This window comes from Onychostoma macrolepis, chromosome 03, assembly GCF_012432095.1.
Source record: "Onychostoma macrolepis isolate SWU-2019 chromosome 03, ASM1243209v1, whole genome shotgun sequence".
NCBI classification, from domain to species: domain Eukaryota; kingdom Metazoa; phylum Chordata; class Actinopteri; order Cypriniformes; family Cyprinidae; genus Onychostoma; species Onychostoma macrolepis.
The window spans coordinates 16,515,805-16,637,700 of record NC_081157.1 but is presented as its reverse complement, the minus strand read 5'-3'; the positions used below and the strand labels follow the sequence as shown (position 1 = coordinate 16,637,700).

Sequence of the window (121,896 nt, the reverse complement as noted above, 5' to 3'; positions counted from 1 at the left end):
TTTTCTTTCGGTAGAATATGTTTGGTATATATATATATATATATGTATGTTAATTGACAGTAACAATGTTGTGTTTTTAGTTGGGTATTAACAGTGTTATGAAATAACATTTGTTATGATTTAGTGCTGTATAAATAAAACTGAATTGAATTAACCATAAATGCAGATCTGCTTGATATATATCTAATGTAAACTTCATAAACAAGTTTTTATACAGTAAGACAATTTGTGATTATTATTTTTATTGATGGTCAACAAAATGGGGCCATTCAAAACCTTTATAAAGTCCTCCTTCCTCTGTAAACTATCTTCTAATGTCTGACTCAACACATGCAGGTAAGGGCTGCTCTGAACACCGCAGGCCCAGCGGACAACTCGTCTGTATGCTGTCAATATTGATTCTTATACCAATGGCATCAAAAAGTGTGACTTACAGGTAGTTGTGACCTACCTAAATATAGGCAACTTGTAATTAAAGAAGACAGAATTATTCATATGGTTTTCAAATCTTTAATATACTATGTATTTATACATACAAGTACTAAGCTCAGAGTAATAAATGATCTCTGCCCTGAACGCACTCATGTCTGCTGGCCTGGAGAGGTCTGTGCTCCTGTCTGAAGTGCATATAGGCGATCTGTAGCACATGGGTTCAGATCTGAATACACACAGACTCATGGGGACTCGCGTCATGGTGGGGACCTAAACTGAGGTCAGAAAGTTTCCTGTAAGGGGTAGGTTTAGGTGTAGTGTGTTCTAAACCGTTCCTAATCTTCTGCTACTAACCAAAAATACTGTATGTACATTTTCTACACAAGAAGGATACATACTGTTTAGGGCATAGTATAAATAGGCGAAATAGGATGCACCATACATATCAACAGCATTCGATCATTTAAAATAAATCTTGAGTTACAGTTGTCAAATAAACCTAAACAAAATAATTTCCTGGTGTATAGCTAACGTTACCTTCTGTCGTTGGCCTAGTTTCAGAATTTAAAGTTGGAGCCGAAGTGTGTGCTGTATCTGCTATAGTTAAATTCACAAAATAACTCTATGACACACAAAACTCAATTTGAATGAATGAATGAAGCATTTATATAGCGCTTTTATTGTGTATTGCTATACACCCAAAGCGCTTTACAATCAAGTGGGTGGGTCTCACCTCAACCACCACCAGTGTGCAGCAGCCACAGGACAACGGCGCCAGTGCGCTCACCACACACCAGCTACAGGTGGAGAGGAGAGAGAGATAGAGCCAATCAAGTGGATGGGGATTATTAGGAGGCCATGATTGACAAGGGCCAGTGGAGGGAATTGGAGAAGGGTCTGTCTGCAGACTGCAAGAGAGGGGCGTAACTGGAAGGAGGCGTAACTTGAAGTTGTCCAAATCACACAGAACCACGCGAGATGTCGAAACGAGATGTTGTCGGGCTGCGTTCGAAACCGCATACTTTCTTCAATAAGTACTTGCTTAACGAGCGCTAAAAGAGTACATACTCTACAGATTGAATGCATTAAATATGAATGCGATTTGGATATCATCCGCTATGTTGACGTTATTATGTGACCTTAGACCTTATAACAAGTGCAACAACTTAAAATATATGAGTGACAGGTTTAATTAATCTAAAGTATCTCGATACTGATGAAATTTGCTCATTTCGTGGTCTTGTTGAAGAAACAGCTTCCCTTTTATTTTGTGATTGTAATGCATTTTGTGTTGATTTAAGTTCTTATATTTGTAACTCCACTAATGTGATCCACAGTTTTATCCTTAAAGCATTTTTTTAAAAAAAATGTTATTACGAAAACCCAAAATTGTTATCTCTTGAATATTTAAATATTTTATTTTATTTTTCTTGTTGAATTTAACTTTTTTCATCCCTCAGGCTTCTAAAAGAAAGCATCATGATGAATTATTCTTAATGGCATATGGAGTAGTTGACTTGCCCTCTCATTCAGGTGGCCTTTAAAAGAAAATCAGATAAGATATTTAACCTTGTCACTGTGCTTTTTTTCTGTGTATATAATCTCATACATTTTTGTTTACTCTTTTATGCCATTAAGATTGTTCATTGTTAGATACAACCATCTTTCCCTGATCTTTTATGTAATAAAAAAAAAAATAAAAAAAGAGGGACAGGTGCACCTCATAGCATCACTAACTCGCCAATCTAGTACAGTTTTCCTCAGCGTTTGAAATGTCAGCACAAAGGATATGTCGGGCAGCTGCTCGGAGATCTCGCCTTTGGAGAAGACTGTTGATTTTATACTCTAAAAATGTAAGTATTTCAACTTAAAAATTAAGATTACCCCAGAATGAATTGCATCGTTTGCCCACCCCACCCCAACACTTACACGCAATAATAATGATAAGTGCTAACCAACAGACTTTTTTTTTCTTTTTCTTTTTTTTACTTAAAATGACATTTTAGTAAAACAAGCAAAATGTAATTTTTGTCGTGACATAGCTATACATGAATATACACTAGTTGAACAGTCGATGTGATATGGATATGTGGTGAGTTACGCGTCGTTGGGGAATCCTGGAGTGTGACGTATGAGGGGAACCCCAGTATTACAGCACAGCGTCACACAAGCCATGATACAGAGTTACAGAAACTAAGCAACCGAAAGCAATATATGTCTTCCTCAGATGTAATGTTAGTTCTGTACTTCAGCGTTGGGTAAAAGAGCATTATAATCTCCTTTGTGGTAGAGAAAGCTGCTTATATGTAGGCTACGGGAAACAGCGAAGATGTTGAATTAAACATACACACAATCAGCGTTTCCACATGTTTATACTGGCCCCGATAATCAAAACTTCTAGCGCTAGCTCCATTTCTGCAAATCAGTTTTTGTAAATGAATGACTTGATGCACATATGGCCTTCATCAACAGCGTCTTGCGCCACCTGCTGGTGAGCGGCTGACAGCAGCTGGAGATCATGCATCGGTGCTCTACTGCTATTCCTGCGGTTCCCGGATGTGCAGACTGTAGCGCGGTGACGTCAGGTACCTACGTCAGGTATGTGTTTACCGCGCATGCGCAAAGTGACGTATGGTATGTCTATAAAACGCATGCGCAGTAGCGCGGTGACGCCACGTACCTACGTCAGGTATGTGTTTACCGCGCATGCGCAAAGTGACGTATGGTATGTCTATAAAACGCATGCGCAGTAGCGCGGTGACGTCAGGTACCTACGTCAGGTATGTGTTTACCGCGCATGCGCAAAGTGACGTATGGTATGTCTATAAAACGCATGCGCAGTAGCGCGGTGACGTCAGGTACCTACGTCAGGTATGTGTTTACCGCGCATGCGCAAAGTGACGTATGGTATGTCTATAAAACGCATGCGCAGTAGCGCGGTGACGTCAGGTACCTACGTCAGGTATGTGTTTACCGCGCATGCGCAAAGTGACGTATGGTATGTCTATAAAACGCATGCGCAGTAGCGCGGTGACGTCAGGTACCTACGTCAGGTATGTGTTTACCGCGCATGCGCAAAGTGACGTATGGTATGTCTATAAAACGCATGCGCAGTAGCGCGGTGACGTCAGGTACCTACGTCAGGTATGTGTTTACCGCGCATGCGCAAAGTGACGTATGGTATGTCTATAAAACGCATGCGCAGTAGCGCGGTGACGTCAGGTACCTACGTCAGGTATGTGTTTACCGCGCATGCGCAAAGTGACGTATGGTATGTCTATAAAACGCATGCGCAGTAGCGCGGTGACGTCAGGTACCTACGTCAGGTATGTGTTTACCGCGCATGCGCAAAGTGACGTATGGTATGTCTATAAAACGCATGCGCAGTAGCGCGGTGACGTCAGGTACCTACGTCAGGTATGTGTTTACCGCGCATGCGCAAAGTGACGTATGGTATGTCTATAAAACGCATGCGCAGTAGCGCGGTGACGTCAGGTACCTACGTCAGGTATGTGTTTACCGCGCATGCGCAAAGTGACGTATGGTATGTCTATAAAACGCATGCGCAGTAGCGCGGTGACGTCAGGTACCTACGTCAGGTATGTGTTTACCGCGCATGCGCAAAGTGACGTATGGTATGTCTATAAAACGCATGCGCAGTAGCGCGGTGACGTCAGGTACCTACGTCAGGTATGTGTTTACCGCGCATGCGCAAAGTGACGTATGGTATGTCTATAAAACGCATGCGCAGTAGCGCGGTGACGTCAGGTACCTACGTCAGGTATGTGTTTACCGCGCATGCGCAAAGTGACGTATGGTATGTCTATAAAACGCATGCGCAGTAGCGCGGTGACGTCAGGTACCTACGTCAGGTATGTGTTTACCGCGCATGCGCAAAGTGACGTATGGTATGTCTATAAAACGCATGCGCAGTAGCGCGGTGACGTCAGGTACCTACGTCAGGTATGTGTTTACCGCGCATGCGCAAAGTGACGTATGGTATGTCTATAAAACGCATGCGCAGTAGCGCGGTGACGTCAGGTACCTACGTCAGGTATGTGTTTACCGCGCATGCGCAAAGTGACGTATGGTATGTCTATAAAACGCATGCGCAGTAGCGCGGTGACGTCAGGTACCTACGTCAGGTATGTGTTTACCGCGCATGCGCAAAGTGACGTATGGTATGTCTATAAAACGCATGCGCAGTAGCGCGGTGACGTCAGGTACCTACGTCAGGTATGTGTTTACCGCGCATGCGCAAAGTGACGTATGGTATGTCTATAAAACGCATGCGCAGTAGCGCGGTGACGTCAGGTACCTACGTCAGGTATGTGTTTACCGCGCATGCGCAAAGTGACGTATGGTATGTCTATAAAACGCATGCGCAGTAGCGCGGTGACGTCAGGTACCTACGTCAGGTATGTGTTTACCGCGCATGCGCAAAGTGACGTATGGTATGTCTATAAAACGCATGCGCAGTAGCGCGGTGACGTCAGGTACCTACGTCAGGTATGTGTTTACCGCGCATGCGCAAAGTGACGTATGGCGCCACACGGTCGGACGCCCTCCCACGATGGTTGATTGACAGCAGTGTTTCAACACAGACCCGCCCTTGCTCGTGAGCGAGCTGTCAATCATAGTCCGCGCGTCATTGTTGATATACGCTGGAGCTGTCTATGAGCAGAATGGCGTCTAGCGATTGTGGTGTTCAGTTCTCGGTGCAATAATGAACACAGCAGTCATTTTGATGTTCCTAAGTCCGAACCGCTGAAGACACAGTGGCTGAGTTTCGCTTTTGAAGGGAATATTCCCCACGAGCAACGTCAATGTTTTCATGTTTGCGCGAATCATTTTTCACCAGACTGCTTTATAAATGAAGGTCAGTATAAAGCTGGTTTTGCTAAGAAGCTGCTCCTGAAAAAAGAATCGGTACCAACTATTCGTGTTCCTGCTGAACCTCCAGAAGAAGTGAGTGTAACGTTTAATTAACCTTTATATTAATCTTTATATTAATCTTTGCAAATCGCTAGCACGCTTCACGATGTATGTGGCTAATGTTTACATTCAGGGTACATGCATGTTTTCTATTTACGACGTTCTCAATATAATGAATAATCCCACGTTTATAATGAACAAAACGTTACGGTTGCACAGTATCCTCAGAGACTCCCGCTGCCATTCTTCAAAATATACCCTCAACTGTTGTCAAGGCAACACTCCACGTGTGTTGTGTCAAAAACGCCCCACAGAACAGAGGGGCGGGGCGAGCAAAGCTCATTAGCATTTAAAAACACACGCACTAAAACGGTGTGCTGAAAACAGAGCTGTTTTTGAGCAGGTAAAATGAGTGTTTTCTTACAATACTAATGAGAATTTTTAATTAAAGTATATTACAAACTTTCAATTTAGACCCTAAAGAATCATATTAGCTTGTACAAAAATGGCATTATATGACCCCTTTAAGGTTTTAAGGACTTTTTGTAAGGATGCTTTGGTCTTAATCATAGACAATGTCATTGCAAATGTGTGCGATTTCAAACATTTATGACATGCTTTATGATATGTGTTAGTATTCGAAGTGACAGGGATTCTGGTGCTGGTCTTTAAAAGTCTTATTTCGCCTAAAATTATCCTTTAAAGATGTATTAAAATAGAGCAGAAATACTTATATTAATAAAGTAATGAATTGCATGCATTGCAAAAAATAAATAAATACGTACATACATACATGCATACATACATATACTGTATATATATATATATATATATATGTGTGTGTGTGTGTGTGTGTGTGTATGTATGTTTCTCATATTTGTCATCTTTTTCATTAACATTATCAAAAATTAATAGATACTGTAACAAATGTATTATTCATTGTTAGTTCATGTTAATTAATACATTAACTAGTGTTAACCAATGACACCTTATTGTAAAGTGTTACCTCTTAAATTTACCTTCATGTTCATATGACTTTTTAGGGACATTGTCAGTGAGACGAAATTCAGAGAAGAGGCCCACTTCATATGTCTAGACAGATAGTTCTTTAACTTCTTAACATGTAGTGAATACTGTAAAAAGTATTTGAGTGTCTGTCTCTCTTCTCATCTTTCTGTCTGTCTCATCTCAACTATCTGTTTTTTGTTTTGTTTGTTTTTTCCTGATAGACTGTATTGCCCTCAACTGTAAAACTTTCAAATTGTTCCAGGCTATGCTTTCTCAAGCCAAGCCAACCTAAATTTTGACTTGACAAACTTTTTTAATTTAGTTGGTTAATGCTGATTATAAATTAAACCTCTTAGGTACTTTACAGACAAAGCAAACAACACTCTTTTTCTAACACCATCCTATAATATTTAAAAATACATTTAAAATATTTTCCTTGTATGGCTCTTTTGCCTTTCCTCAAAATGATTTAATATTGTTTGTTCTTTTATGTAAATTAGGTGTCGTGAACTGGAGTGCATTTTCTGCACAATACAGACAGGAGTGCTGGGTGCCGTATTCACAGACCAGTGCCTACGGTGCAGTGAGATACTGTATTTAAAAACTGCACACCTAGGTATGTCGAGAATGGCAGGAGGGGAGTCCTGCATGGGTTTTATTCATTCAAAGAATTTGAGGGCTACTGCTCGGTTGATTGTTGATTGTGATGGAGGTGAATTTCAGAATGAGTAGATGCATGTTTATAGTCTATGGTCTTAATCTATATTTGTATATACAATTATATTTTCTGTTTTGTTCTTTGAAATAATAATTTTAAAAAAAGATCACTGTTATCAGTTTGTTTTTTTGGAGGCACCATGCATAAAATAGGATGCAGACACTGAAAATATACTGTATGTAGTCAATTGAATTTAAAACTACTTTATTGGCTTAAATATTTCACATGCAGAATTGCCAAAGCAAAAGAAAAATGTCCAAAATTATACTAAATAAATAAATAAACAAGAACAATGACAGAGGACAGATTAAAATAAGAAAGGCAGCAGCTATTTGCACTAAGTGATAGCAGGATTTTCTGCTATTTAAACTACTTATTGCAAACAGCAAATTGTTATTGTTAATTATCTGCACCTCAGTATTGTACTACAATATAAAACAGTATGCAATAATAACTTATTGAGTGTAAATTATAATTTTAATTCAAATTATTAAATGGATATCACCTTATTGGGACAATAAAGCCCTCCCTCACAACTTTTTGATTATTTCCTTAATTTTTATTGAAAATAAATGCTTTTTTGATGTGATTTGAAATTTGAAAAGGGAGAAAAAACTTTGCTAAAAGGCGGATTCGAACCTGGATCGATCGCGTCAAAATGTGAAATCCACGCGTTTTACCATCTGCGCCACTAGAGCTGACGACTGAAATTATCTTTTGTAATCTTGACTAGCCTAATAAGAAATATATAAGGTGCCGTTAAAGGGTAATATTACAATATACACAGTGAAGTAAAGTGCAACAGAATGTTAATAAATATACTACACAGATATTACAGAATAAACTCTGTAATTCCGTATCATTTTACCTGAGATGAGACATGGTTAAAATCATGTATATGTGCTGTATTACATTTTATTGTTTTATTTTTTTTCCACCTTAGCATTCTTAATACTTTTACATTTCAGTAGAGTATTCTGTTAAGTATGCGCATGCGTTTTTATGACGTGTTACGTCACGCACGACGCGACAACACCTACCGTCACCACGTAATGCAAATTACGCACGCAATGCGCATGCGTGTCATAGACATACCATACGTCACTTTGCGCATGCGCGGTAAACACTACAGTCTGCAGCGAGGGGTGTCTCGAATTTTCTGCCGAATTTTAACCACTGAATTTGTGGCAGCGAATTTGGAAAGTGAAATAAAATGACTGAAATTTGCCTGTCGAATATTATACATCGTATTTTTAAACAGATTGAATATTTTGGAAGTGAATTCTGGAAGGTGAATATGAATTATTGAATTTTTAATTATGAAATATTTTGAATTGAAATATTCACAGCTTAAATAACCAACTATGTTAAATTTCAGGACCTAAAAATGCAAGCCCTGGACATACAAGGCATTAAAATGCAAGCACTGTTAATTGCAATGCATCTTTTTTTCGATTTGTGGAATTCAGCATGCTTTATGTTTCAAAAACTATTGTCATTATTCTGCTTCCATAATGTGAATACATCAATTTTCAGTCAAGCAATTAATACATGAATTAATAAAATATACTTTATTTAATGACAACAATAAGAAATATGAATAAATGAGTAAAATAATGAATAAAAGCAAGCATCACAATAAATACATACAATATACAAGTCAACAGCAGATGAAACAAAGCTTCATTCAAACTTATTGTTCTAACAATCATGTATTTACAGACGGTGAACCCCACATCCTACTGCCACCTCAACGCAGATGTGTCAATTCTGCAGGTGCGCTGTGCTTCTCAATCTTGCTCTTCTCAATCTTGCTCTTCTCAATCTTGCTCTTCTCAATCTTGCTCTTCACAATCTTGCTCTTCAATCTTGCTCTTCTCAATCTTGCTCTTCAATCTTGCTCTTCTCAATCTTGCTCTTCTCAATCTTGCTCTTCACAATCTTGCTCTTCTCAATCTTGCTCTTCTCAATCTTGCTCTTCACAATCTTGCTCTTCACAATCTTGCTCTTCACAATCTTGCTCTTCTCAATCTTGCTCTTCTCAATCTTGCTCTTCACAATCTTGCTCTTCAATCTTGCTCTTCACAATCTTGCTCTTCACAATCTTGCTCTTCACAATCTTGCTCTTCTCAATCTTGCTCTTCTCAATCTTGCTCTTCACAATCTTGCTCTTCACAATCTTGCTCTTCTCAATCTTGCTCTTCAATCTTGCTCTTCACAATCTTGCTCTTCACAATCTTGCTCTTCACAATCTTGCTCTTCTCAATCTTGCTCTTCTCAATCTTGCTCTTCTCAATCTTGCTCTTCACAATCTTGCTCTTCACAATCTTGCTCTTCTTAATCTTGCTCTTCAATCTTGCTCTTCACAATCTTGCTCTTCACAATCTTGCTCTTCTCAATCTTGCTCTTCTCAATCTTGCTCTTCACAATCTTGCTCTTCTCAATCTTGCTCTTCACAATCTTGCTCTTCTCAATCTTGCTCTTCACAATCTTGCTCTTCTCAATCTTGCTCTTCTCAATCTTGCTCTTCACAATCTTGCTCTTCTCAATCTTGCTCTTCACAATCTTGCTCTTCACAATCTTGCTCTTCTCAATCTTGCTCTTCACAATCTTGCTCTTCTCAATCTTGCTCTTCACAATCTTGCTCTTCTCAATCTTGCTCTTCTCAATCTTGCTCTTCTCAATCTTGCTCTTCTCAATCTTGCTCTTCTCAATCTTGCTCTTCTCAATCTTGCTCTTCTCAATCTTGCTCTTCTCAATGGGGACATCGTTGACTTTCAGTAAACTTTCAGTTTAGCATTTCCTTTAGCATTTTTTTTTATAATTTCCCCCAACATTCGTTTCATTTATTTAATTAATTATTTTCTGGCACATTTAATTATTTAATATTTATTTATACAGGAATATGTGGATTTATATATTTATTTATGTATTTATTTGCACATTTATTTATTTATATATTATTTTGTGGATTTATTTGCGTATTTATTTATTTATTGTTTTTGCAGATTTGGTCCTCCATAACTTACTAAGGCTGAAGGTTTATCTAGGTTGATGTATGCAGCTTTGGCTTTACATTTGGAAAATAAAATTTGTAAAATGATAGATAATCTGTTATTTGACTTTGTTTGGAGAAATCGTACCCATTATATTAAGAAAACAGTTGTGATGAACACGTATGAAAATGGAGGACTACATTTTCTAGATTTCAATACTCTAAATGACACTTTTAAAGTTAATTGGATGAAACACTTCTTAAAATGTCCCTTGTCGATTTGGAATTATATCCCTAATTATGATTTTTCACAGCTGGGTGGCCTAAATTTTCTTTCTCTATGTAATTATAATATTGAAAAATTGCCTGTTAAACTCTCGGCATTCCACAAGCAAGTGCTTCTAGCTTGGTCTCTTATTTATAAGCACAATTTCTCTCCACACTCTTTTTTTATATGGAACAATATACTCTATAAAAACAAGTCTTTATTTTTTCAGAAATGGTATAACAATAGAATAATTTTAGTACGTGATGTTTTTAATGAAAGTGGTCTTCTTCTGTCATATTATGAGTTTTTACAGAAGTTTAACTTGCAGTTGTCTTTGATGCTGTTCCTTCAGGAGTCATTGCACTGTTTAAAGGTCTTGATAGAGCTCTATACACCGAACCACCTCTTTGTGATCCATTCCTAACAACAGTCTCGTACCACACTCAAGTAACAAACTGATTCGTGCTCTTTTTCAGAAGGAAGTTGTATCCAAATCATATGTTATTGCCTATTGGAGTAATTTTAATAATATTGCAAACTGGAAAAAAGGTTTGCCACATAAATACCTTATTGTGAACAAAGTCAGAGAAGTATCTTTCAGATTAATCCACAGATTCTACCCAGCGAATAGTTACCTAAAAAAATTCAAACCTGATATTAACACAATGTGCAACTTTTGTAATGTATAAGATGAAACAACTGTACATTTATTTTGGTGCAAATTTGTAATTTATTTTGTTTGCTCTCAATTTTCTTTGTTTTGGAAAGATGTTTTGTTTGGTTTTGTGGATTCAGATAAAAATATTGAGAAAGAGATTTATCTTATAAATCTATTACTTCTCCCAGCCAAATACCATATCCACAAGTGTAAATTCTCCAATAATAAGCCGCATTTTAAGGTGTTTGTTAGAGAGTTGAAACAATATTTTGTTTAGTATCAGAAAATTATAAGCCAAGAAAAACACTAATTTGTTGTGCCGTTTTCAGAATTCCCAGGTAAAATTATTACTTTATATTGTATTAATTTGTTAGTTTATTTATTTCGTTATATGACCCCTTTAAAACATTAGTATTTGTATCCTTCTTACATATTACATCGTTTCACTAAAGAAGACACTGATTCCTTAACAGGGCTTCCTTAACAGTTACTGTCATATTCACTTTGTGTAGTTTTTGAAGTATCATTTTTGGACAAGAGATGATTTAGTTTAGATGATTTATATCTTAGTTTGTGTTCATCTGATGAATCAGATATCTGATAAATCAATCATATATATATATATATATATATATATAATGTGTGTGTGTGGGGGGGGGGGTTGAGTTTCCCTTTTAATCCCTTTCCCTGCAATTTGTGTGTGTGTGTGTGTGTGTGTGTGTGTTCCACTGTGCTGCATTTTAATTGTTAATCTTGCACTAGATATACAGTGCCCTCCAGTATTGAAACAGTGAGGCCAATTCCTTTATTTTTGCTGTAGACTGGAAACATTTGGGTTTGACATCAAAAGATGAATGAGATGAGATATTAACATTTCAGCTTTTATTTACAAGTATTCATATCTGGATCTGATACACAACTTACAATATATCACCTTTTGTTTGAACCCACCCATTTTTCATGTTATCAAAAGTATTGGAACATGTGACTGACAGGTGTGTTTTGTTGCCCTGGTGTGTCCTATTAATTGATTATTCAAACAATAAATAGCACTGAATGGCTGCGCTCAGTTTCAGATCCATGCAGACTGCATTTATAGTTAGTTAGACGTGTAACCAACATGAAAACCAGAGAGGTGTCTATGGGTGAAAAACCAGAGAAGATGAAGCTGAGAGAAGATGAAAAATCAATCAAACCATTGCACAAACACTGGCAATAGCAAGTACAACCATCTGGAATCTCCTGAGGTAGAAAGAAACCACTGGTGTACTAAGTAACACACCTCGAACGGGTAGATCAAGGAAAACATCAGCAGTTGACGACAGAAACATTGTGACAGCTGTAAAGAAAGACCCTAAAACAACTGTTAGTGTCATCAGCAACAACCTCCAGTGGGCAGGAGTGAAGGTCTCACAATCTACTGTTCGCAGAAGACTTCATGAACAAAAGTACAGAGGCTACACCAGATGATGCAAACCACTCATCAGCGAGAAGAATAGGAGACAAGCCTCAAAAATTCTGGGACAAGGTTTTATGGACTGATTTTATGGACCAAAGTGATGGAAAGGCTAAAGTTTGGAGAAAGAAAGGATCTGCTCATGATCCCAAACATACAAGCTCATCTGAAACACAGTGTACACAGGTGTACATTATAGCACACATTACACAGGCAATGTAATGGCTTGGGCTTTCATTGCTTCTTCTGGGACAGGCTCAATAATCTTCATTAATGATGTAACACATGACGGCAGCAGCAAAATTAACTCAGAAGTCTTCAGAAATATATTGTCTGACAATTTACAGAAAGATGCAGCCAAACTGATTGTGAGATCCTTCATCATGCAGCAAGATAATGACTCAAAACATAGCGCCAAAACAACAAAGGAGTTCATCAGGGCAAGAAGTGGAAGGTTTTAGACTGGCCAAGTCAATCTCCAGACTTAAACCCTGTAGAGTATGCATTTTACCTGCTAAAGAAGAGACTGAAGGGAGCAACCCCCCAAAACTGAAAGAGGCTGCGGTGAAAGCCTGGAAAAGCATCAAACAAGAAGAATGCAAAAGTTTGGTGATGTCAATGGGTCACAGACTTGATGCAGTTATTGAAGGGCAAAGGATTTGCAACTAAATATTAAATCTTATTCACTTTAATCTAGTTTAAGTCAATCTGTTCCGATACTTTTGCTCACATGAAAAATGGGTGGGTTCAAACAAAAGGTGACATCTTCTAAGTCGTGTGTCAGATCCAGATGTGAATACTTGTAAATAAAAGCTGAAATGTTAATATCTCGTCTCATATTCATCTTTTGATGTCAAACCCAAATGTTTTCAGTCTACAGCAAAAATAAAAGAACTGGCCTCACTGTTCCAATACTTCTGGAGGGCACTGTATGAGTTTGACCTGCGCCATTGCATTTAGTTTAGTTTTCTCCCTTTAACCAAACTTCTGTGTGTCTGTCAGGAAAAAAAGTACTTCTACTTTTTTAATACTTGAGTACAATTTTTAAGTTGTACTTTTTTACTTTTACTCAATTATGTTTTTGGCCAGATACTTGTACTTTTAATTGAGTAAAATATTTGAGTACTTTTTACACAAAAAATAAATAAATAATAAAAAAAAAGGTCAGAATATGTATTAACATTTTTATATTATTTTCTGTTATTTTAACTCTAACTCCCATATTCTATATATTGTTAATCTTTTTACTTGCCAAATTTTGTTTATTCACAAATGTAGTTTTTCTGGTTGATTAGCCTATGATTCTTACGTTTTGTGTTTAATGGCCATTAATACACACACACATATATATATATATATATATATATATATATATATTCAAGGTCAAAAATTGCTTTCATTGTATAATCTTGTATAATTTCCCCCCTCTGGTTCATGTTATGTTATTTGCTTCTTTTTAGTTTGTTCATTTATTTTAATTTCTTCCTGGTATTATTTTTTATGTACGGTATTTTGTCCTCTATTGTTCATAATATTGTATAGGTTTGTACTAGTTATAAAGTATTTTGGCATTAATAATAAAAAATAAATACTCTGAGTGACATCATCACATGTATCGAGGAGGAGTCAGAGAGAGAGAGAGAGAGAGACTGCATGGGCTGGGCAGAGGAGAGCAGGTGGATCCTCGATGTTACTGTTGACAGTCGCTCTGAGACACAGCTTCAGTGCTCTGCGTCAGTGTATCTTCACTGGAGATGGATGAGGAGAGCTACGGTAGGACACGCGCTTCAGTATCTGATAAAAACGACACTGCTCGCGCAGGGCTGTGATTTACTGCAATGAAGGAAATACTGTACACATGCTGCATGTTTCTGGATTCGTTTTGCAGTGTTTGGATGTTGATTTCACATGCAGTGTTTTCTTTGTATGGGAAACACGTTTGATATCTCTGAGGATTCGTACGGTATGTTTTAAGTTTTGGGCATGTCTCAAACAGGTCCTTTAGCCTTAGAGCGGATTCTGAATTATTGAAGAGCGTTAAGCTCACGTACCTTATATTAGAATAGGCTATTAAACATGGGTAGAGCCAGCTAGTTTACTTAGGTGGACATTTGTTATTTAATTGTTATTTGTTATTCAAATATTTGTTATGTATTTAAATATATTTAAATATATATATTCAAATTACACATAAAAATGAAATTGCAATTTAGTAAATGTAAAATATACTCACTTTAAATGTAATATCCTAGTGCTGTCAAACGATTAATCGCATCCAAAATAAAAGTTTTTGTTTACATAATATATGTATGTGTGCTGTGTGTATTTATTATGTATATATAAATACACACGCATGTATATATTTCAGAAAAATATATTGTTTATATATTAAATATATTTATATATAATATAAATTGTATTAATATAAATATATACATGTAAATGCATGTAAATATTTTCAAAATATATACTGTATGTGTGTGTATTTATATATATACATAAATGTACACAGTACACACACATATATTATGTAAACAAAAACTTTTATTTTGGATGTGATTAATCGCGATTAATCGTTTGACAGCACTAAATCACACAATATAGGCCTAGTTAAAATCATAATCAAGTAGGCCTACATTAGGCTATATGTGTATGTTAGTCAACACATCAAAAATCAAGTATTGCTTTAAATCGCAACAAAAAAAATATTGAAACATAACAATTTAAAATGTGCTTTAAAGCAAGGCCTTTTATTTGACGTTGCAAAGTAGATTTTTTAAAAGAGTACTTAAGTAGTAGGATGATCTAATTGTAGTTTGATAGAATTGACAATTTCTATTTTTTATTTTTTTTTATAGCCATATATTTAACAAACCACTGCAAGAGTTTCTGTTCTATGATGTTCATCTGATGGAAAGACTCTTCTCAATTATTCATTGTTCAGTTTGCTGAGAACAGAATGCATCCCAAAATAGAAAAGTGGTGGCAAGTGCCTTTTTACAGGATGCCATCTGATGTAGCATCTTCATGGAAATCACATGGTTAATTGCATTTAGTTTGATTGATAGTTCACAGGGAGATTCTTGTTAGTTTGATAAAACTATGGAAAATTCTAGAAAAAAATCCAGTAGACTTAAACTGAAGGAGACCACAACAACCACATATAAACATCTGACACCCACCCACAATCCCTAGCATTGTGACAATGACGTTTGAATGAGAACGTATGAAATGTAAAAATCAGTTTATGATCCTGTAAACTAAAATGGACTTGTCTATTAATATAAACAGTTTTGTCCAGTACCTTCAATGTTTTGAATGACCTGAACTCACTAGACCTAAATGTACTTCATATGTTGCTGAGTTTCAAAATTGAGGTATTTTGTGACCTGCAAGTCAAGAATGAGATTCATTCGTTTAGTTTTTTTGCATACAAAAGTTATTCACAAGTCATAGTTGTGTGTCATTTCATAAATACGTTAGACTGTTAGTTGAGATTAATTCAACACTATCTCACTCGTACGATTTTGTACGATTTGTTTAGACCCTAGTGACGGGTATGTTTAGGGGCGGGGTTAGGTGGAGGTCATTCGTACAAATTCATATGAATTGTGCAACTCGTAAAATACATACAATTTAGCAAAAATGAAATGAATTTGTATGAGTGAGGTGGTACGAATTCAACGGGCTGGATACAATTAGTGTAAGGTTACTGTTGAAAAGTGAGCAAACTGATGAGGAATCAATGATTATATCATTTACATTTATGCATTTGTCAGACGCTTTTATCCAAAGCGACTTACATTGCATTCAAGTTACAGTTTTTACATTTTATCAGCTCTTGCTTTCCCTGGGAATCGAACCCATGATGTTGGCGTTGCTAGCGCCATGCTCTACTATTTGAGCTACAGGAAAGCTCAAATAGTAGAGCATATCAGCCTAAGGCTTCACTGATCCAGTGTGTTTCTGTCTGTTGTGAGGTCAGTGTTTGTAACTCAATACTAGAGGACACAACCTCAGATCATGCAGTGTTGACACTGACTCAAGCTCATCTCTTGAATGCGCAGGCTTTAAGACCAGGAAACCCAGCCTGCTGAAAGATCTTCAGAGCTTCAGATGCATGTAACATCTAAACCAGCACAAGTGAGAGTTTCAAAGTTGTTTTTGTAGGTATTTGAACTGCTGTGGGCCGAAAGCGTGAAGCTCTGGCCACCTAAGAGCTCTCTTCCTCCCACACGAACAACGCTATATTTCAACACAACACACCGTAAACTCACAAACACATGCGTGAAGACTGCATGCCACATTTAACAGTCTTTTAGTTCTGTCAGACTATTCAGATGTGTAAAATGTTGTCTAAAACAAACAGCTCCATGAACTAATGAACATTGTCCTTGTATATACAGTCATGACCAAAAATATCGGCACCCTTGGTGAATATAATCAAAGAAAGCTGTGAAAATTAATCTGCATAGTTAATCCTTTTGATCTTGTATTTAAAAAATTTACAAAAATCTAACCTTTCATTGGATAATAAGAATTTAAAATGGGGGGAAATATCATTATGACAAATGTTTTTCTCTAATACACATTGGCCACAATTAACGACACCCTTTTATTCAATACTTTTTGAAACCTCCATTACCTCTAAATTTTCTCCTGATGAGGTTAGAGAACACCTGACAAGAGATCAGAGACCATTCCTTCATCCAGAATCACTCCAGACCCTTTAGATTCCCAGCTCCATGTTGGTGCTGCTTCTTCTCTTCAGTTCACTTCACTCATTTTCTACAGGGTTCAGGTCAGAGGACTGGGACGGCCAGCAGAAGCTTGGTTTTGTGCTCAGTGACCCATTTTTGTGTTGTTTTTGAGGTTTGTGTTTGGATTATTGTACGGTTGGAAGATCCAAACATGGCCCATTATAAGATTTCTAACAGAGTCAGTCACTTATTGTTTTTTTTTATCTGTTGGTATTTGATAGAATCCATGATGCCATGTGTCTAAACAAGATGTCCAGGACCTCCAGCAGAAATATAGTCCCACAACATCATAAATACAGCAGTATATTTCATTGTACACATGGGGTACTCTTTATCCCTGTGTTCACCAAACCCATCTTGAGTGTTTGCTGCTAAAAAGCTCGTTTCATCTGACCATAGAAGCCAGTCCCATTTGAAGTTCCAGTCGTGTCTGATAACTGAATATGCTGGAGTTTGTTTTTGGATGAGCGAGGAGATTCGTTCTTGAAACCCTCCTGAATAACATGGTGATGTAGGGGCTGTTTGACAATTTATTTAAAGGTTTTCTGACCCCGAGACTCAACTATTTCCTGCAATTCTTCAGCTGTGGTCCTTGGAGAGTCTTTAGCCACTCAAACTCTCCTTCTCACCGTGCATTAGGACGATATAGACACACGTCCTCTTCCAGGCAGTTTCGTAACATTTTATGTTGATTGGAAATTCTTAATTATTGCCCTGATGGTGGAAATGGGAATTTTCACTGCTCTAGCTCTTTTCTTAAAGCCACTTCACTAATTTGTGAAGCTCAATTATCTTTTGCTGCACATCAGAAATATATTCTTTGGTTTTTCTCATTGTGATGGATGATTAAGGGAATTTGGGCTTTGTTTTCCCTCCTATTTATATTTCTGTGAAACAGAAAGCCATGGCTGGGTAATTTCATGTTCATAATACCCCTGGAGTGCTCAAAATTGTGAATCTAAATGGGAATATACTTTCAGAGATATTTTACTCATAAGAATTTCTAGGGGTGCCAATAATTGTGTCCAACGTGTATTTGAGAAAAACATTTATTTCATAATGATATTTCCCCCCATTTTAAATTCTTATTATACAATGAAAGGTTAGATATTTGTGAATTTTTTAATAAAAGATCAAAAAGATTAACAATGCAGATTAATTTTCACAGCCTTCTTTGATCATATTTACCAAGGGTGACAATATTTTTGGCCATGACTGTATAAACATGAAAATTCTGTCATCATGTACTCACCGTCACGTTGCTCTAAGCATGCATAAATTTTGTGTGTCTGTGCAGTGAGGTTTTTGAGCTCACATGAGATGAGATCAGGTGAGATCAGACCCTGCACCCCAGAAATACATACTTGCTGCTTGTTTATGAAAATATGAAAATGAATAAAATAATCTAGAATTCTAATTTGATTAAAGCATGGCAGAATATGAGATTGTGTGCAGTTTGAGCTGTTCTCTGCTTCTGTGTTGACAGATCTGTGTGTGAGGAGGACAGGAGGCTGCGTAGGAGGTGCTTTAGCACTGCAGAGCACAGCTCTTCCTTCAGAGAGAAACACTCTGCTAGCTGCTACTTTCCTACCAGTTTATGTGCCATAAATTCAGAACGCCTTTGAAATTCCAACACAGTTCCTGAATTTAAATTGAGGTAGAAAACAGGATGCTGGATTATAGTTTAAATTAATTTAATTAAGTAGAAAACCAAGACTGCTTGTAGTTTTAATGGTTTAATTACATTTTTCAATATGAGTTAATCTTAAAGTGATCATACAACATATTGGCTTTTCCAGCACTATTAGATTATGATTATCAATGGTTAGATAATCATAATATGCCGGCCAATAGAGATTAGTGTTACTAATTAAAAAATCTGAAATTACCACATACAATGTGAGATAAAAGACTACAAGAATAATATTTGGGGTAAAAATCATACAATTTTATTTTAATTGGGTCTCGAGTCCTGCTCCTGATACCTGCAGTTTAGCTCCAACCTGCTCCAACACACTGCAGTTTTCCTGCAATTTTTCTAGTGATTTTAAGCACATTAATGAGCTAAACTCAAGTCACCAGGATCCTGGTTGAAGAGCCCTGATTTAAGTTACTGAAATCATAGTTCTGCTGTATCAGCTTTGCATCTCTAAGAAGAGGCTGCAACATGAAGTTGAGCTGAGGACAAATGTTTTGAAGAAAAAATCCATAAGTTAATTATTCTCAGCACATTTTTGATGTTATTACACTTGGTGGCCTTTGAGGGGCGACATTGTAGCATAATTTAAGTCTCCTGTTTTGCATTTCATCAGCATTTTAGAATAGCCTACTAAAAGGAACTGGGGGAAACGCATTACTGCATAGACATTAATGTTATGATTATTAATGTCATGACTTTGAGATGACCCAGGATAGGATCTAAATGTGCATGGTGCGTGTGTATTTTTCAATGTGAATTATACATGAAACAGGGATATTCAGAGCTCTGCCATCTTTAAATCTTTGCATACTCAAATATTATATTGCATATAATATTCTAGTCCAAGAAGTAGTACCTTCTTTAAGAAGTATATTTGTACAGATTCATTCTTCACGCTCATGGAAAACATAAGTATAAGGCGATTTAAAAATGTTCCTGGCTATAATCATAACTAAATAAAATCCTACAAAAATACAGGAAAGCATGGACAATTCTTCAGTAATTACAACTTATTTCTAGTTATGTAGAGCTGGAATTGTAAAAGTATTTTTCAAGCAGAAGTAAAAATTGACTATGGTGGTTAGTAACTTTACTGGGAAGTTCAGTGTAGATTTAGTTGAAGAATTATAGTCAGACCTTTGCCCATGTAAGTGACACAAGTGATTCAAATAAAAACACAGACAAACAAGCTGTTAAAGATAACTTCTGTCATTTATTTTATCAACTTTAACGCATTGAAAATCACACACATGTGGAATATTCCAAAATGGGAGAAACAAAATAACAATGCGTCTTTACAAATGAGTTTTATGGGTGAAATTTCACATAGAGATGGAGAGTGGCAAAATAGCCTACACTGCATGTAGTTTTAATGGTTTAATTACATTTTTCAATATGAGTTAATCTTAAAGTGATCATACAACATATTGGCTTTTCCAGCACTATTAGATTATGATTATCAATGGTTAGAATGCCGGCCAATAGAGATTAGTGTTACTAATTAAAAAATCTGAAATTACCACATACAATGTGAGATAAAAGACTACAAGAATAATATTTGGGGTAAAAATCATACAATTTTATTTTAATTGGGTCTCGAGTCCTGCTCCTGATACCTGCAGTTTAGCTCCAACCTGCTCCAACACACTGCAGTTTTCCTGCAATTTTTCTAGTGATTTTAAGCACATTAATGAGCTAAACTCAAGTCACCAGGATCCTGGTTGAAGAGCCCTGATTTAAGTTACTGAAATCATAGTTCTGCTGTATCAGCTTTGCATCTCTAAGAAGAGGCTGCAACATGAAGTTGAGCTGAGGACAAATGTTTTTGAAGAAAAAAATCCATAAGTTAATTATTCTCAGCACATTTTTGATGTTATTACACTTGGTGGCCTTTGAGGGGCGACATTGTAGCATAATTTAAGTCTCCTGTTTTGCATTTCATCAGCATTTTAGAATAGCCTACTAAAAGGAACTGGGGGAAACGCATTACTGCATAGACATTAATGTTATGATTATTAATGTCATGACTTTGAGATGACCCAGGATAGGATCTAAATGTGCATGGTGCGTGTGTATTTTTCAATGTGAATTATACATGAAACAGGGATATTCAGAGCTCTGCCATCTTTAAATCTTTGCATACTCAAATATTATATTGCATATAATATTCTAGTCCAAGAAGTAGTACCTTCTTTAAGAAGTATATTTGTACAGATTCATTCTTCACGCTCATGGAAAACATAAGTATAAGGCGATTTAAAAATGTTCCTGGCTATAATCATAACTAAATAAAATCCTACAAAAATACAGGAAAGCATGGACAATTCTTCAGTAATTACAACTTATTTCTAGTTATGTAGAGCTGGAATTGTAAAAGTATTTTTCAAGCAGAAGTAAAAATTGACTATGGTGGTTAGTAACTTTACTGGGAAGTTCAGTGTAGATTTAGTTGAAGAATTATAGTCAGACCTTTGCCCATGTAAGTGACACAAGTGATTCAAATAAAAACACAGACAAACAAGCTGTTAAAGATAACTTCTGTCATTTATTTTATCAACTTTAACGCATTGAAAATCACACACATGTGGAATATTCCAAAATGGGAGAAACAAAATAACAATGCGTCTTTACAAATGAGTTTTATGGGTGAAATTTCACATAGAGATGGAGAGTGGCAAAATAGCCTACACTGCATGTCACTAAAATACATTCAAAAGCAACTAAATACCATTGTCATAGTAACATAAAAATATTAATAATAAATGGTGGAAATTCATGAGTTCATTGATCAGATGTGGGAACCTTAAAACCTCTAAAGAGCTGCTTCAGACTTTCAGAAAGTGCCATTTATGAATGTCATTGTTTGCATGTCTTCAGAGTTGCAGAATAAATGGCAGCTCAAAGGGAAGTGACAGTCAGATGCTGAGTTGACAGAAAGGGCTCTGCTCTGCTGTCCTGTGACGTGTTTGATGTGCAGCTGCAGCATTTTCAGTCCCTGACTTTGCAGCTCACGCATGACGTTTGTCCCCCGGCGTCTCTCTCCTGCTCTCTGTACTCATGATTTACACTCTCTTGTTGACTGTGACTGACAGACAGCTAGACAGTTGGCATGCTTAAAGCTTATTGGCTGAGGCATGTTATGTGTTAGAAATATGACCACTGGGGTGATTCGCAGCTGATGACAGGCACAGTTGGTCATTGAAGAGATCAACATTCAAGGACAATAGTGTTTCTTTCAGTAAGCCACTTGTTACACGTCACATTTCAGTGCATGTATTGCTTTAAAAAAATATTAAAAGGGAGGAAATAGTTCTGGCAGACAAATGCGCAATAGCTGTTTCCATATATGTTTTCCAAAGTGTCTGATTATAAATAATAGATAAAACAACAAACCAGCAGTGTACTGATTACCACCCAGTACCACGGTATTTCTGCCACATGTTGCCAAGCAACAGTATCGCTGATAGTATTCAGAGGTTTAACCAGGCATAAAGTTGTGAAAATGTCTTTGGAGGAGTAAATTGGGGCTGTGGGTAAGTGAGTTGTTTTGTTCATGTAATATAATGTTGATGTTAATGTGTGTGGACTTGGTGGAATAGATCTGCTACACTGCTGTGGCAGAGCAAGTACTGAGACTTGATGCTCCCAATACATCCATAACATGCTGCTGTGAGCATGTAAGAAATACTGCTGCTGCACATATAACATATGTATAACATACGTGAAATTACCCTGTAGCAGATCTATACAGGTGGAGCTGGGGAAGGAGGAGGGTTTCTGAAGTGCGCTGCGACTCCAATGGCAAGCACTAGACATGTATTTGAATGTTGAGCAGCGAGCTCATTGGCTGCTGATACAGAAAGAACCAATCAGCTGCGTCATGTGATAATGAAGTCATTGTGCCAGATTGAGTTTGACCTATCGGACTGCGCCATCTAGAGGTTCATGACTGAACTTTGGATTTTGCATTTCTTTTTATTATATGATTATCCAGTAGCCCACATGACCTGGAAAAGTCATTTCAGTTGTTCATTAATGAACTATTCATAGGACGACAGAAATGTGGGTCTAGAATGTACATGTGATCAATTCTAATTAAAAAAAAATCTTGATTTAAAAATGTACAGGTTTTAGAATAACAGACACAATTTTACCTTGGTGTTTGTCCTTTTGCTTTTTTGCTTTTGTGTTTGTGTGTGCAGACTTCAGAGGATCTAAGAGTCAGTGTGTGTGAGAGAAAGAGGCAGATTAGGAGCAGAGAAGTGGAGCGAGACATTATTAGCAGCGAGAGGGGAACAGAAGCGTCGCAGTTCTTACGGCAAGTTGAGAAAGAGGAAACAAACACGCAAACTGCATTGTGAAGTACTGAAAGTGTCAAAGAGAAGTTGAGATTATCAAGCAAGGCAAAAACGCACACACAAATATGATGACTTAAAGAGGAAGAGGACGAGACCCATGGACTACAGAGCAAACGCTGTGAGACACTGAGACATGACAGGCAGGCTGGTTTGGGTGTGCTTAGCTTGACCCGCACGCTGAAATTGGGGAAGGGAGAAAAACCGCAAACACAGAGCAGAAAAACATTCACCCTGAGATCATGGAGAGTGTTAGTGAATTGTGTGTGTCCAGTTTTCAAGCTTTCTTGTGTCCAACGTTACCAAGGAGTATTTCAGGTAAGAGCTGTCTAATCTTTTAGAGCATTGTAATCTTAACCAATATGTTTTCTATTGATTCTCTGGTTAAGCCATTGCTATCAAAATTAGTACTGCTTAGCATTGTGCTGTTACTTTATGCAACCAGATTTCAAAAATTTTGACTGGTAAATGATAAAACGAGAAAAAAATCCAGCTGTCTTGCAAAGAAGGAGGGACATATGAGACCAGAATATCATACAGACTTGGAGGTCGGCTCATTTTACCTGGACCAATAAGCAGCATTGTCAAGGCATTGGTTGTTCAGTCACTCATAATTTATATAATTTTGAGAAGATACAAGTTTGCAGCCTTCATGTGGAGTGCAACAGTATTCTTATGCATTTGAATCAACATGTCAAAGCAGACGGAAGGAGTTTGTTTCTGCCTAATGAATCTTTATGGTCAGCTTACAGGATCTTTATTCTCACAGGCAGGAGCTGAGAGAAGAGATCAGTTAATGCCATTAAGGACTAGAGGCAGATGTAATCCCTCAGACCCAGTGCTCAAGAGAGTTTATGAGAGTCTTCACCAAAAGCCTCAAGATCAACTTGAGAAACTTAGTGTTTGTTTAGGTCTCATTACTTGGTGTCTTTGTCTCTGTCTTCAAATTTACAGTAATTGTTCACCCAAAAATGAACAGAAAGGCAGATATTTTGAAGAATAACTGGTCTGTTTCCCACTCAAAGCTATGGATTGACTTAAGAAGACTTGAGTCATGTAGACTACTGTTATGAAAGCTTTGTGATTTCTATAGTGCTTTTGCTTTTCTTTTTAAACTTTGAAAGATCCAGTCCCTATTTGTTCAAAGTGTGTGATTGAAACTGAATATACACTTGTATTGCAGTTCAAATTTTAAAAAGTATTGTTAAAAACTACATTTGCAGTTAAGGCCACTTAAGGACTTCATGACTGTTACTTAACACACTTGATGAACTTTTAAAAAGTGAACTTTGTAATAAGGTCATATAAAAGTGCCTTAATAATATTTTGTTGTGCTTTAAAGAAGTACTTGTTACATATTGGTGTAGGCAAAGGATAAATATGAGACAAATATCTAAATGCAGCAGTTTTTATTAAAGAAAACCCTCAACACAGCAAGCCACAGGTGCAACACAGACCAGCTTAACATTAATGATAACAGACAAAGAACTGAATTAAACGGGGTATAAACACACAGGACAAAACGGAAACAAAACTAAAAAAGGTAAACACAATTAATAACTATGGAGACAAATAACATGGAGACTTCACACAGGGACTAAATTAAAAACCAAGAACATGACAGTGCACTTTTTATGAGGTGTTGACCAAAATACTAAACTAATTGCATTGACTTCAAACTATATTGCGACTTCATTTCATATATATATATATATATATATATATATATATATATATATATATATATTTATTTTTTTAAGTGCATCATTTCCATAATAAGCACTCATTTTAAATGTGTTAAAATATACTTCTTTTTCACAAGGGTATGGGAAACCAATCAGTACATTATTCAAAATGTCATAAATCCAGATCTTGAGTCTTTTATTGGTCTAAGTCTTAAGAGATGGTCTGGACTTAAGTTGTCTCAGCTTCACCAACACCAATGCTAATGCTAGTCATCAAGATAAACTCACCACAAGCTTCAAAACTCATAAGCAAAGCTTCATTCTCCTGCAGAAGCCACAAGTCAGTGTGATTTTTAGATTCATTTTTTAAAACTGCTATAGTCAGCCCACTTCATACTGTAAGTGACCTTGATTCTGTAAGCATTTTCCCATTCCTTTAGGCATTTCAGAAAATTCAAATAAAATAAAAAAAAGTTGCAAACCACTAACCAAACCAACAAGCTAGTGCATCATGAGGATGAAAATTCAAGTGTGTACTTATGAAGACTTGAACTACTAAGTCCACTGTAATGATGTAAACAAATCCGACTGGATTTTTATGACTCTTTAATGTGTTTGCTTATCAGGAAATACCAATACTGGCTCTTCTGCTTTTCTGTAACATTAGAAATGTTACCTGGTAAAGTTATCCTTGCGGTTCCCTTTTCTATGTCTCAAATTAGTTCAGGTGGAACTCACTTCAGGATTGTGGGTTTTGTTGTAGTACCTCACCAGGAATGTGGAATTTAATTACACAGGGACTCACAGCGGTAAAGAAAAACAGCGTTCTTCAAAAGGTGCAGATTTATTGCGTGCAATAGGTATTTGGTGGGGTGACATTGGCCCAGGGTTAATTCCAGTTACCATGTTCTCTAGGCTGCCAGATTAAGGCAGAGATTCTAGGATTTTGTCACTATGTTGAGTCAGAAGAATGACTCCAGGTCCAGGAAGAGGGTGTTTATGGGACAGGAATTTCTGAACTTGAATACTCTGGTTTGTAGGTTGAGCTGGTGTGATGTAAATGTACAGAGGACCACAGGGGATTTGTTCCTGTTGTGTTGGGAAATGGAGCTTTGTTCGTAAATTCCGTCATCTGGTGGTGTTACAGTTCACGTGAGTTCATGTTGCTAAACTCTGCGACTCCATCAGCTTTATCACCCTCCCAACTTAAACAAATGACGGCAGTGAGTTTGAACTAATGTGTGAATGCGGTCAGAAAGCCTTGCATGACTCATCTAATGGCTGGATACACTTAGTCATAGCTGAATTGCCGATGTAACTGTTTAAAATAAAGTGTCTCCTTCTTATCATGGCTAAACTGAACATACTAGTCCATTTTATGAGTTTACAATTGACAAGGCCTTAGTTTCGCTTTTCCTCCAGTCCAATGTTATTCTGTGAATGTTTCCTCCAAAAACATGACAACCTCCAGCTAATTAGTACAGTGAGTGTAATGAAAATGTGAAATGAGTCCCATGATCGTGTTGCTTTAATTGCTCCTGATGATTATTAGGAGATTGATATCACTCTAATTAAATCCCTGTGTATTTCAGTGCAGAGCAGGTGCTTTGAAATTATAGCTGCTGTCCACTGTGTGACATGGAAATTGTTCCTTACGTTTTGATTTTTGGTTGGAGACAGCTGGAGGCGGCTCTGAACTGGGAACAGATGAAGACAAGGGCTCATTACTCTAACTGCTGGAAAAACACAGAGGGTTGTGGAAGAGGTGGACATTCTAGATTTAAGATTCACGATTCAATACTTATTGTATTTGTCCTAGCTGCTTTAGATTTTGTCACACTGTGCTCACTAAAAATGATTATCACCACTTAACATATGAGAGACTGTCAGGGGGAGAGAGTAAATGTGTGCTACAAATTTTGTCAAATCTGATAAATATACATACCTTTGTGAAAAAGAAGTACACTTTAGTATACTTTAAAAAAAGAGTACTTAAATAAATGAAATAATATACTTTAAATAAATGTACTTAAATGCAACCTAAATGTAATTGTTACAAGGCTGACGAGACGAGAGGCATGCGGATCCATGTGCAGGCTTTTATTAGGCAGAGACGTGGTCATAACAGGCAGGGTCAAACAATGGCAAACAGGTATGGCAGGGACAAGACAAAGAGTAAAACTTAGGGCAAGCGTGGGTCGACGATCGGCAAACAGTATCCAAGGGGCGAGACAGGAGAGGTAATCCAATACGTTAGCGATAGTCCAGGCAAGGGAAAACAATCCGAACAAAGGCAGGGCTAGGCAAGGCAAGACTAGGAAAACTAACGGAGCTCTGTAGGGCAGCGATAATGCATGCAATACTCGGCAACGAGGGAGAGAATGTCCAGGGTTGAAATAGTGTGTGTGATCAGGTGTGCATGTGATTAGTGCCATGAATGATTGGTGACAGCTGTGTGCGTGTGATTGGTGAGATGGCTGATGGGAAATGCAGTCCATGTGATGTGTGGTGTGAAAGTCCATGTGGTGAGTGACCGGGAGTGCAGACCAGATTCGTGACAGTAATGTTTTCAAACAATATTGCTTGTTTTTTATTAATTTATGAAAATGTATTATAGTTTAAACTTATATTAAATGCAATACTAAACTAATATTAAACCATATTTATTGTTTTTACCCACAGGTAGGATTTAAGTACAACATTATACTATATGTAATTTCAATATTAGTTATATTATATTTGAAACATGCTTCTGAATGTACTGACAAGCATTTTTGGTTAACTAAAATAACAGTGACAGTGGTTAACAGTAATTTCTAAACAGAAATGTAATTTCTATGTTGTTGTGTATTTAAATATTTTGTAATTACACGTAATAATGAAGTAACCATTTAAAATATATTTAAAGGGGTCATATGATGTTGCTAAAAAGAACATTATTTTGTGTATTTGGTGTAATGCAATGTGTTTACGTGGTTCAAGGTTCAAAAAACACATTATTTTCCACATACTGTACATTATTGTTGCTCCTCTATGCCCCGCCTTTCTGAAACGCGTCGATTTTTACAATGCTCATCGTTCTGAGAAGCGAGGTGTGCTCTGATTGGCCAGCTATCCAGTGTGTTGTGATTGGCCGAATACCTCAACCTTGTGACGGAAATGTTACGCCCCTAACCGTATTGTGATGCCGTGTCCCAGCGCGACGACACAAAAACAATAAAACCCATTATAAACGGGGCATTTGTTGCATTCAGTGAGGACATAATTACTGATTATAATGACTTATACTGTCTTTTTACGCGTTGCGCCGCACCACGCCGTGTAAACATAACACCATGTCTGCATTTGTGATCGTAGAAATGCCAAACAAGCACTACTCTACACTGCTCAAAACTCACGTTTGAATAGTCAGTAGCAAATTCTTTAAATATCAAAACGTACTTACAGGCTGTGAGTCAGAAGCACCAGACTGTCCTTGCGACGTTGGAATGGCCCCACTTTATAGTGTTCACATCACAGCTATTCATAGTGTTCACATTGTAGGCTACTCTCTCCCAGGTTCAGAAAACAGTCAACCGTAAAATGCGCTGCACACACTCGAATATTTGCATTGTACTGTTCTGGAACAGTGTTGTAAATATAACTTAATCACTGATTTCTAGTTGTGTACTCATTCGCTTTCACAACGAAACACACAGTGTCTCCACAACATGGCGGCGGCAACAACAATACTACAGCGAGAATAAAAGTTACGCCTTCTTTCTTTGCGTATACATTTGGGCGGTGTTATGCAAATCTTCCCACACAGTGACTTAGACATGTGGGGGTGTGTTTAAATGAGGCGTTTTAGGAGGGCGTGGCAGAGTCTTAACCTTTATAAAGAATATCTCCTTGGGTTTGAGACTTTAATCTTTGAAACTTCACAGATCTTATCTATGCACAAACAGCTTGTAACACTCCAAAGACAAAGGAAAACATGAAATCTCATCATATGACCCCTTTAATGTAAATGTTTAAAATTGTAATGAAGTACTTAACATGTGCTTTAGTATATTATTCAACACATCTGAACAAGTGTACTTCTTAAATACATGACAAAAGTGTTTTAAAAGAGTGATTTAAAATGTATTTTAAAGTAAAACTTTTATTTTTGACATTATTACAAGGTGCACTTAAAGTGTGCTTAAGTGCACTAAGTCTAAGAAACATCTAAGTAAACTATCTATAAGTACACTTAAGTGGCCTTCAATTTCATTAGGGGCCAAGCACCGCAGGCACCTCTTGTATCCGTTTCTTCTTCTTCTTTTTCTTCTTCTTCTTCTTCTTCTTCCGCTCTTGAGTCTATGGCAGCCCATAGAACCACTTGTGGGAAAGATGTGAAGTTTGGCACACAGATAGATAACTTAAACCCTCTAGCACAGGGGTGGGCAAACTCGGCCCTTCCAGGCCACTTTCCTTCAGAGTTTAGCTCCAACCCTAATCAAACTAACCTGAACCAGCTAATCATTGTCTTCAAGACTACTAGAAGGATACAGGCAGGTGAGTTTTATCAGGGTTGGATCAAATCTCTGCAGGAAAGTGGCCTGGAAGGGCCAAGTTTACCCATCACTGCTCTAGCACCACCAACAGCTCAAACTTGCACTTCTGTTCATGCTAATAACTTTTGAACTGTAAAGTTAGAAGCAAAATTCATTTTTCCTCTTATTCATTGCTTATTCGAGGCGAATGCACACCAAAACTTACATTTCTGCAGGTCAAGATTTTTGGCAATTTTGAATTATTTGAAAAACCTCTTTTTTTCGAAATCATCCTAGACAGTTTGTCTGATTTTTACCAAAATTGGCTGAGATCAACTTCAGACCATGCCGACAAAAAGTTAATAAATATTTTTTGATAGACCCATCTGTTCTCAAATAACGTGCAAACGAATTTGACAGAGAGCACACCAAAATGGACGTGAGGCTATATCTCCACAATGCTTTCGTGTATTCAGTTCAAGTTTATTTGTATAGCGCTTTTCACAATGCAAATCGTTGCAAAGCAGCTTTACAGAAAATTAAAGTTTCTACATTATATTTAGTAATATTTATTTATTTATTCACTTTGTAACGCCATGCCAGCATCAAGGCTATTTTATAATTAGTAATAGCGTATCAGTGGTGACTATCTCAAGTTGATGTCCATATGGCAGAAATGTACGGTAAAAATCAAGCAGTTAGTTAATGTCATGTAATCAAACAGACGATGAACACTATTAACAGCAATGATTATATGAATGCGATCAAACTTATAGCAAAATTTGATAGTTTTGAATGTTGTCTGAGGGTTGTCATCATTTGATGTCTTCTGAGGGGTTGGCATCATCTCTTTTCAGGTGTGCGGTCATCTCAGATCTTCGTAAGGGCTGGATCCAGACCGAAGCTTCTGTAATTCCTAGTTGCCGCGGGATGTCAGAGAGAGTGTATCTGAACCCCGAACGTTATCAGGAAGGCTATTCCAGAGTTTGGGAACCAAATGTGAAAAAGCTCTACCTCCTTTAGTGGACTTTGCTATCCTAGGTACTACCAAAAGTCTAGAGTTTTGCGACCTTAGGGAGTGGGATGGATTGAAGTGTGATAAAAGGCTAGTTAGGTACGCAGGAGCGAAACCATTTAGGGCCTTAAAAGTAAGTAGTAATATTTTGTAACTGATACGGAACTTAATAGGTAGCCAGTGCAGAGACTGTAAAATTGGGGTAATATGATCATATTTTCTTGAGCTGGTAAGGATTCTAGCCGCTGCATTTTGGACTACCTGTAGCTTTTTTATTGAAGATGCAGGACAACCAGCTAGCAGTGCATTACAATAGTCCAGTCTAGAGGTCATGAATGCATAGCTTTTCTGTATCAGAAACAGGTAACATGTTCTGTAGCTTGGCAATGTTTCTAAGATGGAAGAATGCTGTTTTTGTAACATGGGAAATATGATTTTCAAAGGACAATTTGCTGTCTATTATAACACCCCAATTTTTGACTGTAGAGGAAGTAACAGTACATCCGTCTAGATGCAAATTGTAATCCAAGAGATTCTGACCAAACTTGGTACATGTCATCATAAGCATCACCTGAGACTACATGCAGTGTTTTGACACAGGTCAGGAGATAAGAAAAATGGCTCTTTTTGTTAATAATAGCTTCTGAACATTTTGTTCAAATCATAAACAGCAGAACAGCACCGCCTTTTGTTAAAAATGTACCACGAAATGTTAAAAAATGCTAATAGCTTTTGATTAATTTTGATTATTTTAATGAAACTGGTCTTGATAGATTCTGAGAACGTCGATACCAATTATGCCATATTCTGTCAAACTTTTCAGTAAAATCAGCTCAGATCATGCTGACAAAAATCTATCAAAAACTTTCTGATAGACAAACCATTCTTGAATAACACATCAATGAAATAGTTGGCATGATCCCAAGCTGATTCTGAGGGTGCAACTTTTTGGCATATCGCTGTTTATGTCATTGTCATCTCACGCTGATCACAACATAATAGTTTGTTAACAGTGCCACTTATTGGTCAAAAGTGATAAGCAATTAAATTGTATTCCAGTGTCTGTATTTGTGATTTTAAATTTTTTTTATAGCCATTTTGACTATAATAACCTAAATGTCTTTAACCACTCATTGTTACAGTTGGTCTGATGCTCCATGCCATGCTTAGCTCCTCAATTAGCCTCTGTTGCCGCTTGCAGCTATATTTTTCATTGTATCTCAAGTCCAGCTTTTCAAAATATAGGCTACTTTTAAATTTTGAAGTACACTATACAAGTGCACATTCAATACAGTTAAACTCACATCTTTTTCACAAGTGTATGATGAATATGCACTCTTCTAGTAATTTGTTCGTTCAAGTCATGAGCCTGCATGGTCCCTCTAGAGTCCAGTGATAAACAGTGCTTGAAGATGTGCCGTGTTGGCTGTCTGCCCCACTGAACACCTTTGGGAGGAACTAAAACAGTGAGCCAGACCCCATCATCATCAGTTAACATCAGAGCCTGACCTCTTGTGTCTTGCTGAACATTTAATTTCAATGGTATGAGGAGAAAAATGAGTAATCCCTTCCTTTGCTGCTGCTGTATAACAGAAGCAAACTCTTCTGGGGAGGTTTTCCACTAGATGCTGAAACATCCACCTGCATGTAAGACCAGCAATTAAAAAAATAGAATTAAACTTTGTCTCATCAGGTCAGAAATGGAGGAAACTTTTGACAGTAGACTTGTAATATGTGTGTGGGGTCTATGTCCTAAAGTGGGACATTGTGTCTCTGTGGGGCCCTTGCCAGGAAATGCCCACCGCTTTAATCTCTCTAGCAAGGTCAGAAACTGAGAGGAACCAGCTGGAGAGCCAAATCCAGGATTTAGTGGATTACCGAGGCTCTTATGGCAACAAAATAGCCTTTATTCCAATTGATTTCCTATCAGCATCGAACGTGAGTTATGAAATTTACTGTATGCTAATGAAATATGGCAAAAATATAGTATTTGATACACGTTCTCCTTGAATTTGTCTTTACTTAAGCCTGCATATACTTTAAATTTTTCTTTGGATTATTTGCTCAGTTAATTCAATTATGTCCTACAAATGTACAATATAAAATAAGCTACAAAACAAAAAAGCAAAACTGGTAATAAACTGGAGATATTTCTGTTATTATTTCATGCATTTTTAAACCTTTATGCTGTTATTTTTCTGTGACTACTTGATTGATTTGGTGTTTTTGGACGTTTGACAACAGCATGGTTGCTGAACTGCTGTTGTATGGAGGAGTTTTGGAAAATAACAGCATACGTGTTTGGAACAACATGAAAATAAATAATTAAAAAACAACATGACATGCAGTAGCCTACCTGAATTTCATTCTCTGTTTGTGTTGTTCCATGGCAAACGCCTCCTGAAAGCTTCTTTGAGGCTGGATCTGATATTATGTGCTGTGCTGTAAGTTTCCAGTAAGAGCCAGCAGAGGTCACTCAGTGCATTTCTCTTCAAGCAGATTTTGGCCTGTGATCACAGTGTCTTTGCAAGCTTTAATGTCAAATGGGATTCACTGATGTTTTTTTCCTTGTCAACACGAAATCAAAATTGACAATTGAAAATAATTGCTTTTTTAATATTTAATTTTTTTTTGTTCAAGATTGAGCACAAAAGAAGATATTTTGAAGAATGTTGGAAACCAATCAGTTGATGGGAGCCACTGACTTCCATAGTATGGAGAAAAAAAAATACTATGGAAGTCAATGGCTACCGTCAGCTGTTTGGCTGTGTGCTTTCTAATGGTTGTCTGATTGCTGGCACATGCAATAGGCAGATGCTGGATTCGATCTGTGTGAGAGCGTTCATGACATAGCTGGCCCTCGTTCCCACAGCTACATTCCAGCGTTCCCGACACTGCCTTGAGAAACAATACAAGGAAAAACAACATTCCACAAATAGCTATGCTTGTGCTGCTATGATAACAAGCCAACAATCACATTTACAAAGCCATTTGAGAGCATGCATTTGGTCGAGTAGAGGAATCTTGCAGATTTCGGAACATACAGACCTGTTTTGTTTTTAAAATAGGTTGCTAGTATTTGCACAAACCTTTAACCTAAGAATTAACTTGACTCATAATCTTGACTCATGATCATGTGGCGCGTTGAGGAGAGGTGTGCTAGACTTAGCTAAGAGTTCATATATGCAATATTCACTTTGTGAAAGATAAAATGGGTGAAACAGATGGCTCCATTTTTCCATTTTCTTCAGAAAATGTATAATCTGGAATTTTACGCAGAAACTGGTATTTACAGCACAGGCATTTTACACAATAGCAGTAGGCATGGAAACCTTAGCAACAAATCATATGTCAATTTGACTTTTACAGTACATAATATTTACATAAATCAGATTTCCAGCCCACACATCTAGACATCTAATTTGTATGTTGAATGGACTGCATAATTCTGTATTGCATATTAGTCTGAAAGTTCGCTTATTGTAAAACTGACCTGACATCCGAAAACAAGGATTTCTTGTCTTTCTTGACATAATTGATGTATGTAGGTCAGTTGACGCACTCGGAAGACATTCTTCATATGCAGTACAGCACCGCTGGACAGAGGACGCATTGTTAGACTGGGACACGGCCGTGATATTTGTTAAACTAGACAGGAATGCTCTCTAGCTTTTGTGAAAAATAAGTGTACTCGATTGTATCAAATGTGCACTTGTACTGTACTTGAATAATTTATTTCTATCAGTCTACATTTTAAATAATTAGATTTAAATAATCTTTTTATGTGAATTGAAAAAAGTACACTTGTTTTGATGTGTTGACTAATAGGCTACTAAAGCACATGTAAATTACTTTATTATAATTTAACTGCAGTGTGATATTTTATATTACATTCAAATTTAATGTATTTTAAATGTACTAAATTGCAACTTAATCATAGTAAATACAAGTTTCAATAGAAATGACAGTTTAGTTTACTGTAAATGCTTATCAGTACATTCAACAGTACACTTTTAGTATTTTCAATGACAATATAAGCAATTATGAAATTGCATATATGTACTTAAGTCCTACTTAAGTGGGTAAAAATAAGCAGTCTTAAGTTCAAATAATTGCATTTAATATAAATATGCTAAAACATGCTAGTAACACCTTAGCAACCTACCCGGGTACCATAGCAACCACCTAGCAACACACTAATATTACCTTAGCAACTACATAGCAACCACCCCGAGTACCCTAGCAAACGCATAGCAACACCTTAGCAACCACCCCGAGTGCCATAGCAACCGCCTAGCGACACCCTAGCAACCACCCCGAGTGCCATAGCAACCGCCTAGCGACACCCTAGCAACCACCCCGAGTGCCATAGCAACCACCCCGGTTACCCTATCAACCGCCTAGCAACACCTTAGCAACCACCCCGGATACCTTAGCAACCGCCTAGCAGCACCTTAGCAACCACCCAGAGTGCCATAGCAACCGCCTAGCAACACCCTAACAACCACCCCGAGTGTCATAGCAACACCGTAGCAACCACCGAGTACCATAGCAACCACCTAGCAACACCCTAGCAGCAACCCGGGAACCCTAGCAACCGCATAGCAACACTTTAGCAACTACCCCAGGTAACCTAGAAACACCCTAGCAACCACCTTGAGTACCCTAGCAACCACCCTAGAAGCCACCCCAGGTACCCTAGTGTCTGCTCTTCTGATAGACTGTATTGCCTTTAAAACATTCAAACTTTAATCTTTAAAACTTTTTTACATATTTCAAACTACTTAAACTGAAAACCTTCAAACTTCAAGCTTTTGAAAGTTTTACATACTTTCTGGCTAGGCTTTTTTAAGCCAACTTAAAGTTTGTCTTCAAACTTTTCTATCTAGTTGCAATTTACATTCATTTCACGCTTGAGCATATTCTTTTAAAGTATATTATTTCTATAATAAGTACTCATGCTAAAGTGTCCTTTTTTTTTTTTTTTAACAGGTGAATACTCACTAAAACACAGGCTTTTCCTCTTCCTTTATTTTTTTTCTCAGTTTCTGTTCCTGAAAGCACTTAGGCTAAAGAGGTGCCCTCCATCATTGTTACATCTTTATTTATTGTGAAACATGATACTCCTCTCATCTCAACACGCATGAGTGTCTGCCTACAAAGACTTTAGATTTTATCTCAAATGGGCCGTGGCAACTTGATTATTTACTACACTAATCTCTGTACTCATCACAATGGCTAGAAGTATGAAACTATATTACAATAAACAAGAAACATATCATGTTTCCAATTATACATCCAAACCCAAAATTAAATAGATGACGCAACAGGTGTGGTGTGTTTCTCCAGAACATCATTAGGTGTTTTGTGACTTAAATCTTACATAATTTAAGAAACTGTTTTCACTGTCCCAAATCTTCTATTTTTGTAGTGCACGCCCTTCTTTTATTAGCACGATGAATCAAATTAACTTGACCTTTGTTGAATTTAGCTTATAGGTAGAATTGTGCAATATGCAAGTCTACAAGTACACCTATAAAACAGATATGAAAAGGGATCATTCTGCCGAGTGTACCTTGTACATAGCCGATCAGGTGTTATCTGTCTTATGTTGCTCTCGGCTCAGGGACACACACACACACACACTTGTTCAGGGCCGTTCTCTGTCTGCGTTCGTCATTCACTCTCCCTGCCCCCACCTACACACACTCCTCACAGCCAGCACAGGGTGTGGAGGCGAAACTCAATACTGCGGCTTTGTCTCAAACCCTAGTAAGCTGCCTACCTAGACAGCATTTTAGGGCATCGTATGCAAGCTCTCGATTTTAACATCTCAAAACCCTCCAAAGTATTTTCGTGCTTATTGAAGAATGAACTCGTTAATTACGTAGGTCAGAATCATTAATCTGTCATGAGGAGTTTATGAGGACTGCTGTTGGTGTGACGCACATGAGTGGCTGTCAATGGCAGACGGTACACACTGCGAAGTTTTGGGAGTGACAATCAGGAGTGAATGTCCTAAATTATTGTTTTGGGTGTACTAATACAGGAGTCACTCCCGAAATGTGATGAGTGGTAATAGTGATAATAACCATAACAAAGATTTGGTTTCTGTAATAATAGCTGTAAAACACTTTTACCCATTTAAAAGTGATCAGAGTAAAGGTGTAACCTTTTGTTTATGTTCTGTATAGACTGCTGATTTTAATAAGACAGAGCCTATGAGAGATTTAGTGGAAATTATAGGAGTTAAAAAATTATCAGACATTTACCATTTGACAAAAAGGTGTCAGAGTTTAGCCTAAACTCATCTGTTAAATTGGCATGTTAAGTTTAAAGCCTAACATAATTGTGATTTAACGTTTTAATTATGAGATTATTTCTTAATTCGTTTTAAATAATTTAAATGATCTTGCTGCCCTCGAAGTTTAACAGGCTCATACATAAGGAAAGGTGGAGGATTTTTTTTTTTTTTTTTCCAAAGACCACACAAGCTCTCGGTGTAAAAAGTGAGCCAAATTACATTATATACTATATCACGTTTATATAATTGTTTAAAAATTAAAAATTTGTCATATTTACAAATACAAGCTTAACTTCAGATGCATTCATGCTCGAATTTTAGCGTGTTTTGGTAATCTAACTAAATCTGCCCCTGTTCACGCGCTGTATTGTAGGCGGTGAGTGATTGAGCCGGGATTTGAGTCACGGCCCGTGTCGGAAGCGGCGTAGGATCGCTCGTTTGTCCGCTCGGTCTCCGTACGCGCTCGGGATTGGCCGGTTACGGTTAAAGACACTCCCCTGTTCACGGACGAACGCCCTTCCTCGACCGCAATCCTTCCGCTCTCGACTATTATGTAAAATACCCGATTCTGTTCTCGAAAGTTGACGGTAAAGTTGAGTTGTAGTAGTAAAGCGCGATATTTTGAGCTTTCTGTTGATTTATTTACGGTATCGAGTGACTACTGACTCAGAGAGCGCGATGGTGCTGAAATCCGAGGACGGTGTCGGTGAGTGACTGACGATCGGCAGCTGCTACTTTTGCCGAACTTATTCTTCATAAAAACACGCGCTTTGAATGCTCTGCGCTGTTTGTCTGTGTTTTGAGATACATTAAAAATCAGTTGAAGCTTGTCAGCGCTTTAACTCTTTTAGAAGTTGACATTAATAAGTGTTTTTTTTCCTATAAAAGTTTTATGTCCACAATGTTTTTATTTTGATTTAGTTGGGAACAAACTAGTTTTAAATAAATAAATACATATTATGCCCTTACTCACGGTTCTCAAGCGCCACGTTTGACAAAATATGGCAAACACATAACTAAACACCAAAAAAAGTAGGTTGAGGGTAGTCAAATACCATTTGTAGGCTGTTATTCAGAATGAGTGTAGTAGTGCTCTGGCTCAAGGTCTCTGTAGACAACAATAATCCCTCATGTGAACTCTCCATCATCCTTTCTTAGTTGCGTATGCAAGATATGTTGTGAATTATTTATTGTGAATGAAAGCCTCACTGGTTTTGATGAGGAATGAATGTGTTTTATTGTTCCATGATCCTCTTATTTATTCTCTTATTGCGCAAATGCCTCGACAGTATGCTTTCTGCTACTTGTGCTTTATTACTGGAGAATGTTTGTGTTTTTGCATGCGTGTTAAACCTTTTTTATGCCCTCACTTCTACTAATTCTGACTTTTCTATCTTTCTTGCATTTTTAGGCTACCTGTAATGTTTAATTTGTCTGTCTTCCTAGTGTGACTCAGACAGGCTGCAACTTGTCCAGACTCTTGAAGTCTGAGGCAATATTCAGCATACCATGCACTGAATACATGAAATATATGATTTCTCTTTGAATTCCCTGCTTTTTAAGCAGCATGTTTCCTGAACGTTTAACAGTATATTGTAACGTGCTGCAGTCATGTGTGTTTGTAACACTTGTTGTCTGATGGTGAGGAATGTGGCTCAGCTGTCTGGGTTTAGTGAAGGGGGTTGGGATGTTTTCTAAGAAGAATGCTGAATGTTGATATCTCAATCTCGCACAGCCAGACTTTTGACTATTGAGTATCAACGTAAAAATATTCTTCACAAGTGTTTCAAGAACCATCCACAAAGGAAGAAACCATGTTAAACAGAATTCATTTTGGCCCAGTCACAAACCACAACATGCAAATTTGCTTGAGCATTTCTTGTTTACATGCTACAAACAATCTCATACGAAACTGTAAAAAGAAGATTGAGCCATTTTCATATCCATTTGCAAGAACTTCTTCAGAAGCATTTATATTTGTACAAACCCGTAAACCTGGAAGTATAGCCTATTCAGTTTCTTAAGCTTTCATAAAATGATGTTTGATCCCAAAGCATGTAGTTACTAATATATAATTATACTTATTATATGTTATTATTACTAATATATAATTATAATTACTGCTAAATTAATCAATGTGAATGTAACTCCACTTCATGACAGGACTGACTGTACTTCTCCCCACCTATTTCTACTTTTTAATTTAAATAAATATATGTGAGATATTGATTGGTGTGGATATTCAATATTTGAAATATATTGGTTAACAGATCATCAGTTATTGTATATCCAGATTTGTCAGATTCCAAAGTTTGACCAACAAATTTACATACATATTTATACTTGAGTACTTTACATATTGCAACATGGCTGGGTGTTGAAAAGTACTTCTGGTTAGAGTTCTTTCCCATAGTTAGGGGTGTGGGCCGTCTAAACCGCCACTTGAGAAAGAGACTTGACAGGAAATGTCACCTTAAACTGAACCCTGGCAGGAAGAAGCCTTCATCTCACTGCCCTTTAAAACGTATTGCAGCTGAGGATCATGGGAAATGCAGTGCTGATTAATATTATTAGCGTGTGACTTGAGTTAGTTGAGCTGCAGTGTAAAATGGGGTGGTATTGATTTTTATTTTCTCAGCTCAGCTCTGCTCAGTTTCCTGTCTGTGCACTGTTGATTTTCTGTTTGACCGCTGTGGTCACGTGACTTCCTGTCATGTGTGCGTTAGGCGCTGTGTTAAGCAAGTGAAGGGCATGTGGGAAGTTGACTCTGTTTCATATACAGGACATCGATGTTTATAGTGGTACATTTAGGCTACATGCACAGCAAGCATCTGTGATATACTCTTGACTGTCATATTAAATAAATCCAACCATTCATCCTTCAGTTTATAAAAAAACACATTTGTGTGGCAAATGTGATTGCCTACTCTGCTCTCGTGTTGTTTGTGTCCTCTTTGGATGAGGAGCAGACAGTGGTGGCAGCGAATTGTGTTGACAAAGTTCAGAAATTTGGAGTGGATGGAAAATTTTTAAATGTCATAGAGTTCATTCACGATATTGTGTGAATAACACACATTATCCATGTGTGACTGAGCACAAGTGTACTTTGGTGAGAGAGGAAAAAATGCAATTTAAGGTGTTTACATGCCTGCTTATTGTGATTAAAATCAGCATAGGCCACATGTTTTATTATGATTATGGTTACTACACTTATGAGCTTAATCGCATCAGTTTGATTAAAGTATTGTGTTTACATGAGGTAACATTTAATCACGATATTACCCAAATCTCATTATAATTGCAGCATGACGGTGCATGTAAATGTAGGCTAGTCAATGACTTCATTATCTGTGGTGCTTTAAAACAATTCAAGCTTCAGTTTCATTGTATATGCTTTACCCTTTACACAATATTTGCTTGTTTTTATAAGCTGAAGCTTGAAAGCATTGACAGCATGCTTTACATAGAGCTTAACTGTGAACTCAGAATGTCAATAGTATGAGGATGACGCTTTTCTGTTCTCACATGACATTACCCCTGTCCCACGAACTGGGGTTAAATAGCCTAGGCTATTTTTTTTTTAAGTCAAATAATGTTCATTGTTTATAGTATTTAATATCACCTTCTATGCGTTTTAGATTTAAGTTGCCATTGTCTGTGATTTTGATGCATGTAATAGCAGTGCTAGAGCCCTTCAAAACTTTTGGATGGTGGTTTTTGTTAAATGGGTCACTTTGGGTAGGCTACGTAATTTGTGCTTACGTTAGACAATGGTTTAACTGTTTTGTTGAGTAGTGCAGGTGCTGCATTACCAGTTTAACTGGCCTACATAAAGCCCAGACCTGAAACCCACTGGTTCGCTTTCACTGGATGTTCATGCTGCTTTTCTTCATACAATCAAAATGGATATTTTGGACATTCTGTTTGACATAGTTTTCATTTATAGGTGAACTATCCCTTTAGACATGGTTTAAAAACCAGAGGCTAAATGCCTCTTCGTGAATGAAACAATTTGGTCACACTTTATTTTCAATTCTCGCTATTAACAAACCATTAACTATGACTTTTGCCTCAGTAAATTGCTAATTTGCTGCTTATTAATAGTTAGTAAGGTAGTTGTTAAGTTTAGGTATTGGGTAGGATTAGGGATGTAGAATATGGTCATGCAGAATATGTGCAAAAATGTAATATTAAGAGATTTTGTGAATAATTGCTAACATTTCCCATGGTAATTGTCACTATCAGATCGAAAGGATCGCGTCTCATTCTGGCTGTATAGTCATATGTGGTGTTTACTCATCAGATTTCTCCTGTACGCTTTACATAAACGGCAGGATGTTTACTCTGCAGAGCTTCGGGATGTTTGCTCAGCACAGCGGCCTGTCTGCTCCGGGCTCCCCTTCACAGATCACACATCAGATCTGCAGCAAAATCCTCCGGTGCCCCATGATTGTTTAGCTAGGCTAATGATAAAAATAAGTTAGTCTGCATTCCTCACACACAGCTTGAAACAGTCTGTTATTGTTGTTCGTGTTATTTTTGGCTTATGTCTGCTGCACTGATTCCCTGGCTTTCACTCGCTTGTGTGAGTCGTGTGATATTGAATAAGAGTTTGTATGACACAGAAATGTGTAATCTCTCTGGAGTTCTGCCCTCCACTGATTTAAGAGCCTCTCAGGACACACTGAAGCTGACGGATTCCAGAAAGACACATTTAAAGCTGATCTCAGGCCTTGATGAGCTGTCATTCTGATCATGCACTTATTAAGTTTATCAGCGTACATGAGCTACATACAGTGGGCCCACAAATGGAGAGATGTAAAGAGAAAACGTAAAAAAAAAGACTGATGTTGACATGAACACATTTTACATTTGTACTATAAAAAAAAATTGAAGTAGTACTGTCAAACGATTAATCGTGATTAATCGCATCCAAAATAAAAGTTTTTGTTTACATAATATATGTGTGTGTACTGTGTATATTTATGTATATATAAATACATACACATGGATGTATATATTTCAGAAAAATATGCTAATTTTATTAACACGCGATTAACGCAGTGCACATTTTCTATTTGACCCGTGGCCTAGCCCGTTGTTGGAGAAATGGAGATGCACAGTGTTGCCAACTTAGCGACATTGCAGACGCCTTTAGCGCCTTTTTTCCCTTCTAAAAAGCGCCCAAACCTTATTTAGTTTCTTTAGACTCGCCGTTACTGCCGCGCGAGGTCTTGCTTTCCCAGCGCGCGCACACACTTCTCTCTCTCTCTCTCTCTGCATCTGCTCTGTTCAGCGAGCGACGGGGAGGAGCTACGCTTTCAGTTAAACACAAATATTATGCTGCCTCTCTAATTTTACATGCAAGTATAGCCGAAATCACATCACAGCTGTTGTCTTTATCTTGTGTATTTGATTTCATCAGACGACGGCTCGATTATCAGGATTTTTGTGCTTAACAGATTAACATCTTGGAAGGGAGATCTGGTTATGTGGTCTTAAGGGGTCGCGTTTCAATCACTATTTCATATTCATTCCGTTGTCTGACAACAGAAACAGTGAAATACAGTATATCAATGAAAACAGTTTTATTGAGAATTTAGCTGCATCAAAATACAGTATGTGGCACAGAGAGGCATATATTTAGCATGTTCAGAAGAAGTGAGCTGCCCTGTCATGCAAAAATGTAAACAGGTTTGCGTAAGTAAATTGCTCAGTGCAAAGAAAGAGAAATATTGGGAACCTGGTATTTCTTTTTTCATGTGTCTAGACATGAACAAGTTCTTTGAAAAACAATCATGACCTTTGAAACATGTCTAGTCCTCATGCTCTATGTTGACTATGGTTTCAATAATAATAAACATACATTTGCATAAAGCATCCATATTTGTCCATGCCCATGTTGATTAGAATATAAAAAATTGAAAAGTATTAATTTAAGGTATATTTAGAACAAATACAAATGTGCGATTAAGTTGCGATTAATCACGAGTTAACTCATGACAATCAAGTCATTAATTGCGATTAAATATTTGAATCGATTGACAGCCCTAATATTTATATATAATATAATCTAAATATATACTATATATAAAATATATACTATATATATGTGTGTGTGTGTGTATATATATATATATATATATATATATATATATATTTTTTTTTTAAATATATACTGTATGTGTGTGTATTTATATATACATAATAAATGTACACAGTACACACACATATATTATGTAAAAAAAAAACTTATTTTGGATGCGATTAATCACGATTAATCGTTTGAGAGCACTGCTTTGAATTTATACACTAAAAAAACTCAGCAGCTGTAGTTACCAGAACTTTACTGTAAATGGTAATTGATTCATTAATTTGGTAATATACCAAATTACTAAAATCTGTTTTTACTATTATAATATACTGGCATTGGCACCTACCTTAAAAACCCAGATGGTAAAGAAAAAGCCACACTGTGAATCAAAATTCATCACAAGTAGCTTTAAATAGCCACAAGGTAAATTCGAATAAATAGAAGGTGCTCTGTGTCAAATATGCAAATATAAAACAAAACTTAATGCAATAAACATTAATGTAACATCATAAGATCTTACATAAAATGTGCATAACTAAGAAACTTACGCTGCCAAAAACTGTAAATGTACCAGTATTTTACTGTAAAATTACATGGAATGTTCCATTTGATATAATATAGTTTTTCACTGTATAGAGTAAGGGAACTTACCATTAACCAATTAACATATTTGGAAACACTTTATTTTAGGGTCTCTTAACTAGTAACTTATTAGCAGTGGTGCACATAAGTGGTCCACAGGTCCGCATGCGCGACCAAAATTAAAAATGTGCTGTGTAAATTAGGGCTGCAACAACGAATCGATTAAATCGATAAAAATCGATTACTAAAAGCGTTGGCAACGAATTTCATAATCAATTCGTTGTGTCGCGCGACGCGAGACGCTTGATTATTAAAAAAAAAAAAAAACTTTAGTTGAGCGCGGAGCGGAGTGAACACACTCGGTCTCTCTCGCGCACAGATGGTAGCAGAGTTTGGCGCCTCATAAATAAATTTAAAAAAACGAGCGGAGGTAGAGGAAAGATACATGGCGGAGGCAGAGAAATCCGTGCGACCCAAGTCATCCAAGGTGTGGGAGCAGGGGCGGCGTTTGCGTATGGCAGAGTATGGCAGTTGCCATACCCTAGCCCAGTCAGGTGCTGTGAAAAATTATCCAAACTTGAGTCGCTTATAATTCGTTTTTATTATTTTAAATCGGAGAGTTTTAAAAATAGTAAACCAATGATAAGCACTAAAATAACTTGTCAGTAAAACTGTAACGCCATTGGATCATCGAGCTCTCAGCGAGACCTCGTAACTTCACCCGCCTCCGTTCAGATTGACGCGCGCGCACAGCCTGGAGAAGATGAGATCTCTGCTTTTTCGCAATGCAAGGGTGAATAAATAATTGGTGTTTGAGTAGTACAGCGTTTTCTTTACTCAAACACTATGTCAGTAAAGGATAATGTTTTTGTGTGTTTGAAGAGTGGAGAAGAATTAGTTATTTGCTGTCTATATACGTTTTAAATATCCTGTGCATTATGTGCATAAGCGCTTAATTTGAGATTTTGGCCAAGTGTATTAAACAACAAGAAAAAACTAAGCGCCCATATAGCTACAATCAAAGTTATATAACCTGTAAAAGTTGATGAAAGCATAATGCAATGCACTTGCTGCTTCAGATAACAGTTACAGCCGTTCTAATGACAGACAAAACACTCCATCTCCGTCATTCTCTGGTCAAAAACATTATTAACTCCATTTGAGCTTGATTTTCATATAATGTTAAGTGCAAATGTCTGATACAATACCAACGCTAACGACGCAGTGTTAAATTATTTAATTTTTTGCACTTTTCCCCCCCCCCAAAAAGTCTATATATTTGGCAGATGTAAAGCATACATGTGTCCATTTTTATTTTATTATAACAGCTCAGGGATGTTCAAGGAGCAACATGTTTGTGCACTTTCTAAAGATTTTAGTTCTGTTTTTGAATAAAGGGTTGGAAATGAATGCTTTTCTTTTTTCTTTTTCTTTAAATCCGATTCATCGATTAATCGAAAAATTAATCGACAGATTAATCGATTATTAAGATAATCGTTAGTTGCAGCCCTAGTGTAAATAAGTTCTGACAGCGTATTTGCGTATCGACATGGTTGACAGCTGTTAATGCACAAATACCATTTTAGATCGACAAACTGTACTGTATAAGATTTCTACCAAAACTGAAAGCATAATCTAGGCTACCTGCTGCCGTTTTCAAAGCAAAACTGTCTGTGACATTTCATTCACTGACGCTACTTGCCGGCAACCCGCCAAAATAAAGGCTCCCTGATTTTACGTTTGAAAATGATGAAAATTAAAATTAAAATAATGATAATAATAAAAATAATAATAAACATATTAGCATTTTATTTTTAAGTTTACTATAAAATAATTGCATTTGTATGTAATACTCCCTTTTTATTTTAAAATAAAATAGTATTATCACACTTGATTATTTAGTTTATTATTTTTAGTTAGTTATTTTATAAAAAAACAAACAAAAAAAAACTAAATAAAGTGCAATAATATTATTATCACTATTATTAATACATTTTTTTTTATAGTTATATTTTATGGGTCACACTACATGCCATAGCCCGTTTGAGGACCAAACCAAATCTCCAGGTCCTCATATGAGAACCAGGCTGAAAAACTTATGTGCACCCCTGCTTATTAGCATGCACATTACTAGAATATTAGCCATTTGTAGTAATTAAACACATATTAATGCCTTATTCTACATGACCTTATTCTACATCCCTAATCCTACCCAATACCTAAACTTAACAACTACCTTACTAACTATTAATAAGCAGCAAATTAGGAATTTATTGAGGGAAATTGAATAAGTGTTCCCTATTCTAAAGTGTTACCACATATTTTTACTGTAGAATTATGTTCTTTTACCATTGAAATTATGATTGATTTTAGTGACCAAATACATTTGTAGGGACTTGCATAGAAATTAAACCCATGACCTTTACATTGATAGTGCTATGCTCTGTTTGAACTACGTCAGCGTTACATTTACACTACAAATAGTCTGTGCGAGTGACGTGAATGTGACTCATTGGCCTGAGTGAGACCGATGACATTTCCTTCCCTGCTTGCCCTCGTCATATGAACACAGCACTTCACACACCGAGATAACGTGGCTCTAAGATAATGCAGCTTTGCAAATGATTAAACAGTAGTGAGAGACACCTAAATCAAGTAAAACTCTGGTTGGTCAGATTGTATGTCCTGAGAGTTTAATGTGGAATGTGCTGTGTGGACCAGAATGACAATATGAGACTAAATTATGAATTAAACATTATAAAAAAAGCTCATTGTTCTCTTTGTCCTTTGGCTGGCACTGATATAACTTGAGCCACGTAACGGGATCCCTCTTGTGGACAGTGTATCTGCTTGATCTATAAAAAAAATGGGGTGAGCAAATTAGGAGTGAACATCTGCAAGAAAGACTAGAGAATGACCACTAGATGGGGCTTCCTTGTTTGTGATGGCATGATGTCTGAGAGAGAGGAGGGAGGAGAGAGAGATAGACAGAGTGTGGGATGGAGAGGAGAGGAGTGTCTACACATGGACTTCAGCAGTATGTGAAATGTGTCTTCCTGTTCCTCGGTTTGCTCTCTCTGCTGTTCTAAACACTCGACTGCCGCTTCTTACCTGGATATGTAGTCTGGGTTGAGTTTATCTGTGGTTGTGCTGCTAACTTGGAAGATGAAGAAGAAGAGAGAGTGAACAGAAGTGGACAGATATCAGAACGACGGATTGATTTCACTAAAAATTGCAGAACCGGGTCAGTTTGCTGTAATACTTAAATGGCTGGACTTGGCTGGGATTTTGGAAATGTTGAGACTTTGTGATGTTTCAAGTATGACGTTACATTTTCTTTGCTGTAGAATGAATGCGAGTGTCTGTAATATGTACTGTTTTATATATTGAGTGGTTTGATTGCATTCAGAAGGATCATTTGTGGACTCGAGTAAACTCTCTGCGGTGATTAGTGTCTGTTGAGCATGTGAGGTTAGTGGCACATGGCTTCTCATCACAGTCATCTGTTCCATTCCTGATGCGTCTAGCAGTCACTGACCAACCATCAGCTTCATTTCATCCATCCACAGGAGTTATTGCATGTCTGTGAGGAGTTGTATGAGTACTAATTACACTCATTCATGTTCAGATGAAGAATGTAAGGACAGAAAATATGTGGTCGGCAGGTATGTTGTAATATATGTAAAGATATTATTGCAGGTATGTTTTGTCAGGAGATTTCTGAAACAATCCTCAGCTGTAGCCAAACTCAGGCAGAAAAGTGCTGTGAGGAAAGGTATTGTCTCATTTATCCAGAGGATAGTTGCAGTGGTGGCTTTATGGAGTTCAGTGATCAATGATCTGCCCACTGCTTCTGTGTTCGTCTGCCAAGCAGTCCCACGCGGCCCTTGGAAATGCTGGACTCTGTATTTTTCAGCAGGTCAGAACCGGTCCTCGCTCCATTAAAGTGAGGCCAGTGCCTTGAACAATGACCCTATACATGCAGTGAATGTGTTTCTTAGTACTTCAGTCTCTTAGGGTCATGCTACCAGAGGTCAGGTATTGGTCAGTACCTCTGCAAGTGCCATTCTATGTGTTATGCTTTGGAAGTACAACCAAAGAGATAAAAACATGATAGTATTTGGCACATTCAGTTCCTGAGTTGTTGCATTTCTAACATTGTAAACAGCTGCTGCTAGTTAACAGAGGTATTCACACTGATTAGGCAAATGTTTCACAGTTTGGACTCAATAGTACAATTTTAAAAGGACCTAGATTGGGAAAGGGGTAAAACTCAACCAAGCGAATAAACCATATTTGCAAATAAACACACGGAAACACAGAAGTGTCTTTGGGTGATGACCAGTTTTTTTGAGTAGGCTAAATGTTTAATGTTTACAGGCTGGCAGGACAGTGGCCCCTTTACAGAGATTTAAAACCAAGCAGGTTCTACTGAAGACACTATGCAATGAAATCAGCTGTATTTGAGAAATAAGGACAAAATGAATGCAGAGACAATGCAAAGGTATTTTTAAAGGGTTAGTTCACCCAAAAATTATGTCATTAAATACTCACCCTCATGTCGTTCCAAACCCGTAAGATCTTCATTCATCTTCAGAACATAAATTAAGATATTTTTGATGAAATCCGACAGCTTTCTGACCTTGTATAGACAGTAACACAACTACCAAGTTCAAGGTCCAGAAAAGTAGTAAGGACATCGTTAAAATAATTGTTAAAATATGTGACATCAGTGGTTCAATCTGAAGTTTATGAAGCTACGAGAATACTTTTTGTGCGCAAAAAAAACAAAACAAAAATAATTACTTCATGACATGCGTAGATTGTGGTGAATGCACATTGAAGACTGACACAGAAGATACCAAATTGTTGAACAAAGTCGTTATTTTTGTTTCCTTTGCGCACAAAAAGTATTCTTGTAGCTTCATAAAATTACAGTTGAACCACTGATGTCACCATTTTAACGATGTCCTTACTACTTTTCTGGGCCTTGAACATGGTAGTTGTGTTGCTGTCCATGCAGGGTCAGAAAGCTCTTGGATTTCATCAAAATGATCTTAATTTGTGACAGAATTTTCATTTTTTTGGGTGAACTATCCTTTTAACAACAGTGGAGCAAGTTGAGGTGTGGTGGTGAAGGTTGAGCCCTTTTTGTCCCCACAAGGAGTGAGCCATAAGCCATTGCTTCAGTATTCCACTCAGCCAGCAAGTAGACATTAACTGCCTTCCATCCATTCGTTTTCCAAACCACTTGTACTATATAGGGTTGCAGGGATTCTCTCAGGCAGGGAAACACCCTGGATGCACAGCCAGTCCATCACAGTGTTAAAATGTCTTTTGGATTATTGGAGAAACCAAAGCACCTGGAAAAAACCCTTGCAAACTGCACTCAGTAGGGATTCGAACCAGGGACTTTCTTGCTGTGATGTTACAATTCTCCCTACTAAGCCACCATGCTGCCATTCACCACATTCTTTCAAAGTGATTCACTGCACACTTGTATGGACAGTCTCCCTTGTGCTGCCAAGAGTTAAGTGCTAAGGGACTGACAGCTTGTGTCCTGTTTTTGGAGAAGGACCTTCTGGAACATTCTACTTTCTGGTCCTGAGCTTCTGAGCTTCTTGGTGGATTGTACAACTGTCCTTGCTCCAATCCCTGAGACAAATGTCTGCTAGCATCTACTTTCATTATCCAGTTGATGTCTGTTGCCTTAGCAATGTAATTCTGTTACAATGATCAGGAATAATAGCAGGATCGCTTGAAGAGGTTGTATGTCTCTGCAATTTCTGCAGCTCATTCATTACATATTACATTCAGAGAACTTGAACTTATTTATGGGATTTTTTTTTTTTTTTACCATAGAGCCTTGGGCTCCCATAGGCACATGCTAAAGTGGGTTAGATCCAAGAGAGGAGATCCTCGACTATTAATTTCCTGACTTTGAGAGGAGAGTTCTCCAGTGGTTCTGGGTGGAAAATAAGCGTGTGCCAATTCTGACAAGATGGAAATTGGGCTGGGTCTTCAAGGGCTTGTTTATGTCAAGAGGCTCTCGGTAATTGCGGTTTTCTTTGCTGGGTTATGGTGCCTCTGCCCATTAGGAAGATCTCCACCCTTCCATTCACTCTGAACAACTGTAGAGCTGCTTTAGCGACTAATCAGAGCAAAACGCTCTTCACTGTTCCGGCCTTAAATAAGGACCACACAAACAGGTCAATAAAAACTCCTGCTGCTGTCAGCAGCAGAACTCAGAGGGGAGATGTGAGCATGCACACTAAATATGTCAGCGAAAAGCCCATGATAAACCAGGTCAATGAATAAGCAGAAGAGCATGTTCTGGATAATACCCTGATCAAACCAGCTGAGCTGTTTCACAAATCCAGAACATGGGTGTTTGAGACACGAGTCGAGAGATGCTGGTTTTGGCACTTTGAATCTTCAGTTTCTGTTATCAGTTAGAGATACATTGGTTTAGTTGAAATATGTTTTATATTCATATGCAATCACTATTTTAAGCATGTCTGAGGCTACAGTGGGTTCCAAAAATCTGAGACCACTAATGAAAATGCTTTTAGGCTTATTTTAGGCTATAATGTTTCTTTTCATCATATTCCATGTTTTGCTAAAACAGACCGATATTTATCTGGCGTCAAATAAAACCCAAAAACATTGGCTTCCAAAATAATACCAATGTTGCTAAAATATTATACTAAATGCACCAATGTACAAAAACAATTTAATTTATTAAACATAATAATCAGTATTAACAATTCTTCTGCTAAATAATAAAGTCACTGTTTACATATTAAAAATATCTTGTTGTTTACTGTTAAAATTAAGCTTGTGTAATCAGTGTTTATTCAATCAGCCAATTTAGACATAACGTAAATAACTTTTTAAACCAATTTATTGAAATTAAAGGTCTAACAAACACTTTCCAGCACTACTTGAAAAAATCTAGTTGAGATAATAGAATAATTACCCTGTATTAGTCTTCAACATTGGAAAATGCTTAGTCAAGAAAATACTTAGGAAAATGCTTAGTCAATGGTATTTGAGCAATATAGACACACAGCAGCTGTTTGTAACTTGTATCTGATGTACAATAATTTTTGCTGTCTGCTTTATATTGCATAATGTTATTTCTTATATTTAATTAACTATCACCTTTTAAGTAGCGCCAATAGTTTTACCATTTACTGCAGTCGTTCTTCTAGTTATTTACCTATAGTGGTTAATCAGTTGAATGTCTTGCACTTTGACAGAAAATGCTTTACTTTTGCATTGCAAAATAAGATGGATAGGGACAGAAAGAGCTAGATGACTGGTTTTGTTTGTGACTCTTGACACTTTAGCTGTGTGTGTGAGTTCATGTGTGGGATGTTATAGCGTGTGTGGGTGATTCTGATTAACAGCCTGACTGTTCCAGTCAAATTACTCCATTTGAGACATGATCTGATCCTGCAGCCCTAAAATTTGAGATTGACTCCTTTATCAGTTTTGTAGCTATGCTACATCGCTCTTAATTCATGTCAAGTAATTTAATTTTTAAAGGCATCTTTTCAGGAAATCGTGCATTTACATATTACAGCCCCTAGTGAGCAAGTCCGAGGCGGTTGTGCCAAGGAAAAAACTCCAGGAGATGTTTAGGCAGTGGAGGGAAAGAACCTGTGTGGGAAACCGGTCCTCCTGTGGCATTACAGTGAAATCATGCTCCTCATGTGGGTTTTTTGAGCAAAGCAAACACTGAGCTCTCTCTTCACCTCATTTCATTGTTCATTGCTGAAGAAAGCAGAACTGTGACGTTTCTGTGTCTGTAACTTGCATGACTTTGAGGGGTTTTCCATCATCAGACTGCATCAGTACAGGAGTCAGAATACAGCAGTGTATGTGAAGTGCTTCACCATGTCTTTCCCTCAGACTCTGAGAACTACAAGGGTTTTTACATGGTTAAATTAAGTTTCTTTTCAAATCAGCTTTCATTCATTCTGTGCAGTATTTGTGTCACATGTTTTTTTTTTCATAATTAGTGTTTTTAGGGTCATACACTTTTTACGGTCATTATGCCAATGTTTTTGAGGTTTTTAGAGTGTGTCAACCCAGTATGTGCTATTTTATTTTTTTTATATGTTTTAATTCATGGAAATAAGTAGGTCATATAAAACTGTAGCTATATTTTGTGTCTGTCTCAGTAATTTGAATTATTAGAACAATGTTATTTATCACCATCATAGAATTATTTTGCAGTTTTAAGTTTTACTTAATGATTTTGAGTTTTATTTGTTACAGTAGGAAAAATCACTGTATGATCCCTTTAATTTCAGTCGTAACTGAATGTTTCTGCTGTGAAATTAGTGGTTTTGCCCACTGAGTTTTCGGCACCCTCACAGATGGGGTTTGAAACAGTGATGGATTGCCATGGGTACAGGAGGATACTGTGAGTGAAATCTAGCAGTCACATGGTGAATTAAAGTTTGTGAGGACACTGTGGCGTCTGGCTAGAGAGCAATAAACCCATTTCTGTGATGCTGAAGAAGGCATAATTTAGGCAAGTTTGCTGGTCTGCTGATTTTCATTGATTTGTGCATTGTCATTTGGATCTGTTTGAGCCTCTTGACGGCATCTGCAGGTATTTGCAGGTCTTTTTATTTACTGTGCTTTTTTACTCTCTCTTGCATGTTTGGAGCAGGTTACACTTACCTAAGCAAACTCCTCTTCATCCAATTACAGTATTATAATGCATCACAATGTTGAACCGTGGACAGGAAACCAGGCCTGGTTGTTGTTTCTTTACAGTAATATGTTGACGATCGATGTGTGTATGTCGCTGCTGTGTTGATTTACCATATCACCCCTGTTAGCTTGTAATATCAGCTCTACAACATTATCAAAACAATTCGAGTTATTTGGCTGACAGAAAAACAGTTTTTTTTCATGTTTTTATTTTTCTTGTCCTCAGTGCCTGACGACCTCACGCCTGAGGAGCAGAAAGAGCTGGAAAACATCCGCCGGCGAAAGCAGGAGCTGCTGGATGACATTCAGGTAATGAAGAACTGGGGTGAATCATTCATTCAGCTCCAGCTCTAAATGTTTTGAGCTGCATGTCTAGTAGAGGCTCTTTGGTTTCAAAGTAATGTTTGAGGGTTTTTTAATTTTCTTATTAAATCATTGAATGTTTGGTAACACTTTAGTATTGGGACCAATTCTCACTATTAACTAGCTCCTTATTAGCGTGCCTGTTATTAACATATTGGCTGTTTATTAGTGCTTATAAAGCACTTATTCTGCATGAGCATATTCTGCATCCCTAATCCTACCCCATACCTAAACTTAACAACCACCTTACTAACTGTTAATAAACATCAAAATAGGAGATTATTGAGGCAAAATCCATAGTTAATGGTTTGTTAATAGCGAGAATTTAACCTTAAAATAAAGTGACCGAATGTTTCAGTTTTTAAGAGAGCATGTGAGCTGTCTCTGCATCTGTCCTCCACTCAGTTTAGCTGAATATCTTCTGATCTTTTATTAAATGTTTATTTACACATCAGAGATTTGCTGAAGCAGGGAGTGCCCTAACAAAACGACATTGAAACAGAAATTTCGAATACCTATATTATGGTGTTTTGGTATTCAGTATTCTCCCAAATGTGATAAATTTCTGGCAAGTTACAGTAAAACAAAGACTGATGTCCCATATTTTACTCTTGATAGTTATTTTGAAAGGTTTTCTTTGGCATTTGCATTCTGTATTAATGTGCCAATTTGCTTAAAAATGTATAAATAAATAAAGGCATTAGTTATATTATCATTTCATCTTATTTCCCTGCTGCTATTAAAGAACTTCAGGAATCTGAAAATATATGTGGCATAAGTGGTGGTCATGTAGAATCTGACCAGTAATTCACTAAATATGAACACAATTTGTCCAAATAGGAAATGACTCAAGCTGACAGGAACAGGGCGGAATTGTTTAGGAAAGGACACTCATACATGAGCTAAATGTTGATCATTTTCAGCTCTGTTACTATGACACAATCAAATCGATTCAATCTGTCATGGCACTGACCTCCAGTATACTATATACTCACTTAAAATGACTTTTTCCATGGGAATGTTTAATTTCTTACAGCTTAACAAATTTAAGAAAACTTCCCTGCCCTCTCTAAAACATATTTCTACATGTTAAGGTCTTCTGACAGAAGTGGTTCTGTTCTTGAGGCAGTTTTCCGTTGGGAAGACGAACGTCTGGGAAAACCAAAACAGCCTTTTCTTTGCTAGTGAGCTTTTTAGACATATAAACAGACAAGAACAAACACTTGAGAGCAAATTTCACCACCATACAGTTGATGGTTAAACAGGAAAAATGAACACGAGGAGGGAAAGCTCTTCATTGTGTGACCTCAGGACCAGTCTGGCTCCAGACCGTCACTAAACTCTTGGCAGAAGAGATGGGCTTGTACCCTAACTCCATTAATCTCTACAAACACATGGTGAAATAATCCAATTTTGATGTCTCTAGTTTTTACTCTGGGGCCTTTCTCCAGTTGTCCTCCTTTAATGACATTTATATCAAACAGAGCAGTCTAGAGCAAACGATTAATTCTCTGGAATTAGATTTGAGCCGTTAATGTCAGGCCTCGGTGAGGTGGGACAGGTCACATGCAGAGACCGCCACAGCACTCTCTTCTAGTAGACCTTTACACATTAATCATGCGCAGATAAGCATGTGTTTAAACAGTAATGTAGGAGAAGCCAACCTCGACTGGTTGATTTTGTTACTTTATGCTGAATTTCGCTTTCTTCGAAGACAGAAAATTACTTGCTGTTGAAACTTTCATCATTCTTTGTTGGACATGGTTACTGTAAATGGGGTTGTTTTACTCACAACACAACAGAATGTGCATGTCTCTTTGTTTCATTTCTCATCTTTATCAACCACTGTAGTAGTGTTGTTATCTCTGGAGTCTCTTTTGACTTGAACCATCTCATGTCCTCTCACCACAGCGTCTGAAAAATGAGATAGCCGAAGTGACTAGTGAGATTGAGAACCTGGGTTCCACTGAGGAGAGGTGAGTGGGCGTCCCCTGACAGACTACTCATACGCACCTCACTTACACTGACATGCTCACTTTGTGAGTCATTCCTGAGGTCAAATCTGACTAGTATCTTAGCATCTAGCTGCACAATCTACCATTCTACATAATTAAGCACAATAGAGAATTTCCAGACAACTGTCAGCGTATTTCTGTGTGTGAAAGAATGTAGAGTTTCAAAAATGATTCCAGGAGGGTACAACGGGGCTAAAGGTGTCTTTGATGTTATTTTCATCTAAACCACTAGATGGCACAAAAACGTGGCGTAGCACTTTTCAAAACATTCGCTTTTCAAGATGCACGTGTATATTTGTCTGATCCTTGATGCGATCGCGCGCAGCAGCGCAAAGTTTATTCTGTGCTTATTTGATCTAATATTTTATGTTTTTTAAAATGTTGTAGATTTAAGTAGCAAATTAGAATCACTAAAATTAGTGCATATATTTTGAGACAAAGGTCTTCTTAAAACAATTTTCAGTTTTGTTTAAGATAATTACAGCAACAGTTTTTAAATAAGGAAAGAATATGTAAAAGTACGGTATTTGGGGTAAAAAGCGCCTCTGCTGTTGGGGCTAAAGGCGCACGGTAATTAACATGATAGTTAATAGATCGCTGACTTTTCCATTTGTTGATATGACATGGTTAGATTCAGATGATAAATATAATATATTATGTTGGGTGTCCATATTAGTGATAATCACCGTGTTTAGAATGAAGCCATCATATTTAAAAACATGATAATTATCATATAAAATATCATTTCTTGTTACTACTGTAAATATATATTCAATTATTATTGGATCGCCTTCAATGCTTTCAGAATCTTTACTTATTAAAATGATTTTGTTTCTGTATTTTAAAATATATTTTTATATTAACATATTTTAATGAATTAATTATTTACATTTTTAAAATAAGCAGAAAATAGTACAAACTTTGCTAAAGTGATTGTTTTGAACAAGTATTAATTTAGACATTATTTAAAAAAAAAAAAAAAAACGTTATTTTAGCAGAAGTATTTGTATCAATACCGTGTGCCTTTTACCCCTTTAGGCCCTCTTGCCACCTCATACATTTATACGATTTTTAAACAAAATAAACAACTTGAATGATTTATTTTCACACAAAATCTGTTGCTCCATTAATCTATTTACGTATTTATTTTTTTCTGCAATTATACATTTTAGGCACAGTGAATAGCACAGTTTTTCTTAAGGTGTGCCTCTAGCCCTGTTGTACCCTACTCTTTAATTCTGATTCAAAATGAGAACCAAATTTCAATTCAGGTTCACTTTTGGATCCATTTTTGGAGATTATGGAGGATGTCAGTCAGTATGGCTGTATATGAAATAAACCTTATGAAATATTTTGTGAAAGGGCATACAAAACATTAAATGTATGTTTAAAAATCATTATTATCGCTGCAGGAAAAACATGCAGAGGAACAAACAAGTGGCAATGGGCCGCAAGAAATTCAACATGGACCCCAAAAAGGTGATTAAGCAGAATATTAAAGCATATTCACTGAGTGAATTTTGTCTTTTTTTAAAGGCTAAACACCTTCAATGCATGTGTTTTTGTAGGGAATCCAGTTCCTCATTGAAAACGACCTTCTGAAGAACACCAGTGAAGACATTGCACGCTTCCTCTACAAGGGTGAAGGTCTTAACAAGACTGCAATAGGAGACTACCTGGGAGAGAGGTGAGTGTGTGGATATCAGTGCACGTCCATTGAGTCAGATAAAGGGCCATTCACTCAATAGAAAATAAAATGACGGAACCCAGTAGTAATAGTGATGTTTGACTAATGCAAGTCATTTTTTCAGGGTTTAGGCTTCTAAGAGGTAGAAGTAGCTTCAGTCTATCTTTGATGTCTTTGTTTCTTTAAGATGCTGAAATTAGCAACATTTCACTGGCTAAAAGGTCCATTGTGTCCACTGTCAGTAGTATAGAGATGCACACAAAGCTCCGCTCCCACAGAAGTCAGCTTCATCCCAAACAGCATTCTGTTGGTCAGCGCGGTGAATTCATGATGAAAAATCTGTGTGGGGAAATGTTTTCTTCCTACGAAATATTACCGATCACAGATTCCTATTGAAAAATGCAATGCAAAATTTCGCCGTTCAATGGTAAATGTGACTGCAAAGTGTCTCAAAAGATAAGTCAATCCTTTGGTTTGGTGTTGCATATTTGCATTAGCTAAATATAATTTGAATCAATAAAATATAGCTTACCTATTGCGTTAGAATCTCAAAATTCATATCGCAGAATAATTTTGACTTTAAAACTTGTAAGCAGCATTATATTACTTCTATACCGTTAAATCCACCATTACTAGAAACGTTAGTTTAGTTTAATATTTGTCAGTCGGTCTTTGTGCTCAATTCCTGGAAACGGGTGTCATCTTCTTACTGTAATTCGTACCGATATACAGTATAATGTGGATTGCTCTGTAAATCCCATTTGCATCTGTCTTTGATTAGCTTTTTATCCTGACTCTAAGCTCATTTGACTCTTCATATTTAAGGAATGTTGACTCAAACGGGACTAAAATTCAGTAATTCAAAGAGGCGTGCTATTCTAGTTCACTGGGCAACACCTAGTGACTTGGTTGCATCTGCGCAAGAATTCCTTTTTTTCCCTCTTTGTCTCATCTTGGGTTTCATTCCCACCGCTTCCTTGTTTTCTCTATTGCTTCACTCTGGGTGTGGCTGCTGAAAAAGTCGGGAAATGGAGAGCAGGGCTCTATAAGACAACAGATCAGATTGTATCTCTGAGCATTTCAGCTCCTCTGGCAGGGAGGGGTCTGCAGTGCTTTGTTCAGTTAGTGCACTGTCACCAGATCACTGGGAAAAGGGTGTAGAGAGGACAAGATAGCCATCATCCCCATGAGGGATATCACATCCTCTGCTTGTAGAGGTTAAATGGCAAGGCTTTGAAAAATGGTGCAGTGCTGAATGATCTCACACCCACTTTGTCTTGAATAAGTCTTGTGCAAGAGACTGAATTATGAACTTTTATCCATACATAAGACAAATTTGCTTATCTTCATTGCTTGGAAATGAGCAGCCAGTACATTTTTCGAAATCTCTCCTTTTGTGTTCCATGAAATAATGAACAGGTTTGGAACAACATGAGTGTTATTAAAAATGACAGGATATTTATTTGTGATTCTTTAAAGGGATAGTTCACCCAAATGGTTCATTTACTCATCCTCATGTCGTTACAAACTCTTAAGACTCATCTTTGAAACACAAATGAAGATATTTTTTAATTAAACCTGAGTGGTTTTTGTCTCTTCATTGAAAATGAATTCCACCAAAACTTTCAAGCATTAAAAAGTTCATAAAGACATCATAAAAGCAGTTCATATGAATCAAGCAGTTTAATCCAAATCATTTAAAGAGAGAACTTATTTTTATGATGAATTCATTCACATATAAATAATTAGCAATGCACATGTACAGAACACTTAAATATATGGTAAGCATAAGATGAACAAATATATTATAGGTCTGGAATAATAAGAATTATGCCTTATCCCTTAAAACTATTAAGTGTACTATAGGTGGCTTTGGATAAATGTGTCTGTTGAATGCAACTTACTACTTGCACTCATTTCCGCTTTGTTCAACAGGGATGACTTCAATATCCAAGTCCTTCATGCCTTTGTGGAGCTGCATGAGTTCACAGATTTGAACCTGGTTCAGGCTCTCAGGTAAAACTGACTGTAAAATCCAGTGTGGGCTCACTTAGTCTCACTGTCTCTATTGGTATGTTCCAAATGGCATACTGCCTACTACCTTTTCATTATATACAGTATGCATAATGTGTGGAAATAATACATTTGTAATTTATGAAAGACCTGCTATATTTGCTACTGTGTGCAGTGCAGTATGCAAACAACACAATTCATTGGATACAGTATCCCAGTAAATCAGCTGTGATATCAGACCACCAAGTATGCAACATAATGAGATCATGTGGCAAAAGCTGCTGTTTTAAATATTTACAAAAAAAATACTGCTACATGATTACTGTAATTACTGTATAAAGGCAGTACACTGACATTTCATTGTAAATATAACCAGTGTATTTTACAAGAAGTATGTGTAATTTAATCTCATTGCTTAGTGTTTTGATCCTGACGTGCACATCTTACTTTGAATGTCCTGGTATATAATGCGTTTTAATATCATTATGATATTTGTCTCCACACAGGCAGTTTCTCTGGAGTTTCAGACTTCCTGGAGAGGCCCAGAAGATTGACAGAATGATGGAGGCGTTTGCCCAGCGCTACTGCCAATGCAACCCGGGAGTCTTTCAGTCAACAGGTGGGTCTGCTTTACATTTTAGCCTGTGTTCTGTGTTCAATCATGCGTTTATAGCATTTTCAAGAAACATGAGCTGTGTTTTACCAATACTGTTTTCCCCAATCATGCTCACAAATTGAGAGTTTGAAATATTGAATTGGACAGATGCATTCTTCTCTAAATAAATTACATTTACCAGTAGCCTATATTTCCAACAGTCATGTTTGCCCTCAGTAACTTCACAATCATACCACTACTTATTAGCATTCATTCGACTTACAGTATGAACGTGAAATATTTAAATGACAGTGATGGAAAGATGCTGAATGTCATTGTGAATGGTTGTGACAAACAGTGTGGTTTTTTTTTTTTGCAGACACATGCTACATTTTGTCCTTCGCCATCATAATGTTAAACACCAGCCTTCACAACCCAAACGTAAAGGACAAGCCCGCAGTAGAGCGTTTCATCTCCATGAACAGAGGCATTAATGATGGAGGAGACCTGCCAGAAGATTTGCTCAGGGTTGGTCTCTTTTCACTTCTTTTTATGTCTGTAGATGTATTTATATTGTTGTGTTAATGTTTTTTGTTGTATTTTTTTCTCCATGTGTCCCCAATGTATTATACATCCTTACCTTAGACCTGACTTCCTCATTTCTGGTCCTAGAGAGCCAGTTTACTGCAGAGTATAGTTTTAGCTCACGCTCCAGAATCATATGCGAGTGTATGGCTGACTGAATGAATTAATAAATGAGTGAAAACGCATATTTGCACAAAAATATTTCTATAAATGTTTGGCTCCTTAAATTTACATCTTTTATGGTTATGTACTGTATATCTGTGCTTGTCCCTACCAAATGTATTCTGATATTTACAAGGTAATTGTTTTATGTCAAGCACACATTTTGGAACAAGGAGAAGATATAACTATTTGCAAATGGTGCGCAAACCGTAACCGTCTGATATTCAAAGAGTTATTGTCCTACATTTTCTAATTCGCCCTTCTCTCATATCTCTTTATTCGCCTGTCATTGCTGTCATTAGGGGTGTAAATGAAAATGAACGATGTGATTAAATAACTAAAGTGCAGAGTAATGGCAAGCAAAACAGAATAGCAGGAAGTGAAAAAGCATGTCTTAGCTTGCCTTGTTCAGAACAAAACTTTAATTATCATGTTTACAGGAATAGTGCAATAGCGATTGTGTAGACTGTAAATGTCTCTTTGGAAGAATATGCTTCTTGGTTGGAATATAATGTGTCTTCAAACATGTTTATGAATGTTTCTAACATGACAAATGAAAAATTGTAAAAATATAATCACTGATTATGTTAATGAATAAATATTTAAATGTGTAAAATAAAGTTAAAATAATATGTGTCAAAATAAAGTTCAAATTATAAGTAGGCTATGGTTGCACCTTCTTATAGAGGACGTTCGTTTCCTAGACGGCCATTGGGACAAGACCACAGGAACCATATGAGTCCTCTGCACAATCTGACTCTGCTGCAGCCTAGATTTAAACCGCTGGTTTCATCTGGTCAAAGGAGAACGGCACACTATTTCCCCCGTTTAATACTGTAAAGCTGCTTTGACACAATTTGCATTGTAAAAAGCGCTATATAAATAATGGTGACTTGACTTGAATTGACTTGCCTAACTATTCTGAATGAATAACTTGCATGCACTTCTATTGCGTTGCGTCTTAACATTTAAGGATATTTGTTGCTGTTCTGTAAGTGAAGTGTGTGTGCTTGTTTATAGCTTGTTTGTGCTTGTTTATGGTTAACTTCATAGTCTTTTGCTTTGACTCGTGCAGAATCTATACGAGAGCATCAAGAACGAACCCTTCAAAATCCCTGAGGATGACGGCAATGACTTGACACACACTTTCTTCAATCCAGACAGAGAGGGCTGGCTGCTCAAACTGGGTGAGTGGGACTACATGAGTAAAATATGTATTCATTTTTACCTTCACATGCACTTACACTTGAATAAGAGATGTCCTGATGGAACACATGGATTGAGTGTGAGCTTTAAGGTTTACACACACTTCTTGTAAGCCCGTTTCTATGACCTTCACAACATTTCTACACATATTATACAGTAGCACATCTTTCCCTCTGCTCTCTTGATGGATCAATATCTCCTCTCACATCATATGAAGGTAATCGCACTTCATGATCACAATGAATCAACTGCTTGAGATTGAACATATCCTTTTATAATTACACATAACTTGGTTGGATGTTAGGAATCAGAGCGCTGTCACTGTCATGAAAGCTGCAAGAGAAACTGCTCCTTCAGTTTTCAGTTATAAAACGACAACTGGTTGTTATTTTAATGAATTACGCTCATTAAAGGTATATCCATGATTACTGTAAAATGCTGATAAACACACCCATGAGTGCACTTTGTGAGATGTGTATTCATAAAATGTAGAAAAATTCCCAAGCAGTTGAATTTTATTCATTTATATGACTTTCCAGGTCTAGAAATCACACTTTTATAATTCTTCAAAGCCACCTGGTTGAGAAGCACAGCTTCAGAGCATTAAAGAGACTTCATAGAAAGCATAAATCATGTCAAGTGAAGGATTTTTTTTTATAGGTAGCTTCATTGAGGGTTTCACAGAGAGCCCACCAATTATTGTTTGAAATGACAATACGCAACAAAAATACAATATTTCACTTCAAAAGTCGGTCACCAAAGTTGACTAGTGTCCCTCCCATATTGTAATTAACATATAATTTACACAAATATGATTCATACATATACATCAGTGATACTGCTTTGCGGTATGAGCATCAAAACAAAGTAAATTCATTAGTATTTTACTATAGCATATTATTATAGATGCTTAAAATGGTCTGAAAAAGGTTAAAGACCCCTGAAAACAAAACTGCACCCAGAGACATTTTCCCCCTTCATTGAAATGGACAGGAAAGCTGTGTTAAATTTTGTGAATTGAATGCTTTCCAGTGTATATTTGTACTTTCATCCCCTGTTTTATTTCGGAATGGTCCTCCGTAATTCACAGCAACAGGAAATGCACAAGTTCTTCCTTTGATCAGAGAGGCAGCGTGTGGGGAGTATGATTTCCTATTTAATTTAATTTTTTTTTTGTTTCCTTTTCTTCCTCGTTTGTTTGTTTGTTCCCATGATTTTGGCTGTTGTCTTTCCCTCAGGAGGTATGTACACCTGTTCTTCCCAAACAATCGCTCATCTCTCGCTTTCAGGTGCTTTTGGTGATCAGCCTTGCTTCCTGTCCCCTTTTTCTGTTATTAGCTACTCTAGGTTCATTTTTTTCCCCCATGGGGTTCGTCTTTCCATGAGTTTTTACTCTAGTTTTTACATGTTCCTTCATTTGTTTGTCTGATGCTCGTTTTGTTCATTGAATCAGCAATTTTTGTCCATGTGCCACCCTGTCTCTGCGTGGTGGCGGGTGCTTGGTTTTTGATTTTGTGACCACTGTATTGAAGAGCACCTCTCTGTTTGCTGTGGTGTTCAAAACGTTCTCTGTGTCATTTCCACTTTGGGAGCTGCAGTATTTTCTGCTACCTCTCAGTCTGAACGGAGCCCAACAAACACCAATGAAAACAGCAAAAAAGAAGATTAAAGGGATCAGCATAAACGATTAAAGGCATAGTTCACCCAAAAATGAAAATTCTGTCATAGTTTACTCACCATTATGTTGTCCCAAACTCATATGATTTTCTCCTGAGGAACACAGCATCTGTCCCCATTCAGATTCATTTTATGTAGGAGTGAGCGATACGCTGCAATAAACTGGTATAAATTTGTCAACTGTTACAGATTTTGGATTATCGTATCTTTGCGGTTAAGCCATACCAATTAAAAAAATTTATATAATAAAAATAAATCAAGTAGTTTTAAACCATTCAAGCACTATAAACCGCAAAAGAGAACTCAATTCAGTACTTACAAAATGTCTGAGAGACGTTTCTGTGTAAACAAACCCGAAGCATACAAACATAAAATACAAATACACAAATCACAGCTGGTTATTTCCCAATTTAAAATAAACAGTTGGTAGAAAATCTTGTGTATCAGTACAGTATATTAGATTTGTGCATTAGGTCTTAAAGTGACAGCAGCCTAACACGTGGTACTGTCTGTGTAATGACAATTAAACAACAAAAGACAAAGAGAAAATTACTCACTGCTCTTGAATGAGTCATTTTTTAATAAGATTTATTTTAATTTAATAAGAATCAATATTTAATTCATGCATAAAAGACCATGCAGTTTTTTTTTAATTGTTTTTTTTTTTACCTTTGATTACTTATTCATTTTCTGTAATATTTTTGTTTGTTTGTTTTGTTTTGTGTTTTTATAGATGGATGTGAAAAAGAAAAAGATCTGAATTATTATTGTTCATATTTTCTTACTGTCTGTTTACTTTTGAGCTTTTACTTGCATTAGTTAGGCTAGGATGTTGCAGTGAATTGTCTAGAATTGTGAAATTTCTATCAAATAAATAAAAATAAATAAATCTAAAATGATGTCAGGACAAACGTATTTTAGGCAAAAATAACCTTTTTAGCAAAAATAATATTGTTATCGTGAAATAAAGTTGCACATTGTGATATAAGATATAAGATTTTGGAAAAGAGCAGCTTGGACATACTTCTAAACATTGTCTTTTGTGTTCTATTGAAGAAGGAATTCATATGGGTTTGGAACAAAATGACAGAATGTTCATTTCTCTGTGAACTGTTCCTTTTAAAATGATATTCAATCAATAATGGTTGAATGTCTGGAGTGCACAACATGTGGTGTTTGGTCTGATTAGACTGAGTCAGAAAACTGCATCTGGACCAAAGACTGCTGTTCTTCATGCTGTATGTAAAGTATAGATGTGTGTGTGTGTGTGTGTGTGTGTGATGCTGGATTGCAGCGCTGAGGAAAGTGTGTGTGTGTGTGTGTGTGTGTTTGTGTGTGTGCGTGTACATGCGTGCTTGGTCAGATCGGACTCACCTCTAGGATGCTGGGTGAGGGTGGGTTTTGTGAATCACTGAAACCAAAATCAAACTATATCTGAAGTGTTCTGATTCCCTTACAAGTCAAGAATATGAGATAAGCACATACATTAGTATAATAAAAAAAAAAAATCTAAAATAAATCAAGGATTTTTGTTGTCACATCAGAGACCTGACTAGGAATGCCCATCGCTCACCCAGCCCTGTATCAGTGTCTGTCAATCAGTCAGTCAGTCTGCCTCCTCTGCAGCCCAGCACGGCTCTTCACGCCCCCCCTCCACAAATCTCCTCCCTCTCTGAGGCATTTCTGGACGGGGTTTCTGCTGTACGCCCGCAGCTGGAGTGATCATTAATCACAGCCGATAACTCAATCAGCCAATCAGCTTGCTCAGAAACCTCTCACCTGCTGTAGTGCTCTGATTCGTGTTTGTTTTGTTTGTTGCTTATGCCAGTGTTAGAATACAATGGCAGTCTTGAGTGCAGGAGGATCATTTCCTGTTTAGCAGAAATGCTTGAAATTGCTTTCGGGTGGTTGACATGACCTGCTTGTGTGCAGTGCTGTATTGCATAGAAAACTAATTTAAACAACATTAGGCCTGTCACGATCATGAATTATGTGCTGAAGCTGATTTTTTATGTTTTACAGGAAAACATGTAATTATAGGCCCATATGATTTTCTTTACTGCTGTAAAAATAATATATTTTAAAATATTTTTGTTAGTTTTTTTGTGCATCTTCAATCTTGGTCCAACTTTCACACTGAAGCTCAGCAGACCTGAATTATAATATAATATAATATAATATTGTGTACAGTAAAATATTATACAGTATTGTGAAATAGTTTTACAATTTAAAATCGGTTCTCTATTTGAATATATTTTAAAATGTAATTTATTCTCTTGACGTCAAAGCTGAATTTTCCACATCATTACTCCAGTCTTCAGTGTCACATGATCCTTCAGAAATAATTGTAATATGCAGATCTGCTGCTCAGTTATCATCAATTATTATTGCTGCTAATATAGCAATAATAATTGATATTTCACAATGATTTTTTTTTAAATTTTTATCAAATAAATGCATTCATAGTGAGCATGAGATAAAAAAAAAAAAACATTTAAAAAATCCAAACTATTCCAAACTTTGATAATATAATATAATAAAATATAATATGAGTGAACCTACAAGCCTTTATTTTCTATGAATAAAGAACTGAAGAAGTGTCTTTGTATACTTTACAGCAGAGTTTTATTATTTTCATAAATAAAATGAGCGACTCATTTTCTTGTCTGTGACTGTCATTAGCGCTACATGAAACTCTAAGGCCCAAGAATGTTTTAGCATGACAAGGATGTAAAATAACAGTAAAACTTCTGCATGAAAATTGACATTATTGAAATGGCAAAACTGCAGTAGTATCATGGTTATCTCAAATATTTGTGATTCGATAAAAGAACCGAGATCAGGTGATTAATCAGTAATTGCGACAGGCCTAAATAACATTTTGCTAATTTATGATTTTAGAATCATTATGCATGCAGCTTTTATGAGCTCATATTCGCTGAGAGACTTCATGTGATACTTGTATGGCACGTTTGAAAATCCACTGCAGAATCAGCCAAAATAAAATTTGAAATTCTGAACAGGTAGAAATAGACCTTCTCATGTATATTAAGTTTAAAATTATTTAAAGATGTCTACAGACATCTACCACACTTATACACAGTTAAAAGTGTTTTTGGTTGCATCTCCTTTGGCACTGTGAGAGGAAACGAGGGTGGCGCAGGTCAGAGGTCATCCTCGGATCACTAAGCGCTGTGTTTACCTTGTGGTCACTATAGAGAGGGACGTGGGAAAATGTCCCAAGAATGAACTGCACTGACCTGCCGTCAGAGTCTGTCACAGCAGATTACTAAGATAGTCTCTGTAAGTTAATTATGTGGTTAACATTATTATGACCAAATAGAGCGCTGCAGTGTTGACGTATTTTTGTAGGCCAATACAGTAGTTTGCATCACACTAAAAAGTCAGTTAGTGTTTTCAATAGTTTTTTCCATTATTGAAGAAAAATAGATCATCTTCACAAATGAACAAAGTTTCAAAGCTTAAATACAATCAGCAGAAGTAAAAAGCTAAACGTAGGCTATGAATTTACCTGTTCGGTTTTCAAAATCAAAGCCTTTTTAAGACTACCAATAGCTTTTAAAAATCACAAGGGGGTATTATTGATGTATTATATGCCTTTAAATAAAATGTAAGCATATCTTGAGCTTGTGTTAACCACAGACCTTATTTCAGGCCAAAAACATCCACTGACAAACCAGATTTTGATCTAATTTCAGGGATTTGTTCTACAAAAATGTCAACCCTGCTGCACTCTTGAATCTTGTTCTTTTTTATTCTTAGTTTAGTTTTGTTTTTTAAGTGTAAAAAATAAACAAAAGTTTTAGGAATTGTCATTCAAGTCTACATTTTATTAATATTTTGACATTTAATTTGCCTATTAAGAATATAAGAGAGGTCAAGAAATAATGAGGAGAAGACAGTTCTGGGAAATGACAACCTGTGTGTATTTCACATGTTTCTGGAAAGCAAACCTCAACTAGTTCTAGATTATATTGCTCCGTTTAAACGCATTTTACCTTTGGCTGGTCCTTTCGGAGGTAAACAGAGTTTTTGGGTGGGGTTAAGAGGAATGGCAACTCTCAGGTGATGTCTGATAGTTGTGAAGGTCGACTCGTGGATTGAGCATGGTGTGGTGCTGGTAAGGAATGCTGTGCTTGGGCCTTATTGGACATGGAGTCGCTGTAGAAGAGCTCTCATTGTCTGTTCATCTGTCTGTCTGCTCTTCTGCCGCTCAACTCTTCAGCTGCACGGATCTGTGACGTCTGACGACTCATCACACGGAAAACTAACACTCATCTTTTGTTCCTCAGGGGGACGCGTCAAAACCTGGAAAAGACGGTGGTTCATTCTCACAGATAACTGCCTTTACTACTTTGAGTACACTACTGTAAGTACTGAAGGAAAAAGAACTTGTCATGCTAGATAGAGAGATTTGTGGCTTTTTTGTGTGATATCTGACATAATTTATTTGATCATTTACATGTGTATTTTTTAATTATTTAATTAATGTAAATAATGTAAATTGATTCACTAAAATAGTCACATTTATCGATAGCTGAATAACTTAAGTTATTATGAAAAGTATACATATCATTAAAAAAAGAAAATACCAGTCAAACTGATTATTTGTATACTGATTTGTTGTATTGTTTTGATGTTATAGACCCTATGAGCCTTTTCGTTCCCAGCTTGATTTTCAGTAATATGTTCTTAAAGCTGGTAAAAATGTATTGATTTTTGATTTTTCCTAAGGCTTTATCATGTGGTCCATGGTGAATTGTAATAAATGGAAACTAACGTGTCTCTTTTCATGTAGGATAAAGAACCAAGAGGCATCATCCCCCTGGAAAACCTCAGCATCCGTGAAGTGGAGGACAAGAAGCCGGTAAAACATCCTTCTCAGCTATTTTTAAACTGCAGAGACTGGATCTTTTCCTGATTATGTAGGGACTCCTATGTGTGCGTCTCCCCCTCGTGGTCAGATATGTGATTGTCTGCATGTGTTTGCTTTTCAGAACTGCTTTGAGCTCTTCATCCCTGACAATAAGGACCAGGTGATCAAGGCGTGTAAGACCGAGGCGGACGGACGGGTCGTTGAAGGAAATCACACCTTCTACCGCATCTCCGCTCCCACCGCGGAGGAGAAAGAAGAGTGGATGAACAGCATTAAGTGAGTGCTACTCATCAAGGGATATTCTGCTTTAAATACAGCTCATTTATGGTAATAGTATATTCTTTTGTGGTCAGATCCAGACAATTGTTAAATGTGTTAAATAAATGTTTTGATTCTGATTGATCAATCATTCTGGAGTCAGGTATTTTTCTTTACTGACACAAAAATGTCCAAAAAACTGACCAATGTCTCATTTAAGTTAGTTTTGTGTCCCTCATTTGACTCCACTCTCACTTTCTTCTGACATAATGAAATAAGTCAATATTTAATGTAAATTTAAGTTGTGAGGCTATTTACACTAACTTCGTCCACAAATGTGTGGTTGGGATAGACAACATTATAAAAGAGTTTGAATCCGTCTTTCGCCGAACTTGTTCTTCTCTCTTTCTTCCCTCTTTTCCCATCACATATCAGATCGTAAGGGTGTTTATTTTCAATAAAAATGGAGGGAATATTCAAAAAGTGGAAGTAAAGTGCCTCACGAGTACACTGTAAAAAAGCCAACTTAAAATTTTAAGGCAACCAGCTTCAGCAGATTTTTGAGTTTTCTCAACTTGTCGTTTTAAGTTTATACAACAAAAATGTGAGAATCTTAAAATTTTAAGTTGGCTCAACTTTTTTTTTTTTTTTTTACAGTGTAGGCTTAGGGGTAGGTGCATGGCGGGTTTTACTGTCCCTTTAAAGGGATAGTTCACCCAAAAATGAAAATTCTGTCATTAATTACTCACCCTTGTATTGTTTCAAACCTGTAAGACCTTTGTTCATCTTCAGAACATAAATTAAGATATTTTGATGAAATTGAGAGTTTTCTGACCCTCCATAGACAGCAAGGGTCCTTACACGATCAAGGCACAGAAATGTAGAAAGTACATCGTTAAAATAATCCATGAGACATCAGTGTTAGCAGCAACACACGCATGCATCGTGATACTCTCGTTAACGGTGGCAGACTGTCCCAGAAGAGAAGAAATCGTTGAATAAAGTTATTTTTGTTTTCTTTGCTCACAAATAGTATTCTTGTAGCTTCATAAAATTATGGTTGAACCACTGATGTCTCATGGACTATTTTAACAGTGTCTTCACTACCTTTCTGGGCCTTAACTTTGGTAGTACCCTTGTTGTCTATGGAGGGTCAGAAAGTTCTTAGATTGCATCAAAAATATCTTCATTTGTGTTACGAAGCTGAATTAAGATCTTATGGGCTTGGAACGACATGAGGGTGAGTAATTAATGACAGAATTTTCATTTTTGGGTGAACTATCCCTTTAAGGCTGCTTCCATTTACTAATTTAAAAAAAGAGAATTTACACTCAATATGTTATTATTGCGCACTGTTTTATAATGTACTACAGTACTGAGGTGCAAATATCTGCCAAGTAGCCTATAAACAGCATCTAACTACTATTTACATTTATTGCAAAGAAAATACTGCAGTTTTTACATTTTTATTTTTATTAAGCTTCTTTATACAGCACAGGTTGTTTCAAAGCAACTTCATAGTAATAAACAGGAAAATAACAGTATTAATGTTGCAAAATTCAGTTACGAAACAAATTGAATTTCAGCAGTAAAGCAGTTTACAGAAGACAATAGTGTCGTTATTCAGATTTAATTAATAACAATGTTCATCAAATATGAAATGAGTTCAGCTGAGCTATAAAGCAACTCTACAAAAGCTCAATTCAGATTTTGGGCCAGATTTACTAACAGCTTGTGCCAATGCAAGCCGTCTTTTGCGTTAAAATAGTACTGTCAGGATTTACTAAAGGTAGTAAGACAGTTATTTTTTGTGCCTGACCTTATTGAATATGCATTTGTAGAAGTTTCCCTTTCAGACACAAAATGAATGGGAGGAGAGTATTCAAATGAATCACCCAACACGAATTACTAACGTTTGCGCTCGTCAAATTATTATATTTTGATATTTGCGCCATTATTGAACGGCCAAAAAAAGCATGTCTTAAAGCAGGCAGTAATTTGTGCTGCTCTTAGTAGATTGCGCTGGTCATTATGTGTTCTTTAATATGTGCACATTGTCATTAAATCACACCCATCGGAGCTTTTAAGGAATTGTGCTCTAATGCTAATTTGCCTTGTTTAGTAAATCTGGCCCTAAGTTTTGTTCTCATCCAATAGTATCAGTCAAATCGATAATGGAAAGTATTAAGTGTTATTTAACCACAACTGAGCAATCTTTAGCTCTAACATTAGAACAGAAGCAGTTCTCATAATATTCCTCCTCTTCATCTCCAGGGCGGCCATCAGTAGAGATCCTTTCTACGAGATGCTGGCAGCGAGGAAGAAGAAGGTCTCCTCTATGAAGAGACACTAGAGCTGCTCAGGACGCTGGCGTTACAGATTCAGGGCTACTGGAACTGCTCCCCCTCGTGGAGACAGCTGAGCTGTGCAGAGAGAAAAACAACCCCAGCTTCAGAAAGAAACCAGACCGGATCAGCGAGGGCAAACCTTGCTGGACTCTGCACCTCTTTTCAAACATCTTCTTGCTCAGCTCAAGTGTGCATGTGTGTGTGTGTGTGTGTGTGTTGGAAGGAAGTCAGTGGGCTTTTTACTTGCTGCTGCTTCCTTGAAACCCCCAAAGAGAACATTTTTCCTCACGCTTAACCAAAATACGCTCTCTCTCGCTCTGTCCTCTTTCTATACCTCTCGTCTCTTGCACACGCGCACACTCTTACATTATCTGAAATCAGCAGGTCTGACAGAATGTGGAAAACCAAACGAAAGTTCCTACGCGCATCAGAAAAGGAAGATTTCCTTCGTGCTGATGATATGTACAGGCAATAAGTGTATTTTTACATTTTTTTTTTTTAATCGTGCACAAGCGGCTTAGTCGTCAGAGGTTTATTTGTATATTTAATTGTAAAAACATTTTCCAAGAGACTTCTATAATTTGCAAAGGAAAGCCAACTTTGTAGGGAGGGTTGAGAAATCACCCTAGATTTGTTGGCAGATTGATTCGCCCCTAACGGTAAACGGCTCCACGGGCATTTGTTTATTTTCTCGGCAGACGCCAGCGCGTTTTGAGATGCAACATGCGTATTTAGCATGTTGTGAGAAGCTGCTGCAGTGCTTTGAATATTGGCAGCTGGGTTTGCAGTGTAACACATAAGCAGAAAGACTGAATGGTGGCCAGCTAGGGATTATGGGATATCAGCATTACCAGGATATCATGCATCGGTGCTACCTCTCAGAAAGACAGGACGGTAATTAGCATATTGTAATGTTTTTTTTTTGTTTTTTTTTACGTGAGGTCATTTAACCTAGAGTGTTTGGACTTTCACATAAAATGCTTTTAATAAAATGAATAAATGTGCCTATAATAACAATTCAAGTTCAGTGTCAGTAAAGACTGTCAATGGCAGTTCAATCAGAAGTCCTCCGGATGCTCCAGTGCCTGCTTGCGTTTCTCCAGTCACCTTCTTTTCTTGGGTTTCCATCAATCTAGCAGTTATTCTTCAAGCGAAATATTAAATCTAAGCAGTATTGGTTTAATTTATCAAAGATGTACATACTTTAGTGTATAGAGAATATTGGTTTCCATTTTATAAATGTGTGTACTGTATGTAGCAGTATTGTACTAGTCGAGTGCCATTTTCTTTCTCTTTTTTTTTTAAGTTCTGGAGGTCGGTACCATTGTTGTGGTAGCCAGATCATGCTGAAATAAAGATATTATAGCAGCTGTGTTTTGCTTTTTGACTTTCAATTTTCTATTCAAACTATTCAATCACATAAGCGCTGATTACTGACTAAAAAGAAAGGAAAAGCACAAAACTGAACAGATTTCTGTAACAGAGAAATACAATCTGAACGCAATATCTGATGAATACTGGTAGGTGGCAGCATAACGACATTTTTGCTAAAGTTCCTGCTAAGAGGTGGAGATGTTGGGTTTTCAGTGAGGATTTGTGTAAACAAAACCGTCCTCTGTTTCTTTTCTATTCATCTACAATAAAACAAGAAAATCTGATTTAAAAGCTTGGAAATCGGCGCATTTTGCTCTATCCTGCATCAAATGACAAACTATTAACTGCTGACTATTATTTAATAATATGATGAAGTAATTTGTTTTTTTAAAATGGGATTTATACTATCAGCCTTTATGATCCACTGGCCTGGTTTCACAGACAGGGCTTAGACTAACCCAGGATTAGGCCATAGATCAATTAAGACATTTAAGTAATTTTTATAAAACTGCCTTAGAAAAAAAACATTGCTGGTGTCCATCTTGAGACAAAACAAAGGCACTGATATATTTTAAGATCAGTCAGTGCAAGTTGCTTTCAGTTGAAACAGCTCAGTCTGGGACTAGGTTTAAACCTTGTCTGTGAAACCGGGGGTAAATGTTTTGGATTATCGTGTTTTTTTGCAATAATAAAAACAGAGTTGGGGAAAGTTGCTTTAAAAAGAAACTAATTGCATTACTTGGTTACTCTTTACAGAAAGTAATGCAATATGGTATGTTTGCGTTATTTTTTGTCACCAGGGTTGAGCTTGATTGTTTGTTTTTAATAAAAAAAATGTTTTTAAAGTTACATTTTTGGTAAATGTATAGGCCCTTTCCCACCAAAAGTGAAATTAATAAGCATCAGTCTGAAGGAAATGTTTCTGCTTCTGCACAGAAGAGGTGTCAGTGAATAAATAGGTCAAAGTAACTCATATATTTTATTGTACGTTTAAAAGTAATGTGTTACTTTACTAGTTACTTTAAAAAAACTAATCTGATTACGTAACTTGCATTACTTGTAATGTGTTTCCCCCAACACTGATGAACAATTTAATAAACTAATGGGCACACTTTAGTTTGGAGACCAATTCTCACTATTAACTGTTAACTACAACTTTTGCTTCAATTACTGCTTAAGTTAGGTAGTTGTTAAATTTAAGTATGGGGTCGGATTAAGAGATCTAAAATATGGTCAGGCGTTAATATGTGATTTATAATTACTAATAAACAGCCAATATGCTAGTAATATGCATGTTAATAAACAACTAGTTAATATTGACAATTGTTACCTAAACTAAAGTGTAAAAATCAATGTAGTTTCCAACAATGCATTTTATATGGAAGTCCATTGGGGCATTGTACCAGGTTAAATATTAAAATACATATTGTTTAAAAAAAAATGCACCCACAAGACTTAACCATCTTACGGCTAAAAGTAGCTCATAACTCACCAATTTAGGAGAAAATCTTAAAAATAATGGGCGTGTCAATCCTAAATGTAGGACTGCAAAATTTTTGCTCTAAGAGTATTTCACAAAGCGTTTTAGCGCTAAAACTAGCTCCTAAATCTGAGAAACGTTAAGAGTAGTGAAGAGGACTTCTATGTCACTAAGACCAATGGATGTTGCTGCATCCAATCTGCCTCAGAATATAAACATTTTAGAAACATTTGACGATAATGAGCTTTTAAAAAGATATCACCTTTGGTTTTGGAGGTTATCGCAACTCCAAATTTCCCTGGTTTTCATTAATCAGCTGGGCAAGAGGTAACATGTTCTTGCATCCGGTTTGGTTTTCTTTTGGCTGTTTAATTAACTAATTATGAGAAGCATACATGTAATAGGCTGACAATTAGCTGAACATATACTTTTTAAATTTAGTGACACTTAGCCTGCGTTTTAAAATCGTTATTTGAATGTGGCAATTAACAGTTTTATTTTTAAACCTCTATTTGAATATATTCTATGAATAAATCTCTGACAGAGACCCCTCCCATATCAGCCAATCACTGTGTGCATAGCAATAAGGTCTGGGCAAGATTATACAGAATTTTTCAATCCGTCATGACCATACATGAGGATACCAGAAAGTAACGAGGAAAGAACTGGTTTGGAAAACTCAACATGTAATTATTATGTCTGTGACGCAACAAACGTTAATATCTCTCCCTTAAAGGAACCACTTATATCTCAAACAGCTTATTTTATATATATAAGCATGTCTCATTTCTGCTTTTTAAACCATCCAAATGTCTTGCCACATAATACTGTTTGTTGTAGATGATACATTATTTTCAGTGGTATTTCATGTCACACACAGCTGCATGAGGAATAAAAGCAAATGCTGGTTAGTGATACATTAACCAAAAAAGGAAAAAACTACATTATAATTGGATAAAATCCAAAGTTACACATTCATTGGCAAGGGAGCTAATCCTTACAGCACTCATATTAAAAAAATGATGTCTGGGAAGGGCATCTGTGACACATTTCTTTGTCCTCTATTACTTCCTTGCCGCATCAGTCTCAAAACAGTTGCAACACACTTTACAGAAAACTGTGTCATATATATTTAAAGACTTTTATGGACTGTTTATCAATACTCCCAACGTTGACATTTCCTCATGACACTCTCTTATTGTAAATCTGCACACTCATGTCAGCTCTCCTGAGGAACAGAGGGGTGTTTGATGTGCTTTGTAGAAATTTGACATTTTCCAGAAAAAGAAAGAATACAGAACAAGTGTGTGTGTGTGTGTGTGTGAAAGAGAGAGAGAGAGAGCACAGCGTGTGAAGTGAAACCAGAAGGAATGCTGTTTTGTTTTGGTAATTTTACACGCAGATTTGGGGAAGTGTGAGCTCATGAAAACAGCACAGTGCGTCTTCAGTAAAGGGCCTTTTAACAAACCTACCAACTGAACAATAGATGTGCTAGAACAGCCAGTCGTTTTCCTTTTGTTGTGTAACTTTATCTGCCGTTCAGTATTTAATGTCTTTGATATATTGTGAGGAGGCATCTATACTGACCTCCAGATAAATAAACATACAAGAACTCAGAAACAATCTGTTGTCACAATATGCTTAACTGCAACAAGATCGTGATTCTTCTGGTTATGATTACTAAAGGAAATGTGTAGCAGGTGTTTCCTCCATGAAGGCAAGGGAAGCTGAGCTGTCTCAAAAAACAAACTTGCTGAAAAATTGAAACTGAAAAATTGCTGTTATTGGCTGATCACCCTGATTTATCACTTTTATTGGTTTATCAAGGCAAAGCTGCTTTGAAACAATCTGTACTATATAAAACGGCTATATAAATAAAGGTGATTTAATACATTTGCATTGTAGCGATCATATATGTTAACAATATATCTGTTTATGGAAACAGCATACACAAAAAAATCTGTATGCATATATATGTTTTTCTTATTTTTATAACATAGATGTCTATTGTTTATATTTACATACTGTATATAAAGGGCTTTAGGATGGATACATGTACATAACATGTTTGCCACCATAACTATATATTCTGCATATGTACATATCCATAATACATTTACACAGGACACATTTACAGCAACTTTCACAGGAGTGTATATGTAATATATGTAGATTACATTTGCATATGGGATGATTTAAAAAGGTGACTATTATCATTTTAAAAGATTTTAAAACATTTATATATGTGTATGTGTGTGCGTGTTTTTAACATACATGTATATTGTTTTGATATGCATATATAATTAAAACACACACACACACACACGCATATGTTTAAATTATATATGCATATATGCTGATGTAAGCTAATGCATGTTAACAAGTCAAACTATTGTAATGTGTTACTGTAATAGTGATGCTTCGCTTAATATGCAGCAGCACTAATGGAGGGTGGTTGAAAACAAGTACATGCGGTATATCCTGCCCACTTTAAACTGCATCATCGGTCCCCAAACTCAGTGTGAGGGTTTCCTTGTGCAGGAATGGGAAACTGAACAGCAGCCAGCGCACATTATTTCATGCCAGCATACTGGAAATGCCGAGCAGTCAATGCTTGGCAGCCGCTGCTGTGAGTCTAGCATGAGTTTCATGTCTCATGCTGGAATGGGGACAGATATGTCAGCTTGTGGGATTCCTCGTCCCCTCTCCTAAATAGATCCATGTGCGAACTCACAGGCCGCCAATTAACTACAGCCTGTTTCCCAGAAGAGAGGAGCTCCTCCCGCATTCGCTCTCACACACTCCTGCCTGATTCAGCAACAGTGGATCACACACACACACACACAGACTGCTGTAGAGATATTATTGTAGGCTGAACTCACAAGAGTGGCTGTGTTTCATTCTACACTGGACGCATTGTGGGAATAACAATAAAGATTCTGCTAGAGTTTCTTGGAAACCCAGGACATAAAAAGATGGTTCGCAAAGCCAAGACTGAATTCACACCAAGGAGGTCTACGATACCTGGGGAGAGCTAGTTGTTAGCATTCCTGTTCATCAAAATATAGGCTATGTCTATTTTTCAGTGCCATACAATACTTAAATATGATACAATGCATTTTGGGGTCAGCCTGGCAAACCCTGACCTCCTGCTTCGCAGACGGAATTGAATGTTAAAGGTCATTGACATCTTCCTTCCTTATTGTGGACACCTATGTTTATGATGAGGAATGACTTAATGGCAAAAATTATTGCTCTGTTTTGACCTACATTAACTGTTGCTTAAATACACTAACCTACAAACCTACAACCGCAAGTTAATGGAAAACTTTTAAAACCCATAAAGCCAAAATATAATATATCACTATGTGACCTTGAACAACTGAGAAAAATGTCTAACGACGTTTGTAAAGTCAATAAAACATACAACACTGTAAAAATTATTGCTTCGTTATCACAACATAAAATTCAATATTCAAATAATGAATAACGTGTTGTTTCAAGTTAAAAAAGAAAGTGTTCATGCTTGACTTAAAATTTGTTGTGATAACTTAAAATGACAGTTCACCCAAAAATTATAAATTACCCCATGATTTACTCACCCTCAATCCATTCCAGATGTATATGACTTTCAAACGAATATATTCAGAGATATATTAAAAATGCCAAGCTTTATAATGGCAGTGAATGGGGGTCCAGATTTTGAAGCCCAAAAAAGTACATCCATCCATCATAAAAAATGCTCCACACGGCTCCAGGGTGTTAATAAAGGCCTACAGAATCGAAGCGATGCATTTGTGTAAGAAAAATATCCATATTTAAAACTTTATAAATCGTAATCTCTAGCTTCCGCTAACTATCGTACACGCGTTCACGAGAGAGTGGCATTCTAGCGCATGATGCAGGATGTAAGCTTTGGTGAGAATATGCTAGTCTCGCGAGAATCAAGTTTTGTTTAAAGCAAAGGAAAACCAGTCTCTTCTCGGTTTATATCGAATCCTCCGACATTTTTGTTTACAAATTCTTTACAGATAGTGGAAGCTGGAGATTATGGTTTATAAAGTTGTAAATATGGATATTTTCTTACACAAACACATTGATTCGGAGGCCGCCTCGAGGAGAGCGCTCGAGGAGGAGGGTACCCTGAATGGCCCGGCACCCTCGACTTTTGAATATCAACCCTTATTCACTGCCCTTATAAAGCTTGGAAGAGCAGACGTGTTTTAATATAACTCCAATTGTATTCGTCTGAAAGAAGAAAGTCATATAGACCTAGGATGCCTCAAGGGTGAGCAAATCATGGGGTAATTTTCATTTTTGGGTGAACTATCCCTATATAGATCCAACTTAACTAAATTTAACTAAACTTGTTTTGAAGGATTTGTTTGTTTGTTTGTTTTTTACAGTGAATGCTTCAGTTCAGTTTAGATCATTACTGGCAGTAAAATATAGCTTGTTTTTTTGTTTAAGCATTTACATTAGTTTATTTATAAAAAATTTGTTTGTTTTTTGTAAAGTTGTAGAGAGTTACAAATCAGTGCTGTCAAACGATTAATCGTGATTAATCGCATTCAAAATAAAAGTTTTTGTTTACATAATATATGTGTGTGTACTGTGTATATTTATTATGTATATATAAATACATACACATGCATGTATATATTTAAGAAAATTTTATGTTTATATATTAAATATATTTATAAATAATATAAATTATATGAATACACATATATGCACGTAAATACATGTAAATATTTTCAAAATATATACATGCAAGAGTGTGTATTTGTATATACATAATGAATATACACAGTACACACACATATATTATGTAAACGAAAACTTTTATTTTGGATGTGGTAAATCGTGATTAATCGTTTGACAGCACTCCAAATTATTCTGGTGTCCCTGGTTGCATCATGTAAAAGTTACCATCTTTACTATCATTTGATGTATATATCTTAAAATCTGTCTATCACCTCTTTCAACTTCCGACCATGTAAATCCAGTTAACCTTGGTAAAAGTATGTAAGCATATTTTTTTGTGGAGATTTACCATAGATAGAAGCTCTACCAGACCAAGTCTAAATCTGATATATTATGTAATTTTGGGGGAAAAATTTAAATTACTATTAAATTACTAAAATAAATATTCCTATAATACTTTCAGCTGAACAAGGTCACGAACAGGCTGAACAGATTGTTTTAAGCTGGTATTGTTGGAACAGATTGTTCTGTGTTTCTCTTGAACCCTTTTGACTGAGAGACTTGGCGTGCTTCCAGTGGAGCTTCCTGTTGGCCGGAACTCTCTTTCAAATGAAGGGATCAACAAGGAAGTGACACGAGATAACATGCCTCAGCCTGCTTCAGCTCTCTGGTATTTGGGGTCAAGAGATATTCATAAGAATAAAGGAGCTGTGCTTGTACTAAAGGTGCACAGACAGCAGGGGAACCGTGTGAGCACAGGCTGAAGTGGGTAACTGTCAAATGCCTTCTTGCTGAACACTGCTCTACTGTTCTCACTGGACTGAAAAAAAGAGGCATGGAGGAAGTGCAGACAACAGCCAGAAACCATTGAATGAGAAGATCTGAGAGAGTCCAGGCAGGAAATTGCAGCAGAGAGTTTCAGACCACCAGGGTCTGTCATGCCGTCTACGCTCTGTCATTCAAATAGTGTTTGTTAAGTCTCACAATTGTTTGGCATTAGCATGTTGCTAAGCTAACTATATACCAAATTAAGGCTGCATAATTGTTTATCGTCAGAAAATAAACATGTGCACACACATTTGTGACCCTGGACCACAAAACTAGTCTTAAGTGTCAATTTTTTCAAAATTGAGATTTATACATCATCTGAAAAGTGAATAAATCAGCTTTCCATTGATGTATGGTTTGTCAGGATCAGGCAATATCAGGCCGAGATACAACTATTTGAAAATCTGTGCAAAAAAATCTAAATATTGAGAAAATCACCTTTAAAGTTGTCCAAATTAAGTTCTTAGCAATGTATATTACTAATCAAAAATGAAGTTTTGATATATTTACGGTAAGACATCTACAAAATATCTTCATGGAACATGATCTTTACTTAATATCCTAATGATTTTTGGCATAAAAGAAAAATTGATAATTTTGACCCATACTATGTATTTTTGGCTATTGGTACAAATATACCTCATCGACTTAAGACTGGTTTTGTGGTCCAGGGTCACATTTACTTAGAAATCTATAAACTATCTCTGTTTACCCAGCCAGCAAACTCATGTGGGGCCCAGATGGGTGGCACCCTATCTAACTATGGCCCAGTCAGTTTTGTCCTCAGTTTCCATGAGGGCCCCACATGGGTCAGCCCAGATGATTTAATGAAATGAACACTCCTCAGTATGCATACTACAGAGTGCTAAAAATAAGACTGAAGCAGAACTGCAGTTCAGTAGGCAATTAAATTATTCACTATGCATTTTTAATTTTTATAATGTTAAATGAGTACACGAAAGGAGTTCTTGGGATGTTTTGTCAGGTTTAGCTCACTTCTGGGCACAAACGTGTCCCCAAAATATGGTTAAATAGGTACACACGTTTTATGCAGAGTTTTCATAGATAGGCTATATATATATATATATATATATATATACAGTATATATTAGTTTATTTAGAATGCAGTATAACATCTAACCAAAGGCTAATTTGCAGCCCATATATAATTTGCAATATATATATATATATATATATATATATATATATATATATATATATATATATATATATATATATATACATATATTATTGTACCAAACAAACAACAACAAAAACAATTTATGGGGACAAAAAAAAAAAAACCATGCATGGGGACAAAAACAGGGCACCATAAGGTCAAAATTTTGGGTATTACTATTCTTGTGGGAATCCCCACAACATAGCCAATACCTCAACCACACACACACACACACACACACACATGTTGTGTTTCCATGTTTTATGTGGACATTCCATAGGCGTAATGGTTTTTATACTGTACAAACTGTACGTTATATCGTCCTACACCAACCCTACACCTAAACCTACCCCTTACAGGAAACTTTCTGCATTTTTCAATTTTCAAAAAAGATTTTTTCCTCATGGGGACCTAAAAAATGTCTCCACAAGGTCAAAATGTACTGGTATTACTATCCATGTGGGGACATTTGGTCCTCATAATGTGAATACCAGGGAAACACACACACACACACACACACACACACACACACGCAGTCATTACAATGGGTTAAAGCCATAAAAGCCAAAGCACAAAATATACTATATTTTATTATTTTTGCTGCTGACCCAAACATATTCAAGTTACAGTTATATAATGAATATGATTTAAATTGAGGGTATTCTCATCAAAATTGGAGAAAAGGTTAAGGAATTACAGCTCTTTAATTTTAATTTTAATTTAATTTGTACCCTACCTCCTCCCTTTTTCAAGGGACCATACGTAATTGGACAGTTGACAGATGTGGGCTTTTCCTTCATTATTTCTTCATCAATTAAGCAGGTAAAAGGTCTGGAGTTGATTCTAAGTGTTCCAGCTGTTGCTGTGAACCCACATAATGCAGTCAAAGGATCTCATAAGTGAAACAGACAATCGTTAGGCTTCAAAAACAAAACAAATCCATCAGAGAGACAGCATGAACATTCAGAGTGGCCAAATCAACAGTTTGGTAAATTCTGAGCGAACAAAACTGGTGAGCTCTGCAACGGCAAAGGCCTGGATGTCCACAGAGGACAAGAGTGGTGGATGATCAGAGGATCCTCTTTATGGTAAAGAAAAACCCTTTCACAACATCCAGCCAAGAGAAGAACACTCTCCAGGAGGTAGACGTGTCACTGTCAAAGTCTACAATCAAGAGAAGACTTCACGAGAGCAAACACAGAGGGTTCACCACAAGCTTCAAGCAAGGCCAGATTAGACTTTGCCAAAAACATCTAAAAAAGCCTGATCACTTCTGGCAAAGCATTCTTTGGACGACTGAAATTAAAATCAACCTGTACCAGAATAATGGGAAGAAAAAAGTATGGAGAAGGCTTGGAACAGCTCATGATCCAAAGCACACAACATCATCTGTGAAACATGGTGGAGCGGTGTGATGGCATGAGCATGGCTTCCAGTGGCACTGGGTTACTGGTGTTTATTGATGTGACAGAGGACAGAAGCAGCCGGAAGAATTCTGAAGTGTATAGGAACATACTGTCTGCCCAGATTCAGTCAAATGCAGAAAAGTTGATTGGGCGGCGCTTCATACACTCTACAAAAACTGAAAAAAATAGGGCACAATTTACTGTAAAAATAGGGCACAATATACTGTAAAACCAGGGCACAATATACTGTATAATTTGAAGGAATTTTCTGTATTTAATTTTTACATGTGTTTTACCAGTATTTTGAATTTTACACTTGTGTGTAAAGAGCTTCCAGTACTTTTTCTGTTATTTTACGTATTTATTTTTTACAGTGTACAAATGGACGATGACCCAAAACATACAGCAAAAAAACCCAGGAGTTTTTGAAGGTAAAAAAGTGGAATATTCTGCAATGTCAAAGTCAATCTCCTGATCTCAACCCGATCGAGCAGCATTTCACTCACTGAAGACAAAACTAACAGCAGAAAGAGCCACAAACAAACAACAACTGAAGTGCAGTAAAGGCCTGGCAAAGCATCACAAAGAAGGAAACCCAGTCTCTGGTGAAGTCCATGAGATACAGACTTAAGGTAGTCATTGCCTGCAAAGGATTCTCAACAAAATATTAAAAATGAACATTTTATTTATGATTATTTGCCCAAGTACATTTGAGTCCCTGAAAATGGGGGGACTGTGTATAAAAATGGTTGTAATTCCTAAGCATTTTGTGTTGTATTTTTGTTCAACCCCTTGAATTAAAGTTTATTCATTTCATCTTGACGGTTTCATTTTAATTCTATTCTGGTACAGAATGCCAGAATGTGATACAGAGCCAAAATTATGAAAATTGTGTCATTGTCCAAATATATATATATGGACCGAACTGTATATATTTATGGGACATGTCAGATCACAAGCCCAGAAAGAACAACAGAAAGAAATGTAGCCATAATGTATTTCCAGTGAGTTTGGGTTGACAGAAAGGGTTATTTAAACTTCATAGAAATGCCACCGTTGACATACTGTTGGGCATAATTTATTAATGTTTTAGGGATTATATATATATTTTTTTCTTTTTTCTTTCTATACTACACTTTAAAATAATTTGCTAAACAAATGTCTTAAATTTAAAATGTTCTTTTCCAAAGGAAATCATCTTCAAGGAAAATGATAAGTGTGCTATACTTCCTTACAGAAAAGACAACAATTATCACATCCAAATAATACTGTCCGTTGGTTAACAAATAATGTGGGTTCATCACACAATTACAGGAGCTTATGTGTAGGTGTGTTTTCTTTTCCAGCCCAGGTGTCTGCCGTTCTGCAGTGAGCTTTTGTTCTTTTACATCCACAATACTGCATGTCTGAAAGCATCGCATCATCAGAAATCACATGGCTTCAACGAATCAGGCTCTTTTCTTTTAAAAAGGAGCTCACAGCCTCACCACCATAACATAGAAAAGGTCCCCCCCCCCCGATATGAATCATGATGAAACACAGATGGTATACAGGAAACCTCACTGCGATCTTATCAACACAGATGTGAAAACGCTTATCAAGTTCCCATGTATAACTTACACAAATTTTGATCATAAGGCCTTACTTGTGAAATTGAACAATGTTACTAATGTGCACAATACTTAAGGAAGCAATCGTTGCTGGGAATTCTCATTTGCCAGCAGGGAGCAGGCTACACTTCTAAAACAAGGAAGTAACTTTATTTGATTTGTATTACAGTATGCCATAAAGACATATACTGTTAATGCTATAATATAATTACATGGTGAGGCTTAGCCTAATTTTTATAGATATAAATCCTAACAGGAATCCACACTGGAAGATATTGCAGGTTTCCCCCCGCACACAGTGAAAGTATGACTACATTTATTTTCCACATTAAAATGATTTATTTAACTGAATGTTTCTGCTTAAATGAATGGTTATGTAAAGAATCGTCTTATATTTTCATTTGATTCCAGCAAACAGAGTGACCATTGTGAGGAATTTTACTATAAAGTCACTTTGGATGCAATGGTATATGTCACTGCATGCTGTTATGCATGATATGTTTTAATATTTTGGATAATAATTGAGATGTTGGGATGAAAATGGCATTAGTTTGATTTCTTTTATCGTTTGGAAAAATATATTGTGGTAATCAAATGACAACTGTCAACAACTGTTTTAACTTTAAAACATATTCACAAACAGCAAAACCCAGCATATTTAAACAAAAATAAATAAATAAAAATTTATTTATTTTATTTACTTTTTTTTTTAAATATACATGCACACTTTGTATATCTTAGAATATGGAAACCGCTTTCCAAAATGTGATTACAGAGTACACAAAGATGGGAAGAGGAGTGAACTGCAATATTTCCAGAAGGAAGTAAACCAATGAGACTTGACTGCAGCACGAGTGTTTTACAATAAGGATACTGCTGAAGCTTTGTATGAATAATATCTAAGAGTGCAGCATATGCTTATACATTTCTGATAAAACTGTGCTCTTGTTTTTGTAGAAACATTCTACGGATAGTTTACAAATTGCACAGTAATATCACCTCCCTTTACTTGTGAAATCGCAGCGGGGGAAATCTGGAAGCAGAACAGAAAATAGAGTCCAGTGTGACGAGTCAGAAAGAGGACATTTCTTCCTTAATGCGAAATTCCTAGTAATGACGAAACCATTTCACACAAATTTGAAAAATATCCAGCAAAAAAATTTTTCATTCCAGCCTTTTATTCAACTCTTATCTTTCCTGACCTGTTTATCTCCTTTACTCTGCAACTGTCTGAGTGTTTCACAAGATGAACTTGATAAAGCGCATCTCAGGTTGAGTCGTGTTTAAATATAATAAAAACTCTTCCTGGATCTTTTAACAATTATCAACATTACATGTTTACTCTGAGCAAATGCTATCTGGTAAGTGTACTGACTTAATATTAACATATTATTCCCGAGTTAGTCACTTGTTCAGTGATGAGCTGTGTCAACAGAGGATGAAGCCAAGTAAAACAGATCGTTTGTTGAAGGCATTTGTTCGTATATGAGGGTTAGCAGGAAAAATTGTCAATCAGAAGATTATACTACTGATACTTATAACGTGTTTCTGTTGTATTCAACAATGCTTTTAAATAAAGACTGTGACATCATTTATCATTCCCTTTTGATGCAAAACTCACTGCTTGAGAAAGGTGTGGAAAGTCCAGGCCAGTTTTCCCTGAGTGTTAATGGAAAACTGACCAGCAGTATATTTATTCCGGTTTCTAATAAGCCCACGATGTGTCTTTCTGTTCCTTTTTCTCAGCCAGTCAGACTACCCTTATTTTCATAGTAATTTTGGCTTACATTTCTGCCTCAAAACATCATGACAAATAGAGTCAGCATTTTCAGTAAACGAGTTTCGCTGCTCACACGCCATTCCATATTGTTTTCTCTTACTATTGACTTTTGAAAAAGGATTAGTCAAGATGACTTAATTTATCCTTTATTTGGCAATGAGTACTTATATGAAAAGCTTATAATTATAGGCTATTTGGCATTTTTTTGGGAAGTGTTCAAATAAATTGTCATGAAAAGTACACTGGATTTCTTCAGAAACAGGACAACTGAATTTCCTTTTTTTTTCTTGCGCATTAATGTACCCATTAGGGTTATGTCTGTTATTGTATTTTTAAAAATGTATTTTATATCCTTTTAGATACATATTTAATATATTTATATTTGATATTTAGTCATTTAGCAGACGCTTTTATCCAAAGCGACTTACAAAAGAGGACAACAGAAGCAATCAATTGAAGGATTAAAACAACTAAAACAGATCCAAAACTAAAAGCTAAAACTTTATAAATACTATATATATACACATTTAAAAAAAAAAAAATGCATACAAATGCATACAACAAAATTTCAAAACTTAACATTTAAATGAAAACAAAAAATAAAGCTAAAAACTATTCAAAATATTAAAGAACAAAAGATATAAGAGTATAATAATGATTCTAACATAAAACTAAGCCAAACACCAAAAAAAAAAAAAAACTACATATATGTGTATGTACAACCACACACACACACACACACACACACACATATATATACATTTAAAATTAAATATTCTTTAATTTCCACATAGTTTGTTGAAGTACTAAAATAACTCAAATTAAATAAAGGCTAATACTTCATAAAAAAATCTATACAGACATAATAAAAAACTAATAAAATGACAAACATTACTCAAACTTTAACTAAAATTAAATAGATAACAAATAAAAATCAAACTACTTTAATTTATCAGTAATCCTAAAAAAAAAATAACACTGAGCCAAACACACATGCTAAAAAAACAACTTACACATAGTAAGAAATGGTTATGAAAACTGAAACAGAAGTGAAACAAGCAGTAGATACATATTATGTGTAAACATACTGATACTGTTGTATAAACCATATACAGTAAATAATGTGCAAATCAGTACACATCTTCTGATTCTTGCTTATTATTGTTTTATTTTTTAATTCTAAAATATATTTTACACCCTTTTAGATAGCTAAATATAATGTGTAAACATTGATATACAGTAAATAATGTGCACAACTCTTTTGATTCTCGCTTATTATTGTTTTATCTTTTAATTCTCCTTCTTTTTTATGTCAATGTTTTATAATTATAAATACCCAGACTTTCTGGAAGCTCCAGCGAATCCCTTGTTTGTTTGTGCACACTTGGCAAATAAAGCTCATTGTAAATCTGATTAAGTCCGCGTTGTTTAAAATGCATGTTGCAGACAATTTTCATTTTTATTTGATTCAAGTTTATGAGCTAAAATAAAACGTGTACTTTGTACTACTTTATTATTGTCTATTTTACTGTTACTTATCTGCCTAAAAGTCAAGCCGATAACATTAGCGCCTTCTTGTGGATGGATAGACGTGTATTATTATGAGTAACAGGAAAGTCAGATCAGTCGTGTCATAGCTTACGAGCCGAATTTCATTCAGTATAGTCATGGTTCTGGGCACAAACATGTCAAAATACCCTAAGTTTGGTGTAAACTATATCATCTAAACAGACGACGGTGTAGAGCGCGCGTGTTATTATAACGCGAATTAGTTCCTAAACAAGCGCTTAAAAATCGTAATATAGAACGGTTGCTAGGCGATTATATCTGTTCATCAACAATAGGGAGGTGTTGTGTGTTAGGGAATACGTTTACAGTAAGGCGGCAGATCTGGAAGAGCACAGAGGGGGAGGGGAAGAGCTTTTGTAGTACCAGGAATAGTATTACTGACAACCTACCCTTACTGGAACCCTAGTGAGGGCGGAGCTAAACTAGAACATGCCTAGGAGGCCACTACAAATAACAGAGAACTTCAGCACGGCACAGTGAAGAAACACTAACTTCTCTGAACAAGACAGGAGTTCACAGCAGTCTGCCAGAGTACAGACTTACTACTTTGGATATTACAAAAAGTTCTCATCTTCCAAAACAGACTCAAAGGTAAGAGAGACTTTTAGAATCGTCTGTCTTCTTTTGAAATTAGAGTGTTTATAAAGTGCTTTATGTAGTTTATAAAAACCTTACCTAGGCTAACACATAAATCTTATCTTGTTTATTATTATGTATGAAGGACTTAGAAAAAGTAATGCCAACAAATCATAATTTTATCAAGCGTAAGTTAAAGTGTAATATAAAGTATAAAAATTCTAGTTATACTAGAATAAGGGTAACTTTATGTATTTCAATCTACAATGATAGAACAGCATCACATATCTTAGTTTTTTTTAACTGACTGACTGACTTATCAGTTCAGTTTTACCGAATGTACGTTTCCTGTGGTGCTAATCTAAAATCTTTCTTCTGTTGCCAGCTTTAAGAGGTTCACTCTTTCACCGTAAGAGCTACAGACTGTGTGGTATTCCCGGCAGCTGGAGGTTTGTGCATAGCGCCATGGTCACCCTCAGCAAGTTTGACAACGCAATGAGCAGCAGCCTGTTTGACGCAAGCATGCGGCTGCCGTCTCACCGTTATAAGACCTTCAGCTCGAAGCTGCAGTTCCAGATGGTGCAGCACGCCGTCAGGATGCTCCAGGAGAGCGGCTTCTACTGGGGCTCCATCAGCGGCAAAGAGGCTAATCACCTGTTGAACTCGGAGCCCAGCGGGACCTTTCTGGTACGAGACAGCTCGGACAACCGGCACTTCTTCACGCTCAGCGTCAAGACCGAATCGGGCACCAAGAACCTGCGGGTGCAGTGCGACAACAAGTCCTTTTTCCTTCAGACGGACTCCAAGAGCATGCAGTCCGTGCCTCGCTTCGACTGCGTGCTGAAGCTCGTCCATCACTACATGCCCTTGTCTAGAAGCTCTCTGTCCATCGGAAACTCGAGGAACTCGTACTACATCTACACGGGGGGCGAGAAGATCCCTCTGGAGCTGTTGAGACCCCTTCCTTGCATAATGTCCTCCCTGCAGCATCTCTGCAGGAAGACTGTCAATGGACATACAGACGTTTCCAGCAAAAGAGAGCAGCTGCCTCAACAGCTCAAAGACTTCTTACAAGAATATGATGCTCCCATTTAAAGAGCTCTAGTTAGTGAAGCAGTGAAGCTAGTTTTAGCAGGCTTTTTGGAAGCATGTTGGACCAAGAAGTATTGAGCTGAGTACACGGAGATTGCCAGTCGACCGTGTGCGGTCATGAGTGCTATCACTGATGCATTGATCTTAAAGCACCGTTCTTGCCGTAACAGTCTCGATGAATGGACGTTTGTACTGTTTTCTGTACCAGTGCCAGTATCGTAACCCACTCTGTGGGCACCAATCACTGCCTCCGCACTGCCCCCGAATCTGTGAGCTCCGCCAAGCAGGGAGACAGCAAGCCATTTAACAGAAATCAGCTGCCGCCTTTTTCCAAGTAAATATTTGTGCCTTTCAAGGGAAAAAGGAAGAAGTGAGTAACAGCACAGCACCGAGGCATAGCAGACATGCCGTCGAGAAAGGACGTCTGGAGTCAAAGCGGTTAAAACACAACAGGACTGAACACAGATTAAGATGGACACATGTTGACATTCTGCTCGTACTTGAAAAAGCAACACTTTGGAACAAAATGTCGGTGTTTTTAGTGGTTTGTGTCAGGAGCAGTTCAAAGCAGACTGCTTGTTATTGAATGTATTAACAGACATGAGTGTTTTGTGTCTACAGATCACCCATGTTTTACCTTGTGATGCTGTTTACATACATGAAGATGAATTTAGATTGGTTATCTTTTGTAAAGACATCTCAACCATGTTTTGATGTTACATATTTATATTTATGAAAACAAGAAAACATTTCAGTAATTTATTAAAGAGCACTATTTTTGTAAAAATGAACTCCATGTCTTTGGGTTTTTCATGTCTCACAAGTGTTTTAGCTCAGATTCACACTGAAAAGGTCTGAAATATTTCAAAATGTAGATGAATCAGAGTTGCCGGCGCCTATGATTCAGATTCCCGGAGCGCCTCGCCTGGAAGGGTTAAAGTTGATTCAGAGATATTCACTTTAGTGAGCGGGAATGTTCCTCCCCTCATGCTCTCTGACAAGGCTCTTCCAGTAAGACATTGACTGATATGAGGAAGCTCAGGATTAAAGTTAATGTTTTAAACTGTATTTAAGAGAACAACCTTGGACAACAAAATGACTTAATATCTCACATGCGGGAACACATGAGTGGATTACATAAGAGAAGAAAAAATAACAAATAATAAACTTAGTTTACACAAAGTATGTGATCAGATACCTTTATTAATATAATACCACTAGCCAAAGGTTCAAACACACCTACTTGTTCTTCGTTATTACCATTTTTTATTTATTTTTTTAATTTAAAAACTATGATAACTAAAATGGAAGTCAACTTCATTTAAACTGCATTGAGGGAGTTCATATCATATATGTAGGCCACACACTTGTTGACTGCTTTTCCTTCACGTTTCACTAAAACTCAAAATAAATAAATAAAAATCAAATAAATACTAATTAGTTCAAATAAAAATATTTTATTAAAGAAATTCATACACAAAGACAGTTTAAATTCAATTAAAATTCAATTAAACAGAAGCCATTGAAAAATATTAAATATTAATGCAGTAAATGTTCAGTCCTTTGGCTGGTAGTGTAAGAGTAGCAACAGCTGATCTCTCTCTCTCTTTCTCTTTAAACAAGTGTAGCTTTACTTGGTAGAGACTGTGATAAAGGGGAAGAGGTGTGACTGCTGCAACTCTTTTGAACTCAAGTCTTCTGGGAAACCAATCAGGTTTCTAAAATCACACTGTGTTGTGGTGTACCTAACAGGAATGTACTGTACTTATACAGCTGGGGAGTGTGTGTGTGTGTGTGTGTCTGTGTGTGAGATTTTGTCTGAGAATGTGTGATAGAGAGCGACTGTATTTATATGAGCAAGAAGATGAGCATGTGAAAGCTGGTACATTGCCAGAATCAATATGTTGTCACAATGAGGAAAAAACTAAGTTTGGTCTTTTTTAAAGAAGACACTTTGCAGATTATTGCTGAAGTAAAAAAAATAAAAAAATAAAGTGAATGCAATTCACCAAAAAAAAAAAACTAATTTTAAATTTTATATGAAATATATATTTTCCAAACGGTTCTACTTTAAATGTGTTACCGTAAGAAAATCCAAGACGTAAATCGAAACAAGTTGTGTTCCAAATTTGAAGTTGATATCAAAAAATGAGGACCATTTAATCTTTTTGAAAAATTCCCTTGTTTATTTATTTATTGTGCATGTTTGCATAGCAAGAGCCAAATCCAAAGGAATGATTTCATACCATTCCAATGAAGTAAAAAAAATAAATAAAAAAAAAATAACCGAAGAGCACTAAAGGTAAAACTGCAATTTATTAATTAAAACAACAGTGGCCCATGCATGTGACCTGAGCTTTGCTTGCATGCAGCACCAAATCATTCAGTGTTGTTTAAGATGCTATACATTTCATGTGCTTTCAACCCTTCAAGAAATATTACTGAGCTTGGCAATAAAACACAAATGCAAATGCTTTGAGGTCAGGCCCATGGATTTAGCAAACAAAATGTCAAATTTGAAATGTTGAGTTTTGGTCGCACGGGAAAAACTGTTTCACCACAGAGAAATTAGGTGCTTCTGACAAACAGGCACATTGTGTACTAAGAACCCTTTGCCTTTTTCTTCTTCCTGCTATACTGACGTTTACAGTAAAACGAGAAAAAACATGCCTCTCTCACTACACATGTGAACAATGAGACTCTTAACCAGGAAACAGTTTCGTAGCAGCCACACAAAGGCGTGCAACCAGCTGCTGCTGCACGCATGTGCAGAACCAACTCAACTTTCTGCATTTACCAGAATTCAGTGACAGTCTGTTGTTTAGGTGCAAATGCTTTCAGGTCTGGTAGTATGTGTTTGCTACACCCTCGTTTGATAATATGTTGCATGAAAAAAAATAATAATAATAATAATAATTACCCGGATAGACAAGAATGAACATGAAACTATGAAACTTAAATGCATTTGTATTAGTCATCATAAATCTGCCTCCCAGAGACCTTTGATATGTATATATATATATTTTTTGTTTATCTTTTTGTTTTTCACATCATTTGAGAAAATCTAAATGGTGCTTGGCCATGCACAACTCACAGTGCCACCATATCATGCTGTTGTCTGTGATTTCCAGGGCATCGCTAGCTATGCTGTTGTTCTCAGTGGATGATTTTTTAGAACACTACTTGTTGATTGCTAGGGTGTCCATGAAAAAAAAAAGAAAAAAAGAAGACAACTTTCAATGATATTCTACTAAATTTCATCAACAATCACAAAGAAACAGTAAGTAACAAACAAACAAATAAATAAACATTAAGAAAATTTAACCAAAATACTTTCTTGTACAAAAGTACTAATCTTTGTTTTATTTATTTTGTTGAGTGTTAGGGGTGTGTTCAAAATTTTAACCCTATGTGTGAGCTGTGGCAGTCATTTTTCATTTTATTTTAGATTGCTGTTGTAAAACACAAAAGCTCCTTTCATCAGTTCGAATAAGGTAAGTATCACATTTCAATTCCAAGCCAGCTGCCAGCTTTTCCAGTGTACTCCATAATCAAATGCGAAATTCTCTAGTAGCCGGGCGAGTGATCATGTGATTCCACAGAACTTTGTAATTGCGCAATCCAGTGAGCTTTAATGGTAACGCGCCGTCACAAATACCTCATGCCTTCTCTAGCTCATTCTTTTTTCGCTTTCACATGCCATGTGCCACACTGCTTTTGTCTTCCCTGAGCTTAACGTGTACTGCCTTGGCAAGGTTCTTTTCTTGAGAAATAAGGAAATTGTAGATCTACAGTTAAATAAAGATTAAACGAACAAAGTAAAGCCCCTCTAGTGAGAGAAGGAAGTATATAGGATGCATAAAATTATTTCACCAGAGCTATTTGACGAAGTATGACGTTGTAATGATTTATTGACACTACTGAGGTCAAATATTTAGGAATTTACCAAAAACTACCCTGAAAAAAAGAACTATTTACATTTTCTTATGAATTACTTTTGTTATTAACTTCCAACCTGACTTTAGAACAGATGTCATAACTTCCCAGAACACTTATCTCAGATGTCTATGAAAATAAAGTGACGCCTTTATGGACTCTAAAGATAACCGATGCTTACGACATGAATATATGTAGTAAAATGAAATACGTCGTTCTTGTTCAAAGGGACTGCCCCTTACAAGCACCTCATTGTCATTCTTCTCATTTGCAGCTGGCTGCACTTTTCCAGTATGACGAAAGGGAAATGAAGTAATCTCTATGCAGGGAAGATGCTTTCGTGAGAGGCTTTTCATCAACATTTCGAAAGTGCTCTCTGTGTTTAAACGCAGTGACTGGTTACTCCCCAAATGTATATCATTTTAAGCACACTGTTACAAACAGACTCAGAATCCAATACAAATGCTTGTTTGGTGTGTATCCGTGATACAGTGCAGTTATATGGATCTGTAGAATGAGTCAGGCAGGGTAAGTCTCACTCCCACACATACAAGTGCAATAGACACAGATGTAAACACACCTACATATACATCATTGTGCTTATATGTCTTTTATGATGACGCTAAGCATGTGAGGACATGCTACCGAATCACATAACAGTCTGAGTTCTTAATGACGCAATGAAACTGTGAGACTTTCTTTTTGATGCGTGTACAAGGTAACATATGATTTAAAGGGTTAGTTCACCCAATGAAAATTCTGTCATTAATCACTCACCCTCATGTCGTTCCAAACCCATAAGACCTTAGTTCATCTTCAGAACACAAATTAAGATATTTTTGATGAAATCCGAGAGCTTTCTGACCCTCCATAGACAGCAACACAACTGAAATGTTACCCAGCCCTGAAACGTAGCAAGGACATTGTTAAAACAGTCCATGTGACATTAGTGGCTCAACTTCAATTTTGCGAATCTACGAGAATACTTTTTGTGCGCAAAGAAAACAAAAATAACATAATTTATTCAACAATTCTTCTCCACGTGTTACCTTCTTCCACCATTTTGGAGAGTACCACTACTACGTGGTACTGTCCAAAATGACGGAAGACAGTAACAAAAAGTATTCAAAAAGTATACTTATAATACAAAAAGTATTCTCGTAGCTTCGCAAAATTGAAGCTGAAGCATTTTTATTTACATAGCCTAAACATTTTATGACACACAGTAGGAATTTTACAAGAGTAAAAATAAGAATTTACTGCCATTGTGTGAATATTATGTAATCATGTAATCTATAAAAAGTAACTGTAATCTGTTTTATGAGCATTTTAAAATGTGATATACTGTAATTACAAGTACTTAATTTTTAGAATCTGATTACGTAATCCAGATTACATATAATCAGTTACTACCCAGCACTGGACCTGGACACCTAATGCACTCAGGTTATGTTTTATGGTGTTGCCTATCCCACAGCTCTACATGAAACAGATGCTTTTCTATTCATACATATAACTATGGTTGCAGATGCACAATTCAACTTGCTCTCGAGTGTTCACGGACCTGCTTTGACCTTTCCAATATGGCTGACAGCTTATGTACAGCGGCCCATAAAAACATCCGCTATATATCTATGGGGAATTTCTAGTGGTTGCTAGGCTCATTTGGGAGGTCTCTAGGGCATTGCAAATCTGATATACATGGCTCAGGTCACTTCTTCAGTGAATGTTTTCTAGCCATACTTGTCTGCTGGCCAAAAATCTCAAGAATCGCTGTTCTCAGCAAGCCAAATGATTTGGGACGAGTTTACATGCCACATTTTTTTGTTTGTTTTTTTGTTTCACTGAATTTAAGATTATTGCATTCCCTACTAAGTAAGCTAATCTTTCTCAAAGATGGTTTCTGTGAAATGGGGCAAATGCAAATGCAGAACTAATCTTGATTACTAACCATCTTAAATGACCTTACAGCTCTGTGCATATCTGTAAGCATTGCTTAATATGAAGACCCAAATGAGCATTGCAACATCTAGCAGCGTAACATAGTTCATGGAACCACTGAAAGCTGATCACATCATCCACAAACTGACCTGGGTTTTATTACGCTAAATAAGGAACTATTTGCATAACTTATAAACCAGTGGAAAGACTATTAATACCTCAGAACAGGTAGATAAGCATGTTGCCTTTGATTATGTGACATGTTTTATCAGTGAAATGTTTCCATGGAAGTTGAAATGCACATTTTGTCCAGATTCTGGATACTGGCAAATTGTATTGAAAACATCTAAACTGTGTTTACCCTCAAAAGGCCCTGTAAATGTCTTCCCTGATTCATACGAAATTCGCTGGGAATGACTGTAGAAATGCCAGACGGACCAGTCAGAAAGCCTGAGGTGCTTTAGTTCTTCTTTAGAGTTCTGCTGTTTTGGTTTGAGGCAGAGATAAAGAGCTCGCAGGAATCCCCGAAGCTCCAGTGAAACCGCCACAATAGAATCCTTCCTCATCCAACAGAATACTTCTATTTATAATAAGAGAACTAATTATAACTGCAGGCAGACAACCACATCAGCTGATTTGGATGGAAGGTGTTTCACAGAAGTAATATAATAGTTATGTTCTCAAAACCACAAATTCTATTTAGCTTTCTCGTGGAAACTTGCGGTTAAAGTGAATTATGTGTGCAGACAGGACAGAATTAGGAGTGAGGACATTCAGTACTTTATTAGAACTAAGTCATGCGTTGCTATTATGTAATGAGCAGACCACACCTCACAACTGTTGAACTGTTCTGTGTATTTAGAAGGCTTTTGAATACTAATTGTGAAAATTTATTTAAAAAAATATTTTATTAATTGATTAAAATACATCTATTATTCACATATTTCACATAATTTAATGGAATTTAAGACAATAAAATGTTGAATTTAGTAGTTTAACATGCAACAGTATAAACTAAGACTTGTTTCTTAGAATTTTTGTCTTGTCTTCCATAACAAATACCTAAATATTCTTAAATCAAGATACATTTAATTGAGAAGCAAAATTACTTAAGATATTTAGTCTTGTTTTCTGGAATGAATGAATGAATGATGTTAGTTTTTGCTTAAAACAAGAATTCTGCCAATGGGGCAAGAAAAATAATCTCTTTCCCGTTGCTTTCCGTATCATTTTTCCTACCTCATTGGCAGATTTTTTTTTTTTTTTTAATCGCTTTGCTCTGTCACTTTGCTTCTCATCTCGATTTAAGAATGTTTTGATACTTGAAGACTAGGCAAAATACTAAGAAAATACTTTAAAAATTTTTATCAGTGTTATTTCCAATGTCTTTTAATCAGCTGGTGTTTTAGTGGATATATGAAGCCAGTTCTCCTCACGGTCACAAAAACTGTCTTCATTTTTAACTATTGTTAAACCATTTCTTACCAGAAAACCTCTTATGTTTTCTGTGAAAAGCGTCTTTAAAAAACCAATTCATTATCTTGGCATCTACTGCGATGATATTTTAAAGTGTTTTTTTTTTTTTTACGTTCTTTAGACTTCCCATATATCTGTTAGCGTGACATATATCTTCATAATCAGGTATTATTCGTTTTAAATTAGAAGGTTTCAGTTAAACGATTATAGATAAATAGATGATTTTGTTTGGAGTGAATGGAGTTTCCATTTATTTTAGTTCCAGAAAAAATGCTGAATGCTCATATGTGCGCATGTGACACCACAATGAATACCATTCATGAAACCAGAAGAAACAAAGAAAAGGTCAAACTACTTCATGCCCTTTGTTTCATTTTCAGAACAGGCAGGGCAGTTTCTGCTTACCGTAAAAGTGCTTAAAGCAAAGCAAAGAAGTTAGCGTAGAAAGTGAAAAAGAAAAGATGAAAAAGAGTAAAAAGGTGATTCATAGTGATTCTCAAAGATCAAAGATTTATTGAATACTCTGTCTTATGTATGATAATTCATCTGTCATGCTTCTCACGTAAAGGGTGTATAGTGTGAGAACTATTACATAATGTAATTTATAGCGACTCTATCAACATAGCTCATTAAAAACATGGAATAATTAAACAGCCTTTCAACCTTTCCTGAAATATGCATTAATATTTAATTTTGCACCATGAAAGGTTGTGCTTCAAATCCGACCTTATTCAAATAAAACAAAACAGGTAAAAAAAATGAAATGCATACATATAAAAGAAGATAGCACTGTGCCGTCATGTGCATTTAGCATACAATAACTTCTTTGAGCAATTCCTCTCCACTGCAGTACTTCTCAAATTTTTCTATATTTCTGTTATTTTGTTAAGCTTCTTCAAAGGCCCGTCTAAGATAAAACTTTAAGATAAAAACCATGAACTACCAAGACTCTTCCAAGGAACAGGTTACAACATGAATCACACTGAATCTTTATCATTCACAGTTTTCCTTTTTTAATCTGTGTGGAACAATTGAATGATAACCAAACAAAAGAAGAAATACATTCATAATTTAATTATGAATTATTAAATGTTGCCTATTTTCTTTTTTTTTCTTTTTTTTGGTTGCTGCCACATTGTTTAGATCGTCTCTAGTTCTCAAGTCCTAACCGTTTTTAGTATTTTATTTTTTATTTTTTCACTTTTCATGTTCAAATTTTCTATTAAATACCTAATTATAGCTCTGACCCAGAGTCAGTCTCCAGACAGCAGAATGCCACAAAACAAAACAAAAAAAGATCGAGAGAGCAACGCGTCTGCTCGTTTCAACTGGAAAAGACAAGCAATAACTTGGAACTACTCCTAGAGAGAGGGAGGGGAAAAAAAGAAAAATACACTGCAACCATGGTGACCATTCCAGATTACAGCCAGAGACTCTGACGTCAACGGAAACCTCACAGCACAGAGCTCAGTACAAACACTGCCCTTGGTGCATACATGGAAACGAGCTGCCCACCTGCAAAAAAATCTGATATTGTTGTATTGTTGCTGTTGTCATGGAGCCCACATATAAAAGAGGAAACTTTAAAGAAACATATTTCCAAAGAAATTATGTTTTAAAAGCCAGGCCAGTTATAACTCAGCCTGAAGTCTCTAACATTTGTGTGAAATCTTTTATCACATTTATCTACTAATCTTAGAAAGTAAAATAAATAAATAAAAATACTCACTTACATGTCATTCCAAACCCTAAGGATCATTTCTGAAGAATCTTCAGGCAGATTTTCTTTCTCCAGTTAAAGTGACTACAACTGACCTATTGGTAAGCCCCTCCCCTCGAACGCAGACTAGCCAATGGCAGTCGAGTATCAGCTGCACGGGGAGCGGAACTCGGACATCTTTAGGTTTCAGCGCCATAGAGAAACACTGGAAGATCCGAAGCTCGCATCGGTTTTATGGGGTTTATGCTTCAAAAATGGAAAAACGATGTGCCTGGGGTACTCGTAACACTGATTCCAGGTATCCTGAGAGGATGGGCAATATAATTTATTTTATTACATTTTCTAAACCCAAACAAAACCCCCCAATCCCAATGAAAACGAAAACATTAATTTTCTGGTCGTCATACTCTCATTAAGTTACAATTTACATCTGCTCAAGCAGAACGTTAATGTCATCTTGTGCTTCAGCAAGGTATCTCTGGCTAAAACTAGCTAACGTTAAAGTTAGTGAGTCCATGCTAACGTACAAACCTAAATAGTGGACTGTTCTCGCGTCTTGTACAGTGTAGGGCAAAAACACATAAACGAAGGTCTACGTTTCACTGTCTCTTCATATTAAATGGGTTAAATATAATCTTACATGAACAGTGTTGATCTGGGATTTTTTTTCATCTGCAATCGAGACTCGTTTCCAAATTATTACCCACAATATTTATTTTAAAACCTTTTATATATCCCTCCATGGCATATTTAAGTACCACTTGAATGGTGGCCCTTCTGTGTCCAGAATTTATCAAAAAGATATAGGGACAAGGTTTTCACACTGACAGCTGTCATTGTAAGACAGTTAGCATCTCCGATTGTTTGTCCGAGTTCGCAACAGTAACTAAGGGGGGCGGGGTTTACCGATAGGTCAATTAGACATTATAAAACGGATAGTTCCGCTCCTTGATTCTGAGCCGCGATCGAGGCTGTTACTAAAATTGTTGTAATTTTGTAATAATTGTTGTAAATTACTCTACAAACATACACCTTTGTTTGCATTTGTGTGTTGCTCGGCAACCACTTTGTTCCAACCACAACTGTTTCTGAGGAGCTACATTGTTTGGTGGAAGAATACTGTTTTTCTTAATATCATTACACTTTTATTTGCTTTGTTTTATTTTGTGAAACCTTACTATGTATGTGGAATCATACATCATGGCCATCATGAACTGCACAACTCACACTACACTATTAAAAATAAAGGTTACAAATAAAATTCACAGCAGTGCCATAGAAGAACCTTTTTTGGTTCCTCAAAGAACCTTCAAGGGAACAGTTCTTCAAAGAACCATATTTTGAACATTTCAATAACCTGAAGAACCTTCTTCCACCGTAAATAACCAGTTTGCAATGGAAAGGTTCTGTGGATTTTAAAGGTTCTTCATGGAACCATAGATGCCAGTAAGAATCTTATGTACTAGACTTTTAAAGGAGACCTATTATGCCCCCTTTTACAAGAAGTAATATAAGTCTCAGACGTTCCCAGAATGTGTCTGTAAAGTTTAAGCCCAAAATACCCCACAGATCATTTATTACATCATTTTGGAAATGCCAATTTTGAGTGGAAGCAGAAAAACAGGCTGATTTTCATGATATGTCGTCTTTAAGTTGTTTCAGAACACAACAAATTCAAGCAGAAATACATACCTTGTTACTAGGAGACGCATGACAGTTGAAAACAATATGTGTTCTAAAATGGCACAAAATATCAAACATATTTAATCTCCACAGACTGGATGGAATCATAGTCTGGAGTCTATGACTATCGTACACTACGTGATTTTCCATGAAATCTGTCAACTCAAATTTGCAGACTGGCTCTGACTTTCGGCAACTAGCGTCAGCTTGTCCAGAAATCAGGGCAAAAATATGGGCAAAGGTTATGTAGTCTATTCAAGCCTTAAGTAATAAGAGAATGTTCATTTTAAGGTCAACTTTTGTTGTAAACTTATCCTAAACTCTCTGTCATGAATAGAATTTTTTTTTGTGAAAGCAAATACTTCCAAATCCCAACACAGCCATGGCACAAAGCAGAGGAGCTAATTTTGCTTTAGCGGATCTATACATAAATACTTGAAAGATCTGCAACCAATAAATAAAAAAGACAAGATGTAGGCTGTGTAAGATTTGTAAGATTTCCCAAAAGTACAGTAATAGCATTCTGCTAATATGTTCTCTTGTAACAGTGGAATACTCTGAGCATTGACCAATATTACAAAAGTGGGGAAGCCGCTGACTTGCATAGCAAGTGAAGGCATTGTGACACTGCAGTGTGATGTTGAACAATCAACAGTGCATTAGAAATGAAAGAGGGTAACAATAAAAAGAGATACTGTAAAGACAGAAAGCTGTACTTTTTAACACTTGCAATTTATTATGTATTATATTGTCTATGTTCTGCTATGGGCAGATCGTTTCAGTCTGATCTTAATAGTTAGAGAATAAGAAAAGAGTGGAAATGGTCATGAAAAACTAAACTGTGATGTGGCATAAACAAATCTTGGCTAACATTAGCCTAGAGTTGACCTCAGGGAAAATAAATACATAAGAAAAGCAATGAACTCATTTGTACATAAAAGTAATTATCTCAGCTGAAGTTCGATGCATTAGAATGGCAGAAACATTCTTTAAGCAAGTACATGAACTGCATTCCGATTGCACTTTGAATGCAAATGACTCATGAAATCGAGTTTGTTTATAGCTACAGTAGAAGTAGTTTTGTGCAGAGAATACACTTTAACTAATAACCTTCTTGCATATGTTAAAAAGGAATTACAGGCAGAAGAAAGTACATAATACAAAGTAAAATTACAACAATATATTTGTAACAAAACTATTTTCTTTCTTTCTTTTTTACTTTCTTTTTTTCTTTTTTTTTGGAAAGAATTTATTATTGCATACAAACTGCCAGTAAATCAGATATCGGGTGTAACAGTGTTTCCCAATCAGCAGAAGATGAGCAGCTTGATATCATTATTTTTTTGATTTCTCAATGCATTAATATGGAGAGAATTAAGCAACAAGGCTGTTACTGTGAAATGCAAATTCCAGGTACCTCAGTTTCAGAAATGTGTACTGTTAGCATCTTATAACACCCCACTAATCTCACGCTTTAGTTTTTTTTTTTTTAAACAAACAAAAAACTGACTGGCTTTAATTTGAAAGACCACAGGAAGTCCTGGCCCTCATGTTTAACTTTGTGGAATGCAGCATAATTGTAGTTACAAGAACAACCCAACGTTCTCATACATCAGCTGCTGTGTCAACAGCCAGGCACTTCCTCTTTCTCAGAAATTATGTACATGATGCATGCTAACTGGCCTTTACGCCACAGAGGTGGGCACGCTCACACGCTGCTTTTCACAGCCCTTCAAGAGCCTCCAGTAAGTTTCCCTGATCTGGACCCCAAAGGACAGCTGTTTCTGATGCCTGATCAATAACTGTTATAGCTGATCAGGCCCATAGAATCCTCATTAAAAAGCACTTCACTACAAGTTTTGCTCAATTTTAATTCCAAAGGATCAGTTTTGGAGGTATTGCATTACAAGTAACACAAGTTATGTATTCAAATTACTTTCTCCACGTAACTAGTAAAGCAAGGCATTGCTTTAAATTTACAATGACATATCTGAGTTACTTTTTCAAATAAGTAACGCAAGTTACTTTATTTTCCCTTTATTTACTGACACCTCTCCTGTTCCCATGTTAAAAGAAATTGGGTGTGAGATGCAGAGGCAAAGGTGCTTCCTTCAGCCTGAGGCTTATTCATTTCACTTTTGGTGTGAACGGGTCTTTAAAGTAGCCAAAAATAAAAACAAAATCTTTTCTTTTTTTTTTTTATGATTAAAAATTTGTGTTGTCAACGATTAATCGCATCAAAATAAAGTTTTGTTTACATAATATATGAGTATGTACTGTGTATATTTATTATGTATATATAAATACAAACACATGCATGTAGATATTTAAGAAAAAATATGTTATTTTTATATATTAAATATATTTATATATAATATAAAATATAATAATATAAATATATAAATGTATAAACATTTAAATATTTTCAAAATATCTACTGTATGTGTGTGTATTTATATATACATAATAAATAAACACAGTACACATAGATATATTATGTAAACAAAAACTTTTATTTTGGATGTGATTAATCGCGATTATCATTATTAAAAATAAATAAGCAAGCCCAGTCCACACTGTAAAAAAAGGAAAAAAAGTTGAGCGAACTTAAAAAAAAACAACATTTTTTACCAGCTTCAGCAGATTTTTGAGTTTGCTCAACTTATTTTTGTGGGAGATTCTCAAATTTTTGTTGTATAAACTTGAAACGACAAGTTGAGAAAACTCAAAAATCAGCTGAAGCTGGTTGCCTTAAAATTTTAAGTTGGCTCAACTTTTTTTTTTTTTTCAGTGCAGGTGATAAAAAGTAACACAAAAATTAACACAAACTTAACGTAATGCATTACTTTCAATAAAAAGTAACTAAATAATGCAATTAGTTACTTTTTCATGGAGTAACACAATATTGTAATGCATTACTTTTAAAAGTAACTTTCCCCAACACTGCAAAAGATAGAATGCATTTGAGTGAATGAATTTGGGGAGCCTTGTTTAGAGTGTAGTCAGGTGAACTGTTTGCGTCTGTTTTGGGTTATAGTTGGTTATAACTAGTTTGGCCTTAACTAACTAACTAACTTATACAGTACAACTATCTGAAATGAAAATACATTTACTTGAGAAATAAAAATTCATAAAAAGAAAGAAAGAAAGAAAGAAACTGACTTGTTAGTCCATTTCTGTTCATCAAATACCTGTGAAATGTTCTATTTATCTCACAGTTGTCGAATCTTTCGTTCATTCACTTATTTATTTATTTATTAATAATTCTCAAGTAAATGTATTTTGATTTAAGAATTTTTAAATATTTACACTGGAAAACAACACAAAAATAAGATAATTATTTTTGTCATTATTAGCTTTTTTTTATTTTTTTATTGTATAAGTATAGTATGTCCTCATTTAGATGAGCTAGATAAGCAGTTACTGTCATCTACATTATCTTATCAGAAATACAAAATGTTTTCCATCATTACTTGCATTATGGTAAGACAACATACATTCATCTGAGTAAAGTCTTCTCACACTCATTAGCGCTTTACAGTAAACAAACGCTAAGATTTCCTCTCATGGAAACCCTGATCAGAGGCATATCTTGAGTGGTCCTGGCCCCTCTTTAATGGTTTCACAATCTCTTTGACTCAATCAGTAGAACAAAAAAGACCTTCGATGTGCACTGTACTACAGACCGCACTCACTCTTAGTCTTCATCACTTCCACTACTGCGGTCAGATTTCTTTCCATTGTATGTGAACTTGTGAGCGTGTGTATTTCCACCACTGCAGGTCTTTCAGTGCCATTATGAGACCTCGTCTACTGTAACGTCCTGCCAGTTTTCCAGGAATCAGAAACGAGCCAGGCAACAGGTGTTTAAACATTTCTGCGGTTCAGAAGTTCAGCAAAGGAGAACAAGCTCAAATAGCATGAGATCTGTCAGGTAAGGACAAAGCCACAAATGTCTGGGGAGCAATGATAAGGGATATACAGTATTTTAACCCCAGCCTCTGGCTATTAGGAGGGCATGTAAGGACGAGGGCATTGAATGAAAGAGTAGGATATCTCAGAGGAAGACAGTCATAATGATGTGAGAAAGTACAGCTGTTAGAGACACCCAGAGGAAAACTGTATTACTCAGAGGTTGCGCTTTCATTACTCAGTAGACTCATAACTCATGGAGTTCTTGGTTGTTTTTCATTTAAATGTGAATGTTAAACTATCCCAGATTCATTTCAGAGGCTATATGTTGGCTGATTTCTCTGTTTTCAACACCATATGTCTCAGACGTTTCTTCAAAAAAATCCCCAGAAGAACAAAAACTAGCAATTTTTGACATATAGTAAAGGTAAGAATAACAAGGATAGCATCAAGCCCAGTAGGCGAATGATTTTGAAAACGTCAAAAAAACAGGTAAAATGTTCAAAACAAAACTTGACATGACGTTGAATTTGATGTAAACTGAACGTCAAACATGTTGGCCTACATATACTGTACATCAAACCAATTTCAGTGTGGGACTAACTTCCTATTTTCACCCAGTTACCACTGAAAGAAATTGTCATCCAAACTGAATTTAAAATGACGCTTGGAGGACATAATCTAGTCTTTGATAAGAAATATTTGAGATCATATTGAAATCAGAGCTGATTTCAGTAGGAGAAACATCTAAGAAGAGGAGGCATTCATCATTTGCGTCTTTGCTTAATCCCACTGCTTTTTATGAGAAAGAAGGAAGATACATATTTGTGGGTAATCTCACGTTGGCCACGAGTGAGTGAGTGAGCATATGTGAGAGTAAGGTGTTGTAGCCACCTTCTCTCCCTCTCTGCAATGATTCAAAGAAGTCTGAGAAATGTGACTCATTTGATGTATCAGGAAACCCTTCCGATGATCACAGCGCATCCTAACCTAAATGATTCAGAGACTAATGCCACGTTTCTTTTGTTCTCCATTCATTTGTTCCAGGTTTATACAAAGTGTTCCTCCAGCCCTTTATATAAAGCCATTTTGCACTTGCTGAATCTAATATTGCTCTTTTTACATTTACTTTTAGCATTTACAATATAAAAAAATATGAGTTATGCTGGAGTTGGCCTGACAATTTGACAAATAACTAACCCCCTTTTTGGAAAAGGGAAAATATAGTAAGCAGCATTTCTGTGGTCAAAAATCCCTTGTTGATGTCAGAGGTCAGAGGAGAATGGCCAGACTGGTTCGAACTGATAGAAAGGCAACAGGAACCTGTTACAACCAAGGTACGGGGAAGAGTATCTCTGAACGCACAACACATCGAACCTTTAAGCAGATGAGCTACAGCATCAGAAGAGCACACCAGGTCAGATAAGAACAGGAAACTTAGGATATAATTTGCATAAGCTCAACAAAATTGGACAATAGAAGATTGGGAAAAGGTTGCCTGGTCTAAACTAACCCCCTTTTTCATTGTAAATCTATTGAATCATCAGTGGTAAGAGGATATGGTTGACGTGTCAGCTTTAACAATACTTAGTCATGTGTTTTATCTACTGAAGGAAGAAAAGTTTCATACTTACACAAGGTCTTTTGCCATTAGTGTATTGAGTAAAACTTCAATGCTACTATACATGGCCACGAGTGAAGACGTCCTGGCTACTCACCACTCTGACAGGAAATGACATACACAGAGGCCTGGGCACTTACTGAACACTCATAAACTCAGAGATACATCATCACTCCGGCAAGACCCTGGGGCTCCTTTTGAGTAAAGCAAAGTGGCTTTGATCAGTGTGCAGTGCCTTCTCCTACAATATTTTTCTTCAATCTTGTTTCACTTTTATACATACATACACCCACTGGCCACTTTATTAGGTACACTTGTTCCACTGCTTGTAAGTGCAAATATCTAATCAGCCAATAACACGGTAGCAATCCAATGCATTTAGGAATTTTGACATTGTCAAGACGATCTGGGGTGCGTTTCCCAAAAGCAACTATAGTCGCAAGTTCTGTCATTACCAATACAGTTCAGTGGAACAAAGGAATGCTGCTCTTGATGGTCAAGACTGAGCATCAGAATGGGAAAGAAAGTTGATTTATGGCCACATTTGCACTGTGGTTCTTGATGCTCAATACTGATTTGTTGACTATATCCATTTTTTTTTCGGGCGAGCAGCTTGTATCTTCTTTTAACCGGTTCCCATATCCGATATCTGCATTTACACTTGGCGAAACAACCCAGAGTAAATGTCCTGTAAATGTGCCAGGACTGTGAAACAAAATTAGCCCAACTGACCCTTCGCAGGGAGTTTGATTGACAAGGCGATCTAACCAATCACAACACCATTTTTGTCTGACAAACAACACAGACAGGAGAGTAGATAAACGTCGGGACTTGAACTTCAAAAAGGGTGTATTGACTGACATCTTTCCACGGTTGAAACAAGATACCATCTGATGTTCATTCGTGTTTATTTCATGCTATAACTAATAAAGAGGAAGAGATGATCGGTTCCACATGCTGCGTGAACTGAAGCGCTACAGCGATCTGTCACAACACATTAAGGAGCCACAAATCAGTATTTATTGTTTTAATTTTTTTTACAAAATGACAACATTTGAAAGCTGAGACTTTGTTTCATAACAAAAGTAACCTGTCTTTTCTGGTCTGTTTTCAGTGTCCCCCGCTTACAGAATTGGGTCACTTAAATGATGTTTTGCCCATATTTTGAATTGTGCATTGTATTATGTTTTAGGGCAAAAGGAAATGTCAGTAAACTTAACGTAAAATGTCCTAACAGAAAATTACTAGTACATTTTTCCTTTTTTTTCACAGTGTAGAACTGTTTTTAATGACATCAGGTGTTGTTAGTGAGGTGTGGAGTAATAATTTCTGCTAATTAAGTGGTTTGAGGTTGAACGTTAGATTATAGCTCGTTTATATGGAATGAAAGATACACATTATAGCTACTGCAATGTAGTTCCCCAGTTCAGGATGCTCAACAAAACACAGTGAAATTAAATGTCTTTTTCCAATGTGGGGTTGTGAAATCGTGATTAGGGGTTGTGAAATCGTGATTAGAATTTTTAGAATTAGCTCATGGCGCAGGGTTGGGCGAGGGCGTGATAATGTAGGTAAACACTGGAGTGAGCACACAGTGCTGGATGATCACAGTGCAATGTGTAGACAGTCAAAAGTTTCCAGACCAGCTATTAAAGACATTTACTGCCATAACATTATATGAGTAACATGCTGATATATTACATTAAGTAGATCATCACATCACTAAAGGCGTTCTACCGGCATGGTCAGCTAAGCATGCTAAGAAATCTAGGCCATGAATGGGCTGTACTAAACTGTGCTCAAGTGCAAATGCAACTGGAATCATTCCTCACTGAACCATTCAACCCGACGTTAGAGAAGCACTTTTTAGGGAAATCAACTCAAGATGGCTTATAGTTTTGTATAAGGTGTAATTAGACAAAGTATTTTTATAAAAATTGACAAATATCACCTTTAAAAAGTATCAAAGGGTTAAAGCAAATCAATGACAGTTTTTCATTGTTAGCAATATGACATTCAGTGTAGTTTATTATACTACATATGGTGTAATGGCTATTTTAAACCATTTTGTAGCATTGTAGCACAGGAATAAATACAACCCACTCACTGCAACAGTTTCACCCACACTTTAGATGCACTCGTAGGCGTTGTACACAACCTTGTTCTCAAAACAGCAATCTTCTAACATTCATGTCTGACTCAGTTATAGTTAGTCAAACCACAGCTCCCCCCTTTACCTGGAAATGCTTTTAACACTTCTGCCACTGTGAGCTTCTGCGAAAACTTGTTCAAATAAAACCAAAGGCTTTCTCGCAGATTGTACTGTCGGCCTGAAACTACAGCAGTGACTTCAAAGAAACATGTCTCTAACAAAATCAACTATCAAACATATACATATAATGTATGCAGTCAGGTACACAGAAGCTCCATTCATAGGAATGTAGATAGGAATATACCCATTCATTTATGTGTTCATATCAGCCCTCTTCCTGGAATCTGCAACAGATAATGTGTTCCCATTCAAATCCACTGCTCTGCCTATCTGAAGATAAAGCCACTCTGTCACCGTAAGCCATGTGTATTTAAAACAGTTTGATTCATGGATTTATATGAATAGGACATTCATTATATAGTGGCCATGATAATACAGTATAACAAAAGTGGTGTTTATGATATTTAAAAAATAAAGGCAACAGTTTAAATTCATCAGCATTTAGATGAAAGGAGAAGCAGTTTCTGTAATGTTTGTGTGAGGTGCAGCGCTCTGTGCCAAGAACAACAGTTCCCTATAGGATCTTTTTTTTCCCACTTTTTTCATGTTTCCCTGACTGTAGTAGAAAGCTGATACAACCTAATAAGGAAACAGTAAGATTAAGTGATGATGTGCTGGATTCAAATCGTTAACAATGTGAATGCTAATGCTCAGCATGACTGTAGTACATGTTCTAACTGAAAACCACACGTTTGACTTTAAATTGCCACACTTTTACTGTAATCAGGGGTGTCCAGTCCTGCTCCTGGAGGGCCAATGGCTGTGTCCAAAATTGCGTACTCCCTTGAGTAGGTAATTTTTTGAATAAGTAATTACTTTGTGACTGCGAAAAGAGTATGTTCTCTTTGAATGTAATCTGGACATACTATACTCACCATGATGCCATTGTCACGTGACCTACCAGCATCTACCTGGCCTCATGGGATAGTAACGTGTCCATTGTATGCACACTTCAGAATCACGCCAAAGTAGTAGGTCATCCAGGTACTCCTTGCCTACTCTTTTATGACTACTGTGAATTCGGACATACTGGTTTTTTTACTATATAGTAATGAAGTATGAGAATTTAGATGCAGCCAACGTCCTGCAGAATGTAGCTCCTACCTGCTCCAACACACTTTCTCGGGGATATGTCTACATTAATATGGATACATTTGAAAACAGCGTTTTTATTTTAAAACACTCTCTGTCCACACAAGTGTTTTCCAAAAGTTTTTCATCCACACTGAAATGTCAGAAAACGTTAAATTCGCCTTACTGCACATGTATAAAACCTCACTGAGACGATACCGATGGAACAGACATAAGTTTTCATGCAATTGTTCTGTCAGGATTATTTTATTTACGAAAATATCTCACCATTCACTGATGTGTACAGGTCGCACTCATTCACCATTATATGTTTGATATAAAATGCAACTGCACTCATGCAGCAAAACAGCAATCGTGAGTAAAGAGTTTACAAAGTAACACATCTGTAGCAGGTTTGGGGAAGTCGTGGCCTAATGGTTAGAGAGTCGGCCTTATAATCCAAAGGTTGCAGGTTCGAGTCTCAGGTCTAGCAGGAATTGTAGATGGGGGGAGTGGACGTACAGTGCTTTTTCCCACATGCTGTAGCTCTTTCCACCCTCAATACCACAACAGAGGTGCCCTTGAGCAAAGCACCGAACCCCCAACTGCTTCCTGGGCGCCGCAGCATAAAATGGCTGCCCACTGCTCCGGGTGTGTGTGCACTTAGGATGGGTTAAATGCAGAGCACTAATTCCGAGTATGGGTAACCATACTTGGCCACAAGTCACGTCACACAGTATGAAAGTGAATAGCACATAACAGGCACAATACCGGTATTAACATAAATATTTATCAGTATAATATGCGTCACATGACTAACCGTGAATACCTCCATTTTCACGGTCCACACTACAATGTGAAAATGGCATTTTCAAATTTTTCCACTTTGAAGAGCGTTTTCAAAAAGCTGTTTTTCTAGACAAAAACGCTGTCTCAGTGTAGATGGTAGGCCAAAACTGTGAGAAAAATATGTGTTTTCAAATGGAAATGTATTTGTCTGGACAAGGCCTGGAAGTTTTTAGTGAGTCTGAAGACATGGATTAGCTTGTTCAGGTGTGTTTGATTAAGGTTAAAGCTAAACTCAACTGGATAGTTGCCATCCAGGACACCCCTGACTGAAAAAGTGAAAGCTTTACTAATCTACTGCCTTCCAGGATTAGGCTACACTTTTTTTCTATAAGTAACTTTGCAACTGCATGTCAACTGACTCTCATTAGAGTATTACTAGAATTATACTCTAGAAGAGTTATGGGTATGGTTAGTGGAATAAGTTGACATGCACTATCACACTTATAGTTAGTGGAATGTGTGTTGGGAGCATCAAAATAAAGTATTAGCAGATATTAAACAGACAGTCTTCTAATACTCTAATGACTGCTAATTGACATGTTGTTGTAATGTTACTTAGAGTAGTATTGATAGTAGTGGACTATCAACAAATATTATCCAGTTTACAACACTTTGTGCTGTAATACTGAAGGTTTTGGTAATATTGTATCAAGTTTTCCACATTTGTAGTTCTGCTACATCTGAACGTATTTCAAACTGTGTCCAGGTTTCCAGTTGCTTCATTCCCACACTGCTGTAGCTATTCCCAAGAACTGCACCATGGTAAGTAGTAGCTATGTAAACACTTCAATGGCAACAACTAGCACACTACCTAAAGTATGTGATCAAATCAAAATTTACCGACATTAAAAAAGTTAAATAACAGGAAGAAATTTCACTTGAATGGTGAACAAAAATCAGCACTCAAGATGCCTTAAGCAAACTGCCAAGTAAAAAAGAAGTCACACATAAAGAATGTTTGAAAGAGTCACACACCGACCAGAAACATTCATAGCTGCTGGCAGTTTAACTTTACAACTGCAGTTGTGTAATACGTGCAATATAAAAACTGACACAGTTCTAATGCCAACAGCTGTGTGACAGGAGTCTAGTTCATTATGCTGTGCAGCTGGATTGAACTGTAGTACTGTGTTTAGTCTAACTGTATTTCACTGAACTTTAGTTTTAGTGCAAATTTACTACATTTAACTATAATTGTACTGAAGTGAGCTGCAGTTAAACTGCACTGAGCTGCAGCTGTAATGCAGTTATATTACAGATGAAAGATTTACTGCATACACTGGAGTAATCAGACTGCATTTCACTGCAGTTTACCATTGAAAGGGTCACCTGGGCCTTTGTTATCCGTTAGTTATCATAATTCTTCCACTGAAATTAATGTTGGCACTGATGTGTGATTCTCCCTAAGTGGAGGGAGAAGCCTTTAAACAAACACATGTAAACATTGGACACAATTGCACGTTGGATGGAAAAAGCCCTGCCCTTCATTTACTGTCATGGCATGTCAGTGTTGACAGAGCTGTTTGCGCAGCTGTCAGATGCTCTTCTCACTTTGAAGAACATTGTCTAAATAACATAGTTTCAAAAAGTCAAGCTGTCACGCTTTGGATTTGTGTGTTTACGTCAGTGGCTCTTGATTGGTTTTGCTTCAGGAACCAGATTTTAAATTGTGTGGTGACCCAACAGTGTACCATAACTGTAAACAATATGCAAAATCAGAGCACTGTGCAAACGAGCATGAAACTTGTGCAGATGAAATGGTCTGAAAATGTAGGCTATCAGACCATATGTAAACAGACAGGAAAATGTTTGAAAGTGGATTGCGTTAGAATTAATAACATGCTGCTTAGGAAGGCAAAAAAAATAGAGAAAGATTCCTGTAGTTCCCTGAAGAACCTTGACAGGAGATGAACCGAGGATATAGATTTGCTATTCCAGGCTTTACGAGAAAGCCAAGCCCTCTTTTGCTGTCATGACAACCAGATGTTGTGTGATGCAAAGCATAGGCTCATAGGTTGTTGGGAAAAGGATGGTAGCTAACTAACTGAAAACTGCACACTTTATAGCAGGGTTCCTCAATTAGTTTTCGCCGAGGGCCAAATTCGGCCAACAATACCAACCCAAGGGCCACTGACCTACATATATATGTAATTCTTATTATTACAATCATTGTATTATTGTTGCTTTTGTTAAAATAGTCACAAGATGGTCACAATATAAATGTTCAGATTTTCCCAGTAGTCTGTTTTATTAAAAAAATTATGAAAATTTTTGCATTTAGATACAGAAGAACTTTGCCTGTTGAACATTAAAAACAAATGAACAAACAAAAAATCTGGATCTCCATGAATGCCATTCAAATCAACTGTTCCTGCTCATCTCCAGACTGGATCTCTTTTCTCCACTTTCCCTAATTGCAGATTCAATTATTAGATCTGTCAGCATTATCATTTTTACAATTAGATTTTTTGGGGGGCTCAAACTGTAACACTGTGTGTCTCAACCAGACGGGACGCCACGCGACAATAAGTGACACGGAATTCTATTTTAGAATTTTTTATTTTTTTTTCTCTGCGACGTCGAGGCAGGAACAACATACAACATATGACAGTGATAATCTCAGATAATCTCAATGATTATGTGCTTTATTCAATGTTAAAAGAGTCTAATGTGAGTTTGAATATTATTTTGCATGAGGTTTATAGCCATAGTGAAAGCAACAATAGATATTTTACCTCAAATCTTGAAAATAAATTAAAGCAAACTTACGTTAAAACTGTGAACTCACTGCGAACCAACTTCCATAACAAAGATGGTATCAGTCGCTCGCTCAAAACTGTTCAGTCCATTCACATTAATCATCTATTTTCCTTGGCCACTTTTCTTTACTTCACACTTGACATGTTTTTGCTGTCACATAGCAACTACACTGGACGCGACAAAGCATTGCATATAATTTGAACTTTGTGTCAGTATGTCATAAATAGAACGAGCCAGCAGTTTTCACATTATTTGAAATTAGCGCCGGCCAAACAGTTTTCTCTCACGGGCCGCCTATTGAGGGACCCAGCTTTATAGTGTACTAATATTCCAAACATTATCCATTTAACTCTAGACCATTAGTTTTTGGATTCGTTTTGCATTTTCATTTAGTTTATGTTATTGGTAATTGATTGGTTACTACAGCGCTACTAGCTATAGCTACTACTAGCTAATATACATAAAATAGAAATGCCTTTGGTAAGAAACACATTGTATATCGCTGCACAAAACCGATCTCATGAAAGTGCATATAAATAGTAAGCCAAATAAAAATTAAAACTTGTGGTACTGATATGCAAAAATGGACTTTGGCGTGTATATGCTACGCGATGGGTAGGATTAGGGTTGTGGGGTAAATGCGTATCATATCTACGCGAAAACTGCGTATCATATGCGCGCCAAACACGTCCGTATCATATATACGCCAAAGTCCATTTTTGTGTATCAGTACCACGAGTTTTCGTTTTTATTTGGCGTACTATTTATACGCATTTTCATGCACAGCACACTAAACTGCACTATGTTTGTTTAGTGAGTGTGAAAGGTCTTATCAAGTTGTAGGCGCGTGTGAGATCTTCCAGGTCTGAATGCTTCTCTTAAACTGTGCACATCCAGTAAATGCCTTCCTTGTGCTCATATATCTAACTGACACACAGGAACTCAGGAATGCCATCTGAATGCTATTCTGTTGTTACATAAGAGTCTGGTAGAATATCAAACAAAAAATATTCTTCTACACCCAAGACAACAGCTGAAGAAGCCATTTTTAAACACCACCATTACATAAAATGCATTTAAACACACACACAATGAATGCTATTCTGTTGTTACATAAGAGTCTGGTAAATTATCAAACAACTATTTTAACAATGAAGCTTAAAATATACTGCCATTCCTGTTCCCTAACAGTTAATCAACACACTCAAAGTCAGCTATCGCCATCATTTCCCAAAAAAGACACCTATCCCCATCCATTAGGTTTACACAGTTTTAACATAAACAAACTAGACATATTTGTCAGTCATAAATTCTTGAAACAGGTCAGGTAAGATTTATACACTTAAATAAAGTCATTGCATAAATTAATATTAACTGTTTGCTTCTATTTGATTTTATTTAAATGAACATATAAAATGCATTTTCCAAATCGCTCAGAATCAGCATAAATCCTTTCATTGTAAAAACAATTACATGTATTCATTTAAAAATGTAGGTTAAAATATGGCTAGTTGTGGAACAAACAAGTTTCAAATTCAATTTATTGATGATAAATATATAAACCTGGTTATTGTGTATTTAAAGCACATACAGTTTATTAGTACAGTTATATAAATTGTACCTGTTTCTTCCCTGTTTTTCAGATTATTACTGTTAAACAAATCTAAAATAGATTAATGTGTAATCTAAACAGATGTAAATTGTATATGCAATTCAAATACATGAATCTTAAAGTTTCTCTCTCTCTCTCTCTCGCTGTCTCTCGCTCTCTCTATATATATATAAACTACTTAAAATAAAATATGAAGCAAGATTTTAAAGAACGTTTTGCTTTCAAAAGAATGACATCTCCTATATATAGTCCTGGCAGAATTACCCTGCAGCCAGTTTTCATTTGTTTTGAATTGATTCATAATTCATTTCTGTGCTGTGCAGGTGAGGCGACTGCTCCTGTTCCACTGATTCATGGGACATGAGAACTCCTACTGGCCTTCAGCACCAAACAAGAGGAATTGATGTGAGCTGATTGAATGCTGGGAACACACGCTGAGAAATTTAGAGCTCTTTGTCTGGGGATGTTTGGGAAACTCATATCCCTCCAGTGTGCAGTAATGCAGTCTGCTCTGAAATGAATAGTTCATTCAAAGCACAAAAAGAGCTGTGTAAAAACTCTTCAAAAATGTATACTATACTTCTGGGGTCCATAGAAGAAGAATGCAGATTTAAAATGCAAATGATGACAGAATTCTCGTCACTGAGTGAACTATTCTTCCACACCCAAGACAACAACTGAGGAAGCTGACACCACCATTACATAAAATGGATTTAAACACACGCACACACACAGAAACGCACACAAATAAAATGATGACAAGCTGCTGTAAAATATGGTTGCATTATGTGTAATTAACAGCCTTTATTGCGATCACGCCATATTTGAATCCAGCCAAATGAGCCATTGAGCTTTTTATGGTGGATTGAGTTCCATTTAACCTACCTTACATAAGGTGGAAGTCAAGGCTGACTGTGAGAACGGCCCAGTTTTCTCTTGAATTTAGTGTTTATGGCATGTTTAAACACTTCCAAGCTAGTGTAAATATAACAGACAGTGCTCCAAAGAACAATTACACACTTATAAACGATGACTCATGGCTTTGCCAGAACCACAAATGAACACACACACACACACATGAAGACATTGTCACCCAAGACAAAGGTATCTGTTCTTCTGTCACTTCTGAAACTAGCATTACCAGAAATCTGCCAATGTCATCCTTTAATTTCCACTCATTACTATACAAATGTTCTTTGTAAAGAAAGTAAATAGGCTTTCAGCTGTTTATCAGTCATAAGGAGGTATGTGATACCCGGAAAAGCCATCTGTTAGCATTCATCTCAAATGCAGTTGATTGGCTAGCATACGCTTCCTTGGAATGTTGCCATCTTTGCTGATGTGTTCACATGCAGAAACATTTTTAAGCCAGTTCCCTAAGCCGTAAATGCCATGTGTCTAGTCACTCTAGAGCCACTGAAGATTGACGTCATGACAGTGCTGACTGATGCATTGAACCAAAAAACCATGTTCAGTCTTAAATACTTCAGTAGCAATTTTTAATTTTCACACACAAAAACAAAATCTCACAGCCTCTCTCCTCTATATGTTGTGCTACTTAAACTCTCGCCCTCAATCATCGTTGTGGTGTATTAATGCAAGCTATGATAATGTTATCATACATATGAGTCAATTATGATGTAGCGTTTTTACATAGAGGTGTATTGACTGTGACCGCAGAAATATACCAGAGTAACATCGAAACCATTCACTGCATTCCTCATGCAACCTTTCTTTACCAAAAGCAAGCAGGATCCTAACAATGTGCTCATTCTTGGCACAAGGGTTACACCTTTAACAAGGAAATCAACTCAGCTGTGTTCAGGCCTGGGATGCATCATGGATGAGGTAAGATGATTGTTTCCAAAAGGAAAGAGGAGGTGAGGTTTAGATGGTACATGATAGTGATCCAACCCAAAGGTCAAATAGGAAACACATTTTCACATACATACATATAGCCTATATAAAAAGTTTAATTGCAAACATTTAGGAATTAAAGATGTCATGAAATGGCAGTGTTCTTTCCTGTGTTGACGTATTTCCTATGGAAACAGGAATTTGGGATGGGGTAGATCATATGGCTCATCCCTTTTGTAAATTGTCAGTATAGGACTAAGTGCTAAAACCTGGAAATGAGTTAGCATTTTAGCATTTTCACTTCCATCATCCTGAAATCAATGGTTTTTGCCTGAAATAAGGTCTGCGGATATTACAAGCTCACAATGTTGTCATGTTTTATTCTATGACACAAAATTTTAACTTTTACTTTTAAAAAAAAAACTACAGAAGTTGTCAAAAACATTCAATGTCATCAAACAGAACAAGAAAACAACTAATTTAATCCACTTTTACAGCTTCAATGCATTGGTATTTATACTTTTGCAAAATAACTAATTTTGCAAACTACCTAAAGCATTGGTCAAGTCACCTTTATTTATATTGCGCTTTTAACAATACAGATTGTGTCAAAGCACTTAACAGTATCAAATTGGAGGATAGAGTGTCAGTAATGTATAATGATAAGATTAAACACTCAATTTTCAGTTAAAGGCATTTCATTATTGAATTCAGAGATGTCATTGTCTAGCTCAGTTTAGTTTAAATAGTATCTGTGCAACCAAATCGGCGATAATCGCTAGAAATTAAGTGTCCCCAACTGAGCAAGCCAGAGGCGACAGCGGCAAGGAACCAAAACTCCCTCTGTGACATTTGTGACATTGGTCTCAAACTCAATTCCTGGAGGGCCACAGCTCTGCACAGTTTAGCTCCAACATTAATCAAACACACCTGGGGCCTGTTTCATAAAACAAGTTTAAAACGCGCTCCTCAGGATTATTAGAAACTTCCAAGCAGGTCTGAGTTGGAGCTGGTTGGAACTAAACTCTACAGAGCTGTGGCTTGTAAAACAGACAAAACAAATTAAGACACTTTCTTCACAACCAAATCATGGCTGGAAAAGAAGATTGAGTAAATAAAAGAAATACAAGCTTAATGGAAAACACACTGATAAGCACAGAGAGCATTTTATTCAACAAAAAATTGTGAGGTCTAATAAGTGTCAACATTTTTATTTAGAAAAAAAAGAGTACAAGTTTTCCAAATAAGCCAGGTTTATTGTCAATTGATTTGGTTCAAAATAAATCTGTCTAACTGAAATAAGCTTGGCTTGTTTGATAAACTTGTTTTATGAAACAGACCCTAGACACAGACTGGACAAAACTAAAGTCCAGAATGAACCAGTGATGTCTGTAGAAAGCTATTTGGTTTGTTAGCGCAGGATCCCCTTTAGCCAACAGGGAAAATGACCGTCAAAGTATAGTGATACCTTGCAATAATCATTAAAAAAAAACTTGTTAAATAAGCAGAACATACTGTAGCAGACCATTAGCTTCAGCTTATTTTGTTCATGTAGAAACCACTGACATTTAATAATCATCACAATGTCCTCACAGCCATATGAGTCTGATGTGATCATGGTAACTTTTGACATTTGGCTGTGTGTTCATCCACCAGTCATCACATTAGTTTGCTTTTAGACTTTATAAGCTGGGTCAGCAAAAGAAACTCATTGGAAGAAACTGAATATTATCTGTGATCCAGTCGAGCATTGCAACAGTGTGGTGGAAAGTGATATTTTCTAAAATAACAACCTAACACAGCTGCCTTGCTCTGGCTCCCTCTGCATTTGTTAAAAAAATTAACTCAAAGATGAAAACCAGCAGATGTGATGTCTTCAGGACGGTATGGCAGTGAATGGACCACACATGGATTTAAATATACATTGCACAATCCACGAATAAGAGCATGGTTAACGACAGTATGTTTTGCACAAAGTTTGGGGATGTCTTACTGAAGGCTGCGAATCAGCTGACGAGCATTTGCATGATTTTAGAAGGACATCTAGTGGCTACATTGTTCTTGCAACTGCGACTCAACCAAATTAAGTCAGACTGGTTATCCCTGACAAAAACAATTCATTTTACTTATAATCTGCTGATCACTTCAGTGTGTTTGCTCTGGTGCTTAGAGGGACTCATCAATCACAATATACATCAGTCTCTTTGATATTTAGGTCCAGTACCTACGTCTGTTTCTCTTTTCTGTAAAACATATAAAGCGGGTAAAATAAGTATTGAACACATCACCGTTTTTCTAATATATTAAATATATATCTAAAGGTGCTGTTGACATGAAATCTTCACCAGATGTCGGTAACAATCCAAGTAATCCATACATACAAAGAAAAAAATACAAATAAGTTCAGAAATTAAGTTCTGTGTAATAAAATGGAATGCCCCAGGGAAAAAGTAATACTTCATACAAACGCCTTTGTTGCTAATGACAGCTTCAAGACGCCTCCTGTATGGAGAAACTAGTCGTATGCATTGCTCAGGTGTGAGTTTGGCCCATTCTTCCACACAAACAGTCTTCAAATCTTGAAGGTTCCATGGGCCTCTTCTATGAACTCTGATCTTTAGTTCTTTCCATAGATTTTCTATTGGATTCAAGTCAGGTGATTGGCTGGCCATTCTAGTAGCTTTACTTTCTTTCTTTGAAACCAATTGAGTTTCCTTGGCTGGGTGTTTGGGATCATTGTCTTGCTGAAATGTCCATCCTCATTTCATCTTCATCATCCTGGTAGATGGCAGCAGATTTTTATCAAAAGTGTCTCGGTACATTTTTCCATTCATCCTTCCTTCAAACTATATGAATTTTGCCAGTGCTACACCATGATGTTTTGAGGTGATGTGCAGTGCCATTTGACCTCCAAACATGGTGTGTATTATGGCATCCAAAGACTACATTTTTTGTCTCATCTGACCAGACTATATTCTGTCAGTATTTCACATGCTTGTCTAAATGTTGTGCAGCAAACTTTAAACAAGCTTCAACATGCTTTTTCTTTAGCAATAGAGCCTTGCGTGGTGAGCGTGCATACAGGCCACGACGGTTGAGTGCATTACTTATTGTTTTCTTTGAAACAATTGTACATGCTAATTCCAGGTCTTTCTGGAGCTTTCCACAAGTGATCCTTGGCTCTTGGACAACTCTTCTGAAAATAGTTTTTACTCCTCTGTCAAAAATCTTGCGAGGAGCACCTGGTCATGGCCGGTTTATGGTGAAATGATGTTCTTTCCACTTCTGGATTATGGCCCCAACAGTCTTCACTGGAACATTCAGAAGTATAGAAATCCTTCTGTAACCAATGCCATCAGTATGTTTTGCAACAATATGGTTGCGAAGGTTTTGAGAAAGCTCTTTGCTTTTACCCATCATGAAATGTTTCTTGTGTGACATGTTGGCCATCAGTTGGGACTGAACCAGCTAATATTAATTTCCACTGACAAGGGGCAGGATTGCTTTCTGATTACTGATAGATTTCAGCTGGTGTCTTGGCTTTCCATGACTTTTTGCACCTCCCTTTTTTCATGTGTTCAGTACTTTTTCCCTGTGTCATTCCACTTTATTACACAGAACTTAATTTCTGAACTAATTTGTTTTGCTTTCTTTGTATGTATGGATTACTTGGATTGTTACTGACATTTGGTGAAAATTTCATGTCAACAGCATCTTTAAAAATATATTTACTGAGAAAAATGGTGACGTTTTCAATACTTATTTTACCCGCTGTATGCTTTTTCACCTGGTCAGTGATGGTCTCAAATGGGTGATGTAGACCTAAAAATGCATATCATAAAGACTAATAGAGTTTAAGAGAGTAGATAATAAATATTTTCACTGGAGAGTTAAATCAGCCTCTTGAACCCATTGAGATTTCAATCCATGATCAATCACAATCAACATTGTTTATAATGCGTTTCCTCTTTTGAAATAGGATATTTGGCCGGTGTTGTCTTCACCATGCTCATATTGGTCACATATACACTGGCTGCAAGTACACTTCAAAATGATGCAAGAAAATTGGCACTAGCTAACTGTCCAACAACAAAGACTGCATTTGCACTGAAGCACGTCAAAATATTGGACCTGTGCATTAGGCCCTGCAGTGTGTGTAAATGAGGCTGCTGATTTGTATCAGTTGTTAAGGAGCAGGCAAGTGCCAATTTTATTTCAATTTCAAGTCTATATATCAAGCCTGGACATGCCCATTGAAGGCACCAGGAGACTCTACAGGGTAAATTATATGGTTCTTTCTGAGAAAACCAATTTCACTGCTTGTCAATGCAATACTTCACTCTATTACTTCTATATTTTATTACCCACATCCAGACAACACAGACATTCAAAAACTTTTTTTCAGGGCTTTTTGGTCACCAGCAGCACAAGTGTTTGGAGAAATTTGGTGAAAATGACAAAATTCGCAATTCACTTCTGTTACATACAGTAGGCCTATATCCATGCGAAACAGCATATTTAACTAGGAAAAAAATGTAGGGTGGGGATTGATTTCATCCACTCATACTGTATATTGCCCTGTGTTATTGATTTGGAGGAAAGTATTAAAAAAATAAGAGAGATTGGTGATGTTTTCCATTAATTTCATGTCAAAACCAAGTTACAGTTTGTATTGAGGAAGACAATTATTTCCTTTGGAATTATGTGCACTGATGATACATGGAGAATATGATCATTAACATGCATTAAGAAAGTAACTTTATGATTCCTGTTGACCTGAAAATGCTTTTGGCATGCTGACATCATCATCTCTCTCCTTAACAATCTGTCAATATTCAGTCATGCCATCTGGCATTTTCCTCTCAAAGGGCAATTTAGCCAAATTATGAACTCCAGATGAGAGCAGTATTTGAATGAACCACATGTGTGTATGAAGATATGATAATTAGCTCTGAATCTCATCACTATTTGACTGGATTTATGTATGTAACAGTCACCCGTTATTCCTGTACATTGATTCTCAACGATTTTACTCCAGGACCCAGACCTTACATTGGACAAAAGACTAAACTTTTACAAAAAAAAAAAAACACATTTATTAACACTAGGCCAAAATTTGCATTGTTATGAAGAGACAAGTGACATTTGTGGCAAAATATGGTAGATGCTGATTGGATGCACAACCTTTCACATCAACAGCAAAATGAATGGGAAGTATTTATTTAGCTCTCCCATATGCACAATTACGGTACATAATTAGTTGTGTTGTATGATTTGCGTTTAGCATTGCTTTTATCTGTTATTAAACCTTATCAGACCTGCGAGCGACTTGTAACCCATTTTTTTGGGTCACAACCTGCTAATTGAAAAACACCGTTCTTGTGTATATATGTAGCTGACAGGAGCTGAGCTAAACTCATATGCTGTTATTGTCTCTATTCCTGAACCTTATTGTTAGAAAGCGTTCGCATTAACATTGGCAATTTCTCTTCTGTTCATCCAGACTTACACCAGACGCGACACAATGATATTCCAGCGGCAAGCCATTTGTCTGTCCACACCAGCCAAGACCCAGAAACACGACAGAATTATTCAAAGATCACAGCCAATCAGAAGCATGTGTTGGCAGGATCTCTCTCCAAGCGCACTGTAATCGCAACAAAATTGTTAAGCATTTTTTTTAGGCTCTCAGTTATTTCTGAAAATTTTATTTACTATTAAGATAATGATGGTTTTGGGAAATGTACCGTAGCGATTAAGTTCAGTTAATGCCTTACTAGAATTCTACTTAATGCTTAAGCCTTAAGGAAAGCAGCCAGAGAGGGATTTCGCACCAGAGATCTGGCACACAAAGTCTGTTCTCGTCAAAGTGGAGGAGGATTTCTTACAGCACAACTTGACTTCTCAGTCCTCAAATCCGCCTCTGGCTCTCCAGCCACAATCCTTTAATCCACACACACTGTGCTCTTCAAACACCAACACTTTAATTAACAGGTCACAAAGAGGTTTAGAAGAAGACCAACATGCCTGAGCATTAATGATTCAAGAGAACCCACATCAAATTTGGTTCACATATTGATGAGATAAAAGTCAGAAGATTTTGAGCACGCTCGGCCAGTGGTAGAGAACATAAGTAGACCAGGATGAGATACCGTATGAATAAAACAGTGATAGATATTTTCAATCCCCACTTGACTTCATCTTCAAATTGAGGTCTGCCACTGCTATTACGAGATCTATTAGGCTTTATCTGGAGTACTGTGAAGATTTCAAATGAAGCTTATATGTGAATGACTAGAATGGAAATACTAATCTTCACACCTCCTCCATGTCTCTTCATACCTTCATATTACTTTTTGATGACTTGATTTCAATCTGTATGAGTCATTTAGGAGCTGCCACATTCTGAAGGATAAAAATACATGTTGCACATCATTTGATGTGCCCATATTTTCATTTGTGAGGTTCAAATGATAACTATGATGAAAGGCATTCAAGGATAAAGATGAAAACCTACCTACATAATGTACCTGATATTAGAAACCTTCAGTTCTGTGTAAAACTGAAATGGAAAACACAGTCAGTCCAAGCAGCAACGCAGAGGATATAGTGAAGAACAACACAGCAGGAAAGACAGATGACTTTGATTCTGTAAACCATGCTATGTGTGAATGATGAAATGATCGTGAGAATTCATCAATGGTTATATATTTTAAAGCAACAGGAAAAATCCACCCACCTGAGTTCTGGCTGTAAGAAAAAGCTTTTAGATTTCACCGATTCTCAGATGTGTGGGGAAAAAACGAAATTGCACCGATCTGTCACAGTCAACAGAGAAAAGAGCAATGTGTTTACTCCAAGCTCTGCTTGATTATGCAGCAAGCGAGTGAAGAAATATTATGTACCATAAAAGTTTAATGCATTTGGCCCAGGTTTAATCTATAGCAGCACTCCTATCTAGCTCCTCAGTCACTCGCTCTCAACCAGCGAGAATCCAGTGAAAGCACATATTACTGTATTTCACCTGGAGCTATTCTGTTTTTACATGACACGACAAAGCTAGCTTACACTAATCATCAAATATGGTAATTACAAAACTGTTATGCATAGTAACCAAAAGCAAATTCACACATTTTTTTTTTCCAATCACTTACAGGCTAAAACTCATCTAATGAGCAAAATGTTTCAAACCATTGAATCACTTACTGTACCAAAAATCAATCATTAATTAACACTATTCACCCGTTTTCACACAAATTCCAGCTCTTGAACCTTTTGTGTAAAACTCGAAACACAAATCTATTAATAAAATATGGAAACATAAATTAACACACATGAATAACAAACATTAAATATAGTTGCAAGCAGCGATGGAGGGCCCAAGCCGTCAGCGCAACCGCCAGGCCGGTGGCATCAGGAAAACTGTGCCCAGCGGGCACATGCATTACAGTAACCTTCTGGCAGTCTGGTTTTGATGGATACAGCAATGAAAGGGTTAATCAAAACTATCAAGACATTGAGACACACACACACAGACACATACACACAACATCATATAAAATTTTGT

At 36.6% G+C, this 121,896-nt stretch overlaps 2 protein-coding genes across 5 annotated transcripts; both read left to right on the top strand.

The window, feature by feature from the left end:
* The first annotated feature begins 14,103 nt into the window (after positions 1–14,103).
* On the top strand, positions 14,104–71,385 carry cyth1a (cytohesin 1a). 4 transcript variants are annotated; one of them, XM_058768922.1, is made up of 13 exons: positions 14,104–14,243; positions 52,438–52,520; positions 54,486–54,550; positions 56,002–56,068; positions 56,158–56,276; positions 58,212–58,292; positions 58,796–58,908; positions 59,264–59,412; positions 60,707–60,819; positions 66,826–66,904; positions 67,334–67,402; positions 67,533–67,687; positions 69,944–71,385. In XM_058768922.1, the coding sequence occupies exons 1-13, from the start codon at positions 14,225–14,227 to the stop codon at positions 70,020–70,022; spliced, it is 1,191 nt and encodes a 396-aa protein (XP_058624905.1). In that variant the 5' UTR covers positions 14,104–14,224; the 3' UTR covers positions 70,023–71,385. The 4 variants fall into 4 exon arrangements, with proteins under 4 accessions (XP_058624905.1, XP_058624903.1, XP_058624904.1 ...); XM_058768920.1 differs by lacking the exon at positions 14,104–14,243 and adding an exon at positions 23,429–23,602 and having other exon boundaries at positions 60,707–60,818; positions 66,828–66,904; XM_058768921.1 differs by lacking the exon at positions 14,104–14,243 and adding an exon at positions 37,280–37,511.
* Positions 71,386–86,383: 14,998 nt separating this feature from the next.
* Positions 86,384–88,410, top strand: socs3a (suppressor of cytokine signaling 3a). Its single transcript, XM_058770005.1, has 2 exons — positions 86,384–86,542; positions 86,913–88,410. The coding sequence occupies exon 2, from the start codon at positions 86,993–86,995 to the stop codon at positions 87,620–87,622; it is 630 nt and encodes a 209-aa protein (XP_058625988.1). The 5' UTR covers positions 86,384–86,542; positions 86,913–86,992; the 3' UTR covers positions 87,623–88,410.
* Positions 88,411–121,896: the final 33,486 nt, after the last annotated feature.

What these genes read in the sequence shown, in the direction of transcription:
- cyth1a (XM_058768920.1), top strand. Translation starts at nt 23,527, where the DNA reads ATGGAGAGTGTTAGTGAATTGTGTGTGTCCAGTTTTCAAGCTTTCTTG. An exon ending in GGAGACTACCTGGGAGAGAG is followed by an intron (nt 56,277 to 58,211) that starts GTGAGTGTGTGG and finishes TTTGTTCAACAG; the next exon opens with GGATGACTTCAATATCCAAG. An exon ending in GGGCTGGCTGCTCAAACTGG is followed by an intron (nt 60,819 to 66,827) that starts GTGAGTGGGACT and finishes TTTGTTCCTCAG; the next exon opens with GGGGACGCGTCAAAACCTGG.
- socs3a (XM_058770005.1), top strand. Translation starts at nt 86,993, where the DNA reads ATGGTCACCCTCAGCAAGTTTGACAACGCAATGAGCAGCAGCCTGTTT.